The 144,179-nt window shown below is 36.9% G+C and overlaps 2 long non-coding RNA genes across 6 annotated transcripts; both read right to left on the reverse strand.

Annotated features, from left to right (window-relative positions):
• Positions 1–20,854: 20,854 nt before the first annotated feature.
• Positions 20,855–98,211, reverse strand: LOC121069981. 4 transcript variants are annotated; one of them, XR_005819806.1, is made up of 9 exons: positions 97,801–98,211; positions 96,750–96,879; positions 72,595–72,705; positions 44,002–44,205; positions 41,589–41,757; positions 27,313–27,410; positions 26,709–26,788; positions 23,722–23,881; positions 20,855–23,629 (listed from the first exon to the last, which is right to left on the reverse strand). It is a non-coding gene; the product is annotated as an uncharacterized LOC121069981 (long non-coding RNA). The 4 variants fall into 4 exon arrangements; XR_005819800.1 differs by having other exon boundaries at positions 41,589–41,773; XR_005819803.1 differs by lacking the exons at positions 96,750–96,879; positions 97,801–98,211 and adding an exon at positions 92,086–92,615 and having other exon boundaries at positions 41,589–41,773.
• Positions 98,212–114,910: 16,699 nt separating this feature from the next.
• On the reverse strand, positions 114,911–125,918 carry LOC121072027. 2 transcript variants are annotated; one of them, XR_005820952.1, is made up of 6 exons: positions 125,776–125,918; positions 124,341–124,499; positions 124,150–124,249; positions 122,605–122,657; positions 121,121–121,219; positions 114,911–115,544 (listed from the first exon to the last, which is right to left on the reverse strand). It is a non-coding gene; the product is annotated as an uncharacterized LOC121072027 (long non-coding RNA). The 2 variants fall into 2 exon arrangements; XR_005820982.1 differs by lacking the exons at positions 124,150–124,249; positions 124,341–124,499; positions 125,776–125,918 and adding an exon at positions 123,502–123,537.
• Between the last annotated feature and the right edge of the window lie 18,261 nt (positions 125,919–144,179).

Consider the following 144,179-nt stretch of genomic DNA (forward strand, 5'->3'; position numbering starts at 1 on the left):
TGCTGATAGACAATGGCTGCCCTGTTTCACCTGATCCGCTGCAGTTATTGAGAAGGACCTTTGCCACTTCAGACAAGTGTCCCCACTTTCTCACCCTGATTCCAGCATCACTTGCCAGCTTCTTTTGGGGTTGCTGTTGAAAACAAACAAAAAAAAAAATCAGTTCTCCAATGCTCTTCCTTCAGGGCTATCTGCTAGCCCAGCCTCATTTTGTGGAGTGTGAGAAAGTGGAGCTGGCTTTTCCTGAGCTCCTCTTGTACTCTCTGCTTTTGTGGGATGGGGGGAGGGCTGTTCTGGATTATTTATTTATTTATTTACCTAGCTGGGTGGCAGAAGAAACCTTAGCAAGCTAGGCTCATTGTCTAAGTAGCTCATTGTCAAGTTCTTTGAGAGGAGGGGATGAAAGCACTGCCTTCCTCTTGAACATAACTCAGCAAGAAGGAGGAAAACTTTCTCCATAGCAGCCCAGACCTTCATCCTGAGAGACAAAAAGTGTGCTACAGAATACCCAGTCCTTTTCTGAGAGCCTGGAAGAGGGCTCAGGAAAACAGCTGACCCAGTGAAATGCCAGATTTGCTCTGCTTATAATCACAAGTATCAGTACCCCCAAAAGAAGGGAAAATCTTGACAGGAAAAAAAAAAAAAAAAAAAAAAAAAAAAAAAAAAAAGCTTTATTATTTCCAGTGCACAGATATAATAAACACCCGTGATTACTGATTCTTCCAAAATGGTATGGACTGTAGATTTATTGGGAAGCAAGTGTCAATCCTCCTCAGACCTTGCAGATCCCTTCAGTTTTACAGAATAATGATGGGAAGGGTACAAACCTCAAATGATATTTCAGCACTGGATATGATAGCAGCAAATTCCCAGCAATGGCATAAGTCTTCAGTTTCCCATATTTAATCACTTTGCTTTCTTCAATGCTGCACACTAAAGGACAGAAGGGACAAAAGATTCGATAAACAGTTCTGCACCCTTTGTGCCCTATTCTGGATGTGAGTGTACGCTGCAGCAATCTGAGATGTCAAGTCTAGCTGTCAAGGCAAGAAAGAACAGAGATAAATGGTTGCCCTGTCGCACAGCCGTGCTTACTGCAAACTAAGCATAAACATGGTATTTAGAGCCCTAACATTTGAATAGGTTACAATACACTTCCAAATGAAAGAAAGTTTCCATAATTAAGGGATAAAGAAGTTGACAGAATTTCTTAGCCTACTTGTATAACATTTTTCTAAAAGACAGAATTTGAGGGAGATTGGATTCACTTCAGCAAGGTATGCTGCACAGCGAATTGTCTGATGCTTCCCAAGTACATTTTGCCAATTTTATCACCAGTAGTAAATTGGGTGAACTTCTGAATTTCAATGCATGAGACTCCTCATGCGTCAAGATGAGATAATTCTGTGACTTGGATGATTACTTCTGAAGGCAAAAGGCCAAAGTTTTCTCCTTGAACTTTACATATGAATTGATCAAGTCAATGCATTTTATATACTTTAAGGTACCTCCCTGCTTTGCCTAGCCACATCAAGGGAATACAGTGGTAAAAAGCCATTTTCTTTCTACTTGCAGAACATATTAGCATTTGAGAGGAAAACATCTATAAAAGACCTTATAAAAGTCTTCAGAAAATCCATTAATCCCGGACATTTTGTCCATAGTTCCTTGCAGTGCTATCAGAGTGTCTAGGCTATTGACCTATAATTAATAGGATTTTTAAGAGTTCTGTTATGGTTACTCTTCAGAAGATGAGTGAACAGATGGATAGGATGGTCACCCCCTTGCTATAACCTTTGCCTAACAAAGCTGATTAATTCAGTCTTTCTAGTTGATAAGGCATCCAGTGTGTCTTTGTCTACAGATAATTAACTAAGATACAAAGCAGAAGGAGTCAGAGGAGGTGAACAGCAAAGTGAACTCTCCAGGCTGAATCCTACAGACTGAGGACTAGCAGCAGAGGCGAGGTAAATGATACTGTAAACAATAAGTCAGTACACCACCATGAGTTACCAGAAGCATTCATGAGCAGAGGCACAATATTACAACCTAGAAAATAACAAAAAAAAAAATAAGCAGACAGTGACCAATGCCAGAAACTATAAGCTGGACCTCTCACATGGTGCCACCTCTGCAGTCCAGCATTTCACTCACTGCTCATTATGCTTCCCAACACCTGGAAGCCACCTGAAAATAGTCCTCCAGCATTAGGTGCCCCTGAGCATGAGGCATACAGCTGCATCTCTGCCCTGAGAGGCACAGGGGCAGGCCCAGAACAAGCAGAGAAGTCAAGCAAACAGTGTGGTAGCTGCAGATGCCCTACAAAGCCCCATGGATATGGTGCCCTCCCTTCCCCATTTGCTTTTGTTTGGCTGCTTGGAGCATTTCCACAGGCCCACTCCAAACGGAAGGCTAGCAGCTGTCTGCCTTGCCTCATTAGATGTGAGCAGTAGAGGTTGCCACGATCTACTACACTTAAGACATTCAGAAGCTCCCAGACGTAATTTACTCTTAGCTCCTTTCAACCCCAAAGCAAGCTAACTATGAACAACAATGATGAAAAAAAAAAAAAAAAAAAAAAAAAAGAATTCAGGCCTGCTAAACAAACCGAAGTAGAACAGCTGCAATGGGAAAGGAAAGGAGGCCAAGTGAATTAAGCCTCCCATGTTCCTTACTTAGCCTGCCTTTCTTTTCTTTCCCTAACTTCCAGCTGAATATAGTCCTTTACTGCTGTTCCTCATAGCTTGCAGCTGCACAGCTCCAAGCCTACCAGGAGACTCAGCTCTCTTGTCAGCAGTGGGGAGGATGCGGTGCCAAGGCACCACGGTGCTACCCCTACCTGCTCCTCTGCCCCTCCAAAGCAGCATCTGACTTCCTCAGTATCTTCCCAGTTTGTCTCTGAGGCCATGCCAGTGCATGCCACTGTGTGCTCATAAAGCACTTATCTTAAACACAATAACTTAGGAGGCAGCCTCAGCCACCACTTTTCATCATGGTTCTTGATGCAACAATAGGCTAGCTGGTATGCTGCCTCACCTTGCAGTGAGGAGGGAACATCCAATTCCTTCCTTGTCAGAAAACTGGAGGACGAAATGCTTTTCACATCTTGTGTTTCAGACTAACACTTTCAAGTGTTGCACCTTACAAGTAGCCGTGTACAGGTTTTCAGTTTGTTTCAGAAAGAAAAAAAATAAATCTTTGTGCCAGAACCCCAGCTTTTTTTAAGAACATAGGCTGAAATTTTATCAGCACTGAAATAAGAGGTTGTGCAAAAGCTTTGGGCCAAATTCTCAGTTGTAACTATTGATTCAGCTGTGAAAGGGCACTACAACTACCCAAACGTCTGCCCTGGGATTGCAGAACTTTGCCTGGGGGAACTCCCAGAAATGTCTCCGTATTGATAAGACCACCCAACTCCAACCCCACTGCATGCTCACACCTCGTCAGAGAGACATGAAGACACAGCCCTCTTCTCACAGGCTAGTTGTCAGATTGAGGGTTCCCCTGGGGCAGCACCATGCTGAAGCCAGCTCACTGAAAACAGCAAATTAAGGTCGGTTTCTGTCCCAATATTTATTAAATATACTTTATTCGCTTTCTACTTAAGCTGAACTGCATAAGCAGCCCATAGCAGAGACCAGAAAACAAACACTCTGAGCCACTGACACAAAGGACACACGCAATCTCTTCCTATGACTGACCCTCTGATATAACTTGCCTCTTTTTAAAGCATTTTTTTAGAAGCTGAAGGATATGGATTCAGTGCCACACAGGCAGAGAAGAAAACTGAGCTCAGGTGTCTCTTATCCTAGATGAGCACTTTGAACATGGAAATAACATAAAAGAAGTTTATAACAGCACCAGTATCCAGTATTACAGTTATAGATAGCAATGGAATCTCATCTTAGCCATATTAGATAGATAGATAGATAGATAGACAGACAGACAGACAGTTATAATTCAGGACAGTATATAGACTGAAATTCAGGAGAAAGCATTTCAAGAAACGTGCATAGTTAAGCAATCTTGACCAGTCAGTTATGAACATTTACTACATTTCTGCCTAGTAAGTGTGCTTGCTCTCTTTATTCAATAAAGCTGTGCCACTGAAGAGGCTATTCATATAAGCACAACAGCACTATTTAGCCCCATCATATTCCTAAAACTCCTAGTAATCGTGGTATAAGCTTGAAAATCAGGGCTGACTTGGATATTTATTAGTACAATTATGTTTGCAACCCATCATAGACTAAACACAATTTTTGTAGCAATTTTCAAATCATTAGCACACTGTTTTAGTAACATCTTATCTCAGCTATTAGACAGGCTGTCCTTAAATTGAAGTCATTAACAAACATTCCATTACTATATTGTTTTGCAGTATGCATTCAGTGTATTGGATAATTTTGTAAAGTAAATAGCCACTGCATATGAAACAAATCAACATATATCTAGAAAATGTAATTATAAAGCTTAACTAATCTACTTCATTTTGTATTATATAAAAAATATTTTCAACTTTTATATGAAGTAGCTTCTAAATAATATAATTTATTGTACATGATTAATTATAGCAATGATGGCCATCTATCTGTGCTAAAATATGACAGTTTAATCTTCTAAATCACATCAGGAATGAAACAATTCTGAATCCAAGATATCTCTTTATAGGTTCTAAGTACAGCTCATAAATTACTATGGCTTTTAAATCTCATCTACATTCACAGAGCGGAGAGGCAAACCAATACAATATTCAAGACTGTAGTCTTCTTTGAGTAAAATTCTTGTTCATTAATATATTTTTAAGGTGTTTTCACAAGAACAATGACACGTGGCTAACTTCCTCTTAAAGAATAACTTCAAACGCCAATATTTCATAGGGCAGGTAATTTTTATCCTTTGGAATTTTTTTACGGAAATTCAACACAGCGCTTTAATCACATTCAACCGTCATCCCTCTCAGAAGGATCAGTCCAAGTATCATGGCTGGGCACTCCCTATCCCCAACAGTTATTTCAAATTTTTCTCCATCTCCACTTGAAATTCCTAAATCTACAGAGAGTCTCTCTCTCTACCTCTCCCAACCTAATAGACTCAGAAAAAGTGTGACTTTTTGGGGGGAGGTAAGAAAGGCAGGCTGGTTAGGAACACAGTAGCTACCTGCTGGTGTTATGCTGTTCATGAGTTACTGGGGTTCTTTCACAAATGAAGGTACCAAAATGAAAGAATATTGTCACCGGTGAGCTGGCAAAGATGATAATGCATGTATATGTGGGAAGAGCTTTATTTCTTCCCCCCCAGGCTCTGCCACACAACGTGTAGGCCAGTCCTGTATCATGGCACTAAGGTCAGGCGTGAGAGCAGGAGGCCACCTTTCCTCTGCTTTCTGCTTGGCACTATGTTCAATAACATGTTAGCCTTTCTTCTTTGTGATCAGCATGTTGGTATGTACAAGGCAGGCTCATAATGCTTCTCCAAGCAATGACCTCAGGTCTCGAGACAAGTTGCCACGCCATTACTGTGTAGGACCTGCCAGCCCTGAGATGTTGATACTGATTAAGCAACCTGAGTGCCATCTTAAGCCAGGCCTGGTTTTGTATTCTAAAGTAACCTAAGGAGCCAAAAGGGCCTAAGGTGTGATGGGTGCTGATGTTTTGCCTCATCTTGCTCCTCTGTCCAGCATAGTCCCTCCTTCAGGCTTCCTCCTAATCAAGGTCTTAAGAATTTCTCAGCTGGCAGCTTTGCTGGAAGATAAACCTCAGGTTTATCTCAGGTTCCTCAGGTTCCCGCCTTTTGTGCTAGCATAAAAAGTTTATGCAAAAAGCATGAATCTCGCACCTCATAAGTATCCCAAGCTGAAACTTTCTCTGTGTACCAGTGTTGCTTATTTCTGCCCATCCTTCCAGCTCTGATTCAAACAGAAGAGGAGCCCTCACTGACTGAAACCACAGGTAGCTATGCAGCTATGCTCAGGAGAAACCAGCCCTCATGCATAGGACAATGACTCAGGGTACTCTCTCTAAAGTTGTGCCTACACGGCAATTCGTTGATCAGCTGGGAACCAGGGAAGTTTGCAGAGAGATTGTTGTTCAGCAAGCACAAGACAAAATAAGTAAGCATCGAAATTTGTTGCTTTCACTTGAAAAGCTCAAACCTGCCACACTAGAAAAACTTATGTTTCAGTCTCATCAGAATAATGTTGAATAATATCTGTATTCAACTAATCCAATAGCACAAAGTAGAGCAGCAGCATATTGCTGTTGAGATGAAAAAAAGAAACGTCAGGCGGTGGAACAATAGTAATACATGGTAATAAAGACCCCATATTTCTTGGAGGTGTACATGTGAAAGAGGAGCAAATGCATGAGAAGAGGCATCCCTGTGTATGCATTTCTTCTGCTTTTCTATTCCACAAGGTTAGTGGCAGGGGAACATGCGGGGCAGAGCTGGCATGTAGGGTGAGCCAGGTAGGAGTGAGTTCAGCACAGGTGGAATTTGCTATCATGTCTGCACTGTTGTCTTTGCTTGCAAATCTTTGCATATACACTACTCGTGTGAGAAAGGCTGGTTTAAAGATGAAACTGGACAAGGTTTTTTTTAGCTATGGCAAACCTACTTTGCTTTCCTCAGCATTTTCTAAGATTGTTCTTCCCCCATTGGATAGTGTGGCTGTTTTGGTGAATGTTGCTGTCAAGTCCTATGAAAGAGAAGCATTAACTGAAGTTCCAGTGTGAACAACAAAAGAGCAAAAATTATAGAAAATTTCAATAATAATGACTACAGGAGATGTTAAACAACTGTGCCACTGGCTTTTGTTCTCCACTCCAACCAACCACAAAAATGTAAGATCAGTTGGAGAAATAACATTCACCACACAAATATTTGGCTATAAAAATGAGTAGGAAAAATGAGTTTTTGCACCAGCAATCCTTATCAGAATGATGCAACGAAAGTGCTCTGTAAGAGCTTGTTTTACAACTCTTCAAGTCCTGTGAGCATTACTATGCCTTATGTGATGCAAAGAATGATTCTGCAGCTGCGTATCAGAAGAACAACTTTCTTTCATTTTGATCACTTCTCAAAATATTTTAACACACACGTCATTCTCAGTAAGACTCCTGTCTGAAAGTTTTGATTAGATATAAATTTTCACATGAATCAAATTATGTTTCCCAGTACTAAAAGCTGAAATAGCTCTCAGATGTCACACTTCTATTTCCTGTTTTCTTCTCAAAGGTCAGAAGAACTAATAGCTTTATAGATCAGTTGGCCAACAAGCAACTCCTCTCCTAAATTTTCAGGAAAAAAATTAAAAAAAAAAAAATCTGTTATGCAGAATGCCTGAAGGTAATTTGCCAAACACAAAAGAAAAAAAAAAAGTTTTGTTCAGAAATGTTTTTTTAAAGAAATTTAATTTTGCTTCATGAGAGGTTTCCAAAGAGAATAACATTTCTGGAAAAAAAAAAAAAAAAAGAATCTCTTTAGTGTTTTTATTTTGCTGTGTACTTTTATTGTTTTCAGCAGTCTCCTCCAAGTTGTCCCTGATTTAAAGCAACTGCAAAGAAAGATGTGACTGTGAAAAAATGGGAGAAACAAAGTGAGGCCATGAGATGAAAAATTAGTTTCAGCTTCCATGTTGTAATCTGCTGTGGCATAAATTCATAATAATTCTTATTTCAACACTCTATACACAGCTCCCCCCACCAGGAGCATCCTCATGAACTCTCAACAGCAGCAGAGGGAAAACAGCAAATTAGCCAAGGGGACTCAATCAGGAAACAGACTGGAAGCACGCTGTCCTCTGCTCGCTGTCCTCTGGACAACCCCTGTTGTTCATTACCATGTTGGCATATTCCCACAAGTAAGATTTTGTGTCAAGAGAAACGTTAGAAATGGTATTTTACTTCTTTCTTCATTCAGTTTTAGGCAGAACATTTCTCAATCCAAATAAAAGTAGATGGATGTTAATACAAGAATTCATTCTTCCAATTAATATCACGTGATCCATTTCTACCTTATTTTATCTGCTGTAGCCAATGGACCTAGGGAATCCCTTTAAGCAGCAATTTGGAAAACTGCCACAGCTCCCATCTCTTTAGGGATTTCCTGATTTTTTTTCCCTAGTTGTTCCCACCTAGCATCAGTTTGAGAGATCAATATTGTTATTGCAAAGGTTGTAACATCTCAAATTTTATGCTTGGCTAGAGAGGCTCCCTTCTTTTATTACCCTAAAGATAATGTATCAGCTATTAAAACTGTTGTAGCTTAATCAGATATACTATCTCTTTAGTTTATTGGACACAGATGCAGGAATATCATGATAAATATCCACATGCCTGGAATAATCCCGAATGAACCATTACACACAAACGTACTAAGGTTATCTAATGATGTAAGTACAGCATTCATTCTCAGTTTAGCACATTTTGAATGCCACTAGTGATCTATATATTTACTAAATGAATTACATATAATAGTCCTCATGCTGCTGCTTCATGGGATGCCATTTTTCTTGCTGAATCTTTTGAAACTTTTCATAATGTCACTATCAGCTCTGCATTATCCAGAATCTCCTCATCTTTGCTACAGTATTGTAAATAGTTTTTGTAATTACCTATAGAGAAAAATACATGTTGTACCTTTTAGAAGTTATAAAATGCACATCACTTTTCAGAACTACGTATTTTTATCCAGAGGAGATGGAATTTCCACCAAAGTGTAACCTGAGACCAGAGGAGTCAATGCTATGATAAAATGACAAGGGAGAAAGCATATTTTCTCAAGTGGGATGAACACCTCTGGACATCAGTGTCTTCTGGCCAGCTACATGATAGGTCTAAATATTGTTAATGCAAAGAATTTGTAAAAGAAAGAAGATACCTACTCAAATTTATCTATCCTACTATCAAATTTAAGGTCAGATGGGGACACAGGGTAGTCTAAACAATTAAAACAACTTGGTCTAAAGAGACTTCAGAGGGATGTGCAGATACGACAGGACTGATGTGGAAAACTCATCATTTGAACTTCTGGAGTGCGTGTCTGCAGTTTCAGTATCTGCTACTAATCATTGCACCTTTCTCTCCTTCTGCTTCCATTCAGAATTATTTACACAATTCACATGTGGAATATGACGTGTCAGGACATAGTACTGTTAACAAATAATTCCTCATGAGAACTGTCTGAAACGCAGGTTGTCCAGATGATGAGTAGAAATCGTCATTGTTTGGGGTATTGGATTTCAGATTGACATGGAATAGAACCACAATGGAGTGTATTAGTACTTCAGGACATACCTCCCCCTGTCCAAAATCAACTCACTAGCAAGCCCCAGGCAAGGTCGTAGAGGTGTCTACAACAGCAGTGCTTAAGGCAGCCCCACTACCAACCACACAGAAAAGATCTTGGAGTCCTGAGTTCCAGTGGTGGCACTGGGCTCCCCACTGGTTGATATGGTGCTGGTGCTCAACCACCACATCAAACCAAAGTCCCAGTGCACCCAGACTCCCCAGAGATGACATACCTACTACTGAATGTGGCATCTCCACCAAGCCATCATGAGTGAGTCAGGTTTTCAGAAAATTCTGTCTTTCATTAATCACGGATTTATCAAAACAAACAAACAAAAAGTGTCTTCAGTCCAACAGTTCTTTTTTTTTTTTTTTTTTTGTCAGAAAAACTGTCAGACACCATTAGTCCCAGTGTCACAGGGGTTTTTGAACTTTGGTGTCAAACAGTGAATAGATGACAATGTCCTCACACCAAACCCAGGATCAGATGCACATTACTTGCAGTGAACAAGTGCTTGCAAGACTGCTATATTCTGCACTTGCAAAAGACATCACTGAGGTATCAATGGAAAAGATGCTATCAGAGACTAAAGTAGCAGTACATATTAACATTATTGACCTGCAAAATTGAGAGATCTGTTATCATTTGTAGGTAGCTATAGCCAGGAGGACCTGAAGAATAGCAGTTTATTGGAACTGTCACAGGGGAAGATAGGATCAAATGACATGGTGTACTTTCATACCAGGATTACTATGTCCTGACAAGTGCTCTAGGAAGACACTTAGCATCTACCTTGATTCAGGTACAGTCTCATTATCAAGAGAGATGAAGTGGCCTCAACACTACAAGGGCAAACAAACAAACAAACCCACAACTGTGAAATATATATTTTTTTAACAAATATCTTTAAATGCCAATGTTGCATATTGTCTTGACATTTGAATCTTTCTGCAGGTGCTGTTTCAAAAAAGTCCCTGCAGAATTAATAACACATAATCACTAAAATAACTTTTTGCAAGTCCCTTGAGTGTCTATAATTAACATGTTAAGCTGCACTTAAAGAGAATAAAGTATCATCATAAACATAATAAATCATTTCATGTTACTGAATTATTTGTCTGTAAAATTACCCAGGTAATTATCTAAACTTTACTAATAAAAGATTTCATTAACTACCACTTATACAGGATAGAACCAATGCATTGAGCTTTCATGTTCAAATACAGCCATAATGCAAAACACATTGCAAATGCTATTGTCATCTTAAAATAAAAACTGAAGTATATATGCTGAGCTCAGTCAAATCTAAGGCTGTATTTTTGTTACATAGGGGTGTTGTTGCTTAACCCAGCAGGAAGCTAAGAACCACACAGCCATTTGCTCACTGCCACCCCACTTGCAGTGGGATGGGGAAAAGAACCGGAAAAAAAAAAAAAAAAAGAGGTAAAATTTCTGGGTAAAACGTCTGATAGTTTAACAGGACAGAAAAAGAAAGTAAAATGAAATAAAATAAAAATAATGAAAAATTGACATAAGTGATGCACAATTTCTCACCACCCACTGACCAATGCCTAGCCAAACCCTGAGCAACGGTAGTCCCCCACCCGTACACGCCTGTCTAACCGCCCCCAGTTTTACTGTTCAGCATGGCACCACACAGTGTGGGACACCTCTCTGGTCAGCCTGGGCCAGCTGTCCTGGCTGTGTCCCCTCCCAGCTCCTGGTGCACCCCCAGCCCCTCACTGGCAGGGCAGCATGAGGAACAGAAACGGCCTTGGCTCTGTGCGAGCACTGCTCTGCAACAACTGAAACCATCCATGTGTTATCACCACTATTCTCATCAAAAATCCAAAACACAGCATTGTGTGAGCCTCTATGAAGAAAACTAACTCTATCCCAGGTGAAATCAGGACAAGGTTGCATTTCTATACTGACCTAACTAGAGGCAGGCACCGCATTGTAAAATATAAGAAAGGAACTGAAATTTTCACAGAATTGTAACCAGCCAAGGTGAATCTAAGGCCTAAAATAAAGGGTTGGAATAGAAGAAAAATGATCTGTGGCACATTCAGTCAAGATGTTCATACTGATGTGGCTGTATTGGTTTAAAATCACAACCTTTCTTCAGCATCTTTACAGCCTACTTTAAGCCATTTGCAGGGTAGTAGAAATTTTTATGCTAATACAGATGACAAAATAAAGTGGGAACTAAAACTGACAACAACGTGGCATTGCCCAAAGGGCTAGGACCAATGCTTAAGCAAGGGCTTTCTAAGTAGCACAGGTGGCTGATCACATATATGCCACTGCTCTGATGGTAATGAAAGCTGAGGGTCTTGCTCTTTCTAGAGCTGAGTCAGATACGTGACCCAGAGGGGATGACTTTAGCTCCAGAGCTATGGATTAAATAGTCTTGCACTAAATAAAACTGCTGTATGATCTCATTATAGGTAAGATGTAAAACCTTTGGGGGTTTGGGTTTCTTTCCTTTTAAATCATGCCAGTAATGACTTTGTCACAGCTAGATCCTGTTGCATATGCAGGATTCAGACATGCACTTGATACTGTGGCCCCAGGTTCAGCCTCAAAATCAAGTGTGCCACACATCAGCTGAGCCACAGAAACTGCTGCCAGCCCACAGCAAATGCAAACTGAACTGATTGAGGTAGGTTGATGTGTTTCACTCTAAGTGCCAAGTCACATTTTCTCCCATTTGCAGCAGACTAAAAGCTTGCACATGGACAGCTAGGATGCTACAAACATCCCCTTTAGGGCTAACTCAGACATAATTCAAGCACACCTCTAAAACCTGAATCATTAGAGCACATCAAGAGAGAGGCTATGTTTTATTCTCAACTTGTCATTTACAAGCTGCAGAATCACATTGTTTTCCACAAATCTCACTTCCATTTAGGTGACTCACTAGGAGTTAGGCACTGAAATACCTTTGATTTTCTGGCTCTGGGAGCCTACCTATTCCTAAATTTCATGAACAGGCTGTTGACCTCTGAGATGTTCCAACCTCAGTTGCACAACTCATAAATGCACTGTCTCGCCCCCTTCTGACTCTTCAAGCTTTGACTTCTCAAAATACCACATCCCAAAGGCAATACTGGTAGCATTAATATTTTCTTGTCCAGCTGATGTGTTATTAGGATGCTTAAGACTTTGCCTAAGAGTTCTTGTACTCATTTCTCTCATACCAGATATTCGAGGTGGGATATCTGAAGTGGGAATTACTCAGTCGTTCTGTCTGAAGGTGTTCCATTTCAGGCAAAACATTACCTGTCTTCATAGCAGGGGAGAAAGCTAGGATCTGAGTGCCAGCCTCCAGTGGGTTTATTGTGTAGACTGGGACACAAAACTAATGTCTAACAAAAGACTTAGACAAAGCACACTTAAAAGAATGCATCTCCCTGCTTATTCAGAGGCTTTTACATTATTTGCTTATATATGCTTATTCAGAGGCTTTTACATTATTTACATTATTTAAACACATAATTGGGAATCTTTGCTTTCTTCTTTAATTTTGCATCCGCTGTATTCTAAGTTTTTAAACAGCAGATTCCACCACATGAACCACGCACAGTTCATTAACAGGGTTAGAGAGTGCATAGATCCTTACCTCAAACTACCACTGTGATAGTAAAACTTTTTTTTCTCATTAAGTGGATTGTAGTTCCGGGTTGTATTTTTTTTTTTTTTAATCAGCCTGAAGAGCGCATAGGAAAATTCAGCCTGAACAAGCTGTAAACAATTGAAAGCAACATCTTGTATCATAAAGCACTGCACAACCTTGATTTCAAGAATCACTAATTCAGATGAATAAAATTATAATCATATATAGACTTACACAGGTGGTTTGTTTTTTTTTCTTTTCATCCTTTGGGTTTAAACCACTTTATAACAGAGGACTATCAGAAACACTAGCTTTACCTCAGCTAGAAAAATAGTTAAACTCAGGACAGGCTTAGTTACCTTACAACTTCCAATCCAGCTATAACCTCAGAAAAGGCTTGCTAATTAGCAGTGATCCTGCTCCCACCCTCAGGAAGGGAAGTGTGACAGGTAAGAGCATCACTTCTGAAACAGTGCTGAAAACTGGAAACAAACTGGGGTTCTTAGACACATGAGCATAATTTAATTTCTTGGAGAAAAAACTCTAAGTGCTTGGAGACTGAATAGGACCCTACTCCTTCCTCTTCCCTTGGAATAGGGAACTGAAAGGAATCACAGCTTCACCTTTGTAAGGTTTGGACCCCCAGTTTTCCCCACTCAAAGGTATTTTTCTGTCTTGAAAAGCATAAGAGATGGAGGTGGAGCATAGTAAGTGGTGGTTTGCAAGGAAGGTTATATTTTAAGAATAGCAAGTAGTTTGTATAGTCCCAGCTGTTTGCGAGGTCACCACGTCTCAGAAACCCTATCTGAGCTCAGAGAAACCTACGCAAATATTTTACTGTATGCCAGAAGCATCCTGGAGAGCTACGCTCCATTACTGATGCAGACATGTGGAAGGGATTTTTTTTGGGGAAGAGAAATCTTGCCATGGTGACAGGATTGTTGGAGCCATGTCCTTGTGCCTGTGTAGCCCCCAGACTGCTGTCCACATCTGTGAGAGAGGGGAAACAGCCCTCTCTGAGGGCAACTGCCAAAGCAATTTGCCTCAATTGTATTCATAGTATTAGAAAAGACACAGGCTTGAAATCAGACTCTCCTATCCAGCACTGCCAAGGATTTCTGTCAGTAAAACGCATGAGTACAAGACACTGAAGGTCTCACTCCCATCTATGTGCTTGCTACCTGGCTCCACCAGATCTGTGTTTGAGAAGTAGCATAGAGCAGAACAGCCACTAACACTCCAGGTACCCTCATGAGCTGTTTTCCAATAGAGAGGATTATGCAGTTACTTCAAAAGCAGGATTGTTTTATCCAGCTGCTGCTCATTAATGACATTCGGTGCAGTTAGGTAATGCATTTACTCACTGGTGTCAAGCTGATAAATGCCTCCAAACTATCTGCCTGTCTCTGAGCTGTGCCCCAAAACTGGTGCATTATGTTGACTGCTTCCACCTGAGGCAGCAGAAAAATGAACACTGGCACACACTGAACAAAGACATCCACCATTTAGTGTAGCTCCCTGCACTCCATGGCCTAGAAAATGCCAGGGGCATGAGGGTTAAGAGCCTCTCTGATAACAAACTGACCATACTGAATTCTTCAGTTGCACTGTTGTGAGCTATATAAAAGTGTTTTCTAGATTACAAATCTCCACAGGTTATGCTTTCATTATAAGGAACTGCATTTACGCAGTAGGGGAATTTGAGTTGGAAATGTGACACTGCTAGTAAAAATGTGAACTGGAACAAAAATTACCCAGGAAAGAAGCACCTTAAACCTTTCATTTCAAAGAATCTGCACTAAGCCTGAAGAGAGCAAATAATGAGCAATGAAAGGAGTCTTTGTTATGCTGTGATTTTAAAGCTCTGCCAAAATGTCAAATAATCCATTTAATCAATCAGAAAATTAAAGAATGTGGTAAATTCCCAAGGTAGTTTGAGGTTTTAGTTGTGCCAAGTAATTCAGCTACTGCATAAAGCTTATGTCACAATAGCAATTACTTAATAAGTCATTTTTGTCTAACCACATTGATGTAAAAATACAATTTAGTTTTCAAATTATTTGCAGCTGTGCTCTTATTTTGGATACAGCATGCAATACCTCAGGAGATGTTTACATTTGTCACTTCAAGCACAGCCTTAATTTAATTTTTATCACACTATATCCTTCAAAAAGTTCCTATTATCTCAACACACTAAGAAATTGATTTTTAAAATGGATCTTCATGAGATAATAAAAGGAAAGGAAGACACTATCTGTTGATTCACATACAAGTTTCATTACAAACTTGTAATACCAATACCAATACTATCATTTGAAATACAGATTTGTTATGAAGTTTGCATTTCAAATTTGATGATTTATTTCAGGACAGTTTAACGCTCTTGTGAATCCTAGATAATCACCAGTTAAATTCTAGAAATGTGAAACAGGCTGCACTGAACAATTCTTTATTTACATTATAAACTGTGTATTTTTCTATTCTCCTCAAAGGACAAATTTGACAGACTGGTTACAAATGTAGACTTCTGTTTCTAACAACCCTAATAAAATTATAGATTTGTTTTGTCAATGTGAAACTAAACACAGGTATTTTATTAAAGAAAAAGTTTCAATGAGAAATTAGATTCAATGTATTAGTTTAGAAACTTGAGAATACTTTTATTGTCAGCAAAACAATTCATTACTACTGCATAAAAATTAGATAGTTCAGCTTAAGGTTAATAAACCTTAATTTTAAATCAGACTGTTTTAGATTTAGTTCTCTTATCTACACATTTCCATACAGATTTCCAGGAATTTCTTTCTGAATGCTACCTTGTTTTAGCGGCAAGAGATGTATTTTACGCTTACCTGTAACAATACAGACAATATCTGTTTTTCATCCTCATCTTTTAAAAATTGAAATGCTGACACAAAAGAGTCACAAACTCCATCAAATATATATCTACACTTCATTTTTTTTTTTTTTTTTAAAGCATTCAGCACAGCAAACAAAGCCTGACCTGCGTTCATGACAGCAGGTGGTGAGTGCTTTGTGATCCTGCAGCCTATTAGCATGATCTCCTTCAGTGGCCGAATGAATAGGGACCTTCCTTTCAGAAACCACAGTGAGTTTCACAAAAGCGTCTGTGCAGAGGACGGCTGGAATGAATCCAGAGTCATGCAGCTTTCACTAACCCACTGATCCTTTCTTTGGCACTCTATCTCCCCTGCTTATCTACCTCTCCCTGTTCCCCTGCCTCGTGTTTCCCAGGACAAAGACTGGACAAAGACTAGCATGAAGATAGCAGAAGTATCCCACAGAAATGTATTGAAATGGGCCCTAAGATAAGAAGGTCTCGGGGTATCTAGGACTTCCACTCACAGCTTCTTCAAAATTTCAAGAACTTTGACCAAAGAGAAAGCACCAAATTTGTATCTGTACTCTGACTACTGTTAGTCCCCAGATTTTATCAAACCAGGGCATCTCCTCATACCTCCCATTCCAATGTCCTGGAGCATAAGTGCTTCCAGAGCCGAAGAACCAAGAAAACACCCTCCTCATTGCACTTCCTTGTTGGGGCAGGAAAAATTAGCATACAGAGTAGGAAACACACATGAAATAAGAAAAAAAATACTTTTTGTCCAAATTGTTTTGAGAAAGAAATATTTTTTTCTATGATTCTTCTAGTTCCCCTACTTGTTAAAGTTCCAAAGGTATCCCAGTTAATTCCCTCAAAATACCATTCCTAGTTGAGCAAATCAACCAAAAACTAAGATCCAACCAAATAATTTTTATTTCAAATCTGGAAAAAAAAATAATCTCAAAACATTCAGCTGTCCAAGCAAGTAATGTAAAGACACGCAACATCTTTTAGCTATGGCTGTTGCAAACCAGAAACAAATACCACCTATGTTGACAAGGGAGAGAGAAATACGAAAACTCATGTAATGTTGGCCAGATGGTGAAGTTACAGGCAATAGTTTGTAATTAAAAAGAGCGTGAGAGAGAGAGATTTAAAGTAATTCACTGTGTACAATATTTCTTAAGAAATCAAGAAAAAAATAAGATATTTAAAATAAACATTAAACTTTGTAAAAAAAAAAAAAACACTTGGGTAGTAAAACATCAGGTTGACAAGGTACCTTTCAATCTAATTAAAATAATACTGAAAAAGTTGATCAGGAAAACTTACTTTCCTCTATGTACATAGATCCTTCCACCCCCACAAACCTGCCTATTTTTCCAAAATCCAGCACAAGGTTGTGGATGAAGTCAACTAATGCTGACATCAGCAAGACAAAGGTAGTGCTAGGAGAATAGGTAAGTGCCACTATCCAGAAATAGTATCTCCAATTTTTAGGCAGCTATTGCAAACCTCTCTTCTTTCCCCAGTGGCATGGCCTTCCCAACAGTTAACAAAGCCTTTTGTACATCCAGATTGAATTGCTGTAATTTATTCTCCATGTTGCTACCCTTGAAGACTGTTTTAAAGCACTAGCTCCAACAGAAGAAAACTGCCCTTCATTTTGCATTTCTGGCCTTGGAAAACATGTTACACTTGTTTTCAAAGGCTTACATCCTTTCACAGGTGACACTCAATCTGTTTTCATTGTCCTAGTAAGACATAAAATCCTGCTTGGATTTGAGATTGCCAGAGGTTGCCTCTCCTGAAAGCTGGTATGTTACCTAAGACAGTATTTTGAGTAGTGCCAGGTATAAGTATCATGTTGTCTTGCTCTTGACTCAGGCTGTTAATAAATAAAGAAGGTACACAATATGGACATTTACAAAACATTAAACAAAGCAGTGACTTTAACATTTCATTTCTGTTACAAGACCTTGCTTTTTTCTGACAAGTGACTACATTTTAAACATATACACACACGCGCGCTTTTTACTCAAATTGATACTGACAAGAAAAATACTCTCTTTGCCATCAAGGCAAGGTGTAACTTAAGGCTTGATTGTCAAGCTCTTATAAAGATTACACATAATTCAAAGAGAGATTTCTGGTATCATGTTGCAGGATTTGTAAAAAAGTAAAAAAAAAAAAAAAAAAAAAGGGGGGAGAGGGAGAGGGAGAGGGAGAGGGAGAGGAATCAGCTCCACCCTGGAAGAAGGGGGAAGGGAAAAACAATTAGGGTATAAATAATGAAATTTTATGGAAATAGAGTAAAAGTATCTACAGTATATCTGGATGAACCACTACAAAGAAAAGAAATCCCAAACCAACTCCTTCACCCCCAATAACAAAAGAAAAAACATCAGATACCCAAAAACATAAGTTGTGACCACTTCAGGACAGGCCATTGCTCACTAATTCATGGATTAATAAATGGTTGTAAAAATGGTTATAAAATGAGGTCAGTGGAATTGCATCAGGAGACATACCAAGAAACGGTACCAAACTGAAATAGTTCTGTTAGGCCATTCTGGTGCCTAGTTTACAGGGATATAATAACGTTAGCATTATTTCAGGGAATTGCAACCTTTCTGTCATTCTCTCCATATATTTCAGTCCGCTACTCTTTGACTTTAATTTGTAAAACCAGAGCACCGACTTTTTAAGGCAGTTTCAGAAAGCCATGCTTAAATTTTTTAACCTTATCCTATGTTTCATTAAGCAAATGGGATAAAAACTGTTGGCAAGATGAAACCTCCTACAGCTTTGCGGACTGGCTTTGTTATGGCAGGCATGAACTAGTCTTCCTAATGCTTCAATGAAGGTTTGCTCTCAGCAGACAGGAAGTGCTATAGTTACATTAGCACAATACAAAGCCAAGTCTTGCATTGTAACCACTTCACCCCAGAAACACAAGCACAAGCAGAGTAAACCCTCTTCAGTGACCAGAAGGTCAGTTGGGCACCCTGCATAGTTACCAGAGGTGTGGGAAGATAAGTAAATTTTTCTTTACTGGGCAAACCTTCAGACCATGAAAACTATGTACGTTTTTAACATATCTCGTTACTTTGCACTACCAAATGTCCTCCACAAAAAGTATGGGTATGACAGTGGCCCTGGTGATAAAATCTGCCTTTTGAAATTCAGTTCTGTGTTTCCTCATTGCATTTTCAGATTAATTTCTGATAGAATGCACAATACTTGGTAGCTTCTGCAGGCCACTGCAGAACCAAAACTACTATGGGAGAATGAGTTGGATTCTCTTCAACAGTTAACAATTAATAAATTATTTACCAAGTAAAACCAGTATAAATTCACTGAAAGAAATGACGTTGCAAAGAAAGCAACTTAGAAAGATTAATGGCATTGCTGAAACTGAAGACTTAATTTTTGGTCAGTAGAGCCCTTCCAAACTGGTGCTGGCATGCAGGAAAAGAGCTCAGCTTTCCTTTAAGATCCCACCTTCAACCATTTGGCTTGACATTTAACAGAAGTACTTCAACTTACAGAACATTTGACTCTGGAAATAATTTGGAAACAATATACAGTACTGAAAAAATACTCTTCAGGTGGAACTGTAGAGTACTTTTCAAAGCATAGTCTGCAGTAAAGATGAATTTCATATTATTTTGGAGTGATAGATTGCAGTTAATCTGTATTGTTATCATTAAACTGGGAAAAATGGAGAAAAAGAGTACAGTAGAACATTTGAAACTATCTAAAGAATTTTCTTCCAGATTTCTGGAAAGTAATTACCATATCCAAAGCAAATATTGAAAACATTTGGGGGCAAATGATGAAGACAATTTTTATCTTAACCAAATACAAAGTTGAAAGACAAGACCAGTTTATTCTCTTGGCAGTACATCCTGGATAGTCTTGGAAGCAATTCTGTTAAAACATAAGAAGGCAAATACTTTGCTTTTTAATAGAAGTTTGAAGCTAACTTATTTTACAAGGTTTTAGACGTTTTAGTTCCATTGCATCAGCACAAGCAGGTATTTACCATTTGTGTAAGCCAAAGTAAAACTGAAATAATTGCCACACTGTGTCTGTGAATTTGATCAAGGTTAAACTATTCTCTGTACTATTTGATTTAAACTACAAATTTAAACTTAGAAAAAATGGGAAATATAATTCTTGCCTAAATATTGTTGGGGATTTTCAATAGATGATGTCCTGAGTTACCCTAATGAGAAAGCACATTTTAACAGACAAAAAAAAAAATCACACAGGAGAGAAATAATAAAGGAGTCCAAGTACCAAAAATCAATGAAGTTTTATTAGTATACATTTCAGAAAAAAATACAGAATGAAAATTGTAAATAGTTGTATCAGAACAAATAAACTTCCCGAAAATACTCCCAAAGGAAAAGAGCCAAACAGCTGCAGCAGTAAGGCAATATGTGGAATGGCAGCACTGCAAGGACATTGTCAGAGATTGTTTTCTACCCTCAACACTGTCAGCCTTTATCTCAGTTACAGAGAGAGAAAAGATTGTGCATTTTCACCAAGAAAAGTAAGCAGGGAAAAGAGAATTCTTTGTCAATCCCCAGATCATCTCTCAGATTTGCTCTTGAACATGGAAATAAAGAACCTGGCCCGTGTGCTAACAGGTTAGACCTTGGTTTTTTTTTTCATTCTTAATTTTCAAACAATTACAAATTAATTAATTTTTACTTGTATTCATTTTGGCCTTTTTTATTATCTGTATTAAATTCTAAGCTTAGTGTTTCATATACAGTGTTATCTTTAGCAGAAAATGAAAGATGTGTGAACAGTTTAAACACTGAACACTGATGTAAAATGGTTCAGCTCATTAGAAACTGATTTCCTCTCATCAAACTATGTGGGTGAGGGATGAAGAAACAAAATGCAAAACATGGTAGTCAACGTGGTGACATACTAAATCATCTTCCAATCATTCTCAAGAACTCTACAACTACAGCATGCTATCCTGATGGCCCCATCTGAGTTGATGATTTTTCACAATGTATTTCATGGCTTCCATCCCTACATGAGACTTTATTACTATCACATAGGAATAAAAAGCCATAAAACACTAGAGTGAATTTATCTTGATCAGATGCAATACTTATTTTCTTCACATGATTTCACCACCATTCCAAAACTAACCAATAATTTCATGCCACATTACTGAACATTTTAAACTACATTTCAATGACAAGAAACACACTGAAATGGTTACATCACAAATTAACAGAGCTTTAGCCTTTAAACACATTCCTACCTACGAGAATCAGGAAACAATCACAACACACAGCCATTTAATCCACTGATAAAAGACAGGACACCACAGAAAAATATCACTTCCACATACATCTTTCAACACATAAGGAAAGACGAGAGACAAAAAAGAAACTGGTATAGGTTAAAGCTTTGAAAGCACCACTACCAGCATCTTATTAAAACTCTTTGCCATAGTAGCTTCCTGGCATGCATTATAACAAATGCAGAGACCATCACTAAGCAATCTTTAAGACATCTGGGCTTAAGTGAAGAAACAAAGCAAAATTCCCTACCTATGGCACTGAAACAGCTACTACCACAGAGCTGCTAGCTAATATGGCTCACTAGTCCCTAGGACTGCTACATTCTGGGCTATGAAAGATTTACTATAGTTCCAAAGTCCTTTTTCTCCTGATCAAAGACCAAATGAGACAAATTATAAAATGCCCTTATTTTCTTAGCCAGACTATGATACTGAGTCCTGGTCTGAAAACAGTTATTTATTAATGTAATTACCATTCATCTTCTTATTACTACTAATTGGCCAAGTTGAAACACAAGTCTCTACGGTCATTGAAAAGTCAATACAATAATTTAACTGCCATTTGAAAATAATTTTGCTTATACACTTGCAAGCAAACTAAACTGCATCAGAAATGTCTTCTTAATCTAAAAGCCTCTACTTTACCAAAAATATTTTACATTTTCCTGGCCATGTACTTCACTGGCATGATACCAATATTAATTCTGATGTACTGTTGACGCTAGAACTAAAAATTAAATCAGGTTTGATTTATATACTGCTATCCTTTCTTGCCTACCATAATCCTGTTTCTTGCATAATATAATGTTGATAGCATAGAAAAGAGCAAGAAATCACTAAATGAAAGGAAGTGCATAAATAAATTCAATTATCATGCATAAAACATGCAAATGATTTAAAGACTGCATATGAAACTCTAGTTTATATTCATTAATCTCAGGTTGCACTTTTGAGAGAGAAAGAGACACTAATTGGGTCCAGATTAATGCACTCCCAAACCTTCCAATTTGTTTTTAGGTGAAGGTTAAATGAGATGTGTTAAAATAAACACAGCTGCTCAACTCTCCAAACATCTTTCATTTGTGGGAGAAGGTAAAAACTAAAAAGCATATTGCAGGCTTAGTGTAATAGAATTTAGGCTTTTCCTGAGCTCCTCAGAACTGCCACTTATGCAATGTAGCTTCCCCACCCCCACGGAAAAAAAATTTGTGCTGAAAACTAGTCCAAAAAAAATCAAGCTAGTCATTTGACACAGAGAACAGGGTGGGGAGCATTTGTGTTTGTCTAAATCCTGACGTGTTTTCCTCCCTGCCTTACCCCAAAGAATGCTGTTGTGGGACCACCTCAAATGTGATGTAGTTGCTGTAAAAAGGGGCTTGGCCCAACCTAGCATGTTGTTGTGGCTCAACACAGTGGGCAACAGGGACACACGAGAGGGCTTGAGGGCTCAGCTTTGCTCACCCAGTCAGCAAAAATGTGACACATAATGGGGCCAAACCCCTCCAACCCACTACCCGCACGGGACTTTGCTGCCCCTCTGCACGCAGGGTGTCAGCCGAATTATCTGGGAATGGAAATAGCACTCCCGCAGCTGCTCCGTCCTGCTGGCTGGCAGCCCCTGTGTACCCAGGGCTGATCCTGCCCCACAAGAAAGGGAGACAAAGAGGAAGGGGAAGGTTTTTTTTTTTTGGCCCAGAAAAGAAAAACAAGAAAAGGGCCAGTTCCTATCCTCTGGCAGAGGAAGGTTAAATAAAGTGAACAACAACAACAAAAAAAGGTCACGAAACTAATTTCTTGCTGAAACCAATGAATTTGGATTAGCGGCCTGAAGGGAAAGGTTAGGATGTTATCAGTGACGTATTTTCTCTTCCCTTTTGTTAAAATGTATTGGAAATTAAACCCCTCCAACACAATGGGATACATTTCTACAGGGTGGAAGCATTTGAAATCTTACATTTCTGCGATTGTTTAAAAAATGTTTTCCTCATCAGCTACAGACATTACACCATGAAAGCACAAAAACACATACATGTAGACTCGGACATATATTCACATACATGGTTTCAGACACAGACCCACTTCTGCTGACAGCCTGACTCTGAGAGCTTTTCATTAAAATTAATTTTTGCACATTTGCAGTTGCTAAATTAGCTGCAATAAATAACAACAATAAGGCTGAAATCTGTCAACATCTTGACAAATATTCAGAGAGCTGTTTAGTTAGGAAATATGCTTATGATATTCATTGCTCCTAAAAGAGAAAATGATTATACAGTAACTAAACCCTAAGTAAGAGCTAAAGATATTCACCTCATGAAGCCATTGCTCAACTAGCCCCTTGGCACTTGCTGGAATTATTCGCAGCACGAGCTCTACTTTTTCATTTTCTGCTGACTCCATGTGGGTAATTTCTTTCTCATGATTAAAAGTGAGCTTGGCAATTCCTTCAAAGCATTTCTTTAGGTGTGGTTGGACATGGAGTGGATCCTTTGTCTCAGAAAGGATTCCTGAGAGATCATTGCTGCATTGAGAGAGAAACCTGAAAAATGATAAAAAATGAACTTTATAGGTATTTATACAAACATATTTTACACCTCTGCCGACAACAGACAGATGCAATGGACTGTTTACCTTGAAAAGAACAGTCTTTTCTTCACCAAATAATCATTCAAGGCCTTCCTGAATGTCATCCAAAAGCGATTCTGCCTCCTCCAACTTATCCAGCATCTGGGGCTGCGAGATAACCCTTGTGGCATTGGTCTCCTTCACTGACTCCTTCGTTATTAGCCTCCTGGTGGGTGAGATAGAATACAGTGAATGTAATAACCATACTTCACACAACAGGCTCTCTCTCTCTTTTAAATTGAAAATCCCCTTATTACAAAACAAGGGGTGTTCTTTTTCTTCTACCTTTAAGTAGGACTGCCACATTCATTGCTTTTTACAAAAACGCAGCTGCTTTTTAAGCTACAGATAAATAGAATCTGCTAGGCGGTAATTCTGCTCAGTCTGAATGCATTATTTTCTAAGTCACTTTGGCAAGGGACTTTTTATTATAAACTGGAATGAACAAGGAAAGTCCTTTTCTCGACTAATTATGACTATGCTTTGTTCTATACTATTAACCTACAATGCCAGATTAATCAGCTATTTTTTGTTTCAGCCAGTTCAATAAATTAACATGCTCTTTCTGGAAAATTAGAGAGCTAATTATTAAGACTTTATAGACTAATGATGAAAATATAAATAACACAGAACAATGAAGAATAGTGTATCAATAACATTCACATGATTCCTTTGATGAGCACAATGCAAACTTCCATTTCAACACCACTGATATATGTATGGGAGTTACTTTGACTTGATCTACAGAATTTTCTTCTCATAAAGCTTTGTTATATTGATATATAATAGTATTTGATTTTTTCTAAGAACTGAGGAAAAAAGGCAAAGTTGAAACACAATTTTTCATATACCTATCCCTGGTGCCCATTTTGTTTTCCTATTGTTTGACTTTCAATTTATAAAAAATCAGGAAGCACAGAATATAAAGCAAAGCTATAAAGACAGTTAAACAGACAAAAATCAGGACTTGAATTACTACTGTTTCCAGTATTAGACAATCTAGTGTGTTTGATTTGAAAGTAGTTTAGTTTGTAGAGAAGAGTTTGATATTCCCTAGTAATAACACAAAGCAGAACATTGCTTTGAGGCTTCAAGACCTTCAGTGATCCAGAATGCTTGGCTCTGACAAAGAAAAAGATATTCAACTACATTCCGAGTACATAACACATTTTGTTCAACGGTTGTCAATAGCTCATAGCTACTGGTACAAAAACACTCCAACAAATGAAATGTAAATATTTAGATATCGCCACATGGTTTCCTTTATGCAACATAAACTGTGATGAACTGCATTAAGAAAGAGAAGAAGAGGGGGAGAGAGAAGAAGATAACAAGAGAATGAGAATCCTTTCTCCTTAATAGTTCAAATTCACTTCAATACTTATGAGTTGAAACCCATCAGAGTGGTAGATAGATCTGAAGAATAGACTGAATAGATTCAGTCCAGTATTCAGAATTACAAATAAGAAGCAATTTTGGAAACAAGAACATGTCCAGTGATAGAAAGCTCACACTGCTGCCATCTTAATATCCTACTTGCACTCAAAATAATCCCATCCCTATGTATTTTACATATTTCTGGTAGAAAGGATAGAGAGGGGTTATTTATTATACATTCTTCAAAACAGCTACTGTAAGACGTACATACAGCCAACAACAGCGACTTTGCTTTGAGATGCTACAGTTTGCTACATGAGGCATTTCTCGGTCCTCTGATAGTCTTGGCAAACTATGGATAGTTTGGGGTTGATGGTCTCCATTGTCTGGAGTCCAAACTGGATTCTGGAATGCCAGGAGAAGCCTAATTCATGTAGGATTAAGAAAGGCAAAACTATTTTATTAAGAAATAACTCTACATGTATCAGTGGAGCTTCCAAGGTGTGAGAGTAAATTAGCATCCAGACAAAGATTAATTTAACCGACTATATTCTATAGACACCATTTTAAAGGAGAGAGACCTCACCAGTTACTGTACTGTTTAGGACAGGCTTATATGTGTAGAGTTGTATGTTTTTATACACTCAAAATATGTCCTTTAATATTATTTTTGAAACAAGGGCGCTATCTAGCATACTGCCAATTATCTTTTGTAAAGGAGTTTTGAACTGTTTATTCCTGCTTGCTTAAAAATATACCTGGGTCCATCCATTTAGCAACTCTTCTTTTCATGACATGACCATACGGACAGTTAACAAATAATGGTGGACAGAAGGTTTGGCAATGTGTGGTACTGTTTTCCCTAAAGTAATTTCAGAATGAAAGATATTCTCAAACATTTAAGTGGTTGATTTCTAGGCATATTACTGGCCTTCAGATTAGTAAGTACTCCACCTGTAACATTGCTACAAACAGTGGTACACAATGCATTTTGATTAAAAATGAACCTATTTCATTTCAGCTGCACCAGTTGAAGACAATGAAACAGTCATGTGACACCCAGCACTTACACTATGCCAAGTACTCACTGACAGCTCTTCATAAAAGCAATGGTTTTGATGAAAAATGATTAAGTGACTCAACAAATATTATAGTATTTTTAAAGACCTAGTTACATACAGGGACAAGATCTAAAAACTCCCTGTTCTGTACTTCGATCAGCTAACTATGTTTCCCTTCTCATCAGAAAGGAGAATCAAAATACGATGAAGATTACTTCAGGAAAAAGAAAAACATCACCACATATCTTTACCAAGCCTCCTTATAGCTACTGCTTTGCCTTGAATCTAAAGCAAGTTGCGTATGTCTTCCAAATATTTCTCATATGATTAAAAGCAAATGTTTTATAGGTGCTTTTACATATGCATGCACTTTGAATATTTTGTAGCCCTTTCAATAGCACATCAGATATAATTAAGCACAGACTTAATACTCTGGGGAAGCTACAGCAGTAAAGGCCAATTTTTATGATTTTCCTTTGCCTGAAGTAAAAGGACACTCTAGGTCCTAACCATATGGAGGATAAAATTTTACACAGTTAACATCCAAGAGCTTACCATTTCTCATCGACAGCTCTCCTTGTACTGACATGGATTTACTTGTGAACCAGAACTTGAAGTCACTACTCCATAACACCCTGCATAAATCACAAAAATGAAACTTCAGACATCTAAAACTGTAAGTCCCTTTACCCTACTATAATATTTTTATACTGAGTTGAAAAGAAAACATTTTTTTCCTAGATATGAAAGCATTGGACATCAAAATACTCTCTAATAAATATTCTGCAAAAGATTTTCTTTACCTGCTTCCAGTTCTACTTCATGAAGTGCAATGAAGAACAAGCCATGCACAAATGCCTGTTTGCCCTTCTCACTTGATTGATTCACTAACTTACTGGGAGGCTATGTCTCTATTGTTTCTGAGTTCACGTCATAAAAACAACAGAAATCAATTTAAGACAATGAACTTTAAGCTTTTTTCCCTGCCACCCCCCCAGTATTCTATAGGGCATAAGTGGCAAAGCTAAGTCAGAAAAGTTTTAAATAATGAAAATCACTGAAGCCTAAATCACATACAATAGTGAAAGCTGAGATGTGAGATGAAGATGAAATCTAAAAGCTAATTAAATTCAACAAGAGCCTCTCAAAGGCAACATACCAGCTTAGCCTCCCATGCTAATATTTCGTTTTGAAGGGTGCAATAAATGGAGGGCCTTTCATGGCTGCAGATTTTACAACGTGATCCATCAGCTAAACCTGAGAGGGGAGAAAAAAAAAAAAGATTAGATGCATGGATTACTGTACTGAATAGATGCCAAGGCCAAGATAAAAAGAATAGATAAGTTAGGGCTTCTGAGGAGCTAAATTTGAAGCCAACCAGCAAAACGGATTGAACCTTATTACCTCTAGTCACTGAGAAATTCCCTAGACAGTTGGATGTAATTTGAAAAGGTCAGAAAAAAATTTCCTTCGCAGTATTATTGCTTCATGGTTTAAGGGTGTACATTTGTGAGATGCCAGTTCTAATCATTTTTATTGACTTGCTCTAGAGAGACAGACAGATGCACAGGGAGGCAAGACAGATGGGTAAGACATATCGTACCTTTGTTTCCAGTTCTAAAACATATCACAGTATTAGATATGTTTTAATGTTAATCATTTCAGTTTGTCCTTTGTCATCACTGAGAGGAACGTGCCTTTTTTCTCTAAGTCAGCTACAAAAGGGGAGAAAAATTGTGCATATAATTGAAAATTTGCTACAATTTTTCATGTTTGACCCAACAGTTCACTGAATTCCATGTAAATCTGAAATATATAACTGAAATTCAGTAAACGTAATAGGATTTTTTTTGACAGTTTTAGGTATGCTCAGTTGATTTTTCTTTTCACTTAAAGGGGAGCAGTTCTCACTGAACAGGTTATAAGAATGACCTTCAACATACTGACAGTACAAGCTTTGTTATCAATGTGGTTGTCCTATGGAAAGGATAATAATAATAATAATAAACACAAACAAACAGAAAAACCACACACACACAAAACCACCCCAATTAAAAGCATTTAATTCTTTGACTTAGCATACACAAGAGCTTGTAATCGATATGAGCATTTGCTAACATTACATTTGCAGTCAATTTTTTTTGTCATGCAATTAAAATCAAAGAATATTTAACAACACAAAAGCAGAATTATCCATCCCAACCCCTAGAAAAAGTTTAACTAACATTAGATTTTCTCTCACAAGACATTTGTCTTCCATTCATAATACAAACAAGGGTATTCACTGTATCCTGGCACTGAATGCACTGCAGATGCAATTTTAATAGCCATTAAAGTATGGCTCTGCGAGCTCCTCCACTGCATTATGTTTATGGAGCCTGCCTGAAAGATGACTAAAGCTGTTTCCACTTGGCTAAGAAAGCCATTTCCATACGGTCATGTTCCCTCCCCTCAAGCCCCATACATTCAGAGTAACAAGAAGTTGCAGCAGAATAGTTGCATATCTATTCACTCCTCCAGAACTTTATAGCCCTAAAAGCAGATCAGGAAGGGTTAGCTGTAGTGAGGAAAAAGAAGCACTCAGAATTGTTCCCCTAAAGGAAGCTGATGCTTTCAACCAAAATGGGACTGTTTCCCAGAAGAAAAAAAAAAAATACATGAATGGTTTAAACATACAACTTTCTTCAACAATTTGGGAAGATTTCAAAAGGAAGACATGCACACCTGCATATATGGGAAGGAGGCTGGGGAGAGTGAATCTTATACTAGATTAAGACTCTGCTACTCTTTTTTTTTAAAAAATCAGACTCCCACCATCTCATCTCCAGGATGGTACTGAAACTGAATGGGAATTTAGTATTTTAAGATAACAGATGTATAAATCTACAGGAACTGTATAGTTTCTGTGGCAACACAACAAAATCATTATGTCTCTAACTTTTTTTTTCCAATCAGAAAGACTGACAGAGAAATTAAGTTCTGTCATCCTCCTAATCTAAGGTCAAAGATGAACTCATGAACCCTGTGAATCTTTCAGCCAAAAAACAAAACACTTATGGATCATGAAAACAGGCAACGTTCAAGACACATCAGAGACTCAGTTTTCCAAAGAATATTCGTCCAACATATTTTGATGCCATTTACAAAACAGTAATATGACACCTCATTCCACCTTTGCAAGACCCTCACTTCTTTTGTTTCCTCTATTTTACCATCTCCTCAAGAACAGCAAGTGACGTTTGACGACACACCAAATAATTAGGTAGCTATTTTACAGATAGCAGGAAAGGCTGGAGAGATGGATATGAGTACAGAATCATTACCAAGATTAATCTCAATAAGCAGAGTAACTAGCTACTGTTTTTCTTTCTTACTGGTATTCCAACTGGTCCTCTCCTTTCTGAATGGGCTAGCTGGCTTTTTTCTTTTTCCTATTTTAAACTTAAACAAAGATTCTCAAAGAAAGCACAGAAAATCTTCTAACTTAGGCTCATTTTTGCATCCTTCAGAATGTGTCAAATGTTTACTAATAATTTACTACTAATAAATCTCCTTTTCTTAAAGGCCACTTGGTGATGTGTGGAATTTGAACCCATTTTTATTCTTTTTTTTATACAAAAGAATTAAAGCACTCTCACAAAATGCTACAGTTCACTTATTAGATGTAATGTTTATATCTAAAATACCAAATCATTCTTAAAATAAATCTGACCTTTTTAAAAACTTTAAAAAAAAAAAAAAAAGTAGATTTATTACACACAAAAGTCCATCTTGCCAAATTCTCTAATGTGAACGCTGATTCAGCTCTCAGATCCACTACCATTAAAATTAACTTCCAACAAATTAGGTTTGGGAACAATGAAATACAATTAAAATACTGTATGTACCACAGCAGAAACAGAACATTTTATGCATGTTTAGTGTGAAGAAAGAAAGAAAAAAGTCTTGTTATTAAAGGCATTAGTTAAAGGATCTCTAAAAACATGTATATGTACTAGACTTTTAAACAGAATTTTTCATTCAGCATTTCAACTAGAATTCAGTGTTCATTGATCATATGGACAGACCAACCTGAATGTCATCAACAGCTGTTAACACAAACTCATCTGTCCTTATGAGATGAACAGTGAAGATACCTTTCCAATCAGCAATCACTTTAAAAGTATTCTCTGAGACACAGTCCTTAATGATTTGGGAAATACACTTCCAACTTTAAGCCTTTCAACTGTTTTTCAAGAGCTATATTTAAATCAACAGCCAGAAAGAATCTTTCTCCAGTGCATTGTTGAATTCCACCCAAGCTGTACACACCATAAGTAATAATTTAACAAAATTGAATCCCAAATTTTGTACATTTATTTTTTGTTATTTGAACTGCTTTTGAAGCCAGAACATACTTGTTACTAAACTGCTTGGCTGCCCTACAGAAGTATAACAGGGATGCAGCCATGCTCTCATGCTATCTGTAATTTCATCAAGCAATGTAAAGTTTATATAATACAACACAGATAGTACAGGTTTACTTTTGAAAATTTCTATTGATAAAGATGCATATCTTTCTTAGGCCTCAGACTTTAAGTTCATTCTCTGTGGATTCAACTGTAAAAATTTAACTCCAAAATCATTTAAACCTAGTAGCAAAGGTAAGAAGACCTCCCTTTAAAGCTAGGCTCCCTTTAGTATCTACTGCTAGTGTAGGACTCAAAGAACTGCTTTCAGCTTTCTGAGCTGACAGGACACTGGCTCCTCTCTAGCCAAAGCAAAACTAGACAGCACTAACATGCACTTTCTTTTTGTTGGATTCCTTTTTTTCATCAAGGGAAACAACCCTCCAATTTTGTAATATGTGTATATAAACAGGTATATGTCTGTAAATATTTAATATCAGTATTACAAATAAGACCTAAAGTCAATGACCAGGACCAAGGAGTTACTGTATTTTGCACTGTTCAGAGAAGAGTGAATATGTCTGTTGCCCAGAGGAACCTTCCACTAAGTTAAAAACTATGCTGTTTTGATGATTTTTCTTCTGTCCGTGATTGTCTTGTGATGTGTCATTATTTGTTAACCTACATTTGTCACTAACAAGCAAGCATAAAGCTTAAAATGGTACTGTTGCTATTAAAGATCTTCACGCCTCTCCCCTATGACATTCTATTTAGATGAATGGATTATTATTTTTCAGTATTTGTATCACAGTAGTGCCTGGAGCCCCCAGCTCATAACATCACATGGCAGTGCCTACTAGAAACTACTAAGTTCTTCAGCTTGCTCTCTCAGAGGTCTTGAAATCAATCCAGATGAAACAGCAGTTGGAAATGAAAGAGTTTTGAATGAATTTCGGGCAATGACTTGCCCCCAAACTTCTTTTTATCCCTCCATCCACACAGTTTTGTAAAAGAGGTGGACGTGAACTTACAGAGAAATAGGATGGTATAAGTAAGGAATCAAAGTTTGCATTATAACAATGAAATGGGGAAAGAATTAAGATAGGGCCCAACATTCTATAACACACTGATGTTGTGTAAGGGAAACTCAAGTTGTGTAGGTCTAAAATTCAAAGTACAATCATGGCAAAAAGATTTAAAAATAATTATAAAATATATCTGAAAGAAAAGCCAGGTAACAATAATATCAAGATTTTATTTTACACATCTGAGAGCTCATGCACCTGGAAGGAAATATTTTCTTCCACTGGGAATCTGGCTAAGCCTTCTTTCCAAGAAAAAGTCTTTACCCAGAGAGAAAATTAACATAAAATTATTCTTTGATTTAAATATGGTTTGATATTACTCCGGAGACTAATAAGCATACAGAAAATTTGCATCTACGAGAAAAAGAACTTTCGCAAGATATTTGCAAAAAGACACTAATTCTGTCTTTTTGTGTTGAATGATGCTCCCAGTTTAACAATGGTCACCCAAAGTGGAATTGGAAATAAAAATAAAAGAGAGGCAATGAGGGTTTATATAAATTTCCTAGGTAATCTTTAGTCATTTTGGTGGGCTATGCATTTGTGCATGCATATGCATATGAGTATTCTACGTGGAGATGGAAGCACACTTTTTATACTATGCAAAACACAACTTTTCAGACAGACAGTTTCACTGATCTAAATGCACTTAAGCATATTTTTATCTAGTCATGACATTTTCATTTTGAGTTTGTAGGCTTGGAAAAGCACTGTCCAAAATTATGTATCTTTTAGTAGATACTCACACAAAGGGAATGCCCTAAGTTTATCAACATAAAAATGCCACACAGATTGCTTCAGTTAGCACATATATACACACATTGGAAAGAATCCAAACTAAATGCAAATATGTATACTGCTTATTCTACTTCTCACAGCTGATAATCGACACACAAAATAGTTCATTAATACTACAGCATAACAATACTCAACATACTAAACCACATGAAAAGTTGAATAGCTGTAATCTGATGGAAAATATGGTACTGCCTATTTTATTTCTGTTTTATATAGTTGTAAATAATTTTAGATTAAAGGTGCATTTTATTGTACTTCATGTAGAGAAGCCTAACAGGAATGATGTAGCCTGGATTAAAGAAAAGAGAAAATTTTAGGAAATGTATTTTCTCAGTGGATATAACTAAGATAAGTGACAACAAAAAGAATAAATTTTTGATAATCAGTCTTGATTTGATGGAATTTTGCAGATAACATGCAGTTATTGTACTTTCCTTTTTTGGCATACATACTGTTGCAAAGGCTTGTAATTTAGACAAGTACTAAATTAATGCATGAAAAACACTAGATTGAAGCTAAATCTGAGCAGAATAGAGATGACTGTCTAGCAAAGAAAAACATTTGGAAAACTTCACATACAAAGCGAGTGATTGAAAACATTACACAGACATAGCTCATTAAGTGGTAGCTTGCAAGTCTTTGAAATCCATGCTGATACAAGACTCTTAGAAAACATTATTCATCATTGAACATAGTACTTCTAGATGTCTACAGTAGCCTACTAGATTAACACAAAGGTTAAAGATCTTTTTTTCAGGTGTGTAGCATCATTCGCATAGTATTAGAAACGAACAGCAACAGTAATAAAGCAAGAGCAGCCAAAAGCTCATAGCCAGTAAAAAGACCTTAAAGTAGAAGGGAAATATGATAATGGAAGAAATCAAAATTACCCAAAGTATGTACCAAGAATAAGGAGAAAGAGACGGAGAGGAATGAGGTTCAGGATGAGGTAAGATATAGTGATGGTAAAGAAATAGAAATCAGTGTGAAAGTAAAAATAGCAACAGGACAAATAAGTGAAAAGCAGCCTGGACAAGGGGGATGCAAGGGGCCTGGAAGTGACTGGAGGACTTCCGCTATGACAGAGTCCTGAAGGAAGAATTTTTTTTTAAAACAAAGACCCTACACAGGAATGGACACTTGGGGATGGAACATGAAGAGAAAGAACATTTTCTAAATGATCTTCCTATTTTTTAGAGTGTTAATTTTACAACGTTATGCAATTAACTTTGAAAATAGGAAACAATTGATTTAAGTTGTGTAGATTTCTTGGGGAATAAACATATTCACTTAGTTTAGGAACAAGAAATTGTGCAATTGACCTAAACTAAGACTGACTTAAAATACAGTTCAAGCAAGTACTGAACTTTGCTTTCCTGTAAGTGAACTGAGAGCTGTTCCTCTAAACTTACAAACTATTTCAGAATAAAAGCACACTGTATCCAGAAAATACAACACGTTAAATTGAGAAAGCTATGAAAATGTAAAATACTATTTATAAAAGCAAAAATAAGATGTTTTTGACTTGCAGTCTGTGAAGAGATTTCCCAATACAGAAATAACATCCTACTTGTTTTGAGAATCACAGTGGCAAGTCAGAGGTAGCCAACAGAGCCAATGCTGACACATGAATTGCTTTGAAGATGAGAAACACGTCACTGAGTTGGCAACAGCGGAAACTTTGAATACAGTGGAAATATCACAACAGAGGGGGGTGAATACGTATGGTATCCCAGCATGTTCACAGGGCAGTATCCAACACCATACAGTGCATCAACATCAACTTTCCTTATGGGTCATCTCTGTATTAGAAGATTCACAATAACACAGACTGCATGGGGTGAAAGAGAAGATCATAAACATTTAAGGAGGACAGGAAGAGACACTTTCTACATTAGTCACAGATTGGTCTGCTGCTGTAGAAGAGTAAAACAGAATTCAATATAAACTGTTGAGTAGGGAGCAAGACAGATGTTCAAAGACCAGATTGGACAAGGCCAAGGGCAACCTGATCTAATGTGCAGCATCCCTGCCAATGGCAGAGGGGTTGGAACTAGATGATCTTTAAGGTCCCTTCCAACCCAAACCATTCTATGAACTAAGGAGTGGAGCTAGAAATCATTTCTATTCTTCCAAGTGCTTCTCCCTAACCACCACTCTAATATCACTACATGATGTGGCAATGTAAACCATGTGAAGGTGGTGCTGAGTGAGGAGGAGCTAGAATCTTGTTTATTCTCTTCCCCCTTTAGTTCATTTGTGCAGTTTGTTAGGTATATTTCATCAGAACCAAATATGTATACTTGAAGATGTTTTTATTATGGTATTGTACAGGTTTTGTTCATTTGCATCATGGTAGCTCATACAGTGCCATATTTCAGACTTGTGATGAAAAGCATGTTGAAAACACACAGATGTTTTAGTTGTCAATCAGTACTGCTTGACATGGGTCAGAGACTTTGCTTCTCACGCTGCCAAATACTACAATCAGAGCAACTTCTTTCTCAACAGTTTTGTTCATAAATTATGGCTGAATATAGGTCAAAGTATGGAAATATTTTGTGCATCAAGTGCTGGCTTTCTCAAGACCTTTATGTGGAAGTTGCTCCATTATTTTATTTGGGGAGTTAAAAAAAAATAAAGATGTGTTTTAGCTACTTTTAAACAACTAATTAAGTCGTTCTTCCTTTCATCCACCAGTCTACCTGAAGACTATCACCAGCCCAAAAGAGCTAATCTCTGAATCATTTATTGCATTCTGGACCATTTACTTCACTAGTGAAAGCAAACACTGGATGCAGTTTTTCATGATATTTTCAACCTCCATCTTAAAACTAGTTTGGATTTTTGTGCCTGCCTCTTTCTCTCTTCTGTTCTCCAGAAGATGATGCTTCTGTTTCTCATTTACTCTTTCAGCCACACCTTGCATAAGGAAGTCAAGCCCTATTGAGGGTGGTGGAGCATGTCATAACATGGTCTACTATAACATTTTCTGACTCAGAACTCCTGTTAAATATGATTTATTTGGGATAAAAGCTCTTTACTAGGTCAGATGTCTGGACTGAAGAGACAGTTCATTATACTGGATCACTCTTTATTTTGCAACTGTAATGGGAATGAAGTGATTCTTCTACCAAAGTGGTCAAAACCTAATGTGCATCACTACTGTTCTCCTCTCTAGCCTGAGTTAATTGCCAGCTGAACAATGCAGGTATCTGTGGCTGATTTATTTAGGAATATGATCTATGTGAAAAGCCTACACAAATGAAGCATAAGAGGACATGACTAAAATATTCAGGTATAAAGCTTAGGAGCTTAAATAATTACTTGTAGAAAATATGATCAGCTCTACATGTCAACTGACTGAAAAACAGAACTATTGAACCTTTAATAAAGGAGCATTGTGCTACCAAAACTAAGTAACCAGGCTGAATTCTATTCACTATATTCTCTATAATTCTGGAATAATAGATTCAAAAGAGTTCTCCCATTGCAAACGCACACACATGAAAATAGATTTTGACCAATGTAGTTCAAAAGATTAAACATTTTTTATAAATATAACCGTAGCCACCTATACGGAATTAGGACCTTTACAGACGTCTGGAGAACATTTATCCAAGAACTGTCCAAATATGAAAACTGAAACATTATAATTATTATTTTGGTACATATAGTTAGGCACAGTACTTATAATCCTTGCTTTGCATTTTGACAAGATATTGTTGGAAAAGATTTTGATGAATTACTGACTTTCACATGGGAGCTGACCTTGGAATATTTAAGCTCTATAGCAAAAGTAAGAATAAATGGACTGAAGAATAGGCATATGCAGTATGACTGCTGATCTTTATTGAGAACATTTAAGTCAAAGTATCTGCTCTAAATATTCTTTTATACTACTCTGCAATGTATTTAATTTTGCATCCAACAATACTATTGAGTGATTAAATGCATCATCTGAATACCTGAAATCCATACTGTTCTAAATAAAATTGAGAAAACTGTTGCATTTTGCAGCACAGCCTAATGTAATTAAAGCTTTTCTGCAATATTTTGAAATACACAATCCAATCACCCTCTTATATCAAAAACAGGCACATTTTTGTTATTGTTGTAGAAGGAAATAATCTCTATTGTTGCCAAAGATCTCTCTGTTATTGAGATCTGTTTAACCTTTCTGTTATTTGGTTTTATTGCACTTACTATCTGGCTTTATTAAATTTGCAAAACAGTTTGTTTATCGTCATTCAGGGAAAATAGGTGGCTATAATTTGCAAATATATCAGTCAAAAATAGACTAGTTAGCTGTTCTTGGCTGGCACATTGTCAGTGCATACAATGAGTTCCTCCCTCCTCTCTCACACTTCTTTCTTTCTCACAAACACACACACACGCACACACTCAAAAATGTCTCCAGTGGAGTAAAATATTCACATTAATACTGGAAGCGATGGAGAAGAACCCCGGCCGACATCCCATCTGTTCCATGAATTAAATTTAGAAATCATATGTAATATAGACATTTCTGTCTGAATATCATAAAGCCTTGACACATTCAGGTTTTCATTAAAAAGCTCTGAGATGTGACTTGAATAACAATCTGTCTTAGCTAATTAGTATTTTCAGTTTAGCATATTCACTTTCAGACGTATTGCTGTTTGCACATGGTAATTTAGGTAAACAGAGCCCATCCACAGCTGCATCAATTAACACTGCTAATCAAAACTGAATTCAGGTAATTAGGCACATTTATGCAAAAAGTGTGTAATTTGTGGGGAAAGCTAGATTCTTCAGTAATATTTCAATAAGTAGGAGTCTCCTTTTGCAAATAGGACAAGGAAATAATGGTAAATCAGCTCTAACATATAGATGATGTATACTCAGTGACAAATATCTAAATTAAATCTCACTAATTGGTCTGTATTTTCAGAAATTTGACTATATTTTTTCATATAAATGTTTGCCTCAACATTTCTACATGGAAAAGTGGATTCAATTCCAACTAAAGGTTTAGTGATTGTTAAGAGAGGACTTTAAAAGTTAATGGTTCCTCAAGCAATTTTTGAACTGTTGAACATAATGGTCCAGCTTGTTCTCATATCCAGTCAAGCAATTTTTAATGAAAATGCCCTTACCTCATTTTCAATTTAATTTCTTCAAAGAAGAAATATTTTAGTTTATTTTAAGGAAAAGTTTCTAGAAATTTCTCTTGCCACAAATTTTAAGATTGTAAAATAGTAAATACTTCAAAAACATTCTGCTCTGACCTACAAAGTTTTATCACAATAACTACAATTTCATCTCTTACATTTCCTTCCTTTTCCTTTCCTCTCACCACAAAATAAAATAATTAAAAACCTCTAAAACCTCCAAAAATGTCAAAGCTATATAAGAAGCTGTACATTTATAAACAGAATTTTCATTTGTATAGAAATTCAAAGAAGGAACATTCATTGTAACATTGTGCTCCAAAAGTTTTCATATGGAGCTGTTCAAGTTATTCAAAATCAGTTCTCTGTTATGCACACTTCAAAAAAGCTACACAAGTCCAATGGACAAAAATTCCATAATCAGCTTATAGCTAATCTTCCATAAACTGTATGACTGACAAAAATATTGCCTAGGTAATTAAACAGAAGCATGAATTTAACATGAATTTACCATTTTTGCCTACTTCCAGCTAATTTATTCTTCCCATTACAAATAAGACAAAATAATTTTACTTCCAAAGTAGTATGATAAATTTAGTCAGACTAGTCAGCTTGCATCTCTGTCTTGGTTTCATGGTGACTTTGGGGGTGAGGTATATAATACATTTTCGTCACGTGTAAACACACAACATGGATTACGCGGTTTTTGATGAAAACTTCAGTGCTAATTCTTTACAACATTAAAGTTTAACACCATATAGCTACTGAAATTGCACAGCATATTTTGCGGTCACACTACAGTGCATATATCACAATTTAGAAAGTTTCCTCTATGTAGAAAAGTGTAATTTGTTCTGTTATGAAAAATGCTTATCATATACTGTAGTTAAAACTCCCATTTAAGTTAGCTATTGGCAGAGCAGGATATTGAGAGAATATTAACAGAGTTCAGAAGAAAAATAAAACTTGTGGAAGAAATGTGATTTTGAAGTATTTTCTATTCAAATAGAAAATGACTGATGTAGTTACATGTTAGAATGCTGAAAAATATGATTTCTAAAAAAAACATCAGGTCATCCTGAAACTATATGAAATTCCCTATGTCATTCTGTCTGGGCCAATGGGAAATGATGTTATAACTTAACCTTTTTTTCCATTTCTCTATTGCAAGACAGATTCATGTGCACTTATGTGTCATAGCACAGTCTAAACAGCTGTTCGATCTCTCATACAGCTTGTTTACATTGACATATAGCGAATATCACCAAGCGAATATCACAGCAAATGCGACCTGTTTCTGAAAGAACTTCCTCTGCTTGATAAATGGGCTTTTGAAAGAGCAAAACAGAAGGTGTTACACTAACAATGTTTATTTAGATATTATACTCTGTAGGAAGCGAGTACTGTGACAACACACTAGCCCCACCCCCCCACCCCATTAATATATTTTTTTAACATAAAGTAAATCAGATTTAGTAAATATTCTAATAAATTTTCCAGAAATATCCTATTATGTTGTCCTGTTTCTTCTGCCTAACAATATCAGTTAACATAAACAACGTCTCTTCACTGATCACATATATAGTCTACATTATTACTTTATCATGAATTGTCCTGATGTGCCACCATTTGAAAACATTGTGGTGTTAGAGTATCATTGTTCCCTGTAATTTTTCTTTTATGTTGAGATTTCATAAACATGTGGCAGTATTAGCTAATAACAGTGCATAAGGAGTATCTCAAAAAACACAACATCACATGAAATTTGGCTGGTACAATAGGAATTTCTCAGACACGCAGCCCCATTCTTTATCCTCTCCTGTGGGCTCAACTATAAAATATGGAAAGGAATGGAGATACATAACTACTCAAATTAAAAAAAAAAAGTTGGTTGCTACATATTGTTAACTGAAATATGATGGATATATATGATTAGAAAGATCCCGTGAAATACTAGTTTCCTCAATTTTTAGAAAAAGCATACTCTAAGCACTCAAAAGTATTCCAGGATTATAAGCAAAACAATATATATATATATATATATATATATATATAAGTTCATGTTTATTTTGTATATAGAGAATGCATCTTGTTATTGGTAATAAAAACTATTGAAATGTTTCATATCCATAGAATTCATAGCGTTAATCACGACTGTGTAAAAATTGTAGTTTAAAGAAAGCAGAAGAGCCCAAAGCGAACAGTCAGTACTCTACACCTTACTAGAGAACAAGAAAAGCTCAATAAATTACAAATGTTGAAGTGCTAAAGTTCCATAATTAAAAATCAGGCAGAGATCCTTTTGGCAAATGGATCTCTTTGTTAAACATCCTACTAATCCAAGCCTGAAGGTATAATTCAGTACCCCGGAGGATCCCCTCTATACTTCTGCCAGCTGTTCCATTTAGGTCAATCCACCGCAAGTTTAACTTTTATCTATTCCTCACTTTCTTCACTGGGTCCCAGAAGCAGCAGTCCATCTCTCTGAAGGCTGTTTAAAGTGTAAATGAAAAGACTAGATAGAAGTGAGCCACTACCTCAGGGTCCTTATTTCTGAACTACAATTCCTTGGACTTCCCTACCTTGACAGATGCAATATGAAGTCTTCCTTGATGAAAACTGAGGAGGAAGACTGAATATGGAATGCAAATAGCACATTCGTTATCATTTTAATACTTTGCAGCTGTTTGAGAGAGTAGGAAATTTTACTTGGCAGAAAGTCCAGTCAAGGCCAAACAGTTGCAGCAGCCCTTCTGCAAATCCTACCATTACTACTCTCAGCATTCAAGAAAAAGGCTTCAAAGAGCCATTTTATCTTTTCTCAGATGATCATAGAGAAGTGGACTTGGGGCAGGGAGGAGGGTGGGTTGTAGTTTGATCCAGTACACTTTATGCCAAGGACCACAAAACCCCCTGGGTGCAGATCTGATCCACTTGCCTCCCTCCCTGGACTGGCAGGCAAAGGAAGGAGGCAGCGATACTTCAAGGGCTTCTTTATGCAACTCAACCTCAGGTAATTAATCTGCTTCAAATTTACTGCTATCTTGGTGCAAGGCTTTTAACCAGATGCATCATCGCTCACCAAAAGTAAGAGAAAGATGTGAATTTAAAACAGATCCAATTATAAGGGTTCTAGTTAGTGTAAATTTAAGTACTCAGTCACCACAATCCTCGAGAACTGCTTTTAGACAGTATGCTGTTTTATAATAACACACTGATCTCTTACTCTGGGAAAAGTAAATGTAATTCATTACAAAAAAAAAAAACACGGTCCTAATATTCATTTTTTTTTTTTTTGTCAAAAAAAGATAAAAAAAGGTAGATATTCTGGGAGGAATTTTGAAAACTCAACTTTTATGAAAGACCCATTAGAAAAAATACAGTGAATGTATCACTCAGGTCTTTAAAATTTATTGTTATTTAATAAAGTGTGCACTTTCAGTTACCAAATGTACTGTGAAACAAAGTTACAAAATCTATTAGAAATTAACTCAAAGACGTTTTCAAGGACTGCTTAGCAGCATAGCCACAGCGACTGTCGTGATCATCTGCATGACTTGACACCTAGAAGTAACCCCAGAGGCTTTAGTCATCTACTAAGATCACGGCCTAATCCTACCCGCACTGGCTCTGACCTAAGAAAGTACGTGTGCACGTGTGGTCTGAAGGACCAGGACCAACGTGTTTAAGTGGTGCAACCATTCCTACACCTGTACTTCAGCTGCTATCTAGTAATTGCCGTCAGTCAAAAAGTATGCTTCCACAAGCTTCTAAAGCTGACTTTTAAGAGCCAGGGAAAAAAATAAATAAAAAATAAGAAATGCAACATATGCATCTCTGCATCTAATTCCAGCATGGCTCTCCCAGGTAAGCACCCAGCTCCTGCGAGCTGCCTTGTGAGGCTCAGCAGGACCCCTCACCTGTGTTATGCTGTCCGCTCATGTGTGCTCCAGCCAGCTCAAGGTCAAAACCAGAAGATAAAGCATCCCGGTATTGCTTTCTACCACTTACCTTGCTGATGTGCTTCCATGTGCTTCTGCTGACATCCCTGCATGCGAGGAGTTGTTTCAGGCAGCTGCTCCCAGGTTTGGCGTTCCCGCAGTATGGCTGCTGTAGCGGTGATGAGCAGAGTGGAGGCAGGATGCCACTGGCCAGCTCCAGCAGAGCCCAGTCACGCCGTCTGCAAGCACAGCTCACTGAGTGCAAAAGGAAATTTAAAACATTTTTTTCCCCCTTACACTTGAATGACACAGCATACTGTTCTGTGTTTGCATTTAAATTGGACAGAATAATTTAGCACCAGCTTTTAATTTCAAAAGGGTTAATCACCTCAGCAAAGGTCAATCAAACTTTAATCTCCAATAAAATTGCAGCAGCTTCAGTCACCTGCAGGACATTTATTATATTCTTATTTCCATGCAAAAGAATGCACCGCTAATCTTCTAACTCTTTACATTAGCACATTTGCCATTAACATTTTACTAAAATTATTAATTCCTCTGAAACTATTACAAGAGCTCATTTCTACACATCTTAGAAGATAATCCTGTTAAAAACCAGCCACATCTACTGTGACATTGCTTTAGTTGTCTGCTCTAATCCTCACAACCGTTTGATACTCCAACTGAGTTCCAACAATGCACAAAGTCTCAATTACACAAAATATTACAGGGTTTAGTTTAGAACAACAATGTACTGTTTTAGTAACTTAATCTTCCCTGTTGTCGGCAATTACAATACTAATCTATTTTGCCACTGTTCACAGCATTTTCCATTCAAAATAAAATATCGATTTTTAATTTTGCTTAGTAGCTCTTGAAAAGCAGTAGATTTACAAGGCTAAGATAGAACCTGGATTCTCTTACTGACAATAGGAATAATCGCAATGGTAGAAATATTTTCACGGCCTGCAAAAACTGTATTTTTCTCTCAAAACAATTTATCTGAAATTAAATTAACTGAGAACTGAAAAATCTCTCTCAAAAATACAAGCCAGGATTAGTTTGAAATTACTGTGGCATTAACAACAGCTCAAAGCTATATGATTATTTAACTCTAAACAGAAAACTGTAAAACAGAAAACAGTACATCCCCCAAATAAGTTGTTTTTAAATAACCATCAGCTACATTAGCTATACAGCAAAGCATTCCTTCAAGCATCTACCGTAACAATTTCATCTGAATTCTCAAAACTATTTTACCTGTAAAGACACAAAGAAGAGCAACAGAAAACTCAGGGAGAGCTCGTTACAGAACTGAATCATAATACAAAGAATTCATCTCCCAAATTTTAGAATCTAGCACCAAAAAGTCATCGTTAGTAGGGGAAAACAAACAAACCAACAAACAAACAAAAAAAAAAAACAACAACCAAACAACAGCCTAATAATACCAAAACAAATGGTTCTTGCTTATTTTCTCATTATGGCCATATTAATTCCTGTGAGAAAGAGAACGAACCGTCATATGCTATATCATTTCTATTTAAAATGGATTTTTTAGCCATAATAACATTTTGACATACCATAATGTAAATAAACTGTTCTTTCCCATCCCAACATTTCCTTCTCTGTCTCTCTGTCTCTCTCTGTCTCCGTCTCTCTCCTCTTTTTGTTTTAATATATGGCACACAGACAGACACACGCCCCCGTCACTGTCAATATGCACACTCATTAGCAATATGTCAGGCTGGCATTTTCAACACATACTCCAGAGCATAACTGAACTACCACGCAGAGCACACACACACATACACGTAAAAATACAACCGCAGAGAAGAGCTCATTGGAGTCATTTTTAACTTGGAAAACTGCATGAACGTGCAAAAGGAATAAGTGACATTCTCAGGCAATATTTTATAAAAGTGCTGTGAAGTGGCTCTCCAGCTGACGGAACTGATGCTGTTCTCGTTTCAAACACACACACAAATATGTATATACAAATGCACATGTTTTAACAGGATATTTTAACACTGAATTACAAATGCAAGAATACATCGTTTTTCTGGTTTTCTTCTGCCTTTTAAAATGCATTCTAACTTGAAGAAATGAATGAAATGAAATATTACGAAATATAAACCTGAACTGAACTAAGAGTTCCTAGAATATAGACTGTCAACAGCATTTGTAATTCCTATAATGAAGGAAATTAACTATGAAAACAATCACATCCATATTTTTTTGCAATAAGCATCTGGCAATACAGTGAAAAACACCTAGAAATGGTGAGTAGTATTTAACTACAGTTTTGATTATGTACCTTTTGATTCATTGATAAAACATTCTAAATTGCCATTGCCACTGCTTTAAAATACAACTGAATAGCTTCATGTGGCACCCTGAAATGAAAGATATCATCAAAGGACCATTTACTTCATTTTTCAAAAGACTAGACACAGGAGAAACGTATGGGGAAAGGAACATACCTTTAGTTATCCCAGCGAACGACTTCTCTGCACATCTACATAGTCCTGCGGCTCCACCAGTACAAAAGTCAACACTGCAGTGCTTGTGATCTCTGTGACAATGGCATCATACTGCCGGCAATTTTTTCGATTAAACTTCTCAGACATGGTAGCAACTTTGTTAATTATGATATTAGCCAGCTGGCGGGTACAATCAATCATCCACTGTAAGAAAGCCAGACAAAGAGACATCTAATCATTGCAACCAGAGCAGATAAATTTTGTTCCTTTCTTATACGTGTCACAGATTCTATCCTTCCTGACCCTCTATACAGCCATCGACTGTCAAATTTAGATTCAGCAAGCTCCCAGCTTTTCTTTATCCCTGCCTTAGATCTGAAACTCCTGGTTATCAGGAAGACAAGCGTCACCAGCTGTCTCAGAGCAGGAAGGCAATCAGGTGAATAGTACTTATTATCTCTCATTGCCTTCTGAGGAGCGACAAGATTGATTTTGGACCAACAACACATCCAGATCTCAGGGGCAGCTACTGCAGCTTCCAGTCCAGAATGTGGTGCATATGTAAAGCTGACCCCAATCTTTATTAATACCGCACACCTAAAGTTTGAGGGTTGGTTGCTTTTTTGTTTCTTTGAGATTTGATTTTTATTCCTACTCTTATTTTTTTTTTTCTTCACAGCTGTACTGGATATTCCCTTATTCCAGGCCTCCTTCCCCTCCAGCTCCAAAAAATAAAAATTAAAATTAAAAAAAATATATTAAAAAAGGCAAGCTGACTACACCAGTACTCAGGGGACTGTGTTTCACAGTTGGATAGTCTTAATTGGGCCCACAGAAGCAGTTAGCTACCACTAAAGGCTTCTCTGTATACATCTTCCTCTCAACTAGTCTGATAGTCTATAAATCCCAACTAGCAAAGCCTACACTTTGAGAAGGTTTAAAATGCAAACACACTATAAGCCCCAAATATAAAAGCATCCTAACAAAATATGAACTGATAGCAACATTTCAGCAGTGCTCTAGAAAACAATGCTTGGCTTTTTCCTTTACTGCAGCATTGGACTATCTTGCGTTCCTGCTGTAAGAATTTTTTTTTCCATAAACCAAATGCACTGCAAAGTACTGGAAGGTAATTCATATAAAGCAGAAACAAAGGTTGCAGTAGCATAAATGCCATCACAATAACAAATTCCAGTACAAAACAAAACCACCAATTTGGTACATTTTGAAATGCCTGCTAACAATTCCATTTAACTAATTAGAGCTATGTGCATTAGTCAACTAATACTAATTTGTAAGGACTTACAAACATTTTTATGCCAACTTCTGGATTCACAGTACACTGGCTGCCGTGATACTTGGACCAAAGATCATTTTCCCAAAACTATATATTTTCATACAACGTGATCTTATTTTTACTTCACCTTAATTTAAGGCTAGTTTTATATTAACGGTGGTACCTAGTAATACTGTGCATACTCATATGTACTGTCTTCATGTCAAACAAGACTACACTCTGGATTTTGCAGCATAAAAATATCACTGTTCTTAACAAATCATTTGAAAACAATACTTTTTTTTTTCTTGAAAGTTGTCACATGCTATTCAGATAAATTTTTCACACTTTCTTGGAAACCAAACAGAAAATAGCAACAGTTAGAAAACAGCAGCTTGTGGGAGTATCAATTATTCCCTGACTCCTTGAAATTACAGTGTTGCCAGAACCTGCTTTACCTTTCAGAAGTCAGATTTTTCTTTTATAACTGCTGTCTCATTTAGAAAGCTTATGAAGCCAGATATGGGAATCATTAAGGTATTCTTCACTGGTCAAAACACAACTAATTGCTTTCTGCTATGTGTTGAAAATGATGAGGACAGGAAAATAAATTGCATCTTCAAATGTAATGTCATCGCTCCGGTCATTTTGGGTGACTGATTCACCAGTATCTCAGGCAAATATTGAAGACTGCACCAGTTCTGTGCCACTACCTATACCTGAATTGTTAACAAGTTGGGGTCTGGCTAAGTATATCCGCACCATAGTGTTACCAATGCAATGGTAGACATATTAGAAAGCTCAGCCCTAGCCCAACTAAAATGACTCATTCACTTTGTTAAAATATTTACAACTGAGAGGATTTTACTCAGAAGTTAAGGAAGCCCTTTGTACATTATTCCTTCTCATTTCTATTGCTGTACTCAATACCTTGCTTTTATAGACAGCTTTTAAATATGAAATAGTTGTCTTGATCCTGACAGAGCATTAGGCAAGAGGAAATAATTGGATGTAGCAAAAGGAGGAGTGACTTGCAAAAGACACAAGAGTGGAAGGCTGCAGTAACTCGTTCATTTTTCCAAAAGGTGAACCAAATCATCTGACACATAAGCCTCAGACACAGTAGTATCTCCAGTCAGCCACCCGCACAGATCTGACCAGGTTTCTAAGCTGCCAGAGCAGATCTGAGCTGGCGGAACTGGGAAACAAATAGGATGGTCTCTGACAGGTCCAAATTGAAAGTTATTTAAGAGCATCATGAAAGCATGATGAAGTCTGGTGCCCTAGCAGCACTTATGTTTGTCCATTTTCAATAAATATTTCTTTTCTCAATAAATATTTCTTTTCTTTTCTCATACTTTTTTTTCCCCTTCCTTACTGCAAAGTTCACTGTGAAAAAATACAGAATTAGTCTATTAGTCTCACCTACCCTCAGGCTATTAGAAACAAGGCAACTAGGCTGGACATCTGTGCTCTTCTCTGTTACCACTAGGATGGGGGAGAGCCTGACAGGGATCTGTTGAGCATGAGACAATACCAATCTCCATACCTACACTTCAGTGGAATGCCTCATCCACTGGATGGACCACTCTGTTGGCTACAATGGAGGCTACAAAATTGGTCTGAATTCAGTATTAACCCTACTTTGAGCAGGAGCTTGGACTAGCTGACTTCCTAAGGTCTCTTCCAACCTGAATTATTCTATTCACCTATGAACTGGCTAAGACAAAAGCAACTTAGTTGTCAAAAGTTATGAGAGATGCACCCAATTACATGAATTACATGTGTAATTCTTTCAAGAGGTCAGGCTTTTTTTTTTCCCCTTCTCTCCATTGAAACAGATGAAAATTACCAAATCATCCAACAACGAGAGGTTCAGAGAAAACTAAACATCTAAAAGGGAAAACACAAAGAAGAAAGTACAGAAAGACCATAGTGGAGGTAACTGGACAACATAGTTGATACAGGAGGAGAAAAAGAAGGTAAGAAGTAAAGGAAAAGTAAACTTAGCTTCAAGTAAAAAAAAAAATTTCCTTAGCAGAGAGGGAGATACAGCAAAGGATAGTTCTCAGTTAACCTTAAACATGTCCGAATTTAAAAAAAAATATAATAAAAAAATCAAAGCTATGCCCACAATAATGTTGGTTCAGGTTCAAAGGAGAGGTCTATTTTGGTAAATACAAGATTATCCCTGGGTTTTCACAATATTTGCTGCACTCACAGAACACAGAAGATTTCCACAGATGATAATAAATAAAAAATGAAAATAAACAAAAACATAGAAGATTAGGATACATGATCAAAAGAAAAAAGAAAAAAGAATATTCTAAAAAGAATATTCTAAAATATTTTGATCAATAGTCATAATTGCACTGCACAATCCCAGATGGACATAAATCCATTTACTGTTACATTTACCTTAAAAATGCCAGCCTAATAAACCTTCCATTTGTACTCTAAATCCTGTATATCTTCTATTCAGTACTTCATTACAAAAAAAAAAAAAAAAGTTAAATTAAGCAATAATACATGCAAATTATACCTTTCAAATAATGGACAGTGTAATGAAGGGAATACACTTTGTAATTAAGTAGACTTTTAAATTAACTTTTAATGTTCAGTGGCTTCCAATTAATAAGGAACCTACCCCTTTGCCTACTACAACACACAAACTAGGATCAAGCACAAGGACACAAAGCCAATACAGGACGATGCACAGAATGCTGATCAACAGGTTTAGGGGAACACATGGCAGAGCAAGGGTCTGAGAAGCAAAGTCCCCTTGCAGCGGGCCTCTTCCTTAAATCAGGAGCTTCAGATGCTCGATGATGCACCAGCCCTCTAACCCACTGAATGATTCCTCCTTATTCCAGGAAAGAACATATGTAGCTACAGACAGAGAGCTTATGGTATAGTTTCTCATTTTGGCATGTAATAAGTATCAAAAATAGTCACGGATTTATTTTACTTTATTTTTAGCAATACAAATCAAGAGTCACCCTGCATCATAAACTGCACATATATTTAATTGAACAGAATGAAACCATAAAGTTTCACAGTGCTGAACAATGTCTGCAAAGGTCATATATAGCTTCTCCTGGGGGAAGCTCCATGAGGCAGATGCGAAGAGGCCACATGTTGTGTCAATTCTTAGAACAGAATGAATAGAAATGAAATATTAATGTGTTGTAAGAAAAATGACCTGGCTTACATTTTAGGAACTGACCAAGGAAGAAAAAGGGGAAGCAGACTATTTTTCCACCTCCATCATTATGATCAACAGGTTCAGTTTTCTCCTGTTATAACATTGTCAGTACATGTGAACTAAGGACTTTTGTTCTATTCTGCTATGATCAGCTCTTAGGAAAGCCTGAAACTATGATCCTTTTTATTGCTGGACACTCCCTTTTTCTTGCACCAATATTCTGTTACCCATACTTGTAACCACACGTACATCTATTTAAAATGCCCAGTAAGCATATTTATATATATACACTGGCTCAGATACCAGCATCCTGCCTTTGACAACATTCAGTAGCAGGTGTCCAGGAAAAAGTGTAAGGGCAACCACAGAGCAACTTTTCCGCAAAACCTCTAGCCGTCTGTGGTGAGGAAGTTTACTTACTACTCAGAATGTCAGGATGGCTTAATGCAGCACATTAGGCAAAATTTCAGTAAAGTTCTCCTGTGACACAGAACGACAAAAAATCAGCACGAGGAATGCAGTTAAATAACTGTCAACATAGGTGTAAAACAGAAAAGCTCATGTGAATAGGAAACCAAGAGTGAAAGGAAGTCTACAAAAACAATTCTAACTTAGTGAACAACAACAAAATAAAAAGAAAGCAAGTCATTCGTTCACATTCAGAATGCCAACACTGCACAATTCTGAGTGAGAGCTTTCTTAGTATCACTCCGTGAGATGAGACAATAAAATCTTGCATTGTCTTAATGGAAAGATTTTTTCATATATAAAGCATCTTCTCAAAGAGCCCCTCACTAGGTCAAGTGAGACATCTGAGCCCCAAGGCTCCAGATTCTGGCAATAGCTCTTCCCTGAAGGCAGGGTTTGCACCGTTATGCAAGAAACTAGTGTGCAGAAATTCAATCCCAATTTTGTGGTTATAAAGTCTTTTCTAAAGCCTGGAGGCTTCTAAGCAAAAGTTCCTATCTCCAGTAAACTGGAACAAATTACTTTATAGTTATGTGATGGCAGACAGACAAACACACACACATACAAACATAGTGAAATGACAACTGAATTAAACAAATGCTTATTCTGGAGTCAATGAATACAAAATACATTACTGAAAACATACTGCCATGTTACAGCAACATGATCTTTTTAGATAACGTGGTACTTATTTTTTAATGTGTTGTTTTACATTTTTACAGAAATAAAAAAAAATGCACTTAAAACTGAACTATCCTCCCAAAAAAATCAATTTTGTCTGTACAAAACTGAAGCATATAAAACACTAATAATGTGGCTGAAACAAACTGCCACGGGACTCCTTAGAAAGGCTGTATCTACAGTGTTCCAACCAAAGCAACATAACCTAAAACACAACAGTCACATGAATAAACAAATTAATTAATTAATTAAATTGTCTGATGATAATTCATTCTTTAAATAAAAAGTAATGGAGTTAATATATATACACTTTGGGTCTGGATTCTCCAAGGGTAGGTCTCAAATTGTGAAACTGCCCAACACGGACATTCAGCATTTTAGTAATTTTCCAGATTGATTTAATAAGCTCCTTTCAATACAAGTAGTTAATTTCCTGACAGATAAAGCTTTGCACCTGATTAATTGCATAGCAGTTAAAAGGCAATAGCTCCAGAGGCAAATTTAAAAAAAAAAAAAAAAAAAAGAAAGGACAAGGTGGTCAAACTCAGTTTTTTCCTCAAAATCTCCATTTCTTTCTTATAGACCCTAAAAACTGGACTCTACATCAATGGCCATATCTCTTATTTTCAGTGTCAGAGGACACAAATCTCTTATGAAGACTTACATCAAGCAGTACCTAAAAGGAGATGGTACAACAGCAAAAGAAATGTAGTTGGGAGGAAAAGAGATATTTATTATAGCAGAAAAAATTACCCTTTATTGCAGCAGATGTAATTGGATTGTATCCTATCAAGATCCTTTTATGCTTTCATTACAGAAATTGTTATGAACAGTGGTATCTACCTATGCCACAGTGGAACCAAGCCTAACATATATAAGTTTTTGAGGCAAGTTTCAAAAACAGACGTTGCAAAGACTTGTGATAAGGAATACATGTCACTGAAACTTTCAAATCTGCCAGAACAGCACAGATACCCAGGTCTTCTGGATGTTTAAGTTCATTCTGTACCGTGCTGTGTTCTTTTTAAATGAATCCTAGCAAGTTCAAAAGGAACAATTGTTCTGTTTCTCAAAAATTACTGGTTCCTGCTTTTGTCTTCTCTTACGAAGGATGGAACACCCTTATGCTGTTTGAAGGAAGATATTTTAATATTGCTGTAGAATATGACCAAATCTACTTGTCCATAGAAGCATCACTCAAGGATCCCTTTCCAGTTGCACATGGAAGTTTCTCCGTTACACAACAATCAACTGCTCTAGGCTTCACCACGCAGGGGCATGGAAGTTGAGCCCTCTCCTGAGGGAAGAGGAAGGGGGAAAAACAAACAAACAAACAGAAAGCCAGGTGTTGCCTATTCCCAAAGCATTTCTAGGTCAAAATATGACCTGTATGTGGAGCAAAATAGGAAATAGCCCTGTGCAATGCCATATATTTAAGATGCTGCACTGCAGTGAAATATATCAAATCTCTTATGAGCAATGACTCCTTAAGATCTTAGCTGTTGGATTCCAAAAGCTCCTTGCTCCCCTGAAAATGCTCTTGCTACTCTAGCTGCTACTCTAGCATTAATGATCACTGGAAAAATTAACTTGCTACTGTCACTCAAAAATTGAACACCGATTTAAATCTTTTTGAAAAGGGAATTTAAACTCTATTGTATAAGTGCAGGAATCAAATATACCACTACAAAATGCTCTGTTGATAGGGCTAGTTTCAGCTAAAAAAACCCTTCGCAGGTGTCATTAGAAAGAGAATTCTTTGCTAGTTGCCATATTAAAACTTAGGGAAAAACAAGCAAACAAACAAAGAAACAGAAAGCCTAAAACCAAACAGTAACTTACCATTTAACAGAACTAGAACATGGAACTTGGAATATTTTAATCAAAACTGTTTACAGCAAAATAATCCCACAGCTGAGGATACGTATCCCTGTTTAACAGTACCTAAGGAGCCATTTAATTTTGAACAAAAATTTAGGCATTCCCTCTAGCAGGGATGAACTTAAATATGTGCTCTATCAAGATGGTACACCTCAAGAAACCACTGCGTTATACCAGTTCTGCAGAACACTGCCCAGTGTTGCTGCAATTCAGGTTTCTATACCCACTAGCAGGCTACTCCAAAGAGTGTCCTGCTACATCCACTGATTATTTGGTACTTCCCCAATTTACCACATATACCAGGTGCAAGTTTGTAAATAAATGCATGAATCTCATTTAAGAATTCTGATCAAGTCTCTAAGATGCTAAGTGCCAACCCCAAATAAGCATGGCTGGCCTGCGTTTTTAAACACCCATACCAACTTAATTATCATTGTGTTGAAGTTTGACAATTGAGTTCATAGCACACAAAAAGGCATGGCAAAAAGAACAAAGTAAAATTAATGGATTCAAGTGAAATAAATAAATAAATAAATAAAACGCTAGCGAGGAGTTAGGAAGATCATGCATTAAGATGAAAGATGAAACAGATGCAATACACAGCAAAGATCAAAGAGCTCCATCAATTCATTCTGAGAGTCAAAATCCAGCTGAGCATGGGAGCCCTGTCCGCATAATAAGAAAGGTTGACTAAAACATAAGGATTAAACAGATGAGCTGTCTCCAGTGAATGTACGGCACAGGAAGCCCTGCTGAGCCACTTGTAAAGACACTTTGGAATTGTACACCTGCTACTCCACAGTGGAACCTACAGGAAGCCAGCTGGGAAGGGCAAAGAAATCCACTAATGGACTAAATAGCTATCTTTTAAGAGAAAAAAAAAAAAAAAAGAAAGAGTCAATACAAGAAAATGACAGCTAACCGATTTGCTCTTCCCCCTCCAGTTAGTTTACCAAACATTTCTGTCAAAACTGAATATGAAGAAATTGTTACCACTATCCTCTCATCCCCTTGAAATAAATAAAAAAAAAGCTTACCACATACCTAACCTATGAACGCAACCATGCCTATATAACAGGGTTGTCCTAGAATTCTCAATAAAAATACCTATCACAAAATTACTGGCTTGGAATCTCTTTCACTCATATTAAATAGCCACAGCTCTAATAACTTCAGTGCTGCAGGATTAAATATGTCTGAAGGTCACTAAAAATGATATTATTCTTAGTACTAATAGAGTTAAATAGAGTTATATAGAAATCTTCAGTTTTATTGTCCTACTCACTAAATAGATTGGAGACATTTCAGCAACCAAAAACGATTCGTAACAACTAGTTTCTTTTCTTTTGTTATCTTTGTTATCAAGAAAGAAAACTAGAAAAAAAAAGTTCATAACAAGTAAGAAACACTATTTAACTGAACTAATTTGATTAATTCTAGTATTAAAGTAAAATCCCTATGGTGTGTGTTCAGCCATAAACAGAACCCTTATGTAAGTAAAAAAAAAAAAAAAAAAAAAAATAGTACTACCAGTCAATTCAGTTGTTTCATTACTCAAAGGAGTACAACTGCAGTTTTCCAACACCTGTGAAAGGGACAGTGTTGTATGCTATACCTCACTGCAATGAACATACAAAAGATACTCTTGCATCAGAAGGCAGCAAACCATAACTTAAAACAATCGGGAACAGAGACCATTGAACATAGACATGCTTGGAAATTTCTTAAGGCTCTGCTTTCTGCTGGATGTTCAATTAATGTCAGCTGCTTGCTACAGGTGGCTCTTTATTTATTTTTTAAATGAATGTTACTAACCTGTTTGTTCCACGAATGTTATTTACAATCACATCTTTTATTTTTGTTTTAGTTGACAGGACAATCTCTTCAAGGATCTGGGCAGAGCTGATATATTTGATTTGCAGGTTATCTACTGCCTGCAGATACAAGCACTTTGATTGTTTACAATGCAGGAGTAATTGGTAACAGTTAAATAACTCCAGAGACTGATTTAAGAGTCCTTCACCTACTGCATGAATGTAGGGCTTCATCCCACCATTCCTCATCCCACTAAATTCTTAATTTCATTACAAAAATAGAATATTTAAAAGTATCAAATGCAATAATTAAAATCATCAATCACACACCAGCATTATATATATGATTACTGATTTAAAATGAATTTATATTTCAAAGTAGAATTTAAAATAAGAAAAAAAATGTTTTCAAATCTCATTACATTTCCAAAATTATTTGCAAAAATGAATTTGCATAGCACAATTTTAAGCCAAATTTCTCCAGTGTTGCTTTCAGCACACTAACCCAAAATGAGAACATTAAAACCAAATTCAGCAAGTATTCCTATGAGAAATTTTATGTGTTGTTTCATTGGTAATATATTACTTCCCGATTGCATATGTTCAAGCTGTGGATAATATTTAAAATAACTTTTCAACACATTTGCCTAGCCCTGAGCAGTCAAAGAGAATTACTTTTCTATAAACAAATCAAGCTAATTTTCTGTTCTGTAAAAAAAAGTCACAGAGCACATTTTATCTGCTGACGCCATTTTCTGGCCGCTGAACTTTACTGCTTCACAAAATGGTGTAGGAGCACAACACTGTTAAGAACACACTGATTGCTAATGGAACAACTCTGGAGTTATGTTCCAGAATTTTGTACTGTACTAACCAGAAACAGTAATGAAATATGTCACTAAAGATATTAAACATTTCCAGATATTTGCATAAGGGACACAGCCTAACTCATATGCCAAGGCACACTGTGGAAAGCCACTCAGTACTGCATGGAGTTCACCGCAGTTTAAGGAGCAAGGTTGAGGTATGCAGGAGGACAATGAGGTATGGCCACCACTGCAGCTCCTTTGGGGAGTGCTGCAGCAAGACTTCACAGCTGCTTCTGTATAAAACTAATCTGGGTCCTAACAGGCCAAATGGCCAAAGCATCATACAAATATGGTTCCACCTGCACATGGACCAAAGCTGATGCTAGTAGCAGAGCAGATAAGCTCATGCGGCCCTATGGCTGCTCTAAGGTCTCACTGGATTCTCTTCAGCTCCAAGCAAGGTTGACTGCAGCTTTTCTCAATCCACCTTGGGCAGAGCTATCTTTTCAAGAAGAGGAAAACATAGGGAAAACTAAGACGGTGCCTAAATCTTTAACAATACCAACTGCCTGACTTCTCGGTGCATAAACATGCTTGCTAGCACACCGTAAATCAGGAAAGAGGAAGCCCATCATTTTACATTTTACAACCAACAGTGAATGACACCAGAACTCCTGCAGATCCCAGGTGCACATCCTGCAAAAATCACATAAGATACGTAAGCAGAGATGCAGCCAACTTTCTCTTCCAAATAACTTGGTAGAAATACCATTACTAAAATTTTACCACGTTTGTGAAAATCACACTATCTTAAGACCAAATTGCAACCATTCCCATAGAGACATTCCAAAGCCATTTCTCCCGAGAGAGAGCTGCCACCTCAAAAAATTTCAAACTGTTTCCTCAGCTGTTTTGGTACTACCGCTGTCATTTAAAAGGCCGCAGCCATCTCTTCTTATAATGAAGGCATTATTTTGCTTTCTCTGCCTTACATATTGCTGGACAGCTTTAGATATACTCATGAAGTAACTTTTGCACTGAAAGTATGCAGTAGATAATTTTACAGCAGTAAGAGTTTGAAAGCTGATGATAAGTGAAATAGGCTCTATTGCTACTTTAATCATTAAGCTCTATGCAAGAGCATAGAGCTTAATGATTAAAATATTTGTTGAGCTTATTTGTTTCATTTTTAATTTGACTACTAATCCATCAGCTCTTGTTATCTATTGTTCTACAATAACCAGATTTTCCAACAAGAATGTGTATAGATTTGGCAGAAGGGAAACAATGTATTGTCTGATTCTTTCAAGTGAAAGAAGCAACAAAAATTCCTTTTAAGCTTTATAGTTAAAAATAGAATTTTAAGGAAAAAAAATCATCTGAACTTACTTTTATGTAAGCCTAACCAAAATAAATAAATAAATAAACAAACCATGAATTGCACCTAACTCCAAAACTTTCCTTCTTTGCATCTGGATTCAAACCCGACTTCGTTCTGCCTTGACAGAAAGTAAGAACTGTGATTAATTATAACTTTTTTTTTCAGGGGGTAGGACTAGTAATTTCCAAATCACTCTGACAAGTCGCGTGTGTGTGCATACATACATACATACAACTGATCAGTTTTGCATATCCCTCAGGCTTGTCTTTGTAAACTTATTTCACTGGACTCAATTTCCTAGACTTAAAATATTGTTCTTCATATTTCTTGAAGCAGAAGATCAGAGAATAAACTATATGCGGACTCTAGTGCCATTTCAGAAACTATAGCTATCAGTGTAATCTTTTTTCTTCCATCCTACCTTCCAGTTTGTCTGAAAGTCTCATATCCATCGTACTCTAACTGTAGTTTTTCAATTGTATATCAATCAGGCAAGTATATTTTCTGAAGTTAAAAAAAAAAAGTATTAAAATTGATACAAGGCAGTCACATTGAATAATAGAGGTGAGTTTTACAGTCACATCACATACTCAAAACCCTGTCTATGTGGAAAAATCTCCATACACAGGTTTTGTTTTAAGATAAGATAATACATAAGAACACATACAAATTGTAAATGCTATTATACTCAGCATGAATTCTGCTTTTAGAACTTGCTTTGATGCAATGTCATGAATAATCTAACTCTGTGTCAAATTCAAATATTCAGTCTCATCTTGAAACCTTACTTTGTCTATCTGTTCAGCTTCATTTAAATAGCAGATAAAGTGGTACACAAAGAGAACAAGGTTTGCCCTTGTTCTCTTGAACAAGGTTTGTTCAAACTTGACCTACAGTTTGTACCTTTAGCAAAGGAGATAATGACATGAGATGCAAATGAAAATGAACAAAAAAGCCCTAAAGAAATTTATTTTCTTTTAGGTTTAAAATAAATACCTGTACACAAAACTTGACAATATTTCCTCAGCTTTTCATATTCAGCTTCCACTGATCAAGATAGCACTGCAGTATTCAATAGTACATAATCATGTATACCTAAATCCATAAAAAAATACATCTTAAAGTTCTTTTTAGTCTGAACTCTTCAAAATGGATTACAAGCATTTCTCCAAATTATTTCAGACACCAGATGCTATAAATACATTTAAGCTTGCCTCACTTCAGCAATGATCATGCATTTACTGTAGTTTTCATTATATCAAAAATGCTTCAGCTTCATCAGCAACAGATGAATTCATTAATTTCTTTATTAATTCAAACGATTTTTTTTTCAATTTTTTATAAGCCCTATGGTTCTCTCAGCAATATCGGCTCCTTCTCTGTTCCATAAAATTGTAATCAATCTCTATTATTGTCATGAAAATGGTATTTGTCACTTCGCTGAGAAAAAAATAATCAATACGTCTTGCAGGGCAGAACAGGCATTTAATGCACTGAATTGACGCCTGTTAGAGAAATTTAGCTTGCCAGCAGTTTGGGACAAGCTAATAGAAAACCAGAAAATTCACTGAAGGTTGACAGATGAATATACAGACATTCCACAAAAATTAATATTTGGGCATTTTGTATAGCCTGTCATTTCATATGCTAGAAAGAAAATAGATTTAGACAAGCAAATCCCTAAGGAAATCCTTTTTTTTTTTTTTTAAAGACAAAAGCCAAAAGCATGTACAAAGAGAAAGTCTTCACTGTATTCTTTTTGTATTTATATATGTTTCTGAAAAAAATAAGTTTTCTGAAATAATCTTCCATTTAAATATATTGCTCCAGAGAGGACGCTGAATATGAAAATACTTTTGAGTGCTACATGACAAAATAGTGCAAAGTCTCTGAGGTAATACTGAACTTCAGATCATTCTGGAGAACACATCATTATAAAAACAAATCAGAGATTTGCTTCAAAAATTAGTACATAATCTGCACAGTGGCATTGTTAAGAATGTGTTCTGGATAATGAAAAAAATGGTTAAGCTGTCACAACCAATATCTACAAAAAATAAATAAATCCAGTCATACTTTTCATGACAAATACAATATCCTCGAAAGAACTGCTAGTATTGTTTGAAGCTTGTTAATAAAAAGTTACATGTTAGGAATGCAATCCTCCCTTCTGTCTACTGCCATCTGCAGAAGCTGTCAAAACACTCCTCCTTCCAATTACGCGTTTTCTGTCTTTCACTTGCTCTACGATAAGCCTATAATCTTTTTAATTCCCTTGTATGGTTGGTTTAATAAGCAAGGCTTTAAAGTTGCAGGGCTCAACAAACCCAGCACCCAACATGCAAGTTGCAGTTATCCATCCTCCAGGAGAACGTGGGCACCACTGACCCCAGACATATTTCACTGGCCACAGCAGCAAGAAATGCAGTGTAACAGTTGTGGACTTTTGCTGCAAGGCTACAACTTTGCTAGGTGCACCTGAAAATGTCTTGGCAGTAAGTCACCAAGGTCAGGTAATCCACTCCTTGTAACTTGTATTTTAGGATGGACTACTTTTGGCTTTCCTCACTGTGGAAAGACCCTCAGTTCTACTTCATGAAATTCTTTCAGAGATCTAAAGAGAACAACAGCTAATCCCAGCCCGAACATTATCACCATCACCACATTGCTCTTCCATCATGCAAGGGTTAATGAGGCTTGAAGAAAAGGCTGTCTGCCTCCTTTCTTAACTCCATTATTCCTAAGAAAGTCCCTTGATTCCGGGTTGGACATAAATGGGGCACCCTCTTCAGTGACCTGAGGCTCCTAGCAAGCTGAAACAGCATGAATTTTAAAACCTAAGGTACCTACCAGATCACAGAGCAGCAAAGAAAACACATCTCTAAATGCCTCAAAAGGCAACCAGTCAATTGCTCAGGGTAAAACACATCCATGCTCTAATTCCACAGACTGAGCAAATGAGCCTGGCATACAAGTGTTGTTAGGAAAAGAGGAACATTTTTTTTCATCATGTGCAAAAGAGCATTCTCAGGAAAAATTTAGGGCTGCTAAAGATGCCAATTATTTTACATAGCTTCTAAATAGTCCAACACCCATGTTCAAACACAGGAGAACAGAAGGGACACAATTTGACACGTCCTTGCCTCCAGTCACTTACAAAACTGAAATAAGATCAAGCAACAGAAGTCTATAACAAGGTGGACATTGAGGAAAATCTACATCGCCTACTGCCTTCATCATTCTATCATGGATTTAAAAATATCTGTGTAAACTAGAACTCTATCCTGCCACTACTGTGTTCATTCCTGATGGCAATGGTGCTAACACTGAACCACTTGGCCATCAGAAATTCATTTTAAAAAGTAGAGAATTGCTGACATTACTGAGGTTCTCCAGAAACAGGGAATTTAATCTAATTTTCTCCTTTGTAAGAGAATTTGAATTCCAGCCTGAAAAATTTAGGCTGAGTTTCTTATACTAAGTAAAAGGAAAATAAACTTCTATCAAAACATCATCACTGACAATTTAATTTTGGAAGCCTAGTAGAAGGGAAACAGCAATACTATGCAAAAGTTTTGCATTCTTAAAAGAAAAAATAAAAGGAAATAGGAAAAAAAAATAAAAGATGTCAAACTCTATAGGAATTTGGCAACACTAACAGAGGGGTCCCCAAAAAGCTGACTATATTTCTTTTTTTCCCACCACCAAATTCCAGCTGCTATTGTACACTCTAGGACCATGCAGCTGGTGGGAATGACACTGTCACCATCTGTATTTATGCCTTGTATGAGTGCAAACATTTGTAATTAACCCTAGGAAAGTTAAAGAGTTACTACAAAAGATGACAGAATGTTAGTAGGGCTAGTTCAAAATAGAAAAGTCTGATGTACACTGTCAGGTCTGATGTGTCAAATTTGCACATGTGGTGAGAAGATGAATACACATGCTATGTCTTGGAAATTGCATGTGTATTTAGGCCAGAAGTTCAAAGCACAATTTGGTGGAAATGTGACTCTGCAAATTTACCAGCACTGGAAATACTTGCAAACACTGTCTCCATATGAATGTATACACTGGATCTGTTAGGAATTACACTGTGATCAGTTAGGAAGATATAAGAATAAACTCAGTATTAAGTATGGATATTTCTGTAATCAGTATGGTGGACCCTGAGGGAAATATTCCATTGATTTTTCCTTGGGCTTTCAGAGATAATTTGTAGAAGACTGATGAGGAAATTGAATAGGTTTGAAAGCACAGTCCCACTGAGGGTAGGGGTAAAAGGTATTTCCCAATTAAACTCATTTGTATTAGCTTACTGACAAAGGGAAATAAATTTCAACCCACAGCATATATTAAAATGAGATGAGCTTTTACTGAATGCCATATATTTTTAGATGATTGTTCTCAATTTCATAGATATTCTTCAGACATTTCCATGTGACCAGCCAAAAATCTCACAGAACAGACCAATGAGTAACAGCAGTGGCAAAGGAAAGCATTCTTTCTTTACTCTTCTCCCCAGTCATCAAGTGACAACTAAAACACGAAAATGTTTCCAGCAAATACCGAAAATGTTTCTATGCAAATACCATCTGCAGAAATTATGATCTAGTTTAAAGTTTTCTTCCTCAGTTTCTAAACACAACCTTAACACAGTCTGTTTTCTTCAAAATATTAAACACTTTAAGGGTCTACATTAACATTTTTTTCCAATAAGACTCAATGAAATTATGATGTAAGGGCATGATTCTACACCCATTTAAGTTAATAAGAAGTGTACTCTGGCATAAACAGTACAGGAAGAAAGGTTAAAGAACTAAAATACAGCCATAATAAAGGATTTTCCATTTAATATCTGGCCTCATTTACCATAAATGACCATTAAATAAAGGATGACCACCAGCTTCATTCTCTTTTCAACTACAACAACCTTTAGCATCACTAATATGTTTTGCTTGACTTCAGATGAAAAATAGTTATTCAAAATATGAAGAAGTAGATACCATCTTGATTTATTATTTTGCTATTGACCAGATATTAACTGTTTAGTGAGCAACTACTTGATACTACTAGACAAGTTTGGATTTTGATATCTGTAATTTAATGAAAGGCTTTATACCATATAGATTTTACCCTGAAACATCTCCCTTCATATTTGCAAATAAATCTAATTGATCAACAGACAAGACTTCATACAGTATTAAATAAAATCCATAACCAATACGAGCAATCTTCTAATTCCTTCTTAAAAATCTCATCTTCAATTCCAAGAGCAACTATGACAGATAATTTGCATAACATGCCCTTTAAATACTTAGATACTCAAATTTTGAGAAAAATCTTTGAAATGCTTACCTCAGTGCCCATTTCTACTCCCATTTTTTGCAAGGGGCATTACCTTGAAGCTGAATGCAGAGTAACAGCAAAGGTGGTCACACATAGCCACAGCTATGAACAATAAAAGGTGGAAGTGACAAGCTCTAGTGAAGAATAAATTGTCCAAAGTCTGCTTTACTTCCACTCACAAGTGTGCTAACACCTCTTCTCATTTCAAGTTAAACCTACTCAGTTATGGGATTTGAAGTCAAGGGGTCCTGAAAGTTGCCTCTGCTGCACGTTGCACACCAGATTTGACTCAGTTAGATTCTTGAGGAAAACACCCTCACTGAAAATGCAGAAAGTTAAAATAGGCTGCGCAACTCTCCCATCTCCTCCCTAAGCTTCTCTTCTTGTCTTTAGCTGTAGACTTAAAAACATATTTTCTGTGAACTCAGACCTCCTTTTTTCTCCTGATCTGTGCCTCTGCTCAAAGGCATGTCAAGGAAAGGGCCAACCTCCATGGACCAGCAGAAAGAGACCACCACCACCATCACCACCACCACTAAGCAGAAGGGACAAATTTCAGTGAGTCCATCTGCTACCTCCCCTTTTGCCTACCCACAGGGATCTACTGATATCAGTTCCTCTCAGAGCACAGACTGTGAAAGGGTAAAAGAGATAGCCACTGGTCCTCTTGAAGCTCCCCACTTTGTCTCCAGTTCCCATAGGTGGCTGTCACAACTTCCAGTGTAATGGGTAGCACATTAACTCTTCATTCTTACTAGAGAAAGAAGGAATGGGGCAGCCTTTTTATATCCAACATTATAGCCTGATCTGTACAGCTACAAGACTAAGGCTTGATCCACCTGCTTCAAATGTCACAGCAGAGGTACCAAGCTGGAAAATAAGAGCCAAAGAAAAAAATGGTAAATTTAAGAAAAAATAATAATTTAATGTCTTTGTAGAGAATGTGACATAATGAATACTGACATGATGTATGGTGCAGCAGAAAAAAATGATGTCGAATGCATCAAGAAATAGCAAACTAGCAGTCATGAAAGTATAAAGTGAACGGTTTACTCATTTCCAGCTGGGACAACAATTAGGTTATCAATTTCTTGATGCCTGGCCTGGAAACACCAAATGGTGATTTGCTCCTTACTGTAGCAGTGACAAAGTGAACGCGCAGATCTTACTTTTGCAGTTTCCTTTGCATTTCTAAGGACGTTTTGCCTCTACCAGATCTCCTCTAAGCCTCTAACATTCCTTACTAATAACATTTCTAATACTAATTACTAATAACATAACAGAAGCTATCTTTAGTTTCAAAAGTAAACAAAACAATACAACGAGAAGAAAACATCATCACGTTATCTGGATAGTTATGGATGTTGAGCAAGCACAAGCACTGCATAAGCCATAAAAGATAGTCTCTTGCACTTTGTCACATCGTTTCTTAGGAAAGGCATTTCAGATCTTAACTCTCTTCTTATACACCTGGATACCAGATAATGCCACAACTTAGTGAACTTCTTTGACAAAATTCTGCTTTGCGTATTTGCAGATGTTGAAGTTGGTTTTGATGCTGTACTTCAATATAAGTTACTATATGCTATTTAGTCTACTGAGAAGTATGTAAAATATACTGTATCCTTGAATTTCAGATTTGTGTTCTTTACACAAGTAGTTTTATACAGGTATAGACTAGTATATATATATATTTAATGGTTAATGAATTTAACACTTTGTATTTTTAATCCTGAGTGATCATAAGTAAAATTAAATTGTTTAAACTTTTCATATTGTTTACCATAAATCTCCTGCACATTTACATTTGAAAATATTAAGTTGCAATTCAACCATGTTATCAAAGAACTTTATATACTTTGGCAGTACAAGTTATATACACATATATAAATATGTGTGTATATACACATGCACACACCCCTAAAGTAAGATCAAAAAAAAAAGTAAATGAAACAATTATTACACTTTCTCTATTGATGGGTTCCATTGAAGCTATTATGTTGATTTCCATGAGTACATAGGACTCATGAAAAGTAAAGTAAATGAACTCGAGAGTCAAAAAGTACAGCTAGATCTGTACTTAGCCTGAAGGCCAATGACTTTGGTAGTCATCTGCCATGGTAACTGGTGTTGTTTGACACATCGTGCAGTTGCATTGATTTGACTACATACTGCAGACACCGAAGAAGCTGATGTACAAGGGAAATCCTTAACATCCAGAAACATCAATACTGATTTTACAAAGCAAATCCTCCAAGAAATCAACTGCAGAATATCTTGTAGCAGCCCACGGATAGTTTGAACTGTAGTTGGATAACTACGCTACTCTAACAGCACAAAACAACATCAAATCCAGCTTAATTCAAAGCTGCTCTAGATGTGAATGTTACATTTGTGTAACTCTGAGTTAACATAAGATTGAAAGCTATAGTTCATTAAGAATTAACTTTAGTACATTATCAACAGAATCATCCTGAATATTGCAAAGATCATCAGCAATACAGCAGAACAACCTAATTGTAAGCCCACTCACTGTTAAGATACTTTGAAGTGGAATCAAGGCTAAGAATTTGTATCAGAAATATGAATACATACACATTTTAAATAGACCAGCAGTTACTCAAGAGCCATTGCCTTAATGACATTTAGCATGGCAAATGAAGAACCTCAAGCAGGATAAACAAGGAAATACATATAAGATGCCCCAAAAGCTTTAACTTTGGACAACGTGTCTGTCATAAGAAAAAAAGAAAACATGGGAAAAGAGTCAAATTGGTATTTGTTTCTTGATAATCAGGAATGTCAAAACATTTTAAACACAATCATATTATTCTTACAGGACCTTTCTAAGTGGCAGTATCAAGACAGCTTAGCTGCTTTGTAAATTCCTGCTTTTTGCTCAGTATCCCTTTTAAAAGTGAAACTTTAAGTCTGAAGGCATCAAATCTGTGCCTCTGTATCTGTTGAAAATTCACGACTTGAATTACACATTAAAAAGTTGGTTCTTCTGCTCTACAGCGGCATCCAATTCACTTTTTAAAATAATGTCACAAAACACCATGAATAGAAAGCTTCTCTATAATTTTCAAACTGAATTAAAATTCTAGTGAAGCAAATAAATACAAGATTAACTCACAGCATTAATTTCCTTCCTTTTCCTAAACATTGGTAATGCTATCCATTTTTGTATGGACTCATTTTGAGGACTAGAAGGATGCTAAAAGTTACATATTGTGTGTGAGAATGTAGTATTGTAATTACATTATACCTACCTTGAGAGTCAGTTCTTAACAGTATTACCCTACTAAATGTGAAATTAAACTATTCTACAATACAGTTTTTTTCTTTTTAAAGAAACCTAAATGTAACATCCACAATTGAATAGTCTCCTCGTTTTTCTTAAAAACCACCTCAGAAACATCACTCAGCTGTTTCTTTCTTAGCTGCAATGTAGGCAAGAGACATTCACAGTTTGGGTCCTCACTACCTGCAAGAAGCCCACATAAGGAATTTTGCTATTGTTTTGTTAATAATAGAACTGGGCGAGAGATGAGGTGGTCATTGGAAGCTCAAGGAGAGCGCCTTCCTGTGTGCTGTTGTCAGTGAGGCTTTGCTCAAAATGGGAAAGAACAGAAGGAGATAAAGATCAAGAAAATGGCAGAGACCAATTAGTCAAGGCAGCCTGTCAGAGCAACCCAGCATCAGGAACCAAGGAGCTGTCTCTCCGAACACCGAGCCACAGAAACAGCAGGTGCAAAAATGTCTATTTGGGCAAAGCAAATCCTTAATAGAATTTTTTTACATAAAGAAAATAAAGGGAAGGATACCTTTTTATAACTTTGTTGAAAAAATCTTATCAAAAGAGAGGCTCTCGCCATCAAATTGGGATCTGATTAAGACCCTGAAACTGTGATACTGGGATTGCATGGACTATAAAAAAGAGAACCAAGAAAACAGGGTATTTGGAAAAGGATTAATATTGATGCCAAGAAGAGCACTGATGTATTTGTCCAACTTTCTTATACAGTGATCTTATCACTTCACACTATCTGCAAAAATAAGCTGGAAAAGCAGTACTCAGTTAATGTGAAAAGTGTCTATAGCACAAACCCCTTCTCATAGAAAACTTGCTCTAAGTAGGGGAGACAGAGAATGAAAAATGAGACTAGGGAAATTAAGGCAAGAAATGGTGGTCAGGAAACAATTAAAACAAGTTTTTTTTAAAAAGAATCACGTAACTGTCTACAAAAGCAGAGTTTGGAAAAGGAAAAATAAACAAACAAACAAAATCTGAACCTATGCTCCAGGGAGAGCATCCCAGAAAAGGTAAGCTAAAGACATACTCAGATATATAAGATGTCTAACAGAGGAGACTTTACGTCTGTGTGTAGCATTTGCTAGGCAGATAAGAAAATTAGACCAGTACGGCTAATTATTTTTTTTTTTTCTGTTTAGCTTACAGGGAGCAGAAAAGACAAAACAGTTTTGAGTTCACCAGAAGTAAATACTTTCACTTAAATAACTAAATTATATGAAACAGTTCTGCAATATCATGTAAGAGAAAGCAATTAATAGTCAGTTTGAAAGAGAAAAATATATACTTTAAAAAATTGCAAGAAAAAAAATATGGAGTTGAGAACTGCTAGAACAGTTGGTGATTTCTCCTTGTGATCATGTCTTGAAGAAACTCCTTCTTTCTCTATGCCAAGTCAGATCAAAAGTTGACTTTTTCTCAAAAGTTACTAAAATGTACTGGGCTTTGACCGATCTTCCTTGATCTCTTTGCAAAACCACTTTTAATCTTGCTTTAATGGCATGCAGTAACAGCTTACTGCTGTTACAGTGCACGTATTTGCAGCACACAACTGAGAAGGCACAACACTGTTCTGCCCCTGTTTGCCTAGTGCTGGTCTGCAAAGCAACAAATAAAGTGATCCTGAAGCTAGAGGACAAACACTGAAACTAAGCTGATTTTATAGTTACTAAAATAGAGTTTAAATGTAGAACACACAAACATCTATTTTAAATAAAACTCTACTTAAAATGCTCCCTCTGTGTATTCCATTAGATATATATTCCCTGTTCCCCACAGGGGCATTCCCCATTTTTAAATTCAACTCAAGGGAGATCATTCCAATAGGGACTTACTACGAGGTCTTTCAGATTTAGCATAAGATAGGAAAATATATTCTGAGTGTTTTGACTCATTCAAGTGCCAGAAACAGTTGCAGGTGGTGGGGGAGGGGAAATTATGTCTAAGCTGGAAGAAAATCAATTTCAAAAGCTGTTGTTCAATTCACGGATTCTAAATACATCAGATGATAGTAACCATTTTTTTACGGTTTCAAAGGCTTGGCTTTATTTGGCACTTTAGTGATTTAAAAAGTTGGCCTGTTATGGCCCCAAAATGACTTGAAAAACATGCTATACTTCTTCACAGGAGTATGGACTGAGGCAGTTAAAAGAGAAAGAGCATCTTACATCCCTTACATCCATGTCTGTGTCTAAAATTAATTTAAACATCAAATAGATGCAAAAAACATACATATACATATCTAAACCACTCTTTCAAAAAATATCGGGACATCTGTCTTGTAGGAGTTATTGCTCTTGGTGAAAATGCTCACAGAAGAACAGGGACTTTTGATATTTAATTGAGTCAAAGCAGGCATACGTATTACAAACAGAACAGAAAATAAAGCCCTTTCATACTTCAGCCTTCTACATTTTGGGTTGTTTTTGTTCTCAAACAACAAGGCATTCCCATGGTGCTACCCAGTAAAGCTAAAATCTCTCCTGTGACTTTCAATCATAGTATCACAAGCATGATAAAAATACTAATTCTGACTCAAAAATTTACCTAAGTTATCTACAGAAATGTAAGAATAGCATCTCTCATGATTAATATAAAACTAAAACACACAAGCAGGTTACAAGCATGCAACGGAAGTGCTACCGCCCATGATTAACGGAGTAGAAATTAGTATTCTCACGTGGTGCTTCATTGCGCACTTGCAAGAAATAATACCAAATAATTCAATAAAGCAGTAATTAAAAACCTGCCTCAAATCTCCTGGTACTGTGGCAATTGTGCTCCCACAACCTCACAGCTGAGCACAGAGAACTCAGCTGCCTGCACTATGCTGCACATACACAATCCACCCACCACTGACTCCTGCTGCTTCATAGGGGATCCAATTACTGATATCATTCTGACACTGGAGATTAGCTGATTGCCAGTTCAGTGTGCTTACAAAATCTTATGTGTCACAGGAGGCCCTTTACTTGTTTCTGTAAGACAAACAGTGTTTTTTCTAAATCTATTAAAAACCCACTAGAATATATTCTCTCTCATGTGTAGCACTTCAGCCCCATCCTGTTGGACTCAGAGCAAATTCCCCCTCCAAAATTGCCATAGAACAAATGTGTTTTAACAGCAGCAGCAAAAATACACTTTTAATTGTGCTTTTTAAATAAGAGACTTAAGAGAAGCAGGAGCCACATATGCCACTGTTTTAATACTCAGAAAGACCACTGCTCTATTTGAAGTCCAAGCTCACAATTAAAATTTTTCCTCATTAGAAGACATTGATAGACTTTGCATTGATCTTTCCAAATCTAAGAGCATGCTGGAATAAGCATTTGTGAAAGACAATGGTTTGATTTCTACTTTAAAAAAAAAAAAAAGTGCTTTTCTATTCTCCAACGCTGTAATTAAAATGAATTAAGATTGAAAAACGTCAGTCAGTTTAATTCTGCTAGCAGTCAATGAAAATACATCAATGCAACTCCAGTATTATTCTTCCATTCCAGCTGTTGGATCAAAATAAAAAGAAGAAATTGAAAAACAAACTACAAGTAGGACAAATTAATATCTAAACAAGAAAGTCAGATGCAAAGACAAATGGGGAATACAGGCCATGATGAGCAAGAAATATTTCTGTTTTCTCACACCAATACCAGTATTCTTACAGGCAGACGTTCTAATGGCTCTGCTGATTATTCAAGTGTCTAGACTGTAGATACAAGATAACAAGAATACCCTCCTTAATGCTCCGATGAACTTTACTATCTGTTCTAGAAAACGTCTTAATCAACTGTGACCAGACACTTTATATTACTTTGAATACCGTAGGATTTTACTGTAAATTAGAAGCTGTTTCAGGTCAGTTTCTAACCTCACTGGGTCCCAACACAGCATGAAAACAGACCTGGGCAAGGTAGGGTGGGAAGCGATGTCAGTAGGCCATCTCATCCATCCCTCTCCTCCCAGCGAGAAGCACCAACCCACCTCTGATGGATGTTTCCTCATTCCCAAAATCTCCAGCACAGAATCCACAGCATCTCCAATCAATCAGCTGCCATCCTTCACTAACCTTACCTACAGAATGTTTCCCTAATGTCTAACTAAATATCCATCACTACAATTTAAGTGCATCATTATTATTGTTCTATTCCCCACAAAGAGGAAAGTTTATTCTTTTCCTCTTTGCAGCAACCTTTCATGTATTTGAATCTAAACCCTTTTTTTTTTTTTTCCTGACTGATTTCCTTTGGCCTTTCATGAAAGTCGTGGACCGGCTAAAAGAGTATGATATGCAACTGTAAACACACTAACTTCCACAGCACTACCTTCTTTACTGCCAACAGACAGACATTGTGCTTGCCTACTACACTTAACGCTTACTGAGTGGTGCTGTTTTTAAACTAAAACTGTCGCTTGGCAGTTTTTACTAATAAAATCACTGACTGGGCAATAAAAACTATTATCTGCCTAACCTAAAGAAAAACTAACTTGAAAAAAAAAACTCATTAATTTATAATTTGCACTGTTTTGTGGTGTGAACACTACATCATTACATTACCTATTGAATGCATATTGGTTTTGAAGTGTATTGTATTATTTCATTAGCTAAGTACTTACTGGGTTAATAGACGTTTCACATAGTCATTCTGAGTTGCTATTCAAAAATAAGGTCACAAAAATAAACATGCTGTGTTCATAGACCTGAACAAAGTTACTTCCATTAAGCAAGAATCATAAGTGCGATATATTATGAAAATAAGCAGTCACTTTTGAAAGAGCAACAGTGAGTTGTAAGCTTTAAGGCTGTACTAGATCAGAGGGATTCCCCTGTTCCTCGTACTTCACATGGGTTAGGTGTCATCGGTCCCCTGGCTCTCGTTAAACATTACCAGCCAAACTTGATAGTCATTGTTCCCAGGGCAGGGCTGCTAGAGCACAGATTCCAAATTGTCAAAATACAAATGGTGATATTACACATTAAACATAGATGATTCCTAACTGTTCATTTTTAATGATGTCACTCAATGATATCATCCGTCATTACAGAAATAATCAGCCTCTGACATATATCTCCTTCATAAATTCAAAGTTCATTGTTACTGATTAGCAATAGTGATTTTTTTCACCGAAGCAGTACTATTCTCTTTAGATGCTCACCCTAAGTACTGTATTTGCCATACCGTATTGCCAGTGCTGTGACATTAGAAGAGTATGAGCATCACTGCACATTGTTCCTTACTTGTCAAAGCTACCCAGGAAGTCTAAGCAGATGTATTACAAAGTAGAAATATATGTATGAGATAACACATTCCAAGCAGGTTTGCCATTCTGTGGCACTGAACATTTCCAACCACTTATCAACTGTAGAGTTGCTATTTGCATTTTGTACTCCATACTTGAAAGCATTACAGCTGCCTCTGGCAACAAAGGAAATGCAAAACCTGTTGGAAGAAAATAAATAAAATAAAGCTGTTTCCTATGGGACAATTCAAAGTCTCACCTCATCATCCTGAGACATCAGGGATTCTGTGTTGCCTCTGTTTTTATTAATAATGCAGCAACAGTCTTTCAACCACTTTTTCTGAAGAGGTGCTTTTTCTTTGGAGGTGATATGAGTCATGTGATTACCTCACTCATCTCGAGTCAAAGGCTAAAATCTGATAGAGGTTCTCACTATCAACTAGTCTATAATTTGGCACCCAGAGAAGCAGTAATAAATGGGTATTTATCTACTCAATGGGGAATTTCATTTTACTCTCCGCCTCCAAAGTCATTACCTGCACAATAGGAACAAGCAACAGAAATTCACAACATAATAAACTATTGCAGGCTTACTGCCTAAACTGTACCTTAAAATAATTTTCTGTACTGGAAACTGTAAGCAAACTATAATCCACAACATGAAAAAAGGACTTTGCTGACACACTGTAACAAATGGCACTTGCATCTCCTATGAACAGAGAAGCTTTTAGTGCACCAGATAAACAGTTTCTGCTGTTCTCACTATTGTTTTCCTTGGTGGGAAAAAAAAAAAAAAAAAGTTAAATATTTCTCGTATTTTTCTTAGAAATATCTTGAATAAGAGAATGTTATAAAATAAAAATTGGGTAAGAGTCTTTCTATGTAACTGAAACTTGACATATATTTTCTAGCTTGTTGAAAAATACCTTATGTGCTTGACGGCATAAGTAATATAAAAATATTGTTCAATTAGGTTGCTATAACATTGACATTTATGCCTGGAAAACATCTTGCCAGTAAGGAAAGAAATAATAATTTTAGCATAATACCCTGTTAAAAACATATGCAGTAACTTACTCTGAATTTAAAATATTTTTTTCTAGACTTGGCAGATTACTAGGGAAGAAATAAAAGTATTTGTGAATCAAAGAACACTGAAAAATGGTATACAGTCAAAAGTCATTTTAATTCTTTTTTTTTTTTTGAATTGTGTCATGGTACCATTTTCCAATATAGTACAATATGAAAAGCTAGCACAGTTTCAAGCAACAGCTCTCTGCTATCTTAATTTTAATAACCTGGTTTCTAATCAGTGTTATATTTCTTCAAGGGTGAAAGAATAATCTTCCCCCTCCCCCCCCCCCTTTTTTTTTCTGTGGAGACATTCCAGTATAAAAATCTAACATTTCTAGTCCAGTATTGATATCACTTAAGTGGCTGGCTAGTGAACCTGTGATCCTATGCAAGAAAACAAAGCAAGAAAAGCAGGTAATCATTAAACTAGCAACAACAGTCACTTACATAAATCATTGTACAGTAACTGAAAAGAATTTAATGAGAAGAGATATTTGACAAGCTTTGATGTTAAGCCTGGAATGTATTACCTGTCCAAAACTTGGGAAAGACACCAGGAAGTAATTCTCGTTTAAGCAAACAAGTCACTCTTTCTGTAATGTCTCAAAAGAGTTCATCTATTCTAAGCAGCTAATTTGGTATCTCTAACGTTTCTTAGTTACTTTAGAACAACTGGACTAAGTAATATTTAATGTTAAAACAGGTAACACACCATCGTAGCCCAACATACATTTTTATGTTTCCTTAACTTGCGGAGAAAACTGAAAGTGAGAAGTACATAATAATTTGTCCAGCCAAAGAAAAGGAATTTCTTCTAAAAACATTTGTTTTTATGAAAATAATGTGGTACCTTTCCTAAAACCTGGATTGTTTACATTAGTTTTTTTTTTTGTTTTGTTTTGTTGTTTGTTTGTTTTTATCTGTAAGATAAGTTTGTTTTTCATCTATAAGAAGTTAAAGGCCACTGACAGCTCCAGAGAAGTTCCAGTGAGAATTAAGGTCTCATCCCTGAAGGTGCCAGCAATAGGCACAGAGAGCACAGCTCCCGAAACTCTGGGTGATCTCAGTGGAAAGCTCAAGCCCTGGACTCTTCCAGTCCAGTCTTCAGGTTCAGAATAGCAACAATCAAATTATTTCACATTATCAAATTATTTATCTGGCATTAAAATACGTTAATGAGATGTTTCTCTCCACGTGTCAGTGGACAGCGTTCGCCACAGCGAAGCAGTTGTCATTCTCAGCAGTAGGCTAAAAGAAAACAAACATAGCTTTTCTCTGCAAATCTCAGAGTGCTCCCACAGCAGTGAACTTTATACTCTGACATAGTACAGTGGGCATGTCTTTTTTTTTTTTTTCCTTTTTTGTGCATCGTTATTTGACTAAAAGAATAGCGGATTTCAGTTGTAGCTATGAGGCACGCACTTTTCACTGATAATAAAATTACAAATAAAAGCTTCATCTTGCACCTGAGTGCTGTTCTAATAGCTTAGAAACCAAAACTCAAGAAAAATATTAGAATTGTTATATGTGTGTGTGTGTGTGCGTGTGTGTACATCATCAAACGGGAAACCTGACTCATATTTTTTCAGAACTTGACTGACTTCTGTCAATCGCTCTCTCATGGTTTATCAGAACTGGTTAATGTATATTAAACATTAGTGTTCTCTCTCTTGTAATTACTATCTGAAACTGGGCCTTCACGAAAAAAAGTCATCAGAGAGGCTGAGGGAGATAAAGCAAGGTGCTGCACAGTGGAGAGACCAGGCTAACATTCACCCTTGCTGGTTAGCAAGAACATTTATTCTTGCCCTAAGACTTTAAAGAACAGCAACAAGGAGCAGAAAAATAACCTTTACATTATGTTTTTAATAATTATTTTGGGACATACAGCCAGGAGAGAAGTGGAGACGGCTTAAAATTTTAGAATCTTCAACTCTGTGCATCAGCAGAGTGTTGGCTCTACAGAGGGTAAGCGCTGACATTTATTTCACACAATGGTGCATGTCTTGAGGGTAATTGCCACCAGAATATGACCCCCACTCTAAGTGTCAAACATTAATGTAAAATCAATAGGGAGTCGCATTGTGCTTCTGTGCTTCTCACGCACCTGCGTCACACCCGGAGGTCTGCGGCTCTCAGTGCGGGGCTCCCCAGGGACATCGGCGTAGGCTGGCCACAGGGAGGATCTCTGGCAACTTCGCGGCTCTGTCAGCAAATCCTGAGCAAGAGAAAGTATAAAAGTTGTTTTCCACACTGTGGGTGACATCCTAGTTTGAAATGACACAGTTGGAGCTGCTTTGTGACAAGCCCGGTGTTAAGATGACAGAAATAAACCCACAAGAACAGCCATCCTGCCAAATACACTTAGATTCAACTCAAAGCTTTCACTTGATAGTCCACTGATTATTTTTCTTTTTCCAGAGAGAACATAGTTTCCTCTCAAGCTCATTATTAATTAAGCTTTTCTTCACATTATAGCCAAATTACTTCTTTAATGAGCTCCACATTTCAGAATGCAAATAGTTTACCTTATCATGAGACACCACAGAAAACTTCAGAGTTAATCAAATGTCACAGTTATTGGGGGGGGGGGGGGAGGCAGGAAACTCAAGCACGAAACGAACCGCTATTGTTCTCTGAAAACAATCTGCAGCAGATCTCTTTGCCTTGTGTCTGTTCTCTTGAAACACTGCTTGGGCAGCAGTTTCTCAGCTCAGCATTGCAAAATTTCCATTCTCAGAGGTGCTCTGTTTTTCCAAATGATGTGCATCCCTGTTAGCACCTTCCAAAATGTGACATATCTCCCATAAACATTTTATTTGAGCATAAAAGGGTGCAGTTCTAATATGTTTCTTCTAGATCAGGCAGTTGTGTACGGACCTATTATAATGTATCTAGTCAGAAAATTACTAGAGCATATTATCTTCAATTGAAATTACCATAGCTAAGGCCACTGAAACCATGGGTTTCTGATGTGCTAAATCATCAATCCTAAATATATTGATTGTAGTGGTCAGAAATACACTTGAGTTCCTGTCTAGATCTTGTTGCTGGATATTTTGATTTATGGAGTGGGGCTTAGTTATTTCTCTCCTTTTCCTCCACCCGAGGCTTCCAAAACCCAAAGCCAACAATTTACAGAGGAGGAAAAAAAAGCTCATAACTGCAGTTCCTCATGTTCATTGACTGCAGAAGATACCATGCTCAGTTATCACTGCCAGGATATTAAACATAGTTCAGTCAGCTAAAATCAGTAAGGACACTTTTCAGGGAAGTTGCTCTGCATGCCTCCTAACTGAAGATGTTGAGGCACACATGACCCCAAATATATGAAACCACATCTGTGGCAACTTCAGCTGCTTCCTCAAGCTGTCCTCTCCACTATCCTGCTAAAACTTGAGGCTGAGAAAACACATTTTCCCAAGCTAACACACTTCTCTATTAAAATAATAATAATAATAATAAAAGAGTCAGAAGAGGGATCGCTATGGAGAGATGACAGCATGCCTCATCTTCGAGCACATACTGGCAGCAGATCCCAAATGGGGACAGCTATATGAACTCACAAACTTGCAGGTGCCCACATCGTTTGCTTCCTACACATTTGTAAAACAAGAGCTTTTGCCACAAAGGACCTCACAGACTGGGACTGAGCAAACCCGAGGGAAGTTTTGAACCTAGTGAATTTGTGGTGTTGGGTTTTAGCAAGTGATGTGAAATCATCTAATGTGATGATACGCATCCATTTCTTTGCCTTGCATTAATCAACGCTTGCAATGTTTCTGAAATGGGATTGCAACTTTTCAGGGATTTGAGAGGGGTTTAAGAATCCCTGCACAGACAAGTCATTTCACTAGCCACTGAAATGCAACTTTGTTACATGGCTAACACAAGAAGGTAGGTGTAAGTTTTGTGCCTAAGACTAAACCCAAGTTTGGCCAAAAGTAAGTCACCATTACAACAAAGAAACAGCCAAAAATCAAAAACAAACAAACAAAAAAACAGTGATGTGTTTTCGTAGCAGAAAGAATCCCGGATTATCATGTGTTTATGAGAATGACCTCCACAGAAAAACACCAGCAGAGTTCATGCTATATGCTGTACGACGGTGGCTTTATAAAGAACCAATTATCCTTTCTTGGAATCAAACCTATAGTTGCAGACAGTTTAAGTATTTCAGAAATCAATGTTTAGAGAATACAGTTCTGCCTCAAAAGGTTAACTGGTGAATGTAGGGCACCTTGGTGAAATGCAAGCTTCGCCACTATGCGTTTAAAAATCACGGTCAGATAATGGAATATCTCAAGTAAAAAGTACTATACAGTGAAAACAGGGAATATATATACAACATTCAGACAGGATAAAACAATCAGGACATCTTTATATTAACCTATAGCTTCAAAATGCTAACCCAAATCTCCCCACCTAATCCCCACAGGACCATGAGTGGAGGACTTAGCCCCTACCTTCCCATAACCACGAGGCATGGGAATTCCTCTGCAGTGTGTTATTGCAAATGTCATTTCTCTATGTAATGGTACTTACACTGTGTAAAAGAGAGCTACCAAGAGAAACAATTCTGCTAGTGTTAACTGGATACTGCATTAAATATTTGTGGCATACATGAACAACAAATTATTCGTATAGCAGAATATAGCAGTAATACAAACTGCAGGAAATAATTTCTCTAGTCCTCATGGGATATGCATTAAAAGGTTCAACAAAAGATATTATGTCAGATTGTACATTTACTCTTAAATTATTGATGAGCTATTTCTATTGTCATTTGTGCTTGGAATACTAGAAACTAAAGCAAATACTAAACACAGTGTGCCTGGAAAAACATATGTTCATAGGCTCCAGGATTCCCCGTGGTCTCAAAGGGATTCTCATAACCTCACAGGTATCTTCAAGCCCTAGAATTTGCATTCTGCTTCCCAGCTCAGCTTGCAGATGTTTAAAAATACATGCAACAAGACAGCTCGCTTTTGGCTACACATCTAAGAGGTTCAAACATCTGAATTATTCTGTCTGAGGTCAACTATGATATGTGTGCCAAATTAGGTTGAAACCCAGCTGGGAAGAGCTGTGAAATACTAAGATCTTTGGTGCTTGGGAACTTCTGCCTGTTTCTGACCAATGCACATCCTTTCAGATCTTCTTCCAGGGAGAGGACATATTTTCAGGAACCAAATCTGTAATCTGACCAATCATATAAGCCTACACCTTATGAATCTGTAGACTTCAGTCACTTGAATTTTGCCATACAGATATAAAATGCTGATTTTGATAGCAAAATTTCATAATTGTGTTCATTGGCTGCTGGAATTTTAGAAGACAAAGGATACACATCATGCGCACTCATGTGCCAAGAAGATTTGGAAAAAAAAAAAAAAAAGATAACGCAGGTTTCCTAGGCTTTTTAATATAAGCAGAAAATATTTTCCAGTAGTTTCCAATCGTCATATATCCTGCTAAAGCAGGATACACCCATGGTAATTCCACAAAAAATATATTATTTTGTATAGATATAACTTCAATGATATATGTATTTCAGCATAATTCAGCTAGTTCACTAGAGAACTAATGCTCAACCAACAATTTATGAAAAATTTTTTGCACGACTCTAAATTGTGAACCAGTAATTTAAGGAACTCCTATGACTGATACTCTAAGATAACTTCACATACCTTTTTAAGTGACAGATGATATTTCAAATAATAACTATCTGCTGAAACATTTCAATACAATTAAGGTAGAACTAAACAGAAAAAGTGGTTCTGCTCTTCAGGGATTCATGTGTAAGTAAAGTCCCAACCCCTAGTCTAAAAGCAATCTTTGCTTTCTCTTCTCCTGGAATAACTAGCACAATTTTAAAACTACTCTTGGGAAAGGACAACTTAAAAGAGAATTATCCATAAATGAAAATGCTAATGACATTAGCATTTTTTTCTCTTTACTAAATACATTAGATCTCAAAACCCAAATATTTTAGGAATTTCAAACCTCTAAAGAAAAGCCAAATAGCTATTTGTCTTCAGCACTGTTAATCTCTCTCCCACACACCTCCCCACCCCCACCCCTATCTCCTCAGTCTTATCTTACTTCTTCTTCCAGGAAAGGAGAATAGAAGAATCTGAAAACAGTGGAGAATGGACTAAGGTGCACATGCAAATACTCATTTCAATCCTGAAGACCTTAATGGTAAAATTCACTAGCTGCAGGCCACATTTTTTTCAGAAATAATCAGTATGCTACCATAAGCCTGAAATGTAAGCCTCAAATGTGCTATTATGGACTGATTCCTAAAAGTGTCTGAGATTGTCACCTATCAAGAAGCTGAAGAAAAAGTATCTGTGTAAGAAGTAGTGAATTCTGATATTTGTTTCTTCTCTAATTTTCTGAAATCAAAATCTACACAGACAATTCAACCAAAGTATCTATACCGATATGGAAACAACCGTCATCCTTATCAAGGACAGAAAGAGAGTCAGAGTCTATTAAATCTATTTTTCTTGACAAAATATTGCATAAAAATTCCATGCTGAAGCTGGTTAGAATATAATATCAAAGGATACAAACCTTCACTACAGTAGTACAGAACACTGCAGCATATTGTTTCTAAACATATCAAGTGCAAGTTGGATCTCTTCTGGAAGGTATGTAATGATATATACATGATTCAATTTCTATCCAAGATCTGCAAAGCTTGTCAAAGAGTAGAAGACTCTATAAGACCTGACCTCCCTGATCACTACAGAGTCTTACTGAACAGCTCTGCATTACCTCCTTACACAAGCCAGAGCAGAGTGAAAACCACTTGAAAATCTATTTTCAGGGCATCCTTAAAAAAAAAAAAAAAAAGCAGAAATATCCACTGAAGTGAGTATCTCCTATATCTGCAGAAAGAAATCCAAGGCCCCTAACACGCAACAGTAGTACCCTGAATGTTGTCCTTGACCATGGCATAGAGCAAGCAGTTTGGGAAGAATATAAAAACAGGACGTATTCTTCCTACTTTCTGTTAAATTGATGATTTAAAGAGAAATGAATAGGCAGACAACATCTGGACAGTTGCATTTTATAGTTCCACGAACCGCCCTAATTCCATTTTTAACTCATTTAAACCTTCGTCCTCCTTAACGTCCTCTGGCACTGAGTTCTGCAACCCAGGCTCATGCTGCCAGGAAGGGTTTCAAAACCTGCTTTTATTGGGAAGCCAGAAGAAACATTAACTAGCTATTCTCTGGTCGCCTTCTCCTCACATGTCCTGATGGAAGGAGAGCCAACTCTGAACTAATTGTGCCATAAGAGACACACCTCTCTCTCTCTCTCTCTCTCCTCTCTCTCTAAATTCTTATTTAAATGTTTTCCCCACTTCTGCTGCTGTGCACACAACAGTAATTTCCCATAAAGAGAAACTCCCTCTCCTCTCCTAAAGCACTCCTCCCAGGAGATTCACGACTGCTCCAGCACTCAACTCTGATGTATCATTTTAGTCCACGAGGCTTTCAGTGCCCCTCTTCCTGAGCTGACAGTTATATATAGTTATGGCTGTATCTAAATTAGCCTTAATATTTGTGCTCATTAAAACAACCATTTGGGAAAGCTTTCTGACCTTCTAACTGATTCTTATTTTAATGTAAGTGTAACCTGCCAAAAACTTCCATGTAGTTCCAAGAAAGCTGGAGGCTCAGGGTCTTAGTCAGAAGTAGTTTAAAAAAAAATAAAAAAATAAAAAACACATACACACGAACAAACCAAAAACCTCCTCAGACATGAAGTACATTTACTCTGAGCCCTACCAAAATGAGTAAAATAAAAAAGAAACTGAAACTGTTGAGGGAGGATAAAGTTTCAAAATAAGAAACAACTTCTTTAAATCAAAGAGAGATGATGCTAACCAAGCATTCATTGCCTGAACTAATGACCAAGGGAACACAATTGTCTGTCATCAGACTCAGTAAACCACTTAGTGTGATGCAGGAAGATATGATGGTTTTAATAAGATGACATTAAGAAAGGAAAAAATAAGATTGAACATTGGAAAACACCATCAGCGAGATTTGTTAAATTAAGAAACAGTCCTCTTCATCATAGCAACAAGTTCAGCTTCTGAGAACATTTAACACTAAAAAAGAAAAAAAACTAAAGAAATAATTTCACACAGGGAAGAAAACAAACAAACAAACAAAATAAAACAGACCTTCTGTCAGGTTGTTCTCCAGCTCCAGCATCAGTGATTCTTTAATAAAAGCTGTGTAAACCTGACCTCAGCCTGAAACAACCTCTACAGAGCTGCAAATGCTGATGGATGGATATCAAATACTCACAGGTAGAAGGCCCCAGCAGAACAGGGATAATCTGAGGGCTGAATGGGATTAGCTCAAGGTACTTAAAGCCCCCCCCTTTTCTCTCTCCATGGGCACTATCTCACATGACAGCAACATTCCAGAAGAACAATGAAATTGGTGAAGCAATAGAATGAACCTCATAAGCATAGACTTCAAAAAAAAAAAACAAACAAAAAAACACCAAAACAAAACAAAAAAACCTGCATGGAAACAGAACCGAGGCTGTAGAATCATTTCCTAACTCTTCCTTCCAAAAGAAGCATCCAGAGAAAATGCTAATATTTGCTCCGCCCACCCTGAAAGCACCCTGAAATAGCACTATCGTAAGTTAGCACTGTTCCATTTCTACAGACATGTGTTAGGACCTATCTCACTACTATTTAAGCAAATTGTATCAAAACTGTTAAATTTTTTTTCTTAGTGTGACTCATGCCAGCTGGACTAGTCTAAATATTATTAAACATCATTAAATATATTATAGTCAACCTTAACTTGTGCCAGCAAGGCTAGTTAAGAAGAAAAAAAAATAATATTCCAATAAATCCTGCTTAGATGCTGCGGTGACTAGTGTTACAATAAGAAAACCAAGACTTCAAGAAATTCTAAGGTTTTTTCAATAATGGTATAATAAATGTAATAAATGGTAATAAATGGTTTTTTCAATTGGTATGTTTACCAATCCTTCTGGAAGTATTTCCACTGCTGTCACTTGATAGAAGATTTAAAAGACAATCCAGGAAAGACTACAATTTGCTAAAAAAATTAAGAAGTGCTTAAGTGTCTTGATCACATTTGAGGGAGATCTGTCACACTTACAAGACTAAATCTTGATCGTGCCCAGAAAGAGACCTACTTTCTGAACTGCCAGCAGGATAACCATACTTTTATCCTGGCATCTCTATAAGATACTTGAAACAAATCACTGGGAGCACAGCGCTAAGAAAGGCAGTTATTATGAACACAGTGATTATTTTACAACATCAAAACCTACTGAAAAGTGCTTTTTCATATTATGGTATCTACACCATCACAGCACTCAATATTTTTATGAATATTCTGAACTCATACCTGCATATATGTACAAACACAGCAAGCTATAGAAATCGATGTTTTTTTTTGTTGTTGTTGTTTTGTTGTTTTTTTTTTTTTTTTTTTTTTTTTATGAACTAATGATGTTTATAGTCTTAGGAGCTTTTCAACAGCGACAAACACAGTATTTCAAAAATTGCATGTCAAGTCTACCGTGCCTCTGGGAGGACAAATCAGCATGTGTTACATCTGTAAGTCTGCAAGCACAACTGTTAAGTGTATTATAATCAACAGGAGGAATGCAGAGTACCTCAAAGGGAAAAATAAAAGTCATAGTAGATAGTAACCACTTTCTTATTTTCTGGAAAAAATACCAAGATGCTGAAAATTGCTCATACTTAAATTGCTATTAATTAAAATAAGCCATAGCTACTTTCTCTCCTCCCTACTCCCATTTTATCCTCCTCCCCCTGCACTCCACAAAGAATCTGAAAATACTTGTATAATGGAAATTTAAAATTCACTGAGTTTTGCATTTAGAGGTAAATTAAAGTTCATTTGGTTAACATTACAGTGAATAAATTGGAGCTTCAGTTTTGGTAACTTTTTTCTAAAGGTAATTGAATTTTCCGTATGAAAGTTTAGAAAAAATGTTTACTAAATGGACAGAGAAAATAGTTTAAATGCTGCCCTTTTAAACATGGCTTTTTCCAGCTAACTAACTCTTTTTTCTCTACTTAAGTGGCCACTTTGTCCTCTGCCCCCACTTATGCATAGAACCAGTTGTTATTTATTTATTTATTTTTGAAAGTGCTTATCTGTGGCATAAAGTGCAGCAGTGTTTTTCCTTTCCACAGAACTGAATTTTATCTACATCCCTTGACAGACCTCCCAGTTTCCCCAAATTGCTGATTTCTGATCTTTCCCACTGTTTCCTTTCTTGAGTGCATTCTCAGCACCAATATCCATATCACACAGCCATGCAGTTGCAGCCATGCCTTTTGGAAGGAAGACTGGCCCTGGGGAATAAATCAGACTCCCTGGGGAGCAAATCCTGTGCACATGCAACAGGACAGAGAAAGCAGCATCCCACTACCTCCATTCAAGAATTCCCAGGATCCCCAAGGCATTAGCCACAGGGACAGGACAGGAGGGGACAGGACGGGACAGGACAGTATTGCTGAGCCTCAGGAGAGTTACACAGATGCACAAGGAGATCATCTAGCTGATTTCCTCATTCTGGCTCACCATCTGCAGAGATGGGAACTGCCATGTAACACTGAACTGTGGAGCTCCCATCTCTCTTGGGCATTGCTATTTCTTTTGTTTAAAATTCTCAGGTTTTAAAAAATTGATTAAGAAGGTGAGTCACAATCTGATCTAGTTCCTGTATTAAAAAGGTTAACACAAGCAGCCAAGTCACATTAACATAACAACAGCAAAATCAATCCAGCATGAGATTGAATGCACTAAATTCAGCCTTAACCCCAACTATGACCTGTTGTATCAGTCTTCAATTTTATCTAAGAAATTCCCACTTCCTAAATCATTTGAGGAAAAAAAAATAAATCTAAGAAACTTAAATAGAGCATAGGACTAATAAATAATTCCTCTTTTTACCAATACATAATAATCCACTTCTAAGATCCTTCTTGGTAAAAACCTTCACAAAATATTTCTTAAAGCGTTGTGTGTCAACAAATCAGAACTTCCCTGGGTAGGGACAATGCTGGGAAGAATGAAGAGGGGTAAGACAGATTAAAAGGAATAACAGACCTAGATCCTGTTTGCAATATGGGTAAAATATACAAAACAGTATTTTGCATGCAGTAAGATACACACACATTCTGACAGAGTACGCATCTAGAGTAACTTTAGAAAGTGCCTTTGTGCTATCCTCGAAGTCATTGCATTCAAAAGGATGAAAACAGGAGTGGAAGAACACCTTTAAAATGCCTTTCATGTTTTCTTCCAGTCCAAAATTACAATTACCACACGCTTTATAAGCCTGCAGCCAGCTTTAGTAAACTGCTACTTACAGCTCTTGCATGACAGCCAACAGATGAAAGCGATGAGTGAGAGCTCTCATTCATTGCTGCTAGCAACCCACTGCCTTTCTGATCTCTTTCTTCAGAAACAAAGATTAGGTGGGGGGAAATAAGGTAAAGGGTTATTTTTAAAAGTCCATATTTTTAAATCACCATCCAGGAGCTGGCTGAGTTGAGCTCTTATTAGTTTCCTCTCATCTCCCACTTCTGTTTCCATAGAAACCATCACAGCATCATTGCCTGCTTCACTATTCCAAAGTCTTCAAATTCAGTCGATTCCAAACCTGGCTGGGCACACAGGTGGAAGATAATGGCAGCAGTGCTTAAGTGCTAAGGTCTGCGTGGCTGACCTCCCACCATATGGAGACCATATATATATATAAAAGAGAAAAGTCACCTCTACCATATTGCATGGACTGGGGCAGAAGGTTGGTCCAAATCCCAGCTGGTTCTGCAGAAGCTCTTCCGCTTTTCTCCATCACTCCCACATGAATGCATAGGTGGAGTGGAATGAAGGACATGCCTCAGTCCTCAAATTAAAACCCACAAAAGTTGGAAAATCAGTTAAATGGCGGGACATCGATGTACATAATCTGCACAGCAAAAAGGCAGTTGGTACTAAGTAGCAGATTTCTCCATTCGGCCCGTTTTCCCTGCTTCTAGAAAAGTATGGTGGATAGTCTCAGGAAATAAATCTGGGGACGGGGCAAGGTGGTAAGAAAAAAAATCTGAATATTCAAAGGTACACAGGTACCATGGAAAGATACACTTCAAAAGCCTTTCGTCCATCGTATTTGTCTACTTCAATGAGTTCATCTAGGAAGAAGAAAGCTCCTTCCAGTGCCATTCACTCATTTTATAAAGAGAAGGCACTTACTATTTATTATTTTTACTTAAATGGTCTGCAAATGAATAATCAGCTGCTTTTTTTTTTTTTTTTTTTTTACCTTCTGCACCACCTTTATCCCTATCAGAATATACCCAAAAAGTGACATTTTGAGATGACAGTTTGAGTCACCAGGTGACCAAAACTGACTAGTCAAATGCAAGAGAAAGTATTACTCACTACAGACTGCCCAAGGGGATTACTAAAAACCCCAGGATGGTGAATTCCTCTTAACAAAAGGAGCAGAGATGTTCAGTGAGACAGTCACTCAGTATGGCTTCCCCTGTCAACCACAGTTAATTTCATTTCAGTTCGAGCAAATTGTTCTTAAAATAAATCTCATCTTCTCTCAGGCACAGCCTGATAGGGAGAAGTTGGTTATGGATACAAAAACACAATAAAGGCTGCTACCAACTTGCTAACAACAAGGAAGCCCACAGAAACACTCACTCAATACTGAATAAGTAGCAGCAAAATCTAACCTGTGGAAATCCAAAGAAAAGAGGAACTATCCTTACATGTCTGAGAACTACTGCAATAATACCTGAACATGATTCCTCCTCTTTGTACCTACTAGGCCCTGCAGACAGTTTCTGTTCAAGAGATGTTTCCAAAGTATGCCAGATCACCTGACAATCTAGAAGAAATAGAATTGATATATTTTTTTATTTTTCCAATGTATGAACGCTTCAAGCTCTATATGAAACTTGTACGTATAAAATATCAAACCATACATCCCAGAACAGTTTGTGAGCTTGGTGAGTGTGAGTAGGTCTAGGCATTGCATAATAAACATGATTAACATGTAAGTGGATGCAAATGTACACCCACAATACGTAAGTTGTAGATGCTCCATATCTATAGTTTTTAATGGAATGCTCGAACAAACTGACAACCAAAATGTGTACCATGCTGCAAGAATGAATTATGCATAACAGGCTTTTGTTATATCTAGAGTTGTGAAGAACTTGAAGAATCTGGCCCTTGTGTAGTTTTGTAAATTTCGACCCAAATTTTCCTTAGATTCCCCAGTTCATGTTTCCTACCACTACCCTGATCTTAGAGTAAGGCTCATTTTGGCTGAAACAACTGGCTTGCTCTTAATTATACCCAGTACAAGACAGATGGAGCTAGTGGAGGGTCCTCAGCAAAAGGGCCATGAAGATGATTAAGGGACTGAAGCACTTCTCATATGAGGAAAGGATGTAACAGTTTTCCTGGAGAAGAGAAAGCTCAGAATATCTCATCAATATCCATGCATATAAGTACCTGAAGGAAGGGTATGAAGAAGAGGGATCTAGGATCTTTGTGGTGTCCAGTGGCAGGACAAGAGGCAATGGGCATAAACTGAAACACAGGAGGTTTTTGCTTTTGTTTTAAATACAATTAGGGTGACCCACGCACTAGATTAGTTTTCCCAGAGAGGTTGTGGAGGCATGTTTCTTGGAGATACTCACAAGCCACCATGGTCCTGAGCAACCTGTTCTGGGTGGCCCTGCTTGAGCAGGGGGCATTGGACAAGATGACCTCCAGAGGTCCCTTCCAACCTGAGCCATTCTGTGACTCTGTAAAAGTTTTATAGATATAAAAAAACATGTAAAAAAAATCTAAGTGAATTTCATGGATATGGAAGGTGATGAACTGAAAGAAAAAACGTCATCTTTGTTTAGTAACAGTTTTGAATCAATAAGCTGAGTGCAGATAGCAGTGATCTCAAGTTACTTCTCAGGAAGACTGTTATTTTCAACAATATCAGTATACACATATTTATGTGGGCAAAAGGTTGTGTCCAAATCACTTAACAGTTCCTTCTTCCAGAGAGCAATTTTCTAAAACTGTGTTTTTCAGCCTAGCAGTAAATAATTTATTTTCCAATAAAACATTTCAAAGGTATAATTTATGGTGCAATAATACCCAGTATCATGGATTTTTATTTTTTAATGTCTATTACTATCTCTCTGAATGGTAAGTGTAAATTTGGGTTCTCATCATAGAAGAACAAATTCCATTTGTATCAGTGTTCCTGGTATAGGATAGTGCAGCTACTGTCTGTGACAATGCAACAACCCTACTAAAATATGCTGAGCTAAGAATTGGTTTCTTTAATGGAGAAACTTACAGCGCCCCAACCATACTCACCCTGTGTCAATCTGCCATATTTCCTCAGTTATGGAAAGACAGGTTAGTGCAGTAGTTAAAATGCAAACTGAAGGCTAGTTCAGTTTCCAACAAGGAGTTCAGTTTCCAAATCAACAGCTTCCAGTTGATGGCCAAGTCAAGGCCTTGGGGGCCTCAGCTCTCTGCTCTCAGATGCAAGGGCCCTGGCAGAATAACAGGAATTTAGATTTTAAGATGATCAAATTAAGCAGTAATGAAAATAAGATTGTTATACAAGTTATTGGTGCAGATCACATTGCTGCTTAGATAGCATGGTTTATGCAGCAAAATTTAAAAATGTAATGTCAGAAGCTGAGAATAACACTGCAAAAATGAATCAAGTCCATGCCATCAGCAATGAATACACTGCCACCATTTTCTCATGCCGCAGGCCCAGAGGAAGATGACAGCTGCTATTGAAGATAAAGATGATTTTGTGGAAGTGCTTGAGGAATTACCAGCTAGACATGAAAGTGCAAACTTCTCTTGCCTCTCTAAAGGAGAGGGCCGGCACCCATGTAATCAATAACAGCAGACTGAATAAAAGCAAAAGGATCTAAAGGAAATACCTTAATGATCTAGCGAAAAGCCCACAGAGGTAAGAGACACCTCTGGAAGACATAACCTACCTATTTTAGTAGTGTGCTTGTAATTTACTCACAGAACAGCACAGAGAGCATCAAGAACTGAATCTGGAATCAAGGGGTCTTAGTGCTCATTCAGATTCAAGGGGTATAACACCTTAATCTAGGAGACAGATCTAGGGACTAATCTAAGTGTTTCAGCAAGAAATCAGGTTACCAGACTCAAGCAAGAAAGACTGTATCCAATCCCTTTCAAGATGCAAGCACGGGGCGGGGGGGGAGGGGGGGGGGGGGCAGGGGGGAAGGAAAGAAGAAATAAAAGAAAAAGCAGCCTAATCACACGAGTACTTGACACTGGAAACCACTGAGGCAAGCAGCTTTTCCCCCAGGAGGCACAGAAGCGAGGCGGGCAGCGCAGCGAGCCAGACCCACATTTCCACCAACACTAGCCCAGCTCATGCTGATGCCTTGTGCCTGCACCTGCTGAAGGGGCCGACCGGCCCTCCCCAAATTTGTGCTTTGACACAGCTGCCTCTCTCGCACTGACACCGGGGCTTGAGCAGCCATGCAGCCAGCTGGATCAGGTGATTGATCTGCCTGAAAGCTAACCCTACCAGGGAAAGAAAAGACAGATTAGTTTTCAGTTGGTCAGAGAGCTTCAGAAGTCATTTCTGCAACAAAGAGGAGGGAGGACCGGCACTTTTAGTGGTACTGCTGGCCCAGGTCAGCTGAGCTGCTTCAAAAACTCTCGATCCTCCAGGCACGCAGCCACCAGGCAGCCAAGCAAGCAGCCCAGCGCCAGGTGATCCCAGGAGCCACCTGCGTGCACACCCTTCGGAAAGGCACTGGGCTTAGCGGAGGGCGGCTCAGCCTGCAATTCAAGTGGAGTCAAATTATCCAGCAGCCGCCCCAAGAGGTCTCCAGCAGAAAAGATCGCGACAGCTTCATCCTTGGGTATTGCAGAGAGACCTACGCGTCACTCAGTGTTTGGGGCTTGCAAACATTTGACATTATTGGTCAATAGCATCATCAGGATGATTGAAGATGATGAAATTGGTGCACAGGGACAAAGAACGCTGCTCTCACTCAGCCGGGTTCTGGCAGAATCTATTGATTTAATGCAAACAAAACAATACGGGTAACAATATTCAAGACAACCTTGAGAGTTTATTCTGATTGCCACATTAATTCAACAAAATGGATGTTATACAAAGCTGTAATTCTCACAAAATGTACACTGACCACACACTTTACACATATATATATAAATACAGATACTAATCTTGAAGATTATGATAGAGAGTGCAAAGTTAAACAGCAAACAGGAGAGGTACCAAAATTAAGGCTGATCATGAATTCAGAAACAGATCTTATGATAATGGGTTTAGTTACAAACTATTTTTTTTTTTTTTGGGGGGGGGGGGGGGTATATCTTATTAAGTGTAAAGGAAGACTGTTACCGAGTAATGGATTATTTCATCCAAATGACTCTGTTCTCAGGCATCTTCTGCCTGTGAAGTGATATACAGACAAAATCAAAGACAGGAAAGATGTCCAGTGGGGAGGAGGGATGGCATGCTGATGATACCAGGGCCAAGAACCATCAGATGTTAAAACGATTCGAGCTTTTGCCATTCAGCATCCAACTTAAAAGCCCTCTTCTGCAGGTGAAATAAAAAACATGCAAGTCACCCAGACCATGTTTCCAGCTTCCATGAGACTTTAGTCAATGCGATGTCTCAAGAGAGACAAGGACATGAACACCAGTGGACAGTCAGACACTGAGGTATGGAAAATCCCATCAGGAAATTACGAAAAAATTATTAGCCTTATACCAGTTATGTAAAAGCAAATTCATATCTGACCAAAACAGTGACAGTGATAGAGACAAATATAGGGTCTTCGCTAGGGAGAGAGTGCTGTCCCTAGCCTAAGCAGGTGGGTGACTCAGTTGTCCCAGGAAAAGAAAATAGGAGCAAAGGACTTGCTCCCCATGAGTCACTGATGTCTCTCTGGCCACTTGTGGCCAGCGGCAACAGCAGGCTGGCTAAACCAGACCTCACCTAGGAGCTCACTCAGTTGGTTTCCCAATGCACACTCTGTGCCAAAGCTGCCAGAAAATTCAAAGGTGGGGAAAAAAAATAAAAATCCTTAGTTTATAATTCCTCTGCACTGTTTGAGCTACATATGATCTACTGTAACCACCTGTGGTGTAAAAACAAACAAAAATTATTAAAAACTATATATCTTCTTCAAGAAATTAATTCATACACAGTTTTGGCTTCATCCAAAATTCAAACAAGGGGGACTGGTGTTACATGTCAAGGTTTTTTACTCCAGAAACATGCATATATCTCATGAAAAACATCAAGGAGAGAAAAACAACAACAACAAAAATACAATTTATGAGTATGCATCAATTTATGGTTATATTATGATTTATTCTTTGGTATTCTGTTCTTCCAAAATATAAGAAATATTACTTAATATTGTTAAAGGAGGCCACACTGAATATATCCAAACTATCTACATGTTATCTGCAAAATTACATGCAAAATCATGCATTTTAAAGGCAAAAATACAAGTTTCTCCAATGTTATACCTTTATTTCAAAAGCTGGACTATATGATAGCTGATAAGGTAGCTGTTGACAAGAAAGAATAATGATTAACTTTATTAGGAGGGGATAACTGAGTAGAAGAAGCCTAAAATTGTTTCCACTTTCCTGCAACAATGTGCAATTTGATGCATCTTTCTTACACAATGTTTCATAAATGGAAAGTCTGCTACAAAAAATTAAATTGTAATACCAGTAAAGGAAACTTGTTTCATAATCTGAAGGACATCCCAAAAAATGCAGTGATGAGTTTCTCTCTCATTTTTGTACTCCAGTGATGTGGTGGCGATATTTTTGCTGGCTAATCAACACTGTTTATTATGTGTGACTGAAATAAGAAGATATAATTTCTGTATTCTCCTTTTCTTAAGTTGAATTCTGGAGCTCTGAAGCAACTATTTCAGTTATTATACTTGTATTTAGACAACCAAAATGTAAGAAAAACATGGACATAGACTGTGTCCTGATCGTACAATCCCTTATTCCAAAAGCAATTTCTGCTTGTGTATGCTGAAACCAGTTAACTTAAATATAGGTGTGAAAAAGACAAAAGATATATAAATCATTCAGCACAACTTCTTTAATCATTGTGCTATCAAATTAAAAATTTTCGTAAAATTCAAGAATTAACTTTTTTTTATACTTTGAAAAAACAAGTACTGCGCATTGAAGTACTGTCATGGACAAAATAAGTAATGCCAGATCAGTATTTTTAAGTGTTTCTCTAAGACATTTCTATTTCAAAAACCTTTTAAAAAACATCCAGTACTCTTTAGGTCTTTCTGCCTGGTAACATCTACTTTAAAGTGAGAAGTACTGGTTTAGCAGTTTTTTATTATACAAAACAATCAGTATATGAACATCAGACAATTCTAAAGAACGTCTTCAAGAGGAACATCCAGGTTAGTTTTGTCACCTTTATCCTAAAACCTTTTTAGTAATAGCTACTAATAACTGCTACTCCTTGAGGACCTGAAGCAACAGCACTATTGTGAACATACACCAAGGAAATACCTCTGCAAACTCAGTTATCAATCTAAAACTGAAAGGCATCTCGGTAGTCCCAAATTCCATTTGCAAATTCCATTTCTTGGAGAATTTATTCTGGTAGCAATTATTATCTACAGATAAATCTGTCACCACTGTAGATTCAAATTTTCAAAATCACCTCAGAAAGACTAAAAATTGGCACAGTGGGCTCAATTAAAATCCTAAGACTCACTCTAGCCTATTATTGAAAATAAGCTATGAAAAAATTAGGTTTCAGAAATATTACTTTTACTTCAACTACACTAGTTTAAATGTGAGCACAATTGAATTATTTTTGCTCCACATCTGCTTAGCTGTACTTAACAGTATATTACAGCAAGCTATTCTTTACATTTTTAAGGAGCAAAGAGAGGTTTTTTTTCTTTTTTTACTCACTTTTCTTTTTTCAAGGCAATACATTTATAAAACTGTCAAGTACTAAGATAAACAATTGATATGACTTTCCCCTCTACAGAATACTGATAGCCAATTTAGTAGAAACCATATTAACATACAGCTTAATGTAACCTTATTTATTTATTAATACTCCACCTAAAAAAGATTTTGCTTCTGTTACTGGGCATTCATTATCACAACTGTTTGGTGTATGTACACCCTGAATGGTTATGAGAAATTTTGATGCAACAAAATTATTACTGCTCAGAGTATCAAAAAAGCACTCTACATTCTTAATGACCTGTTAGAACAGCTCATACAGAAAGAAATTCTAATGTATGTGAAAGACTAAGTGCCATTAAGAACCACACAAGTAGCACATATCTGATACTACTTGAATACAAGGAACTTGTCTAAGAAACTGGGAATTTCCTACAGCCAAGCCACAGTTTATTTGACTGCAAATACTTTTACAGTTAGTAATAACGAAGCAGCAGACAAACAGCATGAGAAATCGTATTCCTGACTTTTTAATATCTGTACAGAATAAATAAATTCCTAATTGATCAATTATATATTCAAGCGGGGAAACAGAACGCTGGCCTTTCATTGTCAATTGACACCCAGTCTCATCACCAGAGAGCACAAATGAAATGCTAATGGAAGAGAAGATGAATGCCAATTTCCTTCACTTTGCTCCAAGTTTCAGAGGCTCTCTACAATAAAAGATAGCTGTTTGTGGAGACTGGCTTGTTCCATACCATTAACTCAGAACAAAACATATTTTTAGTGGGACAGCAGTGTTTACTTGTAAGAACTGATGAATTGTACACCGCCATTTATCACTTGTAGACAAAGACATTCAGGCACAATTTTGGACATAAATCAAGGTACATGCTCCTAAATAAAAAAGGGATTGCTTAAGTCCCTAAAACTGCATAGATTGAGGTCAGATTGGCCATAGCAACCAAGAATGGTACTTAGGCCTCCAGTAAGACTTAGCAACCAATAAATGAGCTCAGATCTCTTTTCATCTCCACTGGTGTGAAAGCCAAAATTAAAAAGATTAGATCACGCTGCACCCACCACAATAGACTTCACAGTGAAAAAGTCATTTCTAGCCTTTGATTCACATCAAATAAATAACATTCATCCCTTCCATAATGAACAACTTTCAAAGTAAATTGAATCTCCATAGTGCTGCTTTCCCTTGCTGCACCGTATTTACATAACAATATATCACAGGAAGCTCAGAGTGGGTCTTACAAATGGAAGACCGAGTGCAAGGCAGCTTTAGTGCTGATTACAGTATATTCAGCTTTAAAATGCTTCCCTTTTAAACATAATGCAATGTAGATTATAATAAACATAAACAATGCTTTAAATCTTGCAGGATGAAACTTTGTCATTATTTCAATATGGAAATCACATAGTAAACAGCTCCCTCCCCCTTTCCTTTCAGTCCTTCCATTTGAGGATATTCAGCAAATTCTACTTTCCAGGAGCGCCGATGATACTATCTGTCTAGCGTTTCCAGGAAAAGGCATGGTACATTATTTTGTTTTGACTGCCTCTTTTCACACGATTGCTGTTCACTTTTATATATATTTTGAAGTACTTCAACAACACATTTGGACATAGCAAACACATAGGTAATCTACTATGTCCTTCTCAGACAAAGCAGCAGGTATTATTGTTCTTCCTCTCCCTAGAGCGGTAGTTACTTGTAAATAGGTAAAAGCTGATCACAGCTGCAGGAATCTAACACGGGTTTGACATAAGATCAGAAAACATATTGCAAATGTTTGCATTGTATTGTCACTGTATGCCCTGTTTTCCCCTGCACAAAATTTATCATTACTAAAACTGGATCATCATTCCCCTCTTATTGCAGGTTGCATAAACTAACATTTAAAGGAAAGCATTCAGAAGCAATACATTAAAATAAGAATTCTAAACCTACAATAAAAATATGCAGCAATAATTTCAGTCCTCTGCAGCAACAACTCACGTAGATCATACTATTTGAACTCAGCAGGGAACCTCATTAATTTTTAAAACTCTCTGACCCCAGTGCAGTTAAGGGTGTAAAAATAATTACAAATTAGGGTTGAGGGAGCACTGTTTTAATATTGCATGTGTACTATCAGCTACACAGCATTTTACTGTGGATGGATATGCATTATTGCTAAGCATAATTTTAACTCAGTCAAAATGCAGCTTCACAGTTAATTTTAAAAATGCAAATGTTAGAAATGTTATATTTTTAAGAACGTAACTATAGTAGCCACCACTTCTATGCAAAAGCCCTGCCTGCTTTCTGCAAACAGTCTCGTAACACAAAGCACTGCAACCACAGTTTTAAAAGCTAGTAACAGCCTGGATACCACAGTAAACAGAAATATTTCTATAACAAGACACGTTTGAAAGCTAACAATTTCTAACTTATTTAGAAGGCTATAAAATATTTGGCTGCGGGTATAAATAGTCTCTCTTACCTAAAACTTGTCAGCAGAAAGATCCTTCGCCATTGTTGTCACCTCCAGTGCCCCCTCTTGCCACCATGGAGATTGGTTCTGCTATGTTTATTGCTCTGTGCCTCAGTTACAGCTGTGACACGAATCTGCCGGCAAAGGGGTGTGTGCGAGTGTGTGCGTGTGTGTGCGAGGCGAGAGCCCACTGACTTCGAGACTGGGAACCTAAACCTCAGGCCAAGCCAAGGCTGGATGAAAATGATCAAAGCTCTGTCCCTCATCAGCAGAGCAGACAAGGTTTTGTTCCCCCCCTCCCCAGAGCGAAGCAGGGCTACCAGTAGGGATTCCCACTAGCAAGCCTCTAGCAGAGGCAGACCGTCTCCTGATTGCTAGTGCCTGCCCAGCAGCCTGTGCAGAATACAGGTAGCTATTGTTCCTCAGACAGATATGTAGCCAGCCACTCAGACTCTGACAGATCTCAACAAACCAGTGAGCCTGCCTTCATTTTAACTCTTTATTTACTAGTGCTTTACTTTTTAGTAAGGTCTCCTTTTGCTCTGGAGAAGGAGGGGAAGGGAAGGCAAAAAATACGTAAGACCATCGGTACATTGTTCTGGTTTTGTTACGAAAAGTGTTTCTGAATTTCATGTATATGGGAAGAAATCCTATGTAAATTTAGAAGCATCGATTTTAATTTTGAAATCTGATCTAGCCTACTGTTGGGCAACACAGCAATAGTACACTTCAGCAGTCAAACAGGATTCCAGCTCTGTAAGGTAAAAAACTCCTGTTCTGCCGCCTTCTGAATTCTCATAATTCATGAGGAAATAAAACAGTTTGAATAGACACTGTGCATCTTTGCACAAATATTCTAGTTATTAAAAAAAAATAGTGTAATTTAACGCAAGTGCTTCGTCATGGGCAGTGTGTTTTTCCACCAGAAATCAGTTTTCAGCATTGGATGAAAATGAAGTTAGGGTCTCCAGCACAAAACTGTTACAGCAAGGACGTAACTAGCCAGTTAGTTGCAGTAAGAGGAAGCAGATACTCATGTCAGTCTTGCAGCGGTCTTATTTTTTGATAAGCAGATTTTACTTACACAGAAAGGATTTTTATTTTGTATGACATGGAGCTTAAGAATATATTCACAATGACATGATCAATGAAGCTGTTAGATAAGAAAGATATCCTGATTTATATTCTGTGCTTGACTATTAGCAAACAACTTGTTGTCATATGAAAAACTAAAGATTCTTCATTCTGTTTAAGTATTGTATAAGTTCAGCCCAGGTACACACTCCAGTTTTAAACATACTTTTCTCCTTCTTCAGTTTAAGCCAGTCTTAACTTTATTTCAAGCAGGTTGCAGTAGGATATGCATACTTGCTTTTGAGTGGGTTGGTTGAATTGTTTAAGGCAATTTTAAGGTGTGAAGGTTGAAGATTACACCTTCCCCACAACAATAAAATCTGATTTATAAAATACAGTTTTGTGGTTTTGTTTTGAATATTCAGACGGCTAACACAAGTGCAAATTAGTGACACCATGTCAAAAACAATATTTTAACCTGGCAGAAACTATCAATTCAGACAAGCCTCGACACCAATTACATAAATAATCATTTTATCAGCAACTTCATAAAAATCTGCATGCAATTTGTTTGAAAAGTCACCATTGGTCATTTTATTGTGTTTCAAAGTAATCTTTTCTTCATGTTTGAGAATTTTCTTCTATACTTCTACAAAAATGCCAAGTGTCCAGTGCCTTTCAGGATTCTTGCAGTGCAGCAAAGAAACAAGCAGACAAGCAAGAAAGCAAATCAGTGTTACACAGGGCAATGCACCCTGTGCGGCAGAATACCCCTAGAATACCAGATGTGTTTTAAAGCAGGATTCAGCATTCACAAACCCTACTGCTATTTTATCAGTCAGTATCTGACTTAAGTCAAGGGGAATATCAGTCTTTAAGGACAGAGACATCTATTGAACTGTACTTTTTTTTTTTCCTCAGCAACTTACAGAAGTACCCAGCAATATGTAGAAAGAAAGCTTTCAATTAAAAATATATTTACAAATTAATGGTGTTCTTCTATAAAATATGATTTTATTACAAATTCTGAAGCATTCTGCACCCATTTCCCTTCTCTTTTGAGCAAACCAGTAACAGTGGCCCCAAAAGCCTTAAAACATAACTAAAAATTGTTGGGGGAGTATCTGCCAGGCAGCCTCTCTGCTGCTAGGTGCTGGTGTAACCCCCCAAAGACTGGAGGAGCTGTGCCAGCTGACAAGCTGGCCACAAAGCTGCAACACCAGTGGGTAGCAGAGAACAGCCCGGTCCTTTCTACCCTACCCAGCACTGCAAAATGGGGGCCACCAATACCACACTGTGAAAAGAGCAGTCTTAAGCACAGGTGTTGATCATGTGAGAAGTTTCTGAGCATGGTCATATCTGCTGCCCAGTCTTTGGCTAGGCCTTTCTCCTGGGGTATTTCACACTGAATGGAGTCTCCCATACATCTTCCAGCGCTGTTGTGATCGACTCCTGGCTGGGTAGCTACACAAATGCACACACGGTTCAAAAACAACACAATATTAAAAAGCAGAAGGTTGTGGGAGAATGAAAAGGAAAACTTTCCACAGTGAGATAATGACAGAGCTGGGCACCTCACGGGAGGATGGAGAAATCTGTGCTTACTGTGAACACATGACTTCCTCCCCAGAAACCTTTTGCTGTTTTTACTGGAACAATCTCTGGGCTGCGTTCGTGAGGAAAACAGCTTTCTTTGGGTTTTCAGACAATACTGGAGAAAAAATACTTTCCAAAAGACCTTCTGCACCTCTGATGGTTGCCTTTGGGCAGGAAGATGGCCCTTCCAGTCAAGTCTACCACAAGTTACTGATAGCAACTACCTTGCTATAAAGTACAAATTGATTTCTGTAAAGGGCAACATTTGTTTATACTGATTAGCGTTTAAAAAAAAAAAAAAAAGAAAAAAAGTTTTTTCTTTTAACAACAAAAAAAAGCGCAGAGTGCTGCTTAAGAAGCAGGCATTGTGTGCAAAATGTTGATATCTCATCTCATGTAAAATAGAATATTTTAACAGTTTGAAATGATTTCCCAGAAGGAAAGCATAAAGAAAACCATGTCTGCCCTGCATAATAACCTTCTGCCTGAGAATGTTGCTTGTGACCACACGGCTGTGATTTCTTTCAGCTAACCCACAGCCATACTTGCATGAACAAAGCCACATGCCAGCACCACGTATCCATCTTCCTTTAGAGATCCCATTTTAATGATTCTTTAGTAAACAGCTTTGTATTAAGAGATTATCATACCAGATATAAAAAAAGCCCAGTGTTTCAGTAACTGTTATAGAGGTGAAATAAACATCACGTATCCCAGCACATAACCTCAATTAAACTTTTGCCTCAGTTTGTAGGCAAATTATATATAAAAAGTGAGCTCTCCCTCTGATCAAAAATCAGGTTTAATACTTCATGTGGTTTGTGGCTAGTTCTCTATACAGAAGAATATAACACAAGGAGAATTTTATGAGCTGCAATTTAAATTTAACTGACTTTGTCAGTTCTTCTTTTACTTAACATAAAAGGTATTGTAAAACATGATATGAGAAAGCACTGATATTTAAAAAAAATTTACTTAAAATGTGGTAACTAGACTTTATCACAGAAAATACTTTAAAAGATAAGATGGGAAATAGATTTCTATATCAAGATATAGAAATATTTAGACTGGAGCAAGTGCCTAGTTTGCTTAGGATGTAGGCAAGTGCAGCACGTAGTTTAGAAAAGAACTTATGGTTAACATATGCTCAACTATATTTGTACACTGTAATATAAAACAACCAGGTATTACAGTTGATAAAGTGCTCTTAGGCTTCCCGAAATTTTACATATATATAACTAATGAAATAGCTTCTCTTTAAAATGCAGTGATGAAGAGCACAACTTTTTTTCCCCTCCACTCTTTCTCAGAAATATAATTAAGGTATTCCATTCTCCACTAGATGCTTTGTGAAAGCAAATGTCAGGGATTAGGACTCAGCAAGATAATTACGAACATTCTACATAATAACATAGGAAACCAGCATCAGAGAATCATTTCACCAGTTCATGTGCCTCTTAGAGATTACACTTTTGATACATGATCTGTTGGGAAAAATGGGTAGAAGTTGACAGTATCTTCTCCCTTCCCTGCCGACCCCACTCTCCCCTCAGCATTCTATTACTTTAGAGTTAGTTTCAGGATACTGAACCACGGTTCAAAATAAGGCTTTTCTTTTGTAAAGCTTCAGATTCCGAATCCCAAATGCATACTTCACAAAACCTCCCTCCATTCAACACTAAGCCCCAACCTAGCTGTTAGTACATGAATTACAACAGGGCATGTTTGTATATTATAGGGTAAATTAAACTATTTATAAAAAGTTTATTTTTAAAATCAATGCTGGACCCTGTTCCACACTGACACAAGAAATAAACAGAATGAGACGTTTCCTAAAAACAAAGCACAACAAAACACAATACAAATGTAATGAACATGAATAGAGTTCCTCTGGTTTAAGTAGCCACACTACATTACAGATACTCCAGTTTGACAATTCACTTCTTATCAGGAATTTGTATTTAGCAGTTGTTCTCATCAACTCAGAACCAGTGTGGACCTACCGCTTTAAGTGCTGATCCACGGGAATTGCTGGTTTCAAAGGGCCTGAAGTAAAGTAGCTGGTTGGAGGAAAAACAGGCAGGACTGCCCCTGTAGCTTCAAGCTGCCGTGTATAGTTTTCTTCCTTGGAATCTTTTGATAAAAGTCAGAATACAACATGATTTATTGATGTAGCAAAGTCATTACAATTCAGAGCAAAAAATGTTATTGGACTTCCCTCCAGCTAGTGCTGTTTAAGGAAGCCTTTAAAAAGCAATTTAATTCCATTCCACAAAGTCAAATTTTCTCCACAGATAATTGGTTTTCATTATATGTATAAAAAGATACAATGAAGCCAATATGTCAAACTATATCTTTTTTAAGATTTATATTTATTACTGAAACACTGACCTGCTTTTGCAAGAATTGTATTGTCTCTGTTTTTCTACCGTTAACCTGAAAAGCCTTACTGTTAATAACATAAGCACACATTATAGTAACATCCACCAATGTACCATAAAGTCTGAATATAATCAAGAATTCCTCTGCCCTCTCACATTTACAGCCAAATAATTCCATGCTGTCATCTGTCATAGATTAAATCTTCATATGTAAACTTGCTCAATATGAGTTAAAACATTCACACAGTTTTCAGAGCTTGAGACACTTAGTTGGAAAGTATTTACCTGGCTTTGGTCATTATAAATATATTTCAAAACTGCTATACCAAAACAATATTAATGCCTGTTTTTCTGTTTATATATGTAATATATAATAGTGCATATTGCCACTGGACATGTTTATATTCAAAAAGACTAGGAACAGCAGTGCTGTTCTGAGCATCTTGAAACATTAAACTTCCAAAGCTAATACACTAATTACAGCAGAACAACAAAACAAAGAAATTCAAAAGTTATCAAAGTTTGAAAAACAAAAACGGGCATTAAATTTTTCCATAATTACAAAACTTTATCAAAAAATAAACTCTTTCAAAGCCCTAATCCTACTTATGAGTTACATATTACTAAAAATAATCTCCAAGCTAAAGCAACCAAATGCAATAAAAATACTCACCAAGTCCCTCATTTTCCTTAGAATTCATGTATTTTTCTTTTCCTTTTCCTTATTTCTCTTCTTTCTTTCTTTCTTTCTTTTTTTTAATTATTATTTTTTTCCTAATAAGTCCAGAAGATTGAAATTTAAAAGCTGTATTAGTTACTGTCCTTCTGTTCCTGCAGCTCTTCAGTTGTACAGAGGAAACTTGGCTGGTATTGTTTAGAGAGAAAGACAGTGGCCTGTGTAAGCCAAGAGACTCTGCACTGTCTGAGGATCTCTGCAGTGCTCTTAAACTCCTCCACTGAGACAGGTATTTGTGCTGTCTGTTGTCCAAACAGGTTCATCACAGCTCTCACAGTCACCTTCATTTTTCAGTCTTGCAGGCCCTATCTGCTGAGAGGAGAGAGGTTTCTTCCTTTCAGTATTTATTTGCTTTTGGATTGGAGGAAGAGGCTCAGAGATCTTCAATTTGAGATCAAAGACAGGCACGTAATGGGACGCAACAGAGTTTTCTGAATTGTGCTCAGAATAGTAGTCCCTGAGTTCCCACATTCACTGCTCCCAACTCCAGAAGCTTCATGGGGAAAGAAAGAAAGAAAGAAAGATAGATAGACAGACAGATAGATAGATGGATAGATATATGCACACAGACACACACACACATTTTAAATATATTAGTTTTCCCCCCTGCAGCACTGCAGTCTCTCTATTGTCAAATAATAACTGTATCTGAAAAGAAAGCACTTAATAAGGCTAAGGTCAGACTGCTTAGACTTGGCATTTGCTGCGATAACAAATCAGAAATGATAGCATCGTACAGATTTATGAATTTTTTGCCCCCGCAGTCACAAACATCAGACGTTTACTTTATAAAGAAAGCTTTTAGATTCTTCCTGCAGTTTCCATAGTGATTTCATTTTTCCCCTTTTATCACAGATTGGCTGAAGTACTGCTACCCTTTGTGCTTTAAAAGGCTTGTGCTACCAACTGTCGATAGAAAGGCTCTGTAGCAAAAGCACACATGCAACACATACTGTCAAAAATAATTGAAATAGATAAATGCTAGCTAAAAAAGGTTTCCGTATTTTCTCTGCTTGTCCTGAACACTACCGGAGAACAGTATTTTATCTAAGTAAATGTAATTAACTTGAGCCAACCATACTACTGTTCTGTTTCCCCTAACCTATGAAACTTCTATTAGAGCACTTGTATGACACAAAATAATCGCTTCACAAAAAGCTTTAATAGAGCTTACATCGTGTAAAATGCCTGCTTGTTAGATATAAATTAATTTCATTCATTTTTTTTGAATCTTTCAAAGACAATGCTTATGCCAATGATATTTTTCTTCTTTTTCATAAGTTTACTCTTTTAGAGAACATGCTGGTTTAAGAAACAATTACACTGTTTCTGGCAAAGCAAACAATGCTCTCTGTTGCTGGAAAGATAACCACCTTTCAAAGTAAGCCTAGAGGATTAGTTTCTATTTAACCCCTTGCTAAACAAATGAGACAGTCATCTCCTCAACAAAACAGAACTCAGCTAAGTAAACATTATTTTTTATTTAGTTATCATGCCTTTAAAAATGGAGTCTTTAGATTACAGAATGCGTGCACAGTATTTCCCTACCACTTTTTCAACCAGCTTAATAGAAAGTGGGTGCACTGCTAATCCTAACCAGTTGCTCCAGCCTCATGAGAGTTTCTATTCTTATAAGTCAGAGATGGCCTATTAAAAATACTGAAATCATATCATGTAGTGATAAACATATTACAAAAACTCTTTGAGCTGGAAATTTTCCAGGTGACTATGAAAATACAGAGAATGAGATATTTGTCCCTGTGAATTTTGCATTAACTTCCTCACTTTCATACAAAATTGGGAAAAAAAATCCACAGGATACAGTACAGTTAAACAGATATTTTAATTTAGGATAAAAAAGAAAATATCAGGCAACTTTCTTTTGGATATACTTATGAAAGTGATTTATTTCCAAAGAGATTATCTATGCCAAACCATCAAACTCCCTATTTTCATGTCATCTTTTCATGAGGGGAGTTATGCAACTGACTTTTGTTGTTGGGGTATTAAAATCTAACGTTAGGCATTCACATCCATTAAATAGGCAGTAACTGCAAACATGAAGTATGTTAATACTTACTGTCAATAAAGTTTATTGGACAAAAGAGTTTGCAGCATGGTGTAAGTGAAGAACTAAATGTAAATCGATTACCAATAGAGATTTGAAATAAAAAGCAGACGGTTATTAAGACTGTGTTGATTACTGACATGCTCCACAAGTGGTCCTGGCAAAAATCAATACAGACAGATGTAGCAGTTTTGGGATCTGATCTGATCTGATCTGATCTGCCCTGGGATATGAGGGCAGGCTAGTGGAGCTCCTGAAGTTTCTCTTGCCCCTCTGTAAGCAACCAGTGAACAGTCACTTTTAGCAAACCTGACAGAATCTGGACCTGTTCTTCATACCTATTTTTCCACCATCTCAAGGGTCATTTAATGAGCCAATTAAACAATGTATTCAAGTAATCAACTCAATCTGGCTTACAATAATTAATATAGTCTTTGTGAAGATTTTTCATTCACAAAACAAACAAAAAAATAAATAAAACATGCTAAACAGTAATTAGAGTCCAAAATTTCTGAGAGGATGACAATTTTTCACAATCCTTTTTTTTTGTTGGTTGTTTGTTTTTTTAACATTATATGTAACACAAAGATGATTAATTCTAGGAGAATTTCTATTCAAGGAGGGAAAATTGCTGTAGTTTAAAAATAACTCATCAATAAATAAATAAAAAATATGTAACGGTTTTATCCCAGAAGAGCAAGGATGAGAAATCTGACTTATACAATATAAGAAACATTGAAATCAGTTTCATTGTACCTTGAAACACTAAATTATGTTCTTGCAGAACTTTCTTTCCAGACTTTACATAAGTCAGATATTCAAACAGTTCCTGCAATTTTCACAAGGCAACTGATTTCCTGGGACTTGTATAAGATTTCTGAGTTTATCCACTGATTTTCTCTAAGCCAGGGAACCCTCAGGAAAATATTTTCATAGAAGGAAAACACAGACCAAGTATTTTTTAAGCATCAGGGACTAAACAAGGCATTTGAAGTGAAGAGTCAACTAACATTTTAAGTTAAAAAAAAAAATGCTCCTTTATACATGGATCTGCATTTTTTCCTTGGAGAAAACTTTATATACAGCTGAGCTAACTAAAGCAAGTAAGGATTTATTGCTATATACTTTTAGTAAAATCTCTTTTAGCATAAATAATTCTTCAGCCATGCAGCTGATGGGTGTCCAGAACATTAATTCATTTTCTTCATCAAATAAGTAAAATAGGTAAAGTTCAGAGTATGACATCCTTCCCCCCTCCACATGTAGACCTCACAAAGATGCTATTTACCTTGTAGCTTAGGCAGAAGAAGCAAATAGTTTTAGATCAAGGACATTCATTAAAATATTTGGCAATAAAATTAAATAAATTAAGAGAATTCTCCTTCAACAGCTCCCTAGTGATGAAGAACCTTCTTCACATCCTCCAAATTGGAAGAGTGATGGGAGGAGGGGGACAGACTACATAACCAAAGAAACAGATTACATAATGATTGGTTCCCCCTTATCAACCAGCAAACCACCCCACAACAGAAATGAAAAACACTCTTCTGCTATCATTCCTGGACACGTAGTGAGGAACAATAATTTCCTTAAGAAGAGAAAAGCATCCGTTTTTTCACTCATCTAGTACCTCCCTAATTTTTCAGTTTTGGAGGAAAAAAAATGCTCCTAAGGAGCAGATTTCCTAAAATCCTCTTTCCCACATGAAAGAAGAATATGTGGAATTCTAAACTTCAAACAGTGGGTGCATTTATTCAAAGACAAAAAATCTGCAACCTACCATAAGACATGAACTACAAGACAAAATATTTTAATATTTTCAGCCTCAGTACAATCAACCCCAAACTGCAGTGTTAAATGAAATACTGCCTAATTTACCCACCAGCACTTGGGTAAAGCGCTACCCAAAAAGAAAATGGTCTAGCCACTTGGTAGTCCATTTTCTACCAGCTAGCATCAAAGCCAGTGACTTACGTAGCACCAAGAATTCCCTACCTAGCACTGTCAGTCTTTTCCTGAGATAGAACAACCGAAGCTCTCCACTGAGATCTTGAAAAATATATTTGAAAAAAAAAAAAAAGAAAAAAGACAAATTTTTGCAATGATGTTTCTCTTGTTCTCTTGTGCAGTAAGTGGAATCTAAGATGTCATTTGCTTCCTAACAAGAAAATAAATTACTGAAGTACAGAAAAAGCAGCCTGAAGTGTCAGACTAGTCTTTGTGAGCTAACCTAAGCTCTTAAAGGGTGGTTAAACATGCACTTTATTTGGGCCAGTGTTAAAGCATACAAAAGTTCTTTGCTGCTTTGTTTTCAGTGACTTTTCAACTTGCTAAAATATGTGAATATAAAACTGTTGATGTTTGCTGGAAATCTTCCTTAATGATCGAAAGCATCAGATGCATCTAGAAGAGTGCCAGCTCTGAATCAAGGACATAACTTACAGCCTATACCAGTTCAATTTGAAAATCTGCACACATTTTTTCCCTTCAAATAGATGGAGACCCATAACTGTGCTATACAGAAAATCATCATATATTTTTTATCTATTCATTGTAAAACAAATGTTCTCAGACATTGCAAATTTTTGCTAGAAGAGAACTAACCTGAATTCCATTACTGGAGCACCTAACAACCACACCATTGCAGAAAGGCATCCTCTCCTCTTTGGAAATCAACAGCTCAACACCAAGAGAAATCCTTTTTAAGCTATGTCTATTTGCACATTACATGGGGGTGTGCTTGTGCATGACTGCTTTTGTAAATGCATCTAGCACAGCTGTGAATGCAACTATCTGTAGTTTCCCCAGTGCACAGATTAAATATGAGAACTACTGATTCTGGCACGCTGGCAAGTACACACACATTAAAACCTTAACTTAATAACATCTGAGCATCTTCTAAAAGGGCATCCAGCAATATGATTCATACCAACCACGTTATTTGTTCCTCTTCCTTTTTCATGGGTGAGAATAATGTCTGAGGGATTAAGATGAAGCAATCTGGGATTTTTGTTTTCTACACATTGCTATGTATCTGCACAGGTAAGGTCAGCAATGTTCCTACCAACGAATGTACATATTAAAATGAAATTTATGATGATACTTAGCTCCTGGGGGAATCGCAAAGTCTTGAAGTGATCCCCAATAATATTCTGTGTCATGCAGAGACTATGTTTTAAATCAACCAAAGAAACATAGCAGAATAATGACACTTTCAGCCAAATTTTCATCTTGGAGCTTTAGACAACCTTTAGACTGGAAGAATCCATGACAGGAATTATCTGGGAATCTCTGATTAACATAAGGTTAATTTTCATCGCATAGCAAAATAGCATGAAATAGCCTCAAGAAGGACACAGAATCTAGAGGAAAAGGAAAATCACATTCAACACACAGAAGGAGACGTGGCTAACTTTACAACAGATAGATAAGGCACCTGTAATTTCTGGTGTCAGGAAAGCTCCTCCTAAAATTATCTAAACTCTTAAACTCCAAGGAGCACACATTTTTTCTTGTTTCTATGCTCCATCTTTTAATTCTACTGATTTCTACTGATGGAATTTCCAGTAATAATTTTGATTTAAAAAAAAAAAAATCTGTCTTTGTAGAGCAGGTCTAAAACAAGACAAAACAAACGACAATACTGATCTTCCAAGGACTGGTGAGAGAGGGATCTCAGACCTACAGCCATGCATTATTGATACAAATCTGATTAAACATGATGAGGCATAAAACTGAAATCAAACACCCCAAAAAAACAACAATTTCCTCTTTGTCCTCCAACCCCAGTAAAATGGAATCCAGTCTTATTCTATAATTTGGTTTTACTTATGATATGTTGAAAGAAGTCCAAACGAGTACGATTTTAAATTATGCTATTCCTTTATACTGGAGCATGAAGAAAACCAGTTAAGAAAATATCATAAGAAAAACATATGTTAATACAATAATAAGCATATTTTCTTCAGAAAGGGAAGACCTGTGCAACATTTACATTTCAAAGCCTATGTCATTCAAGAAAACTCAGAATATGAACAGAGCTCCACTAGTTTAATGCAAGTACGTTAGCTCTTTATTAACAAGAATCACAAGCGTTTTCAAGAGTTATTTTTGTTAAATCCCTTATTAAATTCAGGACAGGCTTTGTGAAAACCCAAGGTAATCAATAGTGAACCATATCCCATAAAGCTGTGAATTAAGATCCAACCCTGATCATTTTAGAATGCAATAGATATTTAAAAAAAAATACTTAGCATTTATTACCTACACTAATTAAGCTTCAACATGCCTGTAAGGCAGGCAAGTAAAACCTCATTTTACAGACAGGAACATTTAGAGCAGACAGAGAGGTTATATACATTGTCACCGATTAGGAAGAAAAATCTCTGACCCATAGTTGGAATTCTTAGAGCAAATTGTCAGCACACATTCACACTGTCAAGTTCTTCCTTCAGCAATTTACAGTTTGCATTAAATATAGAACAAAGAAAAGTTAGGCAAATATGTAAATGTGAACATATTCTCAAGCCAAAACACATTCCAGGCAAATAATAGTTGAAGTGGTCAGCAGCTTGCCCTGGCTTGCTTCCACTTTCTCAGAATTCAAGGAAATACAAAGGTGGCAGGGAAATGGGGAGAGAGACACAGGTAAGTATAGATAATTATGAAAATGCTGAATCCTGCCTAGATCTATCATAGGACTTCAGGACAACTTTCTTATTAGAGTTCTGTGATTACCCGTGGGTCAGGCACTGCAGAGAAGTGCCTGTAGAGGTGATGCTGAATTCTACTGAGTAGAAAAATATCCCTCAGGGAGCTAGCTTGTTCTTTTCTGAAGCAAAGCTGAAAGCACTTGGTGTTCTCTTGGATAGAAAGCGAAATCTATTTGTGGTGTTAGCTCCTGTCTGAAGGAGTGACTTGATCACTAAGCCTTACCAAACCGAGCTGTATGAAGTGCTGCTCTGGTTGCTAACTTCACCTGGATGTGCCCTGTCCAGAGCGCACAGTGCTGCAGAAGTGATGAGCAGGATAATGTGCCACTTTCAATGACAGATGGCCTCTGAGCTAAAGAATCTGAAATATATGCCATTGTGGCAATTTATGTAACACACCCACAGTGACACTGTGTTGGAAAGAAAAGATTTAAATGTTAGTATGACAACTCTTTAAGTTCTTTTATACATAACCTGATCTCCACTTGCATGCAAAGATGAAATTATTAAGCCTGTCTTGGAGGCATCAGTACTAAAAAAAAATGCAAGAACTGGTGTGTAAGAAAATATGAACAATCATCGCTGACCAACTTCAGCCAGAAGAGCTGTTCTTTGTCAGAGCTCTGATAAATGCAGTGACTTACTGTAACATCCAATTCCACACTCTTCTGTGGCATACACGTTATTCCCCCAAGACCCAAAGTAGTCTTATTCTCAGCTGGGCAAAACAGTGCTACAAGAATTGAAAACACACCAACCAACCTACAAACCCCTAAGTATCTCAGGTCTTACATACCCAAGTTACACAATGTGTATTTAAGTATCTCAAAACAATACTTGGAAATTTTAGATTGCATAACCTGAGAAGTGCAATTACCAGACAAAGTGTTGGGGTCTTCTTGAAATGAAAGATCTGCAAAGAATCTATAGACTTTATATTGGTCTTCTGAGCTATGTAAAGTGGAATTTCTTCTAATTTACTCACACACATTTAGGATTTAGAATAAAGTAGTAGCAGTGTGGGGTGTTTTTGGTTTTGTTTTCCTTGACAAAACTGAACCTTTTGGTAATCTACTCTTGTTTCTTCTAAAGATATGCAACTACTCATTAATTATGCCTTCTCCATTGAACTGCTGTTACATTTATTAAATACATCAGAGGGAGCAAAAAATTAAATTGAAGATTTTGCATAGGCTAATAAAGCTCGAAGCAGAAACATAGCATACTGATTTTGACTACACCAAATCACAGAAAGTGAGCATCATTCTAAAATTTTCTTTGCCACCTCTTTAAGGCTGCTGTCACTGTCTCTTTTACCTCTCTCTTGCAGTTGTCAAGAGAGCAAAATAACCACAGATGATCTTCTTTAAAGGCAAATTAACATAATTTAAAACAAAGATAATTCTACCTTTCTCATATCCTTTTTTTTTTTTTGGACACCTGCTCTGTTTCCTCATTTGGTGAAGGCCTATCAAAGATGACAGAAGTGTACTGAGAAAGTAATCAAAACCTTGAAACCTTCCTTGAGGAAATCTAAAGTAACTGGCCTGCTCAGGGAAAGCCCATGGACTTTGTGAAATAAACGAGTGGTTTCTTGATATCAGGAGGTAGAGAGTTCTTCCACAGAGGATGCCCCCTAATTTCAATCAAAGCTAGTACAGAATAAGAAAGCAAATCTGATGCTCTAGAAGGTGTGAAGGAATAGCATGATGCAGAGTCCAGTATCTGTCTGGGTCACGCTAAGACAATATTGCCTTGAAACAAGGAAGATTCCCTTAGATTCCCTTTTATCTAGACTTTACAGTATTTCCAGGTTGGGAGTTGAAATGTGGTTGAAGGGTAGTTTGGATCTGATAGAACCTAACTCTTCAAACTGTTGCACATGCTTCTAAACCAGTAATGATTCAAAATCTTCTCTCAGCATTATTCAAAGAAAGCCTAAATGAGATTACTGCATTTCTATGTTGATACTTGTGTATTCTGAAGAAGATTAATGCCTCAGCTTTATATTACATTTGCATTCTATGTATTCATTCCATTGAAATAATACATTAAATAGCATATAATTTGGGTGCATATCAGCAAAGCGTGCATCCTACCCTCAACATCAGCTTCCCACATTAACATTGTTGCTAGACACTGAAAAGATTAACTACGTAAGTGAAATATACTCATTAGCCTTAAAATGATCATAACAGACCTATACCGTATCTTCAAATTGCTTTTCAAAGCCTGGTTTCTATTTTTATAATCAATTTCCTAACTAAACTACATTTGTCATTATGAAAACAAATCATGTAAGTCATATGCACTTTTTTGTCTCCTTGTGACAGACATTGATTGAGAAAGGAACAACTAGTTTCAACCTCCAGTAAACAGCTGGTATCCTTAGATAAGAAAATCTCTGCACATAGCCAAGCTTCCAATATTGTGAAAAAATGATGCAGTAGGAAGAAAAAGAAAACAGAAGCCCCAAGTGCTTACATGAGACAACGTAATTTATAGCCAATATTCATAACATAACTTAATTATCACATTCCTTTTTGTATTCTGTCATTAAAGTGCAACCACAGCTTCCTTTGGCATCATTGGATTTGTTCCTGGCAAAATAAACCACATCACAACAGGAAATATTTGAGTTTTGGTATGAGATGATCAGGGGAGAATGGTTGAAAGATAAATCTATATAATAATTAAGCTTTGATATATGACAGTCCACCTTCATGACTCATTCATAAGATCTGCACGTTCTGAAAAGTCAGAGCCACAACCATATTAGAAAGTATTTCAGGGTACAGCTGGAGTGTCTGAGTGTCATTTTAGCATGAATACTATAAAAGCAGTTCAAATGCATTTTGCCTCTTAGAAATCTTATTACTGTATTTAACAATTTTAAAGATATTCCTTTTATAAAACAGTGACTGACTCAGATGTCAAATTGGGCAAATACATTAGACAAGGGCAAACACAGACTAGAATTTGAATGGAGGTATTTATTGTCTAAAGTCTTTCTGACTGATTCATAAGGACAGCATATAACCAGCTTGCAGTGACCACACATATGTCTCTAGTAAAATAAATTAATGAGAAAAATGTTAATTAGCAATGAAAAGGTAAGTATGGGGAGGGGCCAGTGAACAAAAACACTTTTCTTTTTTGCAAGGAAAAGAGACAAAGGGGGTGTTAAATGCCCTCTTAAAAAAAAAAAAAAAAAAAAAAAAAAAAAAAAAAAAAAAAACACTTTCCATATCTTTTGCCAATGTAAAAGCAAAACTGAAAATTGTTCCACATATGCTAAATTTAGTTTGTGCCATCATAGCCCTTCCTAAACCAGGGAGAAAGTACTACAATCTCCTTATTGGCTCCCCCCTTGCTCCAGGATGCCAATTAAAATGAAATCACTACAAAAGGTGTTGTCCTGCCTATGCAGAGCACCATACTCTTGGCAAGCTAGACAGGAACATAAAAGCAAGCAGGGTCCTCCTTCAATTAAGCACTCAGGGCAAACTACATGGCCTTCAACTTCCATAATTTAAAAAAAAAAAAAAAAAAAAAAAAAAAAGACAATTGGCTTTCAGGCCATAAACTCTCGCTGAAAGAGCAGCTAAGATATGAAAGAAATGGGAAGAACTAAAGATCCAGGTAACAAAGCTTCTAAACAAAAAGAACAAAAAAATAAAAAATAAAAAAGAGGAACAAAGGAAGATCATGCATGCAGAGATAACCATCAGGAAGGGCATTTTTTAACCCTTCTTTTGTTTTTCTTTAACTTCTTGTTCCTTTCTATCAAATGCAATTAATTTTAATTTTTAAGTAGGCACAATCAGTTTTCAGAGTCCGTAGACTATTTGTTGCTTTAAAACAAAAAATTAAGCTATTGACTACACACATCTAGAATAATAAATCACACCTCTAATATTTTCAATCAACAATACTCAGCCCTCATTCCAGACATGTTTTTGGTTATATCATAGTTCTTGGAAGTCTGTTTATTGATATATATTGAAGTAAGATAGATGCCAGGTTCAGAACATCTGGTTGAAAGGTATTGAAAGGTATGTTTTCCATAACCTTGAGGAAAAGATCATTTAAGTCAGGTTCTGCTTGTGGGATTGGAATAGGGATCTCAGCCTTTAATGAGTTTAGCTATTGATGAACAGCTACTAGAACTGGACAAGAACACCCACACATATAAGGCAGCAGGTGGCAAAAGTAAGTTATTATTTCTTCTTGTACTGAAGAAAAAATATAAATGCAATCTCCTTTACTTTGGTTTACTATTTAATAAGGTGTTGATTTCACATACTGTAAATCCAAAAAGGAACAGGTGTTGTATTGTCTGGGTCAAAAAAAATGGCAAGAATTTTCTAAACTTTTTTTTTAAGGGGCCAAGAGAAGATGGAAAGAAGGAAAAAGATTAAATTCATATGGAGTCATAATTGTTCTTTACATGTGCAGTAAGCAGAGATCTTTAAACAGAAGCTGCCTTTACAGATTCCCTGGGGTGATCCACCAGTAGACTCATGTGGTCCAATACCTCATCTGGAAAACACCTAAAGCTTGCTGCTGCTGTTGTCCTGCACAAAGATTCAAAGGATGATTTCAGACTGAAAAGCCAGCACAAAGAACCTTACCCTTCATCTTCTATCACTGATCCAACTAGAAGCATCTGCTCATACTGTCTGCCAGTCTGTTCTGCAGACCTGCTAAAAATGTACAGCTGAAGAGACAGACTTAATTTCAAATGCCTTAAATCACAGCCAGACTGCTAGCTGGCATAGTACGAAAGAGTTTGCCCACTCTCTTTCTGTTTACATATAAAAAAGCAATTGTATTGCCTGTCATTAATTGGACAGACTGACCTTGAGTGTTTGTGATTTTGTTTCTGTTCCCTTTTAATGTATGTACCAGATAAAACAATGGTGCACATTGTGGTGCAGGGTAAGCCTTGGCCAGGATGAGTTCTCTAGATTGTTAAAATACTACATCACAGTTGCATAGTCCATGGTAGTCTGAATCACTCTTTAACCCTGCACCTTTCCAGCATGTGTAAAAAGAACTGTTTAATTGCTATCAGCAAATGAAATTTATGCCATTCCTACAAGCATTTTAACACATCTTCCAGTCCTTGGAAGTATTGCATGAGTGCTGTAGCACTGCAGCTGGAAGGCTGAGCAAGGCTCCTTCCAGAATATTAGCTTTCTGAAGAATAGCAGCACATCACTTGTGAAGGTCAGGTACCTGTCTAATAACCTGACACCAGCCACTGGTACAGAGTCCTTTTCCAGATGTGAACACAAGGTATGAAACAGGTTGTTGAAACCATAATGCTCTTAAATGCCTATAGGGACATTGGCCTTTGTATCCCTTAACTTTTAATGAACTTTATGAATGACTACGGTTTCAGAATTCTCTTGTGTGGGAGAAAATTACATCTCATGAACTAAGAAGGTCCCCACAAAGGTAGTGATTGTGTGTGTAAGCCATAAACAGGACTATACACATATATCTACATTATACTGAAATATAAATATATACACACATACAGCCCTAGTGTTACAGCTTCTCAGAGAGCATTCACAACTAACAAAATAGTCATGCGGAGTCTATTCGAGATGTCTTCTCTGTGCTTTCACTGAGACCTTCTCTTCTCAAACGGAAACACACTTCACAAATTCTAAAGCACACCAGCCAAATCAAAGGAAAGAAAGTTGTAGCTGAAGTGTTTACCACAAAACCAAAACAGCTATGAGCAACTTGATGTGAGAGAAAGATGGAAATGAGCACCAGTTGCCAAATATGTGCCAGCTGATGTGGGGTGAAAAAGAAGGATTAATGCAAGGCAATGTCATCACAAGAAACTAACTTTCTGTCTGGAGTACTGGGATTTCTTCTTTCTCCTTCTCCTCCCTCCTTCTTCCCCCCCGCACTTCTTCCCCCTCTTCCTCTTCCCCTTCCCCCTTCCTCCCCCCCATACATGAGTGTGTGTGTGTGCGTGCATTTGTGCACAAATGTGTGTAAGAGAGATTGGGCAAGGTTGACTGTGAATTTCCAAATTATATTGTATTAACCATAGAATCTGTTGGGTAAAAGGGAGAACAATTTTTTTGAGTTTATAATCTCTGAAGACGTGCATTTAAATTCGAGTCAAAGGTTATTTCTTGGCTTTAAAGTTTTCCATTGCTACATCTGAAAGGAGAAAGTTTTGACAACTGATATTTAGAGCTTTGAGCAAAGAATAAAAAGACAGTGAATAAATGTCTCTGAATATAACACTGCAGGGGTCCTCCTCACAGACAGAAAGATACCCAAATAACAGCTCTAGGCCACAAGTTCTTTTCTAATATTTTGTCTGATTTTTTGTTGTTGTTGTTGTTGTTGTTTTTTCTGAAATGTGTCCTCTCTAAAAAAGGAAATTCACCATCTTCAACTTAGTTTTAGGAAATACAATGAACCACATTAATAATATTGAAAAGCACCAAAAGCAACCATCCCATCTGATGAATCTGGAGGACCAAAAGAAATCCTGAGGGCAAAGTTTGGAATGGTTTGACCTTCAATTAGCCAATCTCTAATCTTCTGCATCAAAAAAAAAAAATCTTCTGGAATTATTTTGTTGAAATACATCTTCTTCCATGAAGAATATTAGTAATGTCACATCAAAATCTATTTTTTCCAGTGGAAACAAGGAAAAACAAAACTTCTCCCTCCTTTCTTTCATTCCTTAAAAATCAACAAGTGTAGCTCTCCTCATTGATCAGCTACTGTTGCCATTCACACTGATGAGGGAAGGAAGCAAGGTCTCTCAATTATTCACTCATCATGTTAAACAACATAGCTTCCCAACTCCCACAGAAAACAGATGACAAATGAAAGGCAAACTAGTTTGGCTGTTTATTCCAGTTCATGAAAATTAAGACAGGAAGAGAAAAGCTACTATTTTGGGTAACAGCAAAAGTGTCAAATACTGGATGGGAGGTTTTCTTCTGAGATTCAAACAGAAGTTTTAGAGTTATTATAAGTCTATTACAAGACTTCTGAATCTTAAGGCATTCTCAGAAGCTGATTTTTTTTTCAGCTTCTGTATCCGCCTCTAGTTGCAAGTATCCTACATAAGACATCAGTTCTTCCCTTTCCTCTGGCAGTGTTAGTCACTAAGACCAGAATTGCCATCAGATCTGCAATGCTCAGATCCAAGCTTGCTTTGCTCATGATAGGATTTTTCATTGTACTGTTTTCAAAGGTGCCTGGGTAGTGCCAAATACTACTGGGGAGAATTTCCCACTTGTGCCAATTCCACATATCCTGTTCCCACTCTCATACCATTTCACAGCAGGGAAGGCAGAGGGAGCCATTAATTCTATCTATAAAATCTAATTCTATAGAGACAGAGTACATAAGAGACCTGAGTGGCACCCCACAGCCTTTCCCCCCACCCCTCCCAGGATTTAACTACCTGTGCTCAAGGCTAGCCTTAGCAATGGTGCTACTGGGCAACAATGGATCTGCTGCTGGAAAAAGAGCTGTCAGAAAGGGCCATGAAAAACCTGTCTCTGCCCATCAGCTTGGGAGCTATGTTTAAGTTCCAGCCTATGGTCCTTGCCTGAACTAGGCTATGTAGCCTGCGCCTTGCTGATCCTCACCCACCTGTCCTGGTGTGACCTCACTGCCACCAGCCCAGGTTTTGCAAAGTCCCTCACCCGAGTGAGGGATGTTCACTGTGAGCAGTGGCTACAAGAAGGAGATGGAGCAGCAGAGGGCAGCACACTCAATGCTGAGAATACCTCTTCAGTCCTCAAAAGTGCAGAAAAAGAGAAGTGCTTTTAAAAACCCTGCTACAAGACCTTGCTGTCTAGCTTGCTCTAACCAGCATGAGCAGAAATATGCAGAGCATACTCGAAGTATGTGACAGTTTTAATTTAGAAACTTCAGCTCTATAATTTCTATCAAGTATGTTGTTGAATCATAATTGTGGATGATAAGGACTGTTACACAGGGGGCTAAGCATAGGTCAGCTGTGTGTGGTGGAAGGGAGGAATAACAGCTGAGATGTAGACCCGAGTGAAGCACAGGGTAACAAATGGCTTAGCTGCTGATTTCCTTGCTTTTTGTGCTTTGCATTGGTGGGATATACAGTCCAGTGCATTTTAATCACAGTTGATGACATTTTTGGATGAGCTGTTTTATATTTACATTTCAAAGCTTATAGACAGTTAAAATTAAGGTTGCATCAATATCATCAACAATCAAGACTCAGGAAATGAAAACCTACTTCTACTAATTGAACTTAGCCAAGCTATCCCATCCTTTAATCATTGTTATTAGTAGTATTTAACTATAGACAGTGTACAGAAGACAATGTACCTTACAAGAAAGTCAATTTCTTCCAAGCAGAGCAAAACAAGTGGTAATACAATGTGTTAGCATCATACAAGGAAAAAAAAAATAGCAAGTGTTTCCATGAGAACCTTCACTTTTTCATTTCCTGACTTTAGCATCAAAAAAATTTACTTTTGTTAGGTAGACTAATCCAAAAGTTATGAGCTCTCCCAATTTTATTTGTTACTCTTCCATGATGCAGACAAACATCACCACAGGCAAGACTGCTAACCCCCAGCTTTTGGCTCAAACATCGTATAAATCCACAACTTCCCCCAGTTCCTGCAAACAATGAAGAAGGGGCTTGCAACCACACAAAAATACCTACCACCTCACACCTTCATAAAAGGAGCATCAAATCTTGTATTCTTTCCAAAAGAACTTGAAGGAGAAAGGGAGGAGACTTCTACACTTGCTTTAGTTCCAGCTTCTAGTGCATCTCTAAAAGAGGAGTGATTTAAGAACAAGCTATCATGTCCATTTCTAAGTACAACCAGAATTTTGCTGATTCAATACAAGAAATTATCTGTGAATGACTACAGCACAGGCAACCTAGGTCTGTACAATGATTTAGTCATAGGGAGCAGTGAAAGCCAGCCTACCTAACAATATTTATATCACCCTTATTATAATGGTACATGATTGCCTTAGAACTATAACTTACTGTGAGTAATTCCCACTTCCTATACCACATGATAAGGTAACATTAAAAGTTACTCTTTTTTTTATTTATTTTAAAAAGGTATTTTAACCCAATTTCCTAGCTGAACAGGTTTATGCAGTCAATACTATCTGCTCTGTCATCCTGCTTGCTGCTCTCATTAATCACTTCCCAAATTGTTAGTTTTGGTGAAAATTAACTTAGAGGTCAAGGGGTTAAACACAGTGTTCCCACAGGTATTGTCAAAAGTGATTTCTGGCGAAGGGGAGAGCCCTCCAATAAACAAACTTAGAGACAGACATGCTATAGCATGAACATAAAACCAGAGAAGCCAACATGGGAAACAGTTCAGGCACAAAACCTATCACTGTTTCAATCAGAGTTTGCATCTTTCTAAGGCTCCAAAGTAAAATTAAGCCCAAGATCAAATCATCAGAAGAGATTTCATTAGTACAAGTGCTGGAGGACCTACTTGCTTTTATTATTTCTGTGGGATGTATGAAGAGGAGAAATAGTCTTCTTACGTATAAAATATTGTGTTTATCAAGTAGTTTAAAAGGGATGTAAATAGTAAAATGGTGGTATTCTAAACAATTTTGTATTTCTTTTGTATGTGCTGAAAGGATATAAATTTTGCCATACCATTGACTTTGTAATGGTATTTCATTAAACAGCAAGGAAGGATATTGCTAGTCTGTTTCCTCTTTCTTGCCAGTTCCTGTGTGCCAAAAAAAAGCAGAATGAAATATGTGAAGGCACTATTCATATTCATAAAAATTAATAATAGACTTCTATGCACTGAATGTAGACTGACGTTTGCATTAGTAAAGACCATTAAGGAGAATCCAAATCTTTAACAACAAAAAAAAAAAAAGCGTAAGAACCACATGTTCTAAAAAATATTTTCCTTTTTGTTATTTTAGTCACTTATCTTTCTTAACAGTTTTGTTAATTGTTATGAGGAATGCTATTGCCCTGGCCTCCATGTGGTAGCATAAGGATCACACTTTTTAAGGTTATCACAGAGGTAATTAAACATTCAAAGACATTAACATTTCTACACCTGAATTTTGCAGACATTGAAAAATGGCCCATTGCAAGGAAGATTTTAATGAACCCATCTAATTTGAAGCTTCTTTCTTAATTTTTTCACCAACATGCTAGTGAAAAGCTAGAAAAAAAAACAGTATACATAGGAATATTCTCATGATTTATGGTATCTTCACTTACATCCACTTGGAGGGTGGGATTTTTCAAGCTTAAGTTATAACTGCACTTGTACTATATATCAAGAAAACTCATAGGAAGCAAATCAAACTTCCAAATGAAGAACAATATTGCCTGTCAACAAAACCAGACTTGACAGATTTTATAGATGCACACAAATTTGCAGAAAACAGAGGATAGATTTGAACTAGAAAACAACTTTCAAAAAAATAATATATATATTGTTAATTCCATTTAGTTAAACAGTTTTAAATGGTGCTATGAAAAACTATTTTTCTCTCTTTAGCAATTAACATTATTTCATTTTCAGTCATTGAAAGAAATTTGCTTAGCATATTATCATAACAGAATATACACACAGCATTGTTTTGTCTTCAGAAAGCAAGAGAATAAATGGAATAGGCAGGCTGCAGTGCAGACACTATGCCTCCTTCAAGCTTATTAAACTTCCACAGTGAAGAACAACCCTAAAGCACAGAGCAGACTAATTGTACCAAGCATAACTTCCAAGGCTGTGATGTTTCTTTACAAGGCTGTGGCCATGCTCGAGGAAGCTCCACACCAGGCTGCTGCTGCTCACGTCTGACTCTTGTGCATGTTTCACATCAGCAGCTCCTCAGTTAGGGTCCATGTGCTGTAAGACAGGATGCATTTAGAAACAGGGTCACAAACCCACTGGATATTCAACTGCCGCAGGTGAATCACAACCCAGATGTGTGTCATGAGCCCCTGAGAGGGAAACTTTGGGTACTGTTGTTCTGGTCATAAAAATTAGAGTAGTAGTCAGGAGGGATGTGGGCCTAATGGGACAGCAGCAGGTGGTACACAATTCCTTCATTACAAAAGGCAAAAAAGATGGAGGGAAAAAGCAACTGTAGAACTTGGTTCATTTTCTCAGAAACTTCCCCTTTTTTTTGTTTAACTGTGTGCCCAAAAGTACAATATTTCTTTTTGTAGCATTCCTGCTGTAACACACCACAAGAAAAATTCAGTTTCTTCTGTCTGCTTTTCCTTCATTGGCTTGATTTGGACAGACTGAACTGCCTTACTCAGATGGCACTACCATGGTACAAACTTTGTCTTCACTATGAAGGGAGAACCAAATCCATCAACAGTGATATGTTTCAGAAGGTGATTCAAGGTACTGAGTAAAACCACATCTAGCCTCTAAAAGTCCCAGATCATCATTTAGATATCAAAGCATTTCAGAAGGAACAAACAAGGCATGTATATCTGGAGGGGGTGCAGTGGTCTCCAGGTTGCTGCCCATTATCAGCAAGGAGGCTGCATGATCTGTCCCTCCCAGTGCCAGGCACAATCCATATCATGAGTGATGGAGGGCATTGGCAGATGCTTGGGAACAGCCGTAACTTTACCACAAAGGCTGCTGTCATCCAAGGGAGAGCGGCTTAGATGAGAGTGGCAGGGACTGAGATTTACCTATCTGACTTTGGAAACAAAACTGAGAGACTTCAGAGTGTTTTGAGACTGACTCACCCAAAACAGAAGGATGTGGTAGGCGTAAAATATGCTAATGGAGCATCCCTTTTATTTGTATGTAGATGCACAAAATTAAAGGCATAAAGGCATTGGAAAGCACCTGAAATATTTCTCCCTATAAAATATTTATGACTGATCTAATCTTACATTAAATGTTTCTTAATAATGGCAAACATTTGAGGCATTACACTCGGTGAATTGCTAGGGAGTGCTATGAAACTAAATGCTTAAAATGTAGAAATTACCTTTAAGTCATCTCATTTGAAGAAATAATGAAATAGAAGATGTTCTATTCATTATTTTATGTAGGTTTTATTATATTAAACAATGTGGTTTGGTTTATATAACAAAAGCATCCTAATTAGACTCCTTCTTAAATAGATACAAGTTTATTAGTTAATGTATCCTGGGTAAACCATTCCAGCTAATGCAGCTATCACAGATAATGCCATGTTTTAATTCTTGCTAGTTGCTAGTGGAGTTATTTATACGCACAGCATGGAAGCTTATACTCACGCTTCTTTGACTGCACATGAAAATAAAGGACATTCAAGTAAAGGGAGAGAGGAGAAAATTAACAATTTTAAATCTCAAACCAACCTACATTTTCAATGAGAGAGAAGACAAATAGATGGACATGGCATGATAAATAAAAGATGTACTTTAGCATTTCCCAGTTTTAGTTGACAATTTTATTTATCTCTCTCAAGGAGATAACAAGGAATGCTTTGCTTTCAGAAACTGGCACAATACTTAGAAGCCAGAATTTATTATTTAATTGTGATAATTGACTATTAATATTCTAATGCATGCTAAAACATTATAAGATCTTCCCTGCCTTTTCTCGTTCCCAAGTGTGACTTTCTTTATGACAGAGATAAATTGTCCAAACAGAGATAAATTTGTCCAAACTCCCTTCCTTCCAACTCCTTTCTGTCAACACAGTTTAAGTTAAACAAAATCAGTGAGAAAAAGAAGAGGAGGAGAATCATTTTGTTTCCAACTGTCATTGCATATACTGCAAGCTCACAGGTATCAAAATAAAAAAGTGAAGACTAAGGAAGTATATGAGAGATCAGTCAGTAATCAGTCCCCACTCTTATCCCAAGGAAAAGTCTTAGTTCTCTGTGAAAAAACTGATCTAAATTCTCAACATATTTATACATTTCCTCATATAAGCATTCTGATTTTTGTCATCTTTTAACACTGCTTTGGCCTGATTTCTGAAGAAATTATGCTTAATGAGATTGTGCTTTTTCTATGTACAGTGATTTTTCAATTCGTTGGCCACATTCCACCAAATCTGAGAGTGGGAGAGTGATCTCATGATCAAACAACATATATCACAAGTACCTAATGTTTTTGGTACCCTACTGTAGTAAGCACACCTCAGAATACAAACCAACCTCTGAAAAGCAATACCTGCTGAAATTCAACAGTAAGCCTGCCAAAACACTCCAACGAGCAGGTTTTGTGTTGAGTTACTTTCATTTCCCTTTTTTCTTTCTTTTAATGAAAAATAGCATTAGTGAAATTGCAACAATTAAGAAAATAGTAAGATGCTAGCTTTTCAGCTAGAATTTCAAAGACAAAAAATTACTTGGGCATTCTGAAATAACTGTTCAAGTTTCAGCATATATGTGTTATTACTTATTCATGAAATAAGTATTACATATCATTTATATATTATATATAATTAAAGATGTACCTTTTAATATGTACATGTCTATAGATGGATAGCTACACACACACACACACAAATAAATATATATGCCAGCTGAAACATTTCATCCTTTCTTGACCAAAGGACATCTCTTCTCCCAAGCACCAAGTGATAAGAGAAGAGGAAATGGCCTGAAGGTGCACCAGGGGAGGTTTAGGTTGGATATTAGGAAAAAAAATCATTACTGAAAGGGTTGTGAAGTATTGTAACAGGCTCCCCAGAGAAGCAGTTGAGTCACTAACCCTGGAGGTCTTCAAAAAATGTGTAGATGTAGAGCTCAGGGACATGGTTTAATGGCAGACTTGTCAGTGCTAGGTTATAGGTTGGAACAGATGATCTTAGAGGTCTTTTCCAACCTAAATGATTCTTTTTTGTACTTATATGTATTGTATGTTTGTACTATAATGTAGCAGTTCAGCATTTGTAGAAACAATCACATTTTTGAAAACACTGCAAGAGGAAGCTTAAATTCAACAACAACAAAATAGAGAACTGTGATGGGTTCCTGGCAAAAATAAAAATAAAAACCCATACCCCTCAGCAATGAATTCTCCTCATGAAATTAAACATGCATAGTTCTGATACATACAAAAATCCAGGAATTTGAATAGTTTACAATATAAAATGGTCACAGGGAAATGTAATACACAAGTGCATACAAGCCACAGAAACAAGTGAATAAGAGAAAGCAAAATCAGTCCTACTCCACAGCAACAGCATGTCTTTAAATTATCACACCAGTTTCAGAAGCAAGCATTTTATTGTCGGTTCAAGGATCAATTACTTTTCTACATTGCCGTTAGATATAACATAATACTGGCCAGCTCTCTGAAGCTATTCAGTGGCCTCAGGTAGGCAACTCCCTTCTTTGCCCTCTTGACATACTGTAATCACACTCTGTATCCTCTCTATTTAATTGTAGTATATATAAACGATAGACTTTCTCAGTTATTACAGCACAGGAAAATGTTCTTACATTTTACACCAATTTGAAGGAAAAAAAATAATAATGTGTACCATATTTTATTTAGATATAAAATATAGATGAATACAATGATATACAGACTTCAAAAATCCAGGCTACAATATCTGAAGCAGGTATACAATGACAGTCACCTAACAAAATTTTTCTACTCCCCCAACCCCCTCTTTTTTAAAAAACTTATTGTCCCCCAAAGACTTTAAATTCCTATTCAAGGAAGTGTCAACTTCATATGTGTAGAATACATAGATTTCATTCCTTAAGACTTAGTATACACCTTATGCATCTCTTTATCAGCAAAACGATATATTTTACAAAATTTCTTGAGAGTATTTAATGACTTCTTGAAAGATTTGATGTAGGCATGCATAAGGAGATTTTGTTTGTTTGTTGGAGTTTATTCAAATATTCCAGCTCTGAAATTTTCTGAGAGTTTAGGACAAGAATAGGATGCTTCAGGTGAGGAAAAGAAAGAAAGAAAAATAAAATCTACCCTGTTTAAGTTTGGTTTATGGAGCTCTGAGAACATAAAGTAAAATATATTTTTAAATAGTAAAGCATCTCTGTGTATAACCTGTTTTTAAAATAAATAAATAAATACATACATACATACATACATAAATTAGAAAGCAACAACAAAAAACACACCATAAAAGTACTGCAACCAACCAAAATACTGTGGAATAGATCTCCCAATCTATCTCTCCTGAGCATTGCAACCACTTTTCCAGCTCTAACCTGAAAGGTTATTAGAGTCTTTTTATGAAGTAGCTCTTGAAGCAAGATTCCTTGACAATATAACATATAAGGGCTTCAAAAGTTAAATTTTGGGACTGCCTATGGTAACAGCTAAAGATAGGCCAAATGGTCTAGAACAAATAAGCTAACTTTAGTCCAGTTCCTGAACCATACCTGCATGCCCATCGTTGTTTAAAACTGCTGAATCACTGCTTTCCACCTGTTTGCATTCCCCTTTTTTCATACTAAGTAATGTCTTTTCACACTTTCATACTTGGTAGCTTCAGACTGGAACTAGATGAAAGCTCCTCCAAAAAGCTATTACATTTCTGGCATATATGAAACCATAAAAAAATAATGGCCTCACAATCAGAACCAAATGTTGCTATTCCAGCTTAATTTCTAGAGTAGGGACATTCATCAGAATGTGTATGAGAGAGTTCACTGAAGAAAACACCATGGGGAGAATTGTCCCTATTTATTTTCCTGACAGATCACTGCAAGCTATGTCAAGCCATAGTGTTTATGTCTATCAGTACATACTTTTTAGAAAATATTTCTGGCTCTTTCAATCGCAAATTGTAATTCAAATCTATGGAAAAGTATATCCTAGGAAGATCAGATCATCTTTCTGCCACTTAGTTCATATGATAACTTGCTAACCACCAAGATTTTGTTATTCCAAGCAGCAGGTTAATTTTAAAGACTGAGATCATGAAAGCTTTACATGAGTAATATAAAACGTGCATTTCTTTAGAATTAGACAAACAACATGACTAACTCTTTCAATTCAAAGCCCACTTATAAGGAAATATGGTTTGCTGTAAAACGGATAAGTAATAATAAAGAACAAAAAATGCTAAAACTGAAACATTTGCTCAGTGTCTCATCTCCTCTTCAGTTTCCTCCTCGTCCTTATAATTGCATAGTACAACAGACTTAAATAATGATAAGGGGTATTATCACTTTTAGTATACGAGGTTATAATTTAGCTACAGTACCACTCTGTTGAAATTCAAGATATTTAGTCAATAAATAAATTCAGCTAAATGAAACATCTTCTCTTATGAAAATAGTATTAACAGGCACACTAGCCAATTATGAACCATGGGTTACCCATTTTAAATAGATTTCCAAGGGTAGCAATGTTGGTACAGAAAAAGTGTCACCGTGATCTTTTATTCATCACTAAAAAAAATAAAATCAGGAACATATAATAAAAAGTTTATAATAAAGAAAAATAAATATACATTATGAGCACCCTTACCCTTCCTTGGCCAACGCATTTCTACTTGTTTTTTCTTATATGGACAAGTCTAAAGCAATGTTCCCCCTTGAACCCTCTGTCTCTTTTGATCACTTTTTCCTAGACAGAAAAATAGCAAAAGTAATGAACCAAAAATGAGATAAAATAAAAAGCATAAATTAAATATCAAAGACTTATTTAAAATAAATTTATTAATTTATCACTACAAATTTGGCATTACTGTTTCAATATGGACTAGAATTTTAAACCTTGTGGTCAATGAATCACAAAATAGATTGTCAGAAATACTGTCTGAAATATGAATCCACTGAAAAAAAATGCTTGAAAATACCTGACATAATTTAAGAGAATCAAAATTGGCTGGATATACCTCTGAAAAGTCTCTGCTTCTCTTTCTCAATTCGTAACTGGCTTTCTCCTATATGACCATTTCATAGAAATAGTTTCAGACTTCTACATTTGAAAAAACTGTACATTTTTAGGTAATACGAACTAATAACAAAACAGTAAGCTTTCCCTCACACTGAAGCCATCTCTTCAGAAAATTCAGGACGCCCATTGGCATGAAATCCATGATGTGCCAAACATGATGCTGTATGAAGGAAGACATTACTGTTGAAGACAGAAATTCTTGTCATGAAGACCCACGCTAAAATTAAAATTTTTGTGGTTGAAGTTCAAAATAGAATTAATAAAGGACTTAAAAATCAAATTCTGCATGTACTCCAGTTGAAAATAATGATCTCTAGACACACATCTGAACTTTGATCAGCCTGAATTCTTTTGTTCCACAGAAAAGCTCATTAAAGCTAAAGCTGGATATACCAATTTGCAATGATTCTCCTACCAGCTTGGCTGACTTCGCTAGACCATTTCCTTAGACCTACTTCTAGGGTAACTGGACAAAAACAGGCTAATAGAGTGCTGTGTATCCCTCTTTGATGGCATTTTTGACCAATATGGTTTTTGCTCTGCCAACAGTTGTCCATGGCTGGGCTATTCTTTTATTTAAATCTTCCTTTTGTTATGAAATGATGATGTTACAGAGCCAAAAATAATCCAACCCCAAAATCAGAGCAGTTATGTCAAGACTGAAAAGGGTAAAAACTATCCATCTGGCATGATATATTTCCTACTACCAACAATGATTAAAACCTTGAATATTTAGCAACTTTTGAGTTCCTTCTTATCCTTATAGTTCATTAAAAGTTATCACAAGCTAAGTTGCTTGTGATAATCTAATATACTAAATGAGAAAAGAAATAATCTATGTAGACTCTTTTCCCCTCTAAGAATAAGTAAAATAGATAGAAACGTGTCTGGAATTCTTTTTTATTAAGCCAAAATTCAGAAGGAATGAAACAGCAGCTACATTCGTATTGAAAAATAACAGAATCCAGACTCAAAGCATCCAACTGTGGCTTCTTTAAAAAAACTGACAGTCTCCAACACAGAATTCATGAGTTTTGTAAACAATCTCTCACCTTTATTTCAGCCAGTGAAGAAGAGAAGCTGGTGAGGGGAGAGTATGAACTGACTGCAAAAAAAAAAAAAAATTGCAGTCACTGTACCAGAAAGATGGCAATACTCCAGGATTGAACCAACTCTGTCTCTAGATGCCAACACATGGAGGGATGTGTTATTTGCAACTTGAAATGGGTGATGCGTGACTACTGTCAGAAAAAGAGCTGATGGCTAGGTAGAAGGAAAGGGAAATAAACAACTGCACAGCTAGTACAAGGGACACCAACGCTTCAAGCTTGCTTTGCCACATTTCTTCCTTTCTCTCCCACTGCATTCAGACCCTGTATTCATATAGAAACCCAGCACACGGTAGTCCAAAACATTTGCCAGACAGGGAATCAGGAAAGGTTGGGATGGGGTTTTGTTTCCTCAGTGAACCCAATGGGCAGCAATCTGGTAGCTTTTTGCATTATTTCCAGTAATTCAGACGTAGGGTTGAAGGAAATAAGATTAATGTTAATTTGAAAGTCTAAGAGGCAAGCTAGGAATGAGTATCCCACTGCAGCTTTCAGCCCATTTTCAGAGGCAAAGACATCCAATAAGTCTCTACAGTGAGCCCTGGGACTGTAAATATCACAGCAATTTGAAATCGTCATGGGTTTCCATTTAGTATTCCTACATCGTGAGTAGAACATGATATTTACCAGTGATTGATATCTGAGGAACGTAATCTGTTTTACATCAGATTATTTATTTATACATGAGGAGTCCTGCAGCTCTGCCTGGAGACAGTGGGTATGCCTTGTGAATGGAACGGATGCATATGCCCTGTACTCAGTGTCAAACTGTGACCTCATCTCTAAAATTCATTAGACAGTTAATCTTCACTCAATCTTACAGCCAAAACAATGGCTTACTGATGTTAGGAAAAGAATGTTGCCAGGAACTCCTAGTGCAGGTTCCTTCATGGCTCAGATTCTTCCAATTCCTTCTTCAGTTGTCTTGCTCATAAAAAGAACTGGCAATATTTTTAACAAATCTTCTCAATGCCCACTGCCATATTTGCAAACAAACCAGATGGCGAACCCAGAAAAAAACAGAAACGTATAAGTATGCTGAAAATCAATCCTTACTCTTTTGCTTGAACAAAAGACTAAAGCATATTTGCAGCTTAGTGTGACATTCATTATTTAGAAGAAAGGGAAGTGAGAGAATGTAATTTATTGGTATCTACGGCCAATAGTATTTCAAAATTATTAGCTGTTTAGAGGGCATCTGCATCCATTCTGAATATTAATAGTTTGTTCTTCAAAATACTATGACTTTCAAATTAAGGGATGATTCCTCAGTACTAAGGAAAAAGTAAATTGCACTAGTGGAAAGGAGTCGCCCTCAATTTTCCATTCCTTTGGTGAAAGTCTCTAACAAGGAATTCCTATACATCCCTTCTCAGCATATAAAAGAGCAATATCCACATAGATTTTGTCGAGGATTATGTTCTTAATGATTATAAAAATTCTTCAACAATTAAAATTATTGTATACATTGATATTCATATATCCCACGTTATTCTTCCATTCAGAGTTCAACAGCTTGCAGATCTGAAAGGCAGGCAAGTCTTTTGTTTCTGCATCATAGTTACTGTGATAGACTAGGAGAATCTCACTGGAATAAATAAAGAAGTTAACTAATTAATAAAAGTTTTTATCTTAAAATACCTCAGACTTCAGAAACACACCAGTCTACCTGAACTCACATTAATATATTTGGCACCCATGAAATTACCATCAAGCTCCTTCAGGGCATGCTGCTGTATGGGGTATCTTTATATGCACATCCTCAGGCAAGGACATGATCTCCCTGTGATTGATAGAGGCACTTACCACAACGGAATCACAATCAAGACCAGGGTCCTCTGGAGAAATAAGAACAAATAATAATGACAGTAATGCTTTAATATCCTACTAAGCAAGAATTATCTCTGCTTTCTTGTAATTTAACATTTTTTTTTCCCCTGTTACTTATATCCATAAGATGCTAAGGCTAACTAGTATCCAGACCACACTGGTCTGCTGCAGAACACCAGCCATAATTAAACAGCAGCATAATGGAACAGCATTCAACAAGTCTGGGTTTTGTGTGGTGTTTGTTGTGGGTGTTTTTTTTGGTGTTTTTTTTTTTTTTTTCAAATACATGAAATTTTTTGAAGTTGAAGAGCTCACCAATGAAACAGAAAGCAGAAGCTTGAAAGAGCAAAAGAAGATTTTATCATTCCAAGAAAGCAACAATCCCAGCATTTCAGGGCACTGCTTCCTGAAAATTGATGCATTTGTGAATTCTGGGGGCAAATAAAGACTATAAAAACCTGCAGAAGATTTTTGTGTTTGGAGGCATATGAAATGTGTTGCTGTGGGTCAGTGGGGAATGTCAGATGAAAAGACAGTGGAGAAAGGCTGGGCAAGGGAGATGGATTTAGAACAACAGCAGGTGAATTGCTGGGGGAGGGGGAGAAGCAGTTAATACTGATGCAAAGGGATTTGCACTTCTCTCAGCCCTGTGTTCATTCTGCAGTTTATGGACATGAGAGGCTGGAAAAAAATGAAGCTTATTACACCTTCTGGTGCTAAACACTTGGAACAGAAGGGAAAAGGGGAGAAAAAAGAAAAAAAAGGCAATATAAATGGACAGTGTAGTCTCTTACATGCATTAATAAATAGAGGGAATGCAAGAACAGTGTATCCTACCAGATACATAATAAGACATCATTTGCTGCCCCCCTCCTACTCTGAGGTCCATAAGGCACACGCCATTCCCCTAACCCTTGCAAAATGCAAATAAGATATAATATTTCAACAAGACAAGCTCTCCTGATCTTCCAAAATAAAAGCATACCAACTAAACAGATAAATATTATATTGCAAGGAATATAACTATGGTAAACAATTATGTTGATGTAATACAATTTGTAATCTTATTTGTTGCTTTCCAAACATATTTGTTCAGAACCCGTAATAAACAACCTAATGTTCTTTCATCAGAAAGTGCAAATCAACCAAGTTAGTTAAGAACTATTCTAAGAACACTTAATAGCATCCGGGTTCAGTAACTGATTTTCTATTTTAAGCAGGAAGAGAGGTACTGCACAAACAGTCTGCATGATAAAAGCCTGACAGCAAAAACTCCACACATACCAAAGAAAACAACGTGTCTATGACAGCTACAACAGGAGCAATTTTCAGCTTCTTACACTACTCATGCAAAGCACTTTGCAGTCATCCCTCTTGCATAAATCTGTAAGTTGTAATTTTGCGTTCCAATGGATCAGTTTGTATGCTCTGTATCTGCAAATGAGCCAGATAATACAGAATGTGAGAAGTGATTTGTGCTATCAGTGACATCAGGAGTTTTGCAGCTGTAGTTATTAACAGATATTTTTTCATCCAGCAGCATCGACTAAAATCAATCATTCTGATAACTAGGCATGGCATGAGCTGTCCGCCCTGTCATTTCAATCTGATTAATCACACATACACAGACCTTTACCTTAAAGGAGCAATTGTTCACATTTAATCACAAAGATACATTCAAGCATACCATCGCAGATTACTAAATTTAAGTGCAATTTATGTCTTATATTTTGGCAAATGCAGTTATGATAATATGGCTTTGGCGTATAGATATACTGTTTCATTCATTTTACAAACATTAAAATCCAAGCTAATGTATTGTACTTTGAATCATTTATCACATGAGATTTGCAGCTTTTGAAGCTTCCATTATACACATATCTTTATCTGCAGATTTATCCTAATAATCCAGGTACAGATAAATTATTAGTTATTTTGTCTTCTTCAGACAGTGCTTGCCAGGCAGTATCATCTTCATCATAGTTGAAACTCGACTTCATTTTACCTGAACATTCTACATTCTATTCTGTTATGCTATTAACTGGTCCTTCTTTTGTTTCATTTTTCCTTTTTAACCTTGGAACAAAGTACAGCTCTTCCCTTTAGAGTTATGCCAGAGTTCTTCTCTTTTAAGAAAACAAAAAAAAAATCATACAACAGAGTCCTTATATAAGCATAAAACTCTGCAAGTCAAAGCAGACTGCTCTAGTGAAAACAGTGCTGTGTGAAAAAACAGTTGAATATAAGAACTATCAAATTGGTAACAATTTGACTCTGCTACATCCTACATACACTTCTTGATTAGACCTGAGTGCACAAAAGCATTCAAGTGTCCTAAAGTCCATCACTGTTCAGCAAACCACACATGCATATGCTTCACTTTCCCTGCAGAAGCCAATGAAATACAAGACTGTGTTAAAAATTGAGTATAACCTAAATGTTCTGCAGATACGAGTGGACAAAACCATAACCTTTTGCTCTGCTGCTAAAGTGAAGTAATAAGTAGTAGACAACTGCATTTGTGTTTTGTTTAAACAGCAGGTGACTCCTTATGCTTTCAGTTTATCTGAAGGTATAAATTCACCAATATTTTCCAATTGGATCTGTTTTTCTGAGGGGTCAGACCCATATGCTAGGAATTCTTCTTTATTTGGTGTTTCTACGCTATACAATACTTATGCTTTATAATATGTAGTTTTTCAAAGACTGTTGTACCTGAATATGAATTGCCTGATTAATAGGCCTGTAGATTGAAATAAATAAATTTTAAAATGTTTTAAATATTTTATTCAAATAAGGCAAAAGATTATAAGTTAAAACAAATAAAACAAAATGGATATAAACTGGATCTTTTTTCAATTGTAGACCAATGAGCAGGAAGACCCCAAAAGACAGGGTTCAGTTCTGACTGCTGCCCAACTGGGCTCCCACAAAATGGTGGGTTGGATAGGCTGATGAGCAACTAAACACTTGCAGGAGAGGAGAAAACATTCTTCTGCCAAAGAATTCAGAAAAGAAAAGGCAAAGTGTTGGAGGCAATCAGGGAGTTGTTTATGTATAAATAAATTGCAGAGACAGATTCATGAACAGAGTGCAAGTAATTACTCAACTGCACAGTGCATTTATTTTCTCGGTCCTAAAGTGGGATATTGAAAAATATCGCTTTCTTCCACATGTCATGCACCAACGTTATAATACTTCCAAAGGTTCAATCACCACTCAGTAATATAAGCGTTCCTTAAAATACTGACTTTCCAAAACAAAGCTGACTTTCCAGAACATGCCTCTTCGTCACATCCTGAAGAATTTTTTAGAGCAAGAAGAATTGTTAATTTATCGTACCCACACAATGTAACAGCAGAACATCATCACCTTTGGTCATGATGTTGCAGTGCATCTTTACTGAGTAGAAAACAGCTATAGAAAACAGCTACAAAGCAGCCTATGTTTTATATAGAGTATCTTATGGTGATACACTACAGCAAAGATTGAAGTGAGGATTTTTGTACATACAACCATATATGAATTAGGAATCTAGAAAATACAACTACAGATCAGAACATTAGTCCATCTAGTATGTAGCCCATCTCCGTAGTTGCTAACATCTAGGGAAAGTGCACAATACCTGTCATTAAGTGAATGAGGATAATACCTTCCAAATCACAGGTTTCATCCACACCATTGTCTTCAATAACTGTTCATTAGCCAGTTCTCTGTTGATTTTCAGAGCTCTTTTTAAACCATATTGTATTTTTGACCTTCCCTAAACAGTAGAGGTGAGTTTCACAGTTTAAATTCTGTAGTTTGGAAAAGCCAAACCAGAAACAATGTCTTCTTTATTTATTTTTTCTCTTCTCTAAGCGTACTAGCTAAAGATAACATTGGATTCCCCTGGTTCTTACAGAGGATGATGAACAAGTAGTCCCTACTTATAACCCCTGAGGCAACCATCTTTGTATTCATCTCAACCACAATACTTCCCAGGTACATACTTCTTCTACACTTAAAAATTCTAATCTGACTAGCCTGCCTTCATCTAGAAAATCATCTAGGTATACTTTGTAGTTGTTGTGTTGTTTTTTTCCCTCAAGAGAATTTGATAAATAAATTGTTTTTTAAAAGAAGTCCGAAAGTCCAAATGAATTAGAATTATGTTTCTTCTCTCTTAAAAAGCTGTGTTAACTATTCTCCAATGTATCATATTTATTTGTTAGCTTATTTTCAGTACTATACCACAACAGATCTCTGAAAGAATGGCTAACCACAAGCTCTCTACCAAAATCACCTTTTTGAAAACAAGAAATTTCAGTCTTCGTGATTTACCCTTTTAAATATGAGAGCTTTTGAGCTCTGATTTTTTCTGTACTCCAACATTTTTGTGTGAAATAGGCTGATACAATATTGCAGTAATCATTTCAAATGGGATCCCTATGTCTGATTTAGAAAGGCTTGCTAATAGGCCTTCTGTATTCTCATCCCTTGTGTCTTATGTATCTACGACTTTTCACCCTGTAACTAGAAAACTGCCCTGCCCTGAGTGATGGCTAAAAGCACAGTACAGAATACAGACTGTCACCTTTCCCTTTCTCTACTTGAGACCACAGTGCTGTCCAGGAGCCTCCTGAGTTAGGATTTCCTCATATAAAAATTTATAAACAGTGAAATGGTTAATTCTTCTCATCACACAGAAAAAAAAAAAAAAAAAAAAAAAAAAAAAAGATTTTTAATGAAGTAATGCATTGTTAGCCTCTTGGAAAAAAAAATGCCTTTATTATACAAATTCTGTTTAGAGTTGAATGCCACATGGCATCAGAGAAGCCAGGAACTTCAGCGAGCTTTTTAATGTTTTCCTCCAGATTATCAAGAGTATACTTCAACAGAAGTGCCAAGGAGGTATTAATTAACTAAATAGGAAGATTTTCTTTCTCAACAGACAGATTATCAATTCCCATCCAATAATTTTTTTCATGTATTTTCCTATGAATAACATAGAACATGGACAAAACAGGACACCAAAGACAGAGCAGTGGCTTGATGGATTATGAAATATGTTACTTAAACTGCAAAGGCTCAAGGGGGATTGAGGCAATTTAGATGGTAATGATTACTTTGCTGATTAATTGAATTATACTATGAGAGGTTTTGTTCATTTGTTTTAATATGCTTTAACTGGCCACTGTATGCACAAGATCAGTTTCTATTGTTTGTTTGTTTAAAACTTAATAATAAAAACAAACACTGCATTACATCTTCTCAGCTGTGCTAACCCCTGTACAACTTCTAACATATGAATAGAATTCCTGCAGAAAGTACTTTTTTTTTTTTTTTCCTGTTCAGAGAAAATAAATTTACCAATGAGGAAACAATATTTTCATCAACTACAATTTGATATGATTCAGTTTGTAGAAGGAAGATATAAATTTGGAAAGGATTTCTGTGTGTGGGAAATGTATCAAAAGAATTTTTCAGAAAGCCTAATAAACAATCTCCTAAATTTCTTTAAAGTTCTCTCCGAGAAACTGTGAATGTTATCAACATTGTGTTCAAAATGCTCATGTAAGTAAGACCTTGCAAGACTATAATGTTTTTTTCCAACATACTTTTCTGAATGTGTTCTGTGTCAGATTTTGCCATAACATTGTAAAAATTATATTTATTTTTAACTTATTTCAGAAATGGTAGTACATTCAGGAAACCAGAACTGAATCTGATACACTATGTTTTAAGTAATTAACTGCAGAACATTAGCTATAATCTATTGCTACTGTCCTACTCCAATCTAGTGCAGATCACATAGATACCACACAGTTCTTAGAACTTACACTTTTTTTTTTTTTCCTATTTAGTGTATTTCAGGAAGTCAACACAGTAACCATTTTGGAAAGAGAAAGGGGAAGGGGAAAAACCTTCAGGAGAAAAAAATAGTCTCTTCTACTCTTCTCCCTCCACACTATTCTGATTTTCTCTAGATTTGGTTAAAGACTTATCACAAGAAAAGCAACAAAAGATAATGGTCTGAAGTCTGTCATCATGGTCTCTTATGCCAAGCCCCTACATGCAAAGATTTCAGAAGGAAAGAAGGTACTCTTATTAATCTAATATAACTATGATTTAATTTAACTACTAGGTAGAGACTATATTAAAAACAGAACAGAGAAATATTCACAGACTCTATAATTAATATTATCAAATAAAGGACCAAATCCAAAACTACATTTTAAAATAAGGTAATTAATTTTGTGCTTATTGTATCATTACCTGTATGTATATACACAAAGACACCCTACTAAGAATGGAGTATTAAAAAAAAAACTCTTAAAAATATGTGGAATGTTCTAACTGATTTCCACCATCAAATGAGATGTGGATAGCCTGATAGGTCTGAAAGCAAACTTTCTTTTTCTTTCTTCCTTTCTAATACGTTTGCAATTATGACATTGCCTAAATTCAACCCGGAGAACATAACCGAAATCAAAATACTATACATGCAATATATTGCAATATATCAAGAAACATCAAGCTGAGTAGGCCTTTCCTTTTAGGTAAGTAGCAGTGATATGGTCATAATTGTCATTTTTGTCACGTTGCTGCATAAGTCCCAGTTTGTACTGCATAAATGCACATAAATTCAACTGCATTACACTGCTCTCTTCCTCTATCTGACATTTCATTTCTGCTCTTTTCCTCTCTGTTTCTTCCTTCTGCTGTTTCATCACATGTGAGAATCCAATGTTTTTTTTCTTCTGCTTGTTGACAGGAAAAAGAGGTTATGGTGTTTGCAGACTACATGGTCCTAAACAAATATATAAATAAACACATAAATAATCAACAAAACTGCAATCAACATCCATATAAGGTCCTCTAATTTTATTCTGAATGTGAAGTATAACTTAAAACACATCATTGCTAATGTTGAAGTAAAAAAAAAAGAAAGAGAAAAAGAAAAATCAGAACATGTTATGAATTAACAGAATCAGATGTGATTTATGCTGTACCTGTGGTTTTAATTTTTATAGAGAAGGTGTAACATAGGCCCCATCATCCATAATAAAATTCAAGTCTATCCCTTTAAACATCACACAGTCACTAATCAGAGCTGAAGGGGACTGAGTTTTTCTCACAGTATTCATTCTCAATTTAAAATGACTTAATTTTGAACTATTTTATATTCAAAACACTTTTCTATATCTGTCATGTAACCCATACAGTTCAAGTAGTTAAACAAACAACATCTAATCTAATATTCTCTAAAATTAATTTCAGTAGAGTGGCTGATGAAAAATGGAAAATTTTCAGTATTTTATAGGTATATCTGAATCTTTTCCTTCTAGAATTAAATCTGCACAACAACCACTTTGTTTACAAGATTATTTTTTAATGAGGTGTTACTTATGTATGCAGTAGAACACATTTCACAATATACGTGGTTGTGCTGTTAATATTGAGGCACATCTTAAAAAAAATAATAATAAGCAAAGATTGCATCAGAGAATTAGAAAAATCTTGGTACCCTAAACCAAATGATGCTCCTGGCACCACAGCACTCATATACAGTCACAAGTTCCGTTTAACAGCAACACTTGCTTCACAGAATTATCATCTCTCACCCATCTGAAACTCTCAGCTAAGTTTTTCCTTTTATAACAGAAGCTTCACTGAAGCTGTATCAACTGGATTTTCACCATTTGATGAATCCCTTGTATTTTAGTGTGTGTTTTTTTTTTTCTTTTCTTTTCCATTTTTTTTTCACCTCCTGGTAATAAGATTCAGTTCATCTTGTCACAGTTGAATTGCCCAAGATAATCCATGCTTTCCCAGGCCTACTGTGGTTACACAAATGGAATTATCTGAATGCCAGGAGAGATTTTTTCAAAGTCTTATTCAAACATCTGGACTAATCAGATATTACATTTTGAACGTCATATAGAAATTTAAAGCATCTAAGAAGAGAGACAAAACTTATTAGGGCAACATGGAAAGAGACAATACAAATATTTTAGCTATTTTTAGCATTCCAAAAACAATCATTTCATCATTCATTTCTTCTGGTTGAACCACAGCAGCACTCTGAAAACATGGCTGCACATGACAAGCACAAGAGAGCTTATTCATCAGTGTTTGTTCTGTTTCTGTTTCATTCTGGTTAATTAGAATGACCATTTGTTCAGCAATGTTATGCTATATTTAAAATGGTATGAGGGCACAGAACAACAAGAGACTCAGCTGATGCTACCAGAGAACAGAACTTCTGAGGACAGAGACAGCCATGAAAAGAGTTAGGCCCAAACCTCATCCTGCTCCATGAGCCCCTAAGCAAAATCCATCTGTTCAGAAAAAGGAGAAGAAACTCACAATGCTGAGCTAGAAGGAAACCAAAGGGACACGTTTACAGGCAATGAATGCATACACCACTTACACAGAGCACTAATGCACATTCAGAGCAGGTACCAATGCACACAGAAGTAGAAGGGCCAGCTTGTCTCTGAATTACCCTTTCAGATGCATTAAAATCTAATTGAATACATCACTCTTCCACTTTTCCCCATATTTATTTCTGGTTCCACTTATACAAAAAGCCGAGGTCCTGAGACAGAGTCTCTCCCTCCTTACTTTTCAACATTACTTATCAAATGATGCAGCTATGACAGGAAGGGAATGGGCAGTAAGATCCTTCTAATTCTGAACTGGGGGCTTCTATGACTTTCTAATTTCTCACTGTGTCCTATAGCATTACCATTTTTGACAAGAGTCTCTGAAGTCTTTTCTCTTGAAATTCACATATTTTATCCACCTTTCCTCCTTTATGCTAAGTCTGCTTGGCCACAAAGTACAGTGCTTCCTGAAGCCTGCTACACTGTAGGAGGACAGCAGCAACCACAGAACATATTGCATAAGTTAAATGAAACTTGAAGAAAATAAATCTTTTTCTCTATGAGCTTTTAAGGGGAAAAAAAGTAAGAATTCAAAAGGGAGGAAAACAGTGACATGAATAACAGCACTTGCTGCTTTTTGAACATGCCTTTTTTCACGTTTCCACCTTTGAGCAATCCAGTCATTATGCTTCTACTGTTCACTGCAGCTACAAAAGCCTCACATTCCTATTGCCCAGCCAAAGGCACAGACTTGCACGTACACATTGGCTGTACTCACTTTGTCCCATGAATTTGGACACTGGCAATTCTCCCTTCAAAAGCCTACAATCAGTGCTATGCACAGCCTTTCTCACACCAATGGAAATAAATGATCTTAGGGGGTACAAAGCATTTGCAGGAAAGAGTCTTTCATAACAGCCCACACTGCTGCCATCTTATGTACATTTCTTTAATTCCACCCACAAAAACAGTATGTAGAGGCCAAGTTTTCAGCAACATCACATTTCTTCCATACTGAAGGCACTTTTCCTGTTGAGGAAACCTTGCTTTGTTGAGAAACAGCTTCTTTAACCTTCAGTTTCTCACACCTTTGCTATACTGACATTGTCTCTTAACAAGTGAGAAATATCTCCCTTTGCGTCACCCTTCCCTTGTTATTTTGTCTTATAGGATGTTGATTAAATTACCAGCTCAGTCATGGAAAAGCAACTTTGTGAACAGTTGTAATAACAAAAATAGCTTGCATGCCAGTGTTCCCTCCATATGCATACCAGTGGGGTTTATGTTAGGCTCATAAAAATTGTTGGACTTTTCTCGTATATTTTCCACAGAAACTGGGAAAAGATACACATCATCTAGTCCAATAAGAGATGAAAAAAAAAAACATGAACCTCCACAAGCTGCCTGTTAACCAATCACATTGTTGATGGCCTTGTTATTTATGCTGCTTTATACTTATCATCAAAGTGGTCTAACCCTGCCGGTGCCATGGGTCTGGTGCCAGGTACCTCTACCAGCCACACAGGGGGGCACATCACATTAACATCCCCTAACCTGCATGAGGCACTGATTAACAGGGACCAGAGCCCAAACATGCATAAGAGTATCAAGACCTGACAGTTGTTAGATTTCACCACATTTAGGTAACAATGCTTCTCACTCACCTTCCTTACCTGTGCAAGACCACAGCAGAGAAGTGATGCAGGCTTGTTAAGCCACATTGACAAGATATATGCATGCCCTTGAAAAAGCCACAGTGCTATTGACGTCAAAAAGCAATGGATTGGGTCCCCTGTCAGAGACAGAAAGCAGACATCTGCTTCACTGCAAATGCGAAGAGGAATTCATTATGTGAAGAATAGTCTTATTTCAAAACAAACATTAACATTTGAAGTGCTTAAAAATTTTAACTAATGTATATTTTCTTCAAAGTCTCTTGATTTCCTGTGTTAAATAACAATGAATGTTCAAATAATTAATTTTATGATTTCTTATTATTTTATTGTTTGATTTTATTAAGGTTGCTTGATACTTTCCCTGTGCTTCTCTCCCCTTCTATGCATTTCTCTCTCCTGCTGTGTGCATCTGTCGTGTCTCTCTCTCACTTGCTCTCTCCCTGCTGTGTACATCCACTATTTCTCCCCACTACTCCTATATACGTTTGCCATCTATCTCTCTCCCCCTCCTGTGTGTATTCACTGCTGCTCCCCTCCCCCAGTACAGGCATCCATCGTGCATCTTTCTCTGCTTCTGCTGTGCACGAGTCTTTTCTCAGCAACTCCTACACGCATTCATGAACACCCTCCTCTGTCTACCTGTCTTTCCGCATGCCCTCTTCTCCTTTTACAGTTCCCCTTTGTGCATCCCTTAGCCTTGCTTATCTTTATCCTTTTCTTCTTTCCATCTTTTGATGTTCCAGTTTCTTCTCTCTCCTTATCTGCACCACCCTTCTCTCAGTCTCCTTTGTACCATTTCTCCTCCAATTCTCTCTGATCTGTTCTCATAAATTGATTCTGCAGGAAAAATGTTCTGCTCTCGTTTGCAGGGGTGTGCAAGTCCGTGTTGCAAACCATTCAGCACTGTGTCAAATCTAACGGTAGTCAGTTTAATTTGCAGAAGAATCCTTGGTCCTACAACAGACACACAAGCTAAAGTCTCCCAAACACTTTACCTGTCCTTTTTTTTTTCTCATATTACTGCATTATTAGGCTCATTTCCATGTAAAGCATAGTAGTTAAGGTATCCCTGTGTATACCTGTCAGTTTCTTATCTGCAAAAGAAAAAGATCTGTTGCAATTCTGAGCTTGATTACTGTTGTGGTTTGGGTCAGGACAAACTTAACATATGCATTAATTTTTATAAAAAAATGGACACATATTTTTGGTTGTTCATTGCCTCCATGAAAGAATGCTCACTAATGCAGAGGACAGTACAAAACTGTAGAAATATGGTTTTCTCTGTTTCCCTTGTCCTTGCTGGGAGGAGGAAACCTTGTCACAAGTCAAAGAGGAACAGGGTATTATTAGCACTGCCTTTGGACAAGCAAACTTAGTCCCAGGCACCCCTGGAGACCTTGCATTGTCAGATTGTCCCCAGGACAGCCAGTCTGAGGTGGGTGAGTTTGATGAGGCAGTAAGCATTTCCCAGGTTGGTTGATCTACTCTGGCTGGTGACTACCCTGTACTGCTGCTCATGATTGGTGTAGTGAGTCACCAGACAAATATTCTTGGGTAATTTTAGTTCTGCTATTTCTTCCAGTAACAGGGTTGTTTGGTTTTGGTTGATTTTTTTTTCCATAACTGTCTAATTGTGCTTCATCTAACAGAAGTTACACCCCTAACAACTGCATAGCAACAAACAAAGCCAAATTGTGGGCCTCTAACATCAGTCCCACTACTCTAGCTACATCAGCTCAGGAGGCCAAAACTGCAGCTGCACAGATTTACATTTTCAGCTCTCAGTATAACCAGGGTCAACATGTGTGTTAGTTGTTGCATGTACATGATTTATTGGCCATTTAACAGACCACGTCTTCCAGATAATTCTCAAATTAGTTACCACAACTGCCCTGACCAAAAAAAAGGATGAAAGTAGTCTTCCCTTTCTTTTTCTCCTCCCTTTCAAATAACCCTGGTAGAACAGGGAAGCAGAAACTACCAGCTTTCCTGAAAGACAAGAGTTCAACTCATGTAACCACATCCATGCAACCATTCTCAAACAGGATGATGAACCCTGGTGGTGCAGCACCTCTCAGGCTTACCTGGTCCAGTTCTCTGCTACTATATAACATCTTGCATATTTTTTTCTATAAAGTTTTCTTGCAACACCATTTTCAAACTATTTCACTTTTTTCTACTCATGAGCCTGATCAAAACTTCCTTGCTCTGCTTTTAGAAAGCTTCTAACTTCTGGCTTTATTACAAATTTGTCATGTCCACTTTATACCACCTTGTTTGTATGTTAGTCTTGTCTTTTAAAATAAATGAGTCATCATTTCCCCTTGAATGAAATGAGCATTCCATCTCAGAGTTTGCTAAAACGGTTATAACTTTTCTTTCCTGACAAGTAAACAAAATCGTCAATTAGCACTTCCAAAAGACACCTCTTCGTTGTGTTGAATAAAGACAACTTCCCTCTCTCCATACAGAATCAACTTCAGATTCATCCCATCATTTGTTTTCCATCTGACGTACAATAATAGTGTCTTAATCATTTAATGGCCAACTAATTGACCTAATTCCTTCTTCCTCCATGCTCATATAGCAGAAATTATTTTTATTGGTCCATAAACACAGAGCCTTTCATTTTATACTATGGAATTTCCCCTCATTGCATTATTCCCACCTTCAGGACTATCCAGACCTTTCTATATTCTAATTCTAATAAGCAATTCTAATTACTCTTATATTTATGTTGTTAATTCATTTTGTGTGACCAGCAAATTTCAACAGCTTGCTCTCGCTCTTGGTGCCAAAGTCACCTGGGAAAAAATTAAGACTGATCACAAGACTCATCCTTCAGCAACTCCACTAGTGACACCTGTACAACCCAGTCCTTTGTCATTCAACACTAACCACTGCTGTCTCTCCCTTAGCTAATTACACACCTTATTGATAGTTATCCCCACTTTTCTAGTTTTGACTATTAATATGCAGATATTAATTTCCAGATTCCTGGTACAGATAGATTACATCAACCACACCTCCTTGGTCTAGAAATTCATTAATTTCAGCAAAGACAGATATCAAAAATGCCTGACATAATCCGCCATAATCCACCCTGCAGTATTTATCCCACTTTCCATTATATTCAAGCCTTAAATAAGTATTTCATGTAAAATTTGTTCTATTGGCTTGCTGAGGTTTTGTTTAGATTTTCCGTTTAAGAAAATATATGACAGATTTGCTCTATGCCCACATCTACTGGACCAGGCTCCCCAGGGACGTAGTAATGGCACCAAGCCTGTCGGAGTTCAAGAAGCATTTGGACTGTGCACTTAGTCATATAGTCTGAATTTTTGGGTAGACCTGTGTGGTGCCAGGAGTTGGACTCGATGATCCTTATGGGTCCTTTCCAACTCAGGATATTCTATGATTCTATGCTTTTTTTCATGATCCTACAATAACACATACTAGTTCCTTTCCAAAGTCTAGGATGGAAATTATGCAATCTTGGAAAAAAAAAAAAAAAAAAAAAAAGTTGATTTTCACTGTGGCTTTTCTGACTTCCACTTATATGCCTAATCCAAGCACATCTCCTTTGTGACTTTTATTCACCATGGTCACCTCTGCAGTTACCCATTTTGCATGGGATTAAAAAGTCCTGAGCAGCTTCCTAACTCTGCTAGACCTTCTCTAGTCCATCTTTCTTTTCCACTCCCTGCAAGTGGATACATCTGGCTGGGAATCTGAGTGGCACCATGGCACAAGCAGAGCTAGGGAAGCTCCTGAATGCTCTGCTCTTCCAAACCCCTGGAATAGGAAAGATCATTTCACAGGCAAGGCAGGTGCTTTTGGTTGTTACTCCTACATGTGCAGTATGTCAAATCTAGAAGCACTAATAAAACACTATCAGAGACTGCAATTTAAGAAGACATATATTCAATGACAGACATGCAGATGCAAACCCACATCTGAGCCTTACTCAGCTTCTCTAGATCATCGTCTCCTTAAAAACAGATCAGAACTACAAGGCTCCCATCTGTTAATTCTGACTCTAAACTTGGCTAAATAGTTCCTGCTCTGAAGCCTGTAGCTAGATCTATATTTTTTATCAAAGTCTCCTATTATTGTAGTGCTTTACTGGACAGATTGGAAATACTTCTGCAGCTCCTGAGAAATTTTATTGAACCATATGTGAGTTGGTAATACAGTCAGTAAAATATTCACTGACATTAAATTCAATTTACTTTTTCTCCATCACAGAGAGCACTAATTTTGGTTTTTAATGAGGCAGAAATTTATATTAAAATGCATAATCACACCTGCTTTACATTTTGTATTAAATAAGTAAATTTTGTTTTAAGAGTGCATGATCAATGTCATTGAAACAGGAGGAAAATTTGGCAGCTGCACAGAAAAGAGGGATGAAGGATTTAGTGCTTCAAAAAATGACCTAGGATTGAGAAACAGGCTCAGTCCCTGAATACCTCTGTGAAAGTGATCAACACAAAAATGGATAACATTGCCACTGACATTTTTATCACACAGTTTGAGTGTTGACACTCCAAAGAGATAATAAGAATAGTTCAAAAGATCAAAGTTCCTGTCTCAGGCTTTCTGCACTCTCAAGGAGATGTTGGTACATCAATTTATACTTGGTTCAATATTTGGAAATGTTCTTTTCTTTCTTTATTCAAAGAACTCTAAGACTCATCTAGATGACTTTGTGCTAATGAATGGATTCTACAAAGAATCACAAAACAGACAGGTCCGTATCTATATGTAAACTCTTAAAAAGTGAATTGGGATATTTCTAATGAAAACCACTTTATAAACATGACAGAACAGTGTGAAATTAAGAGATATTCTTTTCATTAAAAGGGCAATATTTTTGTTACCTTCCCAAAGTTTAAAACTCCATTTGCATTTCAAATAAGTCACCACAATTTCCCAACTAGACTAAAAGTAGTTTTATCTTGGTCATCTAGAAATAGGTAAAAACAGTTCTGAATTTCCTGCCTCCTTTGCCAAACAAACGTTCTTCATCTGAGAATAAATTTCTATGCCCTGATGGAATAAGCTGCTCACAGGAGAGTGATCTAACAAAAATGACGGAGACTCAGGAAATGAATGTAAAACTGATTGCTTGACCTGCTGTGTAACACAGCTCATATCATGCATATGCACCTGAGAAGCTATTATGATTTGCACATCTTCTGTCTGAATGACTGCCATCCTATCTATAATAACTTTACCAGTTAAATCACCATCTGTTTCACAGGCTTTCTAATGTTTATATCTCCCTTTTCTGTCCTAGGAAAAGAACAAAATTGTTTTCCTGTATTGTATGAGAAGTAGTATCCCTGCACTCAGCTGGAGAGCTAAGCTAAAGTACCGTAACTGTCTCTACCAAACCAAACTACATAGGCACAGATTTTAGCATATGGATGTAAAATGAAATCCATGATACTGCTTCCCCTATATAAACCAAGATAGACCAAGAAACACATTACATATTTCCCTTCCTCCTTCCACCCTATTTGGAAAAGTTTCTTAAACACTAAGGTAACAGGTGATGATGACTGCATGAGAAACTGATCCCTGGCATGTGCCAGTGGAAATGACACAGCATTTACAAGGCCCATGTAGGTCCTAGTTCAATATCCGCAAAGGAATCCCGGCTAAGTTATACACTTCAGAAACTATAGGCTCTGTCATCCATAGTCATCAAGAGAGATGACTTAATTGGAGATTAAGTAGCTTCCATAGTGCACTTCAATTACTCATTATTAAATAGTAAATAAATACAATGATAATTAATATAAAGCCACATTGACCTAACCTTGTCTACAAAACTCAAGGATACAGGACACATGTCCTCCACCATCACGGGGGAGGTCCATAATCTCACTCCTTACTTTTGAGTTTACAATTATACGGGCAGACAATGGAGATATTACAAGGGTCAGAGGTTTACAGGGGTCTGGCAGGAGGGGGTTCAAAGGGAACCTTTTCAAAAGATGTCTCAATCTGGATTTGCAGAAGCATTCTGGCAAAGTCAGGGTTGCTATTCAGCTCCCAGGACCCTGGATTAAAAAGTCAGAGCAGAGACCATAGTGACTATATATAAAATCTTTCACACTGCACAAGATTAAGATTAATCAGTTTGTCTCTCTGTATGCCTCTCCTGGACTTAGTCAGAATTCTGTTTTTGTTTAATGCTGAAAAATGCCTTACTCAATTAAAATGACAAATACGCATTAGAAACTGACCGCTTACAAAAGGAGCTTCTGCTATGCTTCTGTACGCTTCTCTATTATTCAATTTTACTGACATGAAGAAAAATTACTTTCCACTAGTTGTTTGTCATAGTCTGCTCTCCTCCCTCTCCATGACAAGCAGTTCACAGAGTTGGCAATATGGTGCCATCTATCAGAAAGCACAGAGGCAAAACAGTTGTGAAATCATTTTCCTAATGTGCAAACAGCCACAATGTGCATGTCTCTCTCTCTCACACACACACCCCTCTTTTGTCAGAGAGATTCAAAATCTGCTGGGAACTGGGCCCACACCTGGGCTGGATGCAACTGTTGAACAAAACAACGTTAATGCTAAGTGACAAGCCCTTCCTGGCCACACCACAGTTCAACTCTCTTCAAACTCATAAGCGGTCTTCAGAGCGTGCAGTTGAGGCAATTGCGAGAAGGGGTCCCAGGAACACAGCCGGTCCTTCCCTTGCCTCAAAGCAGCGTTATCCATACTGCTCCAACTCCCAGCCGAAGGCTGTCTAGCCTTTTATTAATGGACCCCTGGTAGCAACATCTATAGCACCTCTTTTTTGCACATGCATCTAGGAATAGTAACCTCTAATTTGAGTCAACTATGCTGTAGCCATTAATCAAAAATGTTTTCTATGCAGCCAAGCAGGAGTTAAAGCTTTCAAAAGAAATCTTATTGACAGCAATTGCAAAAGTTACTGGCACAGAAGGGAGATAACAAGATCAGTAGTAGTTTAGGTCTAATATTGGGCAAAAGTTATTCAATAAATTTAAGAGGAAAAAAAGGAAAAGAAAAATTATGTAAGAAACAAATAAAATTCCTATGGCACTGAAGTTTCTCAATCTGTTGCTAGACAAAAATTAAAGCTGTTATGCTACTTAAAGAAGTTGCAAAGCATTCCCGATGGAGCCTTCCATGGGAATTTGAAACCAAAGCAACGCTCCCACACTGGCATCCCAGGATGAAAAGCAGGGTCCTGAAAGCTTTGAGATGTTAACCTCTTTTTTTATTATTTTCTAATTCTTTTTTAATTACAAGACTACTAGCAGGGAGAATACCTCAGGCTTACTGGCTTTTATCAGCTCCTAATAAAAGTAGCTCCAAATGTTCAAGAGGAAACTAGAGGCTGGCAATGCTACACTGTCTTCTCACCTGCAAAAGGAAAAAATTCGTGTACACAGTGTCTTCTTGCTATTAAAGCAAGCAACAGCTAAAAAACTCGGCTGCATAAAGCATCACTGCTCATCTTCCTTGTAGTCACCTTCAAAAGTCACACAGGATTTTGAAGTACAGGGCACTGAAACAAATGTTCAGTGTCTTTTAAAGTGTCCAGAAATGAATGAGCTGCCAGACTCATCAATTTCTAGAAACCAAGGTGACAGAACTATCAAAGACCCAGAGAAGTAACCACTGCGTTGTCTTGCCTGACCTTCTGTGATGATGTGCAGAGGAATGCAGGAGCCACAGGCCTTATTACAGAGAAAGAGAGCTTTGTTCTTGTAGCTTTCGAAACGAAGTAGAATGATCTTTTCCAATGCAGCTGAAGCAATACCATCACTGGTGTCATTTTTTCTGATGTTGAGCTGCCTCCTTCAGAACCAGTTCTCTCTCTAAACACAAAGAGCTGGGGAAAAGACACAACATGGGTAGCTGGGCTTTCATCCACAAACCCAGTAGCACTCCTTGTTAAAGGAAAGATGTACACTAAAAATAATAGTGATGGTCTGCATATGGTCATTACTGTGTATTTGCTGCCAGATCAAAGTCCGGATAGGGAGACAGCTAAGCACAAAGCCCAACTCTCTTGCAGGGATAAGAAGTATTGTGAATGGAAGGGAACACCATGATGAACAGACACTTGGAAAATCAGACTCCCTGAAATCTGGATAACACCTTTTTTTGGCAGTCAAATCCCTCTCACAGATTATTGTCCCTCATCTTCATACTTGTATGGGACAAACCTTGTCAGAAACCCACTCTGCCATTTCCACTGCCATTCCACGGGCTCCCTCACTTTTTACTTCCCTTTTGTTCATTCCCCCACACACATACACACACACCCCCAACACCTTTCTTTTGTTTCTCAGACAGAAAAAGAGAGGAAGAAAGATGATAGGTGGCTTGAGGACAGGATCAATCTAGACACAGAGAAAAGAGGCCTGACACAGCCATCACAAGCAGGATGATCTACTGCGCTAAATGCCCCAGCCACCTGTTCCCTGACAAAAGAACAAGTCAGAAAAAAAAAAAAAAAAAGAAAAAAAAAGATTACTCTTAGAGGCAGAAACCCAAAAAAAAACCTTCTACTTTATATGAATCTTTTTTTAATAAGCTGGTAAATTCTTACATCATTCATGTCCAGTTCTGTTATCAAGATAACTTAATGCTTAATCTCTAATCAAAGTGTCTGGTGATGGACTTTTGCTTTAAACCTATGCTAATTTAAGCTAGTTTAAATTTCAAACAAGAAACAGGTAGTCAGGGAATTAGTATTGCCATGTTTTTCTTCTGGAGATCAGTAAACTAAATATAACCTCCAGAAGGAAATTTTAAAAAATATATTTTTAATGGGAAAAAATAGCTTCCTAAAATAGATATCTAATATAAAAATAAGAATACATTAATGGTTAAGACAGCAACCTAACCTAATAAAAAATCTGATAAAGCAAGGACAATTGGAGCTAAGATTTCAGCTATCTTCTTAATTAAAGTATTTTACCTCAAAAAATTTCAGTAGTACAGAAGAAATAAAACCACATTCCTTTCTCAACTGCCTGACATAACTTGCCAATTCACAGTGAGATAAAATGAAACGGTATATGTAACACTAAAACCCTGGACCATTTCTAAATCAGTCAGCTTTCAGAACTGAGATCCCTATTTATGTTATGAAATCTAGATTTGTTTTACATAGAGAAGCATATATAAAATCTATAACAAATACACTGTAATTATAAAAGCATTAACAGTGTTTTTGCTAACAGTCTAAACTACGGTAGAAATTAAAGCAGCAGATGTACAAAGTAACAGCAGTGAAACAGCCTAACACACTAAGAATCCTAAGGGAAAAAAAGAATTTTGTAGATACACAAATACCCCAAATACCAAACACAAATCTTATCCCTTTTATATACCTGAACATCATTGACCCTTTAACAAAAATCACAACTTCCCATATACTGCACTGACCCAATGCCCACTCCTCTTTGCCTTCACCCAGATTTGATTGACAATTATAGCTGATATTCATTTTTCTACTCTTTTTGCATGCTTATAGGAATTCTACAACGACGGTTCATTTTTCTTTATTTACAAAGGCTCAAAAGCTTTAAAGAAGCATTGAAAGTGCAATCGCTATTGTGCTGAATAAAATGGC

The sequence above is a fragment of the Cygnus olor genome, chromosome 1, assembly GCF_009769625.2.
Source record: "Cygnus olor isolate bCygOlo1 chromosome 1, bCygOlo1.pri.v2, whole genome shotgun sequence".
In the NCBI taxonomy this organism is placed as follows: domain Eukaryota; kingdom Metazoa; phylum Chordata; class Aves; order Anseriformes; family Anatidae; genus Cygnus; species Cygnus olor.